Genomic DNA, 144,179 nt, shown 5'->3' on the forward strand with positions numbered 1-144,179 from the left:
CATATATCCATACTCGCATAAAGTGTGTATGTGTATCATCGATAAAAAAGATTTATCGGCTCGTTTAGTTCTTGGACCACACAAGAAATGTTTCCTTAACGCTTCGTTAATATCTTTCGACTTTCTCATTGCCACGTTGCATATCTGCTATAAATTTTTAGTGAATTTTAATGATTTATTTCTTTTGATTAATGCTTCGGCAAATTTCTATAGATGAATTAATATCTTAGTTCGTTATGTATATTTGACGTTATAGTGATTAACGCGAGCGGTTAAATTAGAGCAATTTACGAGTAATGGCTTTCCGTCTATTAAATTTATAATTTATGAACGGATATAAATTTTTTTTATTTGTCCATTTATGATTTATATGATTTACTCGAATTATATATAATGTTTCCTATATTTCCAATTAGGGCTTTGCAAGGTGCAACGCGTCTTTAATGCGTCTGTCTTAAAACGGACATACGTGATTATCGGCACATTAAAATACAGTAGTGTGACGACGGATAATTTAATGCTTATCGATTTTTTCTTCCACATGGAACGCTAGCGTTTTATTATGTATACATGATCGACAGCAACAAGGAGAGAATAAAATGTCCATTGAGTCCAAGTGCGATGTGGAGCCTCGTGTTGGCAAACAACATTGTAGATCACCAATCGATTAGTATCTCTCTTTCGTACCGAGAAAACAGTACGGTAGGCATCTCTTATCCATAACCGATCTTTACACACGGCGGTTAACGCGCATAACTATGTATCATCAAAGTGCAGCGATTCTAATTATATTCCAAAAACTCTTTATCTCCGCTTTTATTGTCGACTGATGCATTGGTAATGACATACTTTGCAGCACGTGCGCTAATAAATGCGATTGCTTACGGACAATGTATTCGTCGTTGTAGCTTGGATTCCTACGGTTTCTTGCGCGTATCTTCGATTATAGCTATAGAAAGATGTAAGAACTTTTGATATACAAAGAGAAGATAATTTCTTACGAATATAAAGATATTGCTGGCTTTACTAAAATAAATTATTTCTAAATATGTTTGAACAATATTATTTGAGAAACCGTGATATACCAATCTGTTTATTAATAATTAATCAAATGTGCAGAATAGAATATTTACGACAAAATTAAATATTTCATTTAATATTCGGTTCATTTAATATTCAGGACTACAACAAATTGGCTAACGGTATGTTGATTATGATTGTTCCATATGTTGTCCCTTGAAACGCGATCATTCTCTACAAAAAATTGGCAATCATCAACTTGATACGATTAATTAACTTCACGATTAAAAATTCGTGAACGGTATCGACTAATGAATAATCAATTTTTTATAGTAAAAAACACTACATACATATATAAGTAATTTTCTTTATTTTTTATTACTGTTTTTAAACTTTTTTATTTATTGCATACATATGTCTTCATATGTGTGTCGTTGCGTGTGTGTTTAGATATTTTTTCATATACTTGACGTACATTTTTACTTCGTTTAGAAGGCTTTTTTTATTAATAAATAACCGTCATCAATTTTTTTTTATTTTTCGAGTGGCCGTTCCTTTCGTTCAATTTATTCGCAATCCATCACGCAGTCGCACGACCGCATAATTACAAGACGGAAAAGGGCTCGAGTTAAAAACGTCCGAGTTCATAACTCACCGCTTATCGTTTTTTCTCGCTTTAGACGCGACGAAGCTAACAAGCGATTTCATTATATACGCATACGACCGACGATAAGGAAAGGAGAGAGAACACACATCGGCCTCGTCGCCGGTCGAATGAGTGTCGAGGAGATGTCTGTTAGCTGTCCGATAACGCAGATGGTCGCGCGACCATCGGACAGCTCCTCGGCACGTTTTCAAGGCTTTCTCGCCCGCATATCCTTCGGCAGAAATAAAGGATAACGAGCTAATCGCTCGCGCGAAACCGATACGCGCTTCAACTACCTGAATAAATACCCGCGTATCGTATATACGTACATGTACCAACCGAGCAGGCGCGCGGGGGGGTTCTTAAAGATATTAATCGCGCATGTCGGTGCTTTGCATAATTTTGTAATGCATCCCGTCAGTGGTCGATAACATCTTTCGCACGACGCGACGGCCATAGCGCGAACGCGCCGCGGGAGAGGAAGGAACGCACGTGGGTGTCTTTGTATATGTGGAATCATTTCCCTTATTATATACGTACGCGAGTCGAACCAGACTATAAAGTCTACTGAAACGACGAAGCTCTCTGTGCGACGTAATTTTATAGATAAAGCGCAAAGTTCCACCAACGTCTCGAGGAATTTATAAACATTTAAGGATACGTATTTAAGGATAAAAAATAAAACATGAGAAAAAACGAGATTTTTTTTCTATATACGATATGAAGATGTTCATTTGTTTTTGAGGCGACTACAAATAGATATAAACTTGAGTGGATTTGAATGAAACATATAAATTAATTGATGATATACGGGGTGTTCCAGACTTAACGAATCAATCATTAATGGTAGATTCTTGAGACCATTTGGAAACGAAAATCTTTATACCAAAATGTTGAGGAAGATGTAGTTTCGGCGCTACAAAAGATTAAAGATTACAATCGACGCGTTACTCCTCTCCTGTGCTCAGGAATATAGTGCATCAAGGTTCTCGCGTACAGCGCGATATCGATAAAAAGATCAATATAAAATAAAAAATAGGATTCTACAGTGAGAGCGATTGTGTCTTCGATGCGACAGTAGGCAGTAGTTTGAACATTTTTATGAAGTCTTCTCCTCAACATTTTGGTATTAGAATTTTCGTCTCCAAATGATCTCAGGAATCTGCCATTAATGGCTGATTCGTTAAGTCTGGAACACCCTGTATTCATTAATATTTATGATGATAGATAACCTCATCTCTGTCCGTCAATATATACCATTGAAAAATCAGTGCCGCTTTCGCAGTTGGCATCCTTTTTCAGTCAGCTCCTTAATTGCCCGCTTCCAAAGATCGATCCGCTTCCACGGGTCGCACGCGCGTTGCCGATAATAAAGTGCTCGCGGGAATAATAATAATCCGCCGCACAAAGGATCCATTATTCAGACGATAGGAGAGAAGGAAAGAAAGGAGACACGGGGTACCGTTGATAATCGATGCCGCCATATTCAGCGAACAAGTTGTCCCGATCGCGGCGCTTGGCAAAAATTACTCCGACGGTGAATTTATTACGCCGCTTTGCCGTCGTGTGGGGTTCGGGGCCCTCTCATCGGCGTGGGCCCACTGATGACGGCTCACGGCGAACTGGTCTTATTAGGCCCACGCGACTTCAACCTCGTTCAGAGCGAGAGCTCGCGCCGCTCATGCGTGTCGCCAGGATTCTCGTCCCCGAAGTCTCTTGTTGTAATTATCGAGAAGAGGATAATTACATTTATAATTTTTTATTTAATATATCTTATACAGAAAGAAAAAATTCTCATAGCAATTGTAATTTTGCACGAGACGCACGGGATTTGTTTTTAACTAAAATACCTCTCGAGGCGACGATAAATCATTAGCGGATCATTAACGAATCAAGATTGAAACGAATTTCCACGAATCAAACCGTAAATAACGCGTCATCGTAAAGGGATTTGTACGTTTCCCGGACACCTTTGTGCAGCCTCTGTTCTCGACAAACTATCATCTCGCATCGGTACCGTATACCATCTCTCGCGTAGTTGACTAAAACACTCTGTCCTCTACTCGGGCTGAACGCGAGCAAAGCATTCCCGGCGTCGCCTTCTATTTGCCCGATAATTTAACGCAACGTCGGCTCTCTCATCCGCGGCTCCAGCCGCAGTGGAACATTTCGCCGTCCCATTTTACATTTTCGATTAGCCGAAACGCGACGCGCTCCGTATGTCGCACGCTCTCTTATTAACGCGTCTCTATATCTCGACTAGTATTTGTGCGATGCTTCGCGCTCTTTCCGTCTATCGTTTCCGCTCCTATGTCTTCCCTCCTCTTCCATCCACATCGCGGCTTTCTCGGTTTCGCCGACTCGCCCTCACCGCTTCGCGTCGCCGACCAGAGCAATAAATTTTCGCGCGCCGACACCGAGCAATATTTCCTTGCCGTTTGTACGCGCCAGTTCCTCTTTTTGTCGAGGGTGCTCCGTACACGCGGATAAACGCTCCACGTAATACGGTTAAACGCCGAGAAAAAAAGGCGCACCCGGTACCATTTCAATTTACGAAATGGTGCTGCGTTGGATCGTCGTCACCACCGCGAGTTAGGACCTTCGCGCGCACAAATCTGCATAAGGACGTAAGCATGTTGCGATGAGTACGTCGACCAATGTGAAAGGGCTGGCATAAGCTCTCATATATTACAACTCGGGAGACTTGTATGTTGAAAGGCTCGTTACTCGAGAAATTAAACTCTGTTATTCCCATCGTTTGTTTCGCATCCACGCAAAATTATTTTGCAAAAGAAAAAAAAGATATCGAGAGAATACGAAACGAAAGATATCGTGCGACAACCAGCGTAGTATCGAGTTTCGAACAGCATTATTATTCGTATTAACCCGCACGAGTATAGAATAATGACGCTGCGCGTGCATATGCAGGTACTATCAATTATAATAATATTTAATCATGCCGTACTGAATTATAATTAATTTTCTCTCCCCGTTTCGTCCGCGCGAAACATTCCAGGTACGAAACTATCGAACTATGGGTGGAAATTTATACGAGAAGCGAAATTGAATGTATCTAATTTTTTAGGTAAATAATATTCATAAGATAGTTTTATACATGCGAAGTATAATTTCACGGGATAACGCGCGCGATAGCATTTTTATCATCCAATTTGCAAAACTACATCTTCGTTAACATACCCGCGACACCGCGATTATACAGCTTGTGACGCAAAAAGGACATCTCGCCGAGCGGATACCTGTTTCCCGTCTTCCGCTCGGAGAAAGCCTCAGCAAATTTTTTGGCGCCGATGGAGAAATAAGAAGCGAGGGGCAAGGGAGAGGAAGAGAGGAACGAAACGAGGAGAGAGGAATTAGCCACGACGCGGCGCGGCGCGGCGCGGCGCGGCGCGGCGCGGCGCGGCGCGGAGCGGCGCCTTGCGCAGAGCGCCGTAAATCCTGTTACATCGTGCCGACGAGGAGAGCGGCGCAGGTGTTGCCGAGGTATCCTCGTTATTTATTGATTTACTTAATTCGGCCAAAGAGGACCGTGGGGCCCCTCGGCGTTTGAAGAGAGCCGGCTCATTTCGTGATTAAAAGACGTTACGGACGCCTCGGCGCAGCATGTGTGTGGCAGCGGGATTCTACCTCCCCCTCCGTATATTTTTGTGCTTAACGGCTCTCGCCTTTCTCGGTTTATTGCTATTTAGACGATGAAAAGAAAGAAAAAGAGGAAGAGGCGCGAGAAGGGAATGGAAGAGAGAGGACTTTGGTGAGTAGACTCTTATACGGCCCGACAGAAGAAATCGACGCGAGAAATCGTCGAGATTGGCGGCAGGAAATCGAGGATAGAATATAAAGCTACAGACGAGATCGTAACTCTTCTAATTGCGATCGAAACGATCGATCGCGAGTGCGATGTCGAGTAATTCGCAAATTGCCGGAAGCTATTCTTTCAAATTACGTAATTATTATATGATTATTGCGTAATTACGTAATTATAAATATATTAATATTTCTTAAATATATATTTATAAATTTATTTATAAATTATATTTAAATATTATATTTAAAAATTATATTTAAATATTATTTTTATAAATTATATTTAAATATTATATTTAAAAATTTTTTAAATACACATTATTTAAATTATCATATTTCTCTCTTAACGCAAATAATAACGATGCAGAGACGTATAATAATTTGAGATATTTTGCACATAATTATATAGATATATGTATATGAAGAAATATCTCTATTGCAATGTGTCATCTCTCTCCAATGGTCGAACGTGCCCATATGCGCCATATGAATTAACGTATCCGGAGTAGCGCACACGCGACGTTAAAGAAGCACGGCGATGATACGAGAGGGTCAATCCGATGATACTAATTAAGTCCATTTTTCCGTCGACGTAATTACGATTTCCAGTTCCTAATTTCAATTACGTCCCAATTAAGTCGGCCGCGTTGCGACTCGACGACGCGACATGGTTCGCTCGCGGGTACCACGGACAGTCGTATTTATCTCTCGAACGTGGGTTTATACGCGCTTTTGCCTCGCGTTTGCTGGAAAAAATTCAACGAGGGAATTAACGCGCGCGGCCGACAATCCGTAGAATATTTTCCACTCCCGCCCCCGTAGGCATCTGTCCCTGCAGCCTCCTATGGATCATATCGGCGCTCGGTGATTACCGGCCTCGCCGCTGGTCTACATCGTAAAAGAGACCATCGGGCGAGATCGGTAAACGCTCGGATCGGCGTCGCCGTTTTAATGCCACGAGAGAAGAGATACTTTTCATATTCCGTGACTGCACTCGAGCCGAGCTGGTTGTAATTAGCGGGATCGGAGCTGACCGGTGCGCGCCGATTACGATCAGCTCGCTGGAATCCTCCTCCGATCCTTCGCCGCGAGAGATCCCATATTCTCACTTTTCTCCTTGCGAATGGGGAGAAACGGATCCCTCCTGAGAATGATCTAGGTCGTTCTTAGGATATAATTTGCTATGCGTTTTACGGTGAGCGCGCGGTTGTGGATTATTCATATCGGAATTATCCTTGCGAAAAACATATATTTCTCGAAATAGAAATAACAGATTGGCAATGTAAAGAAGCGGTTTATTATCATCCATATATTTTAATAAAAATACATTAGCGCTCGCAATTTTACTCCCAGACCATAGGATCGATACAGATCGTTTTTAAATATGTAGCTCTAAAAAATTTTGCAACTCTACTCCTGACGTTCGTAGAGAATTCTCATATATCTCCCTATATTTGTATTATCCTCCTTCTTCCGTAACACCGCAGTCGAGCCTTGAGATATGCGAGAGGAGATTGAATATGGAAAGTGACGAGAGAGAAGTATCCGGATACAATGGGAGGGAAAGCAAAACAAGCGTGACGGCGAAATACGACGAAATAAAAAATACCATCCGTCTCGTGGCCAGCGAGGAGAGAAGAGGGAGAGATGAGGGAGAGATGAGGGAGAGATGCTGAAGCGAGAGAGAGCAGGGCCCGTGAGGAGCCCGGCGGGTCCGTCGCCGCAGGGGGTCTCACACGTACGTGGCAACACACGCAGCCAAAAAACCAACATCGGCGCCGACAAATAACTACCCATATTATCCGATCTTGTAGGCTACCATCTCGCCACGAGTCCTTTGTGAGGGACCACAGCGTTATGTATGACGTTGCGTCGTAGGAGCGTCGGGCCGGCCCGATGCGTCACGGTAAAATATCATACCGGTCGACATGTTTGACGAGAGAGTCAGCCTCTTCCCTATTTATCTCCGTTTTCTTCTTTTATCTTCGTTCTTGGTTCTTCGTCCTCGCGTTCATCTCGCATGTTATGATCAGCCACGGATCTTATTAATTAATACGGCAGATATTTTCGATGAAACGCCGCACATTTAATGTCCGATTGATCCTGATCTCTGGAAATGGCTCGACGCGATTGAACGAGATGCTGCGCTTCTCTTTCAATCTCTCCCTTATGATTAACATCAATCTCTTATTTAGATTCGTGATATAAGAAATTGGAATATAAATTTTTTGCACTGTACGTCAAGTAGTTTTTCGTTTCTCTAAGTTTTGAAAAGTTTTTTATTATATCGTGTAATATACATAAATCGGTAGTTTTCAATGATATCTTCATCCATCTTTTATTCCAATAATAATTTGAATAATTTGGGATTCCCGTTATTAATAATTTATTTAATTTTGCCTCGAAACGTATAATTAAAAAGCATCTTTAAAAGTTCTTCGAAAGAGCTCAAGGTATAATCAGAATGCCTTTCAAAAGGCCGACAACAGGCCCAAAGTATTTTTATTCGCAGCACCGATTGTAAATCAGGGCAAATTAATCGCAAATCCAGGCGGAGAGTTCCTCCCACGCGATTCGACCGTGAATGAAAACAGCGTTGCTCTTCCCCGATTATACACATCACGTATAAACTACAACCTACACTATACAATATTCGACTTCTTGTACAAATAAAAAAATTATATATAAATTAATAAGACATCAATATAAATTCAAGTATAAAAATGTCATGATTTATCTGGAGAGTTCTTTTTCGTGTAAAAGTCGTCTCCAACTAGCGTTCGCGATACGAGAGACTAATTATGCGCGCGTCTCGCAGATGTTGAAGTATTAAAACGAGACACGGTTTCACGGCAATGCGTTCGTAAGCCGTTGGGCCTTAGCGTACTGTGGACGCCTTTAAAAGACTACACCTTAAGATGGCGATGGCGGCGGCATCGGCGGCCACAAACGCGCCGACAAACGTTGTCTCGCTAGAAACTTCTCCTTCTACCGCTCCACACCCTTGCCTCTCCCCTTTCCCCCTCCTTGACACACAGGTACACGCCGTCGCGTATGCGATCCGATCATTGAGCTCGTGTGAAAGTTTCCTGACGTGTGTATGCGTGGAGTTTGGTTATCGGATGGTCCCCACTCGCGACGACCAGGTGCTAATCAAGGTCGTCGCACGTGGAAGGAGATTATCCGGATGTCCTTTCGACTGGACGATGGTTCTAAATTTTCTTCAAACATAGAAATGGCACGATGAATTTATAATTACTCGCAATTGGAATTTTTTAGCTATTAAAAAGAACAGATCCACAATGTGCGCGGAGTTGTCGATTCCAATAGCCTAGTGGCATCGTTCGCGGCGGGATCGCGCTGCGTCGAGATGCAGAAAGAACGCGAAAAAATCTGTGGAATGACGGCGGAGATGGGCGAGGAGGAGTGCGTTGGTAGGAGAAAAAAAGTTACGAAAAATGCGAACTTCTCACCGCGGCCAACGACAAAGAGCTGCTGCACATTTGCCGCGGAAGATAAATCTTTCCGTCTTTGTTTCTCTGTGTGTATCCCTCCATCCCTTGATTTTCCTCTTCCTCCTACTTGCTCGCTCGCTCGCTCATCGTTCTCTCGGATCTCCTTTGGGTGTTGCTGCATGGCGATCGAGTCGAACTCCCCTTCTGGCTTTGGGGGAACACCGTTCTCTTCCTCTTGGCTCTCTCATTTACACTACGAGCGGCAGGATTTACTGGCCGCAGAATACAATGCGGACCTGTCCGTGTCCATCCACCGAGACCGGGAGCCGTCCTCTAGTCGTGTACCTCTTCGCCGTGGCTATACATATCCGCCCTCTGCGGCACGTCGCGGCACAGGAAAGACGGCGGAGGAGGTGGAGGAGAAGGAAGAAATAGCGAGAAAGGGAGTACGGGACTGGACTCTCCGAGTATTTTGCGCCTGGCTGAGTAAAAGTTGCGCGTGAATGCTACTCTCGTACGAAGAGAATCGCGAAACAGATGGTGACTGTCTTAAAAACGCGAATCTTTGAAACAGTTTCTATGATCTCTAATTAAAATAAATCTAAAACTTAAGATGAGAAATGTTTCTCAATAAAAGAATATTCAAAGAATTGCAGAGACCTTTGCATCAACGCTGCAGATATGTATGTGCATAATTCTTTTTTTTATAATTTTTCATGAAGGAATGCGCCATAGATAAAATCGCAACCTAATGTTCGCGAAAAGAATCGAAAGTGACTTGAATTTTTCGCGACAGCTAATGTACGCTATAAAGAAACTTCGGAGAACTTGCAAACTGGTTCGCATTAAATGAGAGAGGAATTCGAGGCCTCCCGCTAGCGCGGAGACGACGTATAGAGCGGTGACCGATGTAGAAGAAACGTGATACCGACAGCGTCAATAATTAATACGTTCCAATATATGAGTTTCCGCCGAACGGATCGTTCATTCGGTCCGGCGAAGCCTCAATTTCTCGGATCGATGATCATCCTCGATCGTCTTCGCGGACGTCAAGGCGTGCCGACGTGTATCTAGCGAAGGCGACTCGACTCGAGAGCCGTGCACACGTGGCCGACATCAGAGACCGAAGCCGACGACGAGCCTCGGTCACTTTGCATAGCTTAGAGTCGTGACACCTACCAGTGTCAATTAAGCGCGGCCATTCAAAGCCGCGCAGACAATGCCCTTCAGGGATAAGACGGTGAAAATCTTTAAGTATCTTAGAAACGCTGGTTTCAACCTGAGTATCGACTATAAGATTAACAGTATTAATGCAATTTTCCAAGCATATAGATGAGATTATCCGATTATCCAAATACTTGCTAATATCTGTTTCGTTATTTTATATTAAGTCTTTTATAATTATTATAAGTTTTTAATATAAATTTACAGTATACGTATATATGTATAATATTCAAGTACAAACAAATCGATATGTAGTTATCAATATGTTTGTACTTAAGTATTGTTAACATTTATATACAATGGTTATGTTTTTCTCAATTTAAATCTCATATTTTTTAAATCATATAACGCAATATCGTTGATTGAGAGGCACGATCAAAACTAAATAAAGTCGTATCTAATTATAATTAGATAATTATCGTTTTCTACTAATATACATGAAAAATTCTATAATTCGATTTAATAAAATATTAATAATAAATAGTAATAATGATAAATCAAGATGCATAAATTTTTTAATTAATTTTAATTTCATTTAACCTTTAAAAAAATTAAATTTGCATTTTTTCGTGGACGCGTCAAAAAAAGAATTTGATGTCTTTTATTGTTATATAAAACATCTGAAATTTTACCCAAGTAATATTTAAAATATGTTTTCATTAATATATTTTAATTTACTTTACGATAATTTCTCATGTTTTTTATATTTAAAATTATGTTACATTTTAATGAATCTGAAATTTTAATTAAGTATTTCATTTAGCATAACACGCACACACCGTTAAAAAATTACGTAAAACTCACGCAAGAGAATTGCAAAATATCACTCCGTAATAACGTTATGGTTGTTTTATAAATAATAAATAATAAATAACTAATACAATAGTTAATAATTCTCGTTTCTCTGGATTATTAAATATTAATACTAATAATGTATCAAGTAGAAAAAGATACATCGTTGGAAACTTAATAAAATTCTTTATGCGTGTTATTTGACAAATGTTACTACGTATTATCGATACTCGCGATAATCATTCGATAATTCGGCTATCTCGATGGAACTGAGAATAGTCTGTCGAAAACTTCAGAGAATGAAAGCCAACCACTCTACATAGTTTAGTGCGGTGACACCTCCCCGGTGTCAATTAAATTCTCGTCGCCATCAGACACGCCAAGTGGGCCGCGCGATGCGACTCTCTTGAAAACTTCGAAGATTCTAATTCCCTCGAGAACAGGAGGAGCTCGCGATTGAATCGGCAACGCCGGATCGTGTACATTCGCCGATCAAAGGCTGCCACCGATTGCTTCCTAATCTCCTTCGTCTCGAGGAAGTTGAGTCCATGTGGTCTTTTTCTGTACCTCCATCTTCATCTGTATCGTGGAACGATATGTCATGTCTGATCTCTATTAATGCTTTTTAGAGAGAAAAGTCTGCGTTATATAAAGAATGAAGACACGTAGATAATAGTATACTATTTTTTATTACTATAATACAGTGATTAATAGAAATAATCTGGAAATTAAATTGGTGTTCACCAATTTTAATTTTCCTCGTCAAAAATGATATTTCGATCGAGCTGCGAAAAAGCTTGTTACATTTTTTAAGCAATTTTATGTAAATGAATATATGATGAAATGCAAAATTTATTTCAATTGTGTGACTGAGAAATTTTTTTACGCTTACCTGTGACACTAGAGACGCGTTTGTAAAAATTTTCAAAATATTTCCCGCATAGTTTTCATAAAAGAAGAGTTGGGCCAAAAGTTAGACAATATACCGCAATCTCTTGATACGAAGTCCCGAAAACCTGGGCGAAACAATTTGTATGCTGATGACTATCTCCGTGGAGAATAATTTATAAACGATATTAAACCGTGTTCTCTTTTTAACGAAACACGCCACACGCTTGGTACCAACCAATCCAGGTAGACACACGGTAAAAATTGAAATTTATACTCTGGTAATGCTATCTGTCATCGCTACAATCATAGCACAGCTATGAAAATTGGTGCTATGCAAATTCAAATGCATCTCTATTGGAAAGCAATCAATTTTGCGATACAAGCAAAACGATTGAGTTTGATCGAATCTTATCTTCAGGAGATACATGTTATGAAGATATAAATTATTTAGTGCGTGCGTTCGGTAATATCGCGATAAACGATATCGTTAATAACCGCCTTATTATGTTACGTACAGATCTGATCGTCCTGATGCGGCATAAGATGCATCGCTCTCATGATCGCGTCGATTACTTAAAGCTCATCAACAGTATTTTGATGAAAGCAGAATCTTATAAAAATCAGGATGCTCGATAATACACCTTCCATCTTTTTTCTTTGTTCATTAAACTTCCCCTTTTTTTTATATATCTGCCACATATGTATAATATGATATACTGTACATTAATCATAAATAATACTTTTATGAATATAATTTCATGAATATTTTTATGAATATAATTTTATGAAATATATTTACGGTTTTAATGAATAAATGAGTAGAAGTTTAATAAAAATTATTCCGCGATATAACAAAATATTGTAGAATTATAGCAAGGACATTAAAAGATCCTTAATTGTCTGCGAAAATTAATTGACTGACTCTAATTCTTCTGACATAAATCCATCCATTCTATCGTGCGTGACTTTTACTATCGCGACATGCGTTATGACTCTATAAAACGCAATATTCAGCATCGTGAATCAACTTATTATTATAATACAGTCATTCGCATTCGCGGTCGATTCGCTGCCGAGCGACTCTCCTCGCTACGTATAGTTTAGCATACTGTAACACGAAAGCCTGTTCGATCCTCGTCGTGAAATAAAGTCACCGCCGCGCCATTTGTTGCGATTGTCCTTTTTCTCTCCATTCTAATCTTGTTCTTTTTATATTAATTTACTCATCCACGAAAGCGCTTACGTGACACGAAAGTCACCGCAAAACGCAAACATTCCAAATTACCGGGATAATCGTGATGCCACGATCTCAGTTTTTGACGACAACGAGCGCAAACACTTGACAGGAACTTTTTCTCTCGTCGAATTTATATATTATGTAAAACTATTTGAAGAAGAAGTAACCGCATTCAAAAGCCGTAACAGACTTCAAAGTTAAAGTTTCAAGTATTCTGTGTATTCTATAAAAATAATCAAATTAAGAACAATGAAACATTTTTGCCATGTTTTATTTTGCTACTGGCACTCTGTGTCATTTTATTTTATTTCCATTTGTCGCGGCATTAACGCTGTTGTAAAATATATTACAGATGTTCGTATATGTAAGTTATTGCGGAAAATTACGTTAAATGACGTATGATGACATGAAAACGACAACAGTTTGAGTTACGACGTGGTGAAACTTATGCACGACCGTCTAATTAGCTGTGTAATATCCCTAATTGTTGCACTGTACGAGAAATCGTTAGTCTGCTTGCTTCAAACGAGGTCATATTCATTAGCTTTTTATCTACGTAATCATTGGGGAATTCACTCGGTACCACGGTATAACGGAAATGCGAATTCATCGAAGGTACCCTTCATTTAAAAAAAGAAAAATGCACGCATGTCGTTATTAACTTTGTTATCTCGTCAATTTGTACCGTTCTTGGAAAACGATATTTTCGTACAACACGTTGTCACGAGTGTGATATAATTCTTCAGAAATATCACAGGAATGTCTAAATTAAAATATTATGCAAAATATTTTGCAAATTCTTATAAGCATACACGTGTGCATGTATATACATAATATTAATTTAAAACATGTGTATATATATTTAAATATATATATATATATATATATATATATGTAAATTTTACACATAAAATTTTATATATACATATAACTATTTTATGTATATACAAATATCAAATTTCATTTAAAAAAAAAATTTTATACGTGCTTCCTTAATGAATTCCAATACGTCCGTTGCTTCTCACACTTGCATTGCTTTATTTTGCGATCAAGAAAAAGCGCATCGTTGCATCTTCACACTGGCAAACCGTAATTATTACAATCGCTCGGCCGATCGGTCGAAAGATTAAAATTCCTACGCCACCGTTGCGCGTTCTTGTGCGCTTATCTTCTGGCAAAAACGAAACGGTTTCTTTCATTAAAGAGGCGGCTGAATCAAAAGTTTCTTCGTTATAAAATCGCGTCGATTAGTTGCATTCGTAAACGATCCGCGTTTAATATCTGTTCAATGTTAATCATTAACATTCGCTCTAGTGAGCATAATGATTGATTTCGTGCAGCAATAGAGAGGAGTTATTTTTCTCCGATTAAAGCTTGCCTATCATTATCAGTGTCATATAAGATTATTAACGAATGTACGAAAAATATTAAAAATTAATATTACGATAAAACTGCAGCTGACGTTTAATATGAAATACGAGAGAGAAAACCGTATGGAAATTAATAACCACATTCCTAATCTCCGACAATATATGTTTTTAACGTATCCATTCCATCGGCGTTCGACCATTTGTATTAAGAAATGATATTTCGACTATATTTCGCATAGATATTCATGCGTGCGATACAACTGTGTAACGGTAAATTCATCGTGCGTTAAGTTTATTTATTCATCGGTAATCACAGGCGCCGATATTGCCCATCGGATTTTTTATGCCAGGAAGATCATATATTTCGATCGCACGCTTCGTGAACGCGAGTTTTACATTCTGCAATTTTGCACGTTTTATTGATGAACTGTAAAAAATGAAAGTATGACATAATACATAGTTGTATTTTTAAATATATATATATATATATATATATATATATATATATATATATTATAATCATGTAAATTTTTTTTCAATTGAATAAGATCGAGACTGGAGTCAGGAAGGAGAATAGAAGGTCTAAGAAGTACAAGCAAGCTATGGAATATCACGATTCTCATGTTAGGAAGTTGGATCCATTTTTAACGTGCGCGACCATGTTTAAGTCCCTTCTTCTTATTTCTTTTTTCCATTTTTTTATTGCTTTTCCTGTTTTTTTTTGTCGACAATGAGGCTCGCATCGCACGACCCGAAGAAAGCCACGAAAAATATATGCGAGGGTTGAGCAAATTCCCGAAGTTTCGAGAGAACTGAGACGTGATTTTTATTTGGGCGAGAGTCTTTGATCGTAGCAGACAATTTAAAATTCCAATGGACAACAAACTTTTTGTCGAATACATAATCGAATTGTTAATTGAAGGAGCAGATGGACGAAGAAAATGTTTCGATATAATAATAATGCTTCGAGATTATAGGCTTTAGCGTTAAATCAATTATGATCGCGTTAATGTGTGACTTAATATTGTACAATGGATTCTTCATCCACAGGCTATCTTCACTAAGAACCATCACAGCACTAAATTGATAATACACTTTACGTATTGATTACGTATGATACAATAGGGAGTAACATTCATCCATACAAATAACTTAGCATGCGTAAGAATGTGACAAGCCTTCTTCATCCACTCGCCTGTTCAATTGCGTATCTGTACATATCGATCACTTTTTTGTTTCTGCACCGGAACATCGGAACTCGCTATCGCGCTGTATATTTAGCGCTAAATGTGGCAATTCTCATCTCGCTCAATTTATATTTCATTAACTGTGTTTTTCATTTTCTACAAGTAAAATTTTTGTATTTAAAAATCCGAAGAAATCATATTTAGCGCTGAATATAAGCAAGTTGAAATAGTATAAGTATGTACAACGTCGCCAGACATACCTGAACAAAGTTCATTAAAAATCAGTATACGCGAACTAAAAGAACAAAATCAAGAGAGAGGATTCTGTGCGTAAACTAGTAATAAATGATGGCGAAAGTTATAAAGATTTATGAAGAATATTTGCTTCGTCATTTTTTATCATCCGAATCAATCGCAGGCTCTATCGATTCGATCCTTCGAATTCCAATTTCCATTCATTTCAAATCATTCGAAAATCTTCTTTCGGATTTCCTCTGGGTCAAAGTGCTTACCGATTTTTGCTCATGAAAGTTTTAACGATCGCGGTATTCCATTAAAACAACCGAACCGAATATTAATTTCGTCTATGATAGTTGCATTCACGGCTCTGTTCGATTATTGCTTTCAGAACATTTCGCTTCCCCGTAATAGATTTGGATTTACAGGCATGTGTTATAGCGATGATGCTTGTTTACGGGTATCGTAAAATGAAACAAAGCTGATCAGAACTTCCAAAAGTCGATATATGATAGTTATGAAGTACATTTCTCCTTTTAATTAACGTACTCAGATGTCAAAAGTGTCTAATCAATACATTATTGTATTTGTGCAAGCATATTAATTGTCATTTAAAGTTAATGCATACTCTAGATATAAGAATTTGAAAATTACAGTTCGATAAATATCGATCGTTAAAAAATTGTAATTATTTTTATATTTCTTTATATATCAATATATTTCTCTCATTCAACTTAAGCGTTACATTGAAAATATCGAGCGACTGATTTACTTGATCCAATCGTTGTTGACTTACCTTTCGCTGTTACTGCATAATGGCAATAAATTATGCTGAAACGAGAACTCGACTTAGAAGATCCACTCGTCTTTCCCATTTTACGATACTCGACACTATTGCAGGATTGGAAACACGACGTGATAGCGATTAGTTGAATTACAACAGAGTGATTTTAGAATACGAATGAGGAAGCCAATCATCGATTGCACAACGGGATGATCGACGTTAACGCGAGGATGCATAACGAGTAGCATCGAGTCAATCTTTCAATTGTCGTTGCAGCCGTTTTGGACGTGCGCTGAATTCACGTTGCGGCAAACGATAACGGTCTCCTCATTCTCGGATCACATCGAGAATCCCAGACTCGCGAACGTTTTCTTCAAAAAAAAAAAATCACCGCGCTCCCGCAGACATCGCGCGATTTCGCTTTAAATCACCGTTATCTCCCATCCCGGATGTCACGTTTTTTCTCATTAGACCATTTCTATAGTGTTACGTGTAGCATTCGCGAATAATGTTCTCTCTGCTAAAACTGCGCGAATTGATTGAAAGTTACTCGATGTTCTATTAAATATTTAATATGTATCTACACCGATCGCTACTATTTATACAAATCGCAGACCGGATCGGACTTTTGGTCGGCGCGGATTAATTCCGGCCCTTTGTTAAATCCACGACCGAGTAAGTGAGCAGCTACTGTAAAACCTCATTTTTCCTTATGAAGAAAACTTTAAAATAAAAAAATAGCCCCACAGCGTCGTCATATTTTTGACGACAATATGAAAGAAATATCAATTTTGACAAATAATTTTTATAATTGGAATAGAGAGAAAGACATTTTTTATAGGCGACGATCACAAGCCCGACCTACTCCAATCTACCGGTAAAAGATCGAAAGATCGAGGTTATCCGTAAAATCCCGAGGAAGATCATCGAAAGCGCGCAAGATGACGAGAAGCTTTCTCCTTGTAAGTTGTCAAAAAAAGCACGATTAATTACAAATAATTATCATTCGAGTAAACCAACGAGAGAGCCGCTCGCCATCGTGTCGTCTCGATCGATCTCTTACTTTTAACGGACGCGAATTTTCGCGTGATGATGACGTGAAATTTCGAAAAATCGAGAGGATTCGGAAGTCGCGCTGAACCAATTCGCAGTTTTTACGCGCTTCTCTTTTCGCAGACTTGGCCCCGAGATTCTTCGAATTTGGGATTCTTTGCGTTTCTTTTTTTTTGTATTTTCGAGGCGTAAATCGGGCAGCATGCGTTTATGCATTTACGCGTCTCCTAATATCGTTATAATATAATATATTTATATAATAATTAGTACAGAGAGAGTGTAGATGTGTTATTTATATTTATATATAATATTTATATGTATAATATAATATATAATATATAATATATCACTAGGGTACATATGTACAAGGACTGCAAATAGTAGGAGGTGCTCTTATATTGCAATATCGTTCTCTGTTCTTTTCCCTTAAGACCTAACGTACACAGGTAGAACGTAGACTCACACGAGATACAGGTACGCGCTCGTAGACTCTCTCTTCCTCTCTCGCATTCATTTTCCTTCCATCTCATTCACCCTTGCGTCTCGTTTAAATTTACATTAACGCGTGATAGGCGCAACGTCGGTCGAGAGTCTACCGTATCCCGCCACGCGGTCTTTCAACAGAGATATAATCCTAACGCGCGCGCATCGCGCACACAGGTCTATTTACAGATGCAGGAAACACGCGAAGGACTCCTTGTCCTGTCCCGAAAGCACGAAGAACGCCATTTTCGCTCGCGAGCACGACTTCTCGAGCGCGGCGCTACTCCGGAAATAAAATTGCACTTTATAGTATGAGAGTCCGGCCATCCTCGCTCTCCTCCGGCGCGTCCAGCGAGAATCCTGGCAGACGATCGAGCGCGACAAAGATTCCCGAATAGAACAAGAAGGAAGAGGCAGTGAGAACCGAGTGCGGACCAGCCGACGTTCCGCTACGACGGCTCCGACGTGGAGTCCGGTTCCCTCTCGTCGGCGGAGAGGTCTTCCGGGTCGCCGCCGGACTCATCGGCGCAATCCTCGTCGGGATCGTCGTCCTTCGTACTGCTCACAGGTTCGTTCTCCTGTCACGGACTCCCTCCACCGGCGTCGTCGCCCCGATGTCCGGGCGTCAAACTCGGACTTCTCCGTCTCTTTTCCTGCAGCCCGTTCACCATGTTCTCGATGGACTTGAGCTCGCCGGCGGAACTGGGCGTTGTCGAAGTCAGAGCACCACCGGTAGGCGTCGGTGAGTCGGTCGGTGGCCTCGGCGGCGGCGATCTCGGGCTCAAGGTCCTGCTGCCGGGTGTCACGGTCTCAAAAGCGGAGCCGTGCGAAGGAGCTGGCAGAGTGTAGGGCGCGAATCTGTGACCTTTCAGCTGGTGCAAGGGACTCGCCAGGGGATGCGGATAGTGCGCGAAGAGCGCTGGATGTTGAGAGGCCGCCAAGGCCAGTTGGGCATTAAACAGCATGCCGGGTGTGACACCGCCGTGGAGACCCAAAGGTGTAGGTGGTATCAGATGACCGGGACCGGGATAGAGTCCTGGAACCGGCGGATACAGATACGGCAGCAGCGGTGGATGAAGCGGAGGTCCGACGGAAACATCCGGCCGTGGGCCCTCGGACCCGGTCGGGCCTGGCCCGCCGCCGCTCTCGGACCCGGACGACTCGCTGCCTTCGCCTCGCTCGCTCGTCCGATCGTCCCTTTCGCGGGAGTGCTCCCGTTCCCGATGATGGTGCGCCGGATGTGGCGTATCGGGGCCGACCACATCCAGCAGCTTGTCCTCGTCATCCATGAGATCGGTGGCGGAATTGGACGAACGTCTCTTGTCCGGCGACGCTGGTCCGCCAGCTGTCAAACGGGAACCGCCGCCCGATACTGTCAGTAGCGCCTGCCTTCTGCAACAACGACGCGGAGTTAGCAATCTTGCAAGGTTCAAGCGTATCGCGCTTAATTTACCCTTTAGATTAATTTTCTATCGCATAAAATTAAATTGAAAATCCATACATATTACTATAAAAATTAATGAGATTATATCGCGCTCATTTTATCTCGAAAACGAAAAGTAAATTGCGAGCTAAAACAGATGCGTTGTCGCTGTGATGTGCGAATATAAAAAAAACAATAACAGCTTCATATTTTTATATAGATTGATTATTGATTTATGGAAAGGCGTGGTTAGTAAAAGTTATCAATCGTAAAAAAAAAATGTTATAATGTAGCTGCCGGGTAAAATGGGTTCCGCCTTCGATATAATTTATCGATGTTCTAAGCTGACAATCTCCTTTGAGACGCGCTAATGCTCAATGATTACGGCATACTATAATTGGTTCCGAGAATATAACGAGAGGGCGGATGATAAAGTTTACCTCTTTCCTTGGCAGCGGCAATTTCAACGCTAAATTGTTTGCAACATCTCGTTGCGGTTTTGTTAACAAGCCGTATGCATATGTCTCAATCGAAAATATATGTATAATAAACAATGTGCGGTAGAAAGATACATGAAACATTGCAAAAACCGATCAATGATTTCAATCTAAACGAAGCGTAATAAATTCGACGATATTTTTACTTTATACGCACGCTAATTGCTATCTACTTAGAGTACACCACATATAAAAATTATAGCTTTCAATTTGCAACGTGAAGCAAAGTGATAGAGCGACTCTTTAAAATAATTTGGCAAATTTTGCTAAAAATAAACTTGTACCTAGAGTTCCGTGGAATTTCTATAAATGTAGTCCTGCGATTACGCGGGTCTTAAAATAAAAAAAAAGAAAATGTACAGCGGTATATCTTTCCGCTGAAATTAAAATACCGCGTTCGGGAGAAATAGACGCATGCGATCATGCGATCGCAAGGAGACACAGAGAGAATATTGTGTCGTAGAGAATCTCAAAAGGCCCCCGACGCACACGAGACAGCGGCAGCGCTCGCTCTCGGCTTACGCGGCGCTCGTCTCCGAGACGATAATTCACGCGAGGCTGGTCGACCAGAGCGATGCAGTAAACGAGGCCCCGGGATTTATGCGAGCGCCGGTAGCTGCATCGCCCCGAGGCGCGGCCGTGGTATTAGATTAATTATCTTAATTGCGCCTTCAACGCCTTTCCTATGCGCGCGCCAAGCGTCTAGCTCTCGTCGTTCGCTCGCGCGTGCGTTGCCTTCACGTGCGCGTATAACTTTATGCCACTCGCGGCTATTTGCACTTATAACTAGACGAGAGTGTGGCGCAATTCGCGCCTGTGTGTACGACGTGCGTGTAAGCTCGCATAAACGATGGAACACTCGAGATATACGCGAGGCACACTATTTTATATCGCTCTCCGCGTCGCGGTACGACGCAAAGAAGTTTTTTCCGCGAATCGCGAGGAGCCTATGTAAAGGGAATCGAGCGCTGATTTATCGCGCTGACATCTCTTGCCGCCTGTATCCCCGACAGTCATGATCATTTTTCATGGTGTCGCGCCGATGCCGAACGCGAGAGACCGTATCGATTCGCGATGCGCCGATCTATTCGCGATTTCCTCGGGGCAACGTGTTTCTATCACCCGATCTACGCGAAGAGTCGCGTATATCGCAACGTGATTTATCGAACTGCGCTCTATGGGCAGCCTCTACACAGGAGAAACCTAGCGGCTTTAATCATTCTTAATTAATCTACATTAGCATTTATGAATCCTTATACATTTCTACAGTTTGATTTTACAATCGATCCACACGCAGGTAAGAATAAAAATAACTAGCCGTGATTAGGGCTAAACGACATTCGATCATTTCCCGGCGAGTACAAATAAAAGTGGATCGTCATCGAGATCGCAGACGAAGGAGAAGGACGCGTATTTATTCGAGAATCCTATACACGGTGGCGAATTATTGATTTGGCGCGCTCTCGCACTTACAGAAACCAGAGAACCTGCACACCCCCTTTCAACGAGTGCATGTCACAGATGCATCCATGAGGAGCGTGCATCGCGTCAAGCGGATGTACCTCGAGCGAACGAAAGTGTTGTGTGTTAGTGAAATGATCGCATTACATGGCATTAAGGTAAGCCATACCGGTATACCTTTCGTTGTGCGAACTATAGCTGGGACTTACACGAGGCTTAGGTTTGTTCTGTCTGCACGAGACGCATTAGATGCATTAGATTTGCCCTATTCTCCCTTTCCCTTTCCTCCCTCCCTTCCGCGTCGCGCCCTTGTAACCCCGGCCCGTCATTCGACTCGATTGTCGACGGTAACGTACCATCGAGTTTCCTTCGCGTGATTAGAAACATTCCAGGAAATTTTGCACGAGCTCGCCCGAAAGGATCCGTGTGCGCCGATTAATTCTGGATCAGGTTGCGGAATCGAATATTTCGATTTGGCGCGATTATGAGAGACGTATTTGCGGCGCTTTTCGCAAGAAACTATTTTTATGGAAAATATAGAGACTGCTCTTCCACTCCGTCAAAATATTTGTGCAAGTACATAATGTTTTAAGCGAGCCGACAAGCGATGAATATTTTTGCATTGACGAAAAACTGCTAGAGATTACGCGGCAAGAAATACCAATGTTGACTCCTGCGAACAACGGGATATTTAAAATGTCGTTATCTGTTATTCTGAACACTAATTTTTCGACATTACCTAACGGGAAATTGCTCAACGAGCCTAGACTGATATTTTTCAACGAAAATCGAAGGTAAAGCCGGAGGCTAATCCGGCTAGTAATTATACCTTGAAGGAATGCTTTGTTGCATGCAGGAGAACTCGCAGGAATCCCAACGATTTTCGTTCTGCGGATAATATAATTAACTGCAAAAGTTAAGAGTAAAATACTCACTACTGGCTTCTCTCGTAGATTTCTCGACGCATCTCGATCCGTTCATTAATCAGAAATTAAGTAGCCGAATGTGTAAATATCGAATGTGTAAATTAATCCGGGAGACAATTGTCAGTGTCACGATTATTAATTTAATTCTCGCGCTAAATACAGGGATTACGTATCGTAGGAATTATGTATCGTTCACGTTATATGTATTAAAGGCGATAGTGGGAGTTTCACAAGCGAACGGAGTAATTCGCCGCGTATCGCAATGCGATCTTTCCACGGTGTATATGATGATAAATGACGTGACAACTCGCCGCACCGGCGTACTTTCTTTCATTTTTTTTGCCCCGTTCTTTTTTTTTTAAAGCACTGCAGCGAATCAACTCGTCACGCTCGAGTGGCGTTACATCTCGTGACGAAACGCGGCGTCGCGCGTTGTTAAAAAATTAACGAAACAATGCACCAGCTGTCAGTATCGTTTAACTGACGCTATCGCGAGTGGAAGCGATTTCCACAGAGTACAATCGTGCGCGGTTACGTATCTTGAATTATATAAGTGATCCAAATTATATTGCGCGAAGCTGATTTCCAACGAGATTGGTTTCGTTACACATTTGCGATCACTTTTATCGTCTCTTTCTTTATTCCACAACCCTTGTTACTTTTTCCGATATCGCTATTAGCGGTTTAGTATGAAAGTCTAGGATAGGATCGAAGGTATAGTGCGTAAAAAATGCATGGGGACATGCGCGATCGACGAAAGCGGCATCGTACGAGGATCGCCCACGCTCTCGAAGCGCAGTCTTTGTACAGCCACAAAACGATCTCTATAGAGCCAATATAAAATTCAAAGCCGCCAAGAGTGGCACCCTCCAACGTTAACGACAGCGCCGCCCCTGAGCATCAGTATGCTAATCCGATGATTGGCTATGTTCCAACCCCCGATCCCTCTTCTCACTGTACCACTCTCTTTCTCTCGCGATACGTCTCTTTGTCTCTTTCTGCCGGTATTTCCCCGTACCGTGCCGTCTCCTTCTCTCTTTCTAGTTTCCCTGTGGCTTCCTGATGGCATCCAACTACCCTTAACCGAAACCATAAGCCAAAACTAACCCTTATTCTAATTAGGCGGTACGGCGACGACGCGTCCCCCCCTGCTTTGCATATTTTCTCGATTAACCTCGCCCTTTCTTTATCCGCTCGACGTCGCCGACCACAATTTTCCGAAAATTTTCTGTTCCGCGCTTTGCACAATTTTTCTTCCTTCCTGCATAATGTAATATACTTCCTGCGATGATACGAGATTCGTCATAGATACTTAATAATTTTTTTCGCGCATGCATGTAGATATATTCGAAATGAAATTTTTCTGAAAATATATTCTCGCTAATGATGTAACAAGGATTAGGGACAGCTTAAATTGTTATGCATAGCGAAACTTAACTTCATGAAAATCCGCTTTTCACCCCGCGATCAATGAGATCGAAATGAGTTTCCATAGCGGTCTAGTGGTCCACGGCAACGGGCCGCAGCATCCCGAGGGGAACGCGCTCGCTGACATAAGCTCATAAACCCGCAATATTGAATACAAATGGACGGCACTGCCGGCGATGCGAAGTGCAAATGAGCCCTGTGAAACCAACCCTTAGCTCCGGGGGTGACCCTAAGGTCGGCATAATAGTCCCGATCGAGGGGAAGCTCGAAAGGTCTACGATCAATTAGGTCGACCCCGAAGACAGATTCGCGCTCTTTGCGCTCTTTACGAAGCGCGATTCGAAGAGAGGGCACATCCCTCGCTTTACATTTAGGGTAGTTTTTTAATCCGCTCTGCGGACGATTTTTTCTACAGGAGATTCGATGAAAGACGCTTAGTCTACTTTGATTCTCTTTAACTTTTTTTCCTAATTATTAATATTATATACTTTTTCGTGAAGAAATTGAAAATATGAAAAAGAATATTATATGTGTGTAGAGTAAAATAAATAATTTCTTTATACAGATATACTGTAAGTACGTACATCTATTTCGCTGTCAATTTTTAATTTCGGGAAAGCCGTAAAAAAAATATGCCGCACTTAAAATGCAGTTTTAAAAGCGATACTCACTTTTTCTCGCGCTTCCCCGCGCCAGTATCCCGAAATCCTTTCGCGAAAGGGTTATTATCGATCTTCAGCTGAGTGATCTAAACAAAAAATTAATATATATATATATATAAATTCCTTTAGAAAAAACATTTGTAAATTAAAAGACTTCTTTATTAATTTATATTCGCGCGTTAGGCAAAACGAGGTCTAAACGAGACTCTGGAGTTAATATTTTTTTTTCACTTTGTTTTGTGTTCAGCCGACATACCGAGAAGGCGCGATAATTAAGATAGTAGTATATAGCCGCATATATAAACGACCTAAAATCTCTGTACAAGGCCCGGTCTCTTCTTATACGAACACATGCGTGTATATGAACAACTCATTCACTACCAAAAATAATGTATACGGAGAAGATTCGTTATTCCACGAAACGGTCTTCACGTTCACAGCTTTATCGAGAGAGAGGCGAGAATGTAGAGAAATTATTAATTAACGAAGGAAGGCCCGAAGCCAAAACGGCCTGCTCTCTCAGATCGTAACGCGAGATTGCTTTTCCCTAACGAATTCTCGCTATGCGTGTAAGTTTTACTACTTCTACAATAAGGTGATGAAGTCTTAATGAATCAATGGGGTTTCAGAAAGATTCTATTTTTACATCGACGAAGTTTATAAAGTAAAGAAAAAAAAAAGTAAAAATTTTTCAACTTTTTTCAAAATCTTCGTACAACAAATATTATAAAATACAAAGTCGATGTTTTCCAAAAGATAGCTTTGATATTTTGAAATTAATCTGATAAAGATTTTTTTTCACGTAGGAGAAATTTCGATGGTCACTTACTTTTTCATTTTGATAGGCCGTTACAGCGATGAATTCCGTCTCCTTGAAAACGTAACTCCTAAACGTCGAATACGGAAGTTTCAGAATATCGTTGGCTCGCACGAGGTGAAACCTCGGCTGATACTTGTGCATCGAGTTCAGTATCGTCTGTAATAAAAAAGGGGGCATACATTGGGACAGATTGTTTTATATTAACTTTGACAAAGAACGTTTGCAATTAATTCGCTCCGTTCGTACTTTCAGACCAATTATTTGACGATGCAATTCTATATCACAAAAATCTCTCTTTATAAAGCTTCAAGTTAAGAAGGCGTACAATGTTGCAAAACAAGTTTTTTAAAGAGCCATATAAATATTTTCCAACATCTTTATAGAAAATGTATTTCATTTTAGTATTTCATTTTATTTATCATTATATTCGAAGCGTTCCAATTAACGCAAGTCACGGAGTTTAGAATTTTCGTGATTAGCCATTGCGAGAGCGTGGTCTGAGAGTGATCTATAGCACGATGCAAAATTAAGAAACAAAAGCGGCACGAGACACGAGAACGATTTTGCACGAAGAAAAATATAGAGAGATATGTCAGATTAAAAAAGTGTCAAGAAGGTGTCGCCGTTAATCATACAATCAGAGAGCGTGCACTCTTTCTCCCCCGTTAATTAATCTTCGTGCAAGTATTTCATAAAGTTCCGTGCGGGCCAAGAAAGAACCAGCTTGGCAAAGCTATTACAATGATGCATCATGCCGGGTTGATCGATACAAAGTCTGTAAACGCAATCGAGTTTTACGAGCAAGCTTTGCGCGATTTTATCGCTGCCGACGATGACGATTTGCAGCCACATATTTGCATTGAAAACGTAATTATTTGTCGAAGACATCCCCTTTATTAGCACTCGAATGATATACTAATGGACAGAAATGACTATGATAAAATGGCCGCGTATTTACCCTATCTACAATAATGCGTACACGTTTCGATTTATCGTCGCACTTGACGCCAAATTATCATTGTTAAGCGGCATAATACAAATTTGCCAAATTATCGAAATAAACGAACTCCCTGATTACGATAATTTATCGACCTCGGCCTCGCGATTAAAGCTCGCGTTATCCAGAGCGGTAGCCCATCGATCTTGTTAAACGGACGCGAGTTACTACTCGCTCACGAGGCTCACGTCGTGTCCGAGCAAATTTGCCGGTGCACGCGTGTTGCTTTTATTACGAAAGGACTGTTCAGAATATTCCAGCACGCGAAACGACAAGGGTGAACGTAGCCCGCGCACGTTCGTCGCATGCGTAAAGAGAGAGAAAAAGATTAATAGGTGAACGGTAACGAGTAAATTATCGGGAACGTCTGCAAAAATGCGAACGATCGATACTACCGGCAATCGTGTCTTCATCGCTCGAATCGAATCCACGGAAATGGATTCTCAGATCCGCGACGGGCCGTCACTTCCGATCGGTCGCTTTCGCGGAGTCAAGACTCGATCGTCGTCGGCATAATTTATATATAGCGTGGTTATTGACGCGCATACATAGTGATCGATAGGCACGCTCCAAAACATGGCCGACGTAGTTCTGGATATCGGTCGCTCTCTGGGGGGGCTTTTTCAATCGAATTCCCTTATTAATTCAATGGAACCCGCAGTCTCTCGCTGCCATTTCGCCAAATAAAACATATCGATACCGCGCTTATCACCCGTATATCGTGACTGAATCGCATAAGCGAAGGGGAGGCGAGATTAATTTCAATGAGAGGCATCGAGAAACCGGTTCATCCGCCACCGCGCGAGAGCTCGCAGGGTTTCTATTAAACCAAAAACAATTTTCACTTTTGTCAAAGGGAACGCTTATTATCAAAGATTCGCGGTTTGTCTTAAACCGAATCCTAAGAGCTTGGAAGAATCAATGAATTTCACGAAGATGACTATAAAAAAGCTAAACTTCGTAAGAAATTATTCTAGATTATTAGATCTTTCTAAAAGATGAACGTTGTACTACAATCCAAGTTTCGCCATACATCGAGAACAATGTCGTTAAAGTACATAATACCAGGTTAGTCTATGAACTAGAAACACCGAGTTAGACATGCCAAGAATTGTTCGCGGAAGACTTAAAATTTTTACAGTATTCTGTAATTAACTGCGAAGGACGGATTATTATATAATGAGAAATGTACAACTATCGCATTAGAAAATATGTCGACAATATGTGACATCATGCAACAATTTCTAGTTTTTCCTAAAACTAGAAGACAAGCCCCATGACAAAATTAGTGCTTGTACGAACCATAATGCAAAAGGGGAGATTAAAGAATCGAAAAAAACGAGTATATATCTGACGCATTAATTTATTATCATTCTCATAAATAAAAATTCGCGTCCAAGTGAGTGATCTCGGGCCATACGAAAAAAAATAAAAATCAGAAAACTAAAAATCATCGGAGGGGAGGGAGGGGGTAATTAAGGATCTGCCACTTTGGAGTACATGTAATTATACATGAAAGAACCGATTCAAGATGCGCACATCGTCCAATCCACGAGAAATTCACGAGCAATTCACGAGAAATTCACGTCGCGCGCGCGGTAACAAAAAAAAATTCACCGTCACGCTCGTGCGTATAAATCGCACAGGATACGTAAGACGGAAAGAGAGAACCCGCTCTCGCTCGTTCCCGCGCGGACGCCATTATGCGCGGCACGGCACAAAGGGGAAATAATTAGCGCTGGCCGGGTGATAAGCCGGCAATCTAGGCGTTTGTCATTAGCCTATCAAAGCCGAATGCTTCTTTTCTTTTTTTCTCTCTCTCTCTCTCTTTCCCTTCGCTACCGTCACCGACCGCCACTGGTGTCCCCCGTCTCTCTCTTCCGATCCCTTGCGCGGTCACCCCGGCGGTCCCCTCGTCCCTATCTCGTTTCTCGTGGACCTTCGGCCTCGACACGCCTCTGGCGCCGTGGAAAATATGTGCGAACGTCGATCGGAGCAATTAGTATTTCTCCGGACTCTAATCTGGGCTCGCTCGAGCGCGGCGAATGCGCGTCTTTCGCGGTGCATGTTACCTGTGCAACATATCGGCGAATGGGGGATAAAAAAGAGAGACGGGGGAAGAGAAGGGTATGGCTTGCGAGAGAAGAAAAGGGAAGGAGGGGGCTAGCATCGCGAGATGCGCCTAGTTTAAGAGAGAAAGAGAGAGTAAAAAAACAGAGAAAGAGAGAAAAGAGGGGAATGGAAAGAGACGGTTGTAGGATAGAAAGTAAGTGGTAGGATCTGAAGCGGTCCGGTGTGTATATCGCGCCGCGTGAATTGACCGGCCAGATAAAACCGCACGACGGAGGAGAGGACGGGGAGGGAGCGGGTAGAGGCAGAGAGGGACGGCGGGAGAGGAAAGTGAGAGAATATCTCGACCGACACAGAAGCCGACATTGCTAATGACTCTGTCCGCGGTAATCTCCGGGTGTTATCTGTCCTGGCTACCTGGGGGCCCACCTACTTCGAATCACGAACCTGCACACGCTGCTGCTGTTGCGTCTCTCTTCCTCGCGCGTCTTCTTTATGCTTCTCTTTCTCCCTTCTCCCCCCCTCCCCTTTCTTGTCTGCTCATCCCTGCGCCATCAGAATCACGGAATCCAAGGATCTCTTTAGATGCGCCGCTTTTGAGGCGACGTGATATACATATCTTTAGTACATGGTCCGATAAAAAAATTTATCCGCTTAACAACTTTGAAAAAAAATCTATTATTCTGATTTTAAATTACTTTCTCTTTTACACAAATAATGCTTAAGAGACGTGCAAAAAAAACGAGAGTAAAATAAATTGAAAACTTAAGAGAGATTAAAGAGATCGACGCGTGGAGAAGACAGGGATGAAATAATTCGTCGTCGGTCAGCCGAGAACGCGAAGGCGCGCAACAAAGCCTCGCCATTACTGTCTTTAGTGTTTGGTCAACTGATCGTACAGAAGAGCAAACAAATCTCTTGGGCTGAAAGGGCCTGCCTCGGTGAGACACTGAAAATAAGGACTTTAGCAGCACCGGCGGTGGTATCGCGAAATTCTTTCACCGTAGCGAGGAGCAAAAAGCCAAGTGCAGAACGCGCTTCGACGTATTGCGAAGATGAGAACTGTGAACTGAAAGATAGGACGCGCTAGAAAGAGAGAGAGAAAGAGAGAGAAAGAAGAGGAAAAAGGCGGCGCTTTTCACTTTGAGGGTCAAGGAGTTGGCCGATGGTCCAAGGATTACTTAGCCGTCGGTACATCAGGTAACAGTGCATGTGCGGTTTAGTTTGCAGTCATTGCGAATGCACGTATCTCCCGTATGTGCGCACTCTCATCCGCTTACGTACACACGTGTGTGTACATACGATCTTCGATACACACACGCACACATATATATACATTCGAGATCGAGCAGGATATCTGAACGAATAACGCGAGAATAACGAGAGAAAAGATATACTGGTATAAAGTCATCGGACGGAAAAAGGAGAAAGGGGTGGTTCGCGTATATGATACGATATGTGGGGGAGTGAGCGAGAAGGAGCGAAAGAGGGTGGTTCTTGACGACGAATGTGGCGCTACCTCGGCAGAAAGCGGCAGAGGAGTGAAACTTTTCGCCGAAGGCGAGGGTGCGAGCGAGACAACTGGCTTGCCATGTAAGGGTGTGACGAAGAAAAGACGAGGAGGCGGCGGGGGTGGAACGCACCGGAGCGGAAAGGGAAGGTGGTGGTAAGGTTGGTCGTCCTGGTATCGACCGCCTGAAAAAGGGGTGGATTTTTCTATCCCTGGGCGGAGGACCCGTCGTGTAGGAGGACGTGTTCCGGACGCGAACGCGACTGGCCCATCTCGGGACCTTCGTCACGCGGAATAAAAATAAAAGTGGACTGTCTCGGCAATATTTCGTTGCATTTAGTAATGCGGCACAAAAATAAATTCCTTTACTTCGCGTCATTAATCACAAAGAGAAAAAGAGAAAGAGAAAGAGGGAGGGAGAGAGAGATTGAATCTTTTAATATAATTTAACTTTCGGATAGAAAAATGAAATTTTGTTAAGAAAAAATTATTTTATGAATTTTAATAATTCCATAAATTCATGAAAAAAATCATGAAAATTGAATTACAAAACGGTTATCATCAATTAAAATCAAAGACAATCATAGAGAAGTTTTGCAAATACGTACGAGTTTTTCTGGTAAAAAAATATATCAAAGTTTACGTAAATTATAAAAATGAGAGTGTACAAAGTATATAAAGTATGCAAAGTAGGTGTAAAATCAATACAACCGAAACTTATTTGATTAATCTTTCGGGCTGTCATGCTACGTTTATAAAAGACCCTCGGAATCAAAACACTTCTTGGAGCGGCTGAAACTTAATCGCGTTTTCAGTTTTCGCGTCAATCTCCGCAGATGTTACCTCCAAGCTCGCGATTAAGCGCGTAATTTCGACCAAGTCAATTAGTTCGAATCAATCTGAATTCGGGGAAGCGACGCGTGGGAGCGTGACAGAGTGTCTTCCAGTTCTAAGAACGAATTAGGCGATGAACTTTGGGCTTACAGACGGCTCGGCGACGCGACGCGACAGTCTCGCTCGTTGGCAAAGCGAGGCCAGCCAAGTTAGGTCAATTCGTGGCGGCTCAACGGCGAAGACGATGAGAAGGTGGAGGAAGGGAATGGGGGAGGAGGGGGAGGGATATGGGAGAGAAATGGATCCTTGGGGGGTTTCTCTGCCACTTACTCGCCCGGAAGCTAATTGGCCCGAATCGAGGGTGGCTTTTCCATCATCCGGTTCGGGCATTATGGCCGACTTGCACGTAAGCCGACAAGCCAATAACAGGCCGGCTGGATAGCCGAGCAAACACGAGGAACTCCTTTAGATCGCGTTCCTTCTTCCCTTCCACGCGAATTCGTGCCGATTTTCGAGGCTACTTTGTAAACGCTGCTGCTCGGTGAAATATGACAAGTATCACAATATGTCGCGTTCACCTAGTTTAATCCGCTCGGGAGGAAGACGAGAAATATTTCTTTATCGATAATTTATTCAGACAATTTTCAGAATAGAATCTTTTACAGACAGACAGATTGACAGAACATGAAACTTTTTTTTGATATCTAAATATCTTCGTGTTTAATTATACCTAAATATAAAAATCGAATTTTTAATTTATTTCTAATTTGTTGCATTTATTATTACATTAAAATAGTGGCAAAAAGATAAGCAAATTTGTCGGGAATATTGAAAAGCACGATTAATGTCGAGCGAGCCGTCGCATTAATGCTAATTTCAATTCCGGTGTCCTCGAGTCAAATTATGCACAGTTTCATGGATCGAACGGGATCGCTCAATGGATCCACTGTGCACGCAAGGAGATAAAGATTATCGACTTAACGCCGTTCTTTGATCGCCGAATGAAAGCAAATAGGTACTGTCGCCGACCAATACTATCGCGCCGTCATCATAATTTCTGATAAGCTCCGCGCGATCCAAGTCTGGCAATCTCTCATTGAGAAACGGAAACAAAAATTAAATTACTATTCCAGGCTTGAAACCTTTCTTATTATACTTTCTCGTAAAAAAAACTCAGGGAAAAAATTTACATACAATTAACGCTCAAAGAGTATCATTTCCGAGCTTTATAAATTACTTAATGCATGTAAAAGATAAAATCTTTTTACACAATTGTCATCCAACAAATCTCCAGCAAAATGTCCCTTCGATTTATACTACAATTCGTGGAAGTATTCAACATAAATACGTTTGACGTGGCTCTACGTTTACATAAGAGCGTACACGAGAGGTTATTTAAGCGAGAATTGTCAAGGCTTAGAGGAGGGTACACGCGAGAATCGTCCTTTCCCTTGATTTCCGCGGCGGTTGATACGGAAAAAAAGCAACGGAGGGAAACGTTAAACGGAAATCAGGCTGCTTACAGACAGCCGCGTGTATAAAGAAGGCGTCACTCCCTCTCTTTCTTTTTTTTTCTTTTTCTCTCGCTCCCGCCCGAAGGATGATGAAGGGAAAAAGCTCTTTGAGAGACGACGAGAGCGCGCGGTATCTCTCGCGCTGAAATACGCGGCTTCGGAAGAGATGGGAAATCGCGACGCCCCAAGGGGTATTCGCTCGGTTCGCAAGTGTGAAATTGCCGGCGATGCTCGATACGCCATGAAATACACAAGAGCGAAAGCTTCGATTTTTCTTTTTTTTTTCAGCGCGAAAAGCGGGAAAAATGGTTCTTGAATATTCGAGAGTTTCGGGCGACGTTTCCTCCGATGTGTCGCCGCCGTCGTCGCTGTCCTTTTGCGGCTGTTTGCATATCGCGCTAATTGCACGGTGCTCGTGGGAGCTTTACGGACGCCGCAGCCCTTTGAAGCCCTCGAAACACGAGATAGATACACGGCTGATTCGAAACGCTCCGCGGATCCGACAGCGATGCGGAAGCTCGTCTCTCTTATTCGCTGTACGCGATAAACAAGATGAATTCCACAGACTGCTGTGCCTTTTGTCGCTTCGCTTTTCACGATGCAATGGCAAATTCAGTTCGAAATTAATTTTTTCCTCTTTCCTCTTGAACGTCATTTAGTCATTCGTGTCATTTTCAAATCGCATTTTTATTATTATAGATATTATTGTTTAGGGAGAATGAATGATCTCATTATTCTTGCCTTTTCGCTGAAATGATCAATTCCAGTAAAAGAATAGTATATATATTCGATATATTAGTAATAAAAGAAAAGAGCAAGAATACCACAACCTATATATACATATCTAGAATTCTTCTAACTTCCCGGTTAAGCAAATGCATTGGCAACGAGCATTGGTATCGCGTTATTTATCGATCCCGCCGTATCGAATGTAGACGATTCTTTAAATATAGAACATTAAATATTGGCTAAAGACAATACTATACACACAGCCTAGCAAGGCTATACACGTGTATTTATCGGGAACGAGCTTTCCTTGCTGAGCCAGCAAAACTCGCCTTCGGTCGTTCGCGCTACTATCCTTTTTTTTTTATACCTCTAGCGGATTACGCTGACCGACAATGGTGCTGATTGAAACCGATTATCGGACTCTCCTCCTCTCATTTTTTCTTTTTTTTTTTGACCCCGCAATGGCGACAGTCGTCGGATTCGTTTCCAGTTGAAGTGTTACGACCCTGTGATTTCATCGTAGGGTCAAACGTAAAAAAAAAGAAAGAAAGAAGGGAGAAATGCCACAGGGAACGAGAAGAAAAGCGGAAGAGAGAAGGAGAGAAATAGGAGAAAACGGAAGGCTGAAAGCTCGGCAAAACTTAACCCCCGAGATCTGGACTGGTAGTCACCCCCTTCGTTTTCAGAGAAAGAGAGAAAACGAGTCGGGGCTTTATTGTTCTGAAGAATACGGGAGTCGTCGCAATCCGCGCTGGCCACCCTCCTATCTGGTAATCGCGCGTCCCTTCGTTTTTTGAAATGCGGACGAGGGCTCGTGGCTCGAAGGGATACTGATCGCCGCCGATATTTTTCCCGTCGAAAACACTGCGGTTTAGAAGCACGGAATACGAAATATATCGGATCGATTATATCGAGCCACAACAGGGATATTGCGAATGCATTAAAAATGGAGAGATTGGATTAGATATTCCACCTCTTTAAACGCAATGTAATTCTAAAGAGCGAATTAACATATACCACTTCTGATATGAGACGTCATTATATATTTAAATTCGCAAAAAAGTGATAGTGAATTGTGCGCGAGATCTTATAAATCTTTGAAATTGGTCTATAAATCTTTGATCTGGTTAATTACAAACAGTGATTTATTTATTTAGATGCTCTTGATAATCTATTTCCTCGATTGGCATCAGCAAATGCACGCGAGAAAGAGTAGACGCCATTGATTTTCGCCACAAAAGCTGTACCGAGCATCTGACATCTCGCGTGAAACGAGTCTATGCAATACTCTAACCATTCGTCGCTCGTGACACGCTCGCTCTTCTGATTTCACTGAAAAAATGGAATTGAATGGTCGTGTCACGTAAGAAAAACGTATGTCGACAGCACGCATGAAATATTTTACCCCTGGGAAACATAAAGTCTCTTCGCTGTTCCATTACCCTTAAGTAACTCTAATTTATTAGCATTAAACTGACTCTCCCAAACTAACAAGCTACAATTATGTTTCAGTCACGAAAGAAAATATTTTTTTTGTTTTATAGCCCGAACAAAAAAAATCTCTTGACATCACGTTGTTGTCCAACTTCGTTTGACGTATTATATTTTATTGTTTGCCGTAACAATCTAGGAATAGTATTGTTATAACGCAAATGAATCATTATCGGTTAATAGTGATCGTTGTGAATAAAGCATTAGAGTTGTGTCAACTAAACGGACCACAAAATGAAATTTTCGAGGCTGAAGGATCGTTCAAAGATCTACAGTAAATATGGATAGTTTGTCGGTCATAAAGAAGATAAGTAGCTGGGAGAGCGTAATAATCGGAGAATTAACGCGTGCATTAAACCTCTCTCAGAACCCGTCATTCGACATTTTTTTTCTCGACTACTTTTCTCTCATTTTTTTTTTCCTATTTTTTTTCTTGCCATCCAACCTTTGGGATCGAGGTCGCCTCAAATTATCGGCCTCCGTTATCCGTGACCCATGGGGAGGTATTCAGATAACCTCAAAGTTCAAATCACAATCTGTCTTAATAATTCGAAGCATACATACGGCGTAAAATGCGTGGGATTCGTCGCGAATGCGTCAAATTTGCCGCGGATGCGAATCGATAATCGCGATTCTTTGGAGCTTCGATCAGCTAATCTGCTTGCGCGATTAACATTGATCTTTTATTTATAATAATCAGTTCATCAACATGCACTAAACATCGAAATTTTTCTGATTATTGTCGCTTGATATTACAATTGATATTAAATTACTCTTAGAATATAATGTATTCATAGAATGCGTGCCGTTGTATATTTAACTTTGCTTTACGTGTGCCTTGATACGCAATGCCGCGCGTAAAACACGTAGATGATGTTGTGTAAACAACTCGTCTCTATGACAATATTAAAAAAAAAATTCAGTGCGATTCCGCCCCCAGGTGAATTCCTGTTCTCGCGGTATATCGTTAATGTAACGCCGACTGAGCAAACCAGCGGCGCGGCGTACCCGGAAGCAAATTTGAACACGAAATCGGTAGAAAAATAGTAGGCGATAGTGGCGCGTCGATTTTTAACTGCCGCCCATTGCGTACACCAAAAATACGGTGGTGTCCGGACGCAGCCGCCAGAAAGCGCAAACAGATACGCGTGTTTGCAGAAGCATCCGTCATAGAGAGAAATGTCTGCTGTGTGTTCGTAGAGCGACACAGAAGGTGTCCGCGGTTTCAGGAAGAGTGAAAAAGGAGGCGGAGAAGGAGGAAGACGACGATGACAACGACGATGAACGGTCGATAGGGGAAAGGGGGGACGAAGGGGGAGGGGGAAGGAGAAAGAAAAGGAAGAAATGTTCCATGCAAACACGGCAGCGGCTGTCTTCCACAGAGGCAGTAAGTAAGTTGGTTAAGCAGAGGTCCTAAAACATTCAAACGACAAACAGTAAGGAGCCCCGTTTCTTCCGTCCCCGTCTCACGTCCTGCGCCCAGCGCTCGGCTTGTCGTCCTCGTCCTCGCCATCGTCGTTGTGTCGTTGTCGTCGTCGTCGTCGAATGTCCATTAGTAGAGTTTGCGCGGCGGCGCCTCTGATGTCGGGACTCTGATCGCGCGAGCAACGTATATGTATATGTATGTGTGTGTGTGTGTGTGTGTGTTCGGCTGTAACACAAATTTTTACCCCGGCTGCCCACTTCGATCAGCGTCGCGAAAGAATCTCGCATAAGACTCTTCGTGAGAGAATCGAGGCGACGAACGTAAATGATGAAACGACTGACAAATTTCGCGCAAATTCTAGAGATTGACCGAGTTATATCGATATATCGATTGTCCATTTTATTCCTAGCATTTTTTTTTTAAATCGCACGTAGATTATATTAATTTTGTTTTGCTAATGTTTCGTAATTTTATATTTTTTTATTGTTGTAAGCACAATATACGTGGAGAAATAAGACGATTGTGAGATTTGATATCGGAGAATAAGCGATAATTCTTTTGTGACTCGCTCTATTTGCCACTCTCGCGCTGCTTTCGGCGAAAAATAGTGCCTTTTTATAGGCCGCCCTAATTTGCAACAGATGCACCACCAACGACGTCGTCGCGACGCCGAGATTCGTCAGCGACGAGGTGGTCTCTTTAGAAAACGATTTTAGGAGCGTTTGCGATAGCCGCGGAACATCTGTCCCGTTTGTCAGCTCGTTAGTTATCACAATAAAATAATGAAGAAAGGAATGAGGATCCAAGTATGGTCGTTAAACTGATTTATTCCCACATCTGTATCGAAATTACATACCGCATGCGTACATTTTAATCACGCGACATATGCCCGGCGTTACATTATTATTCTGGAATAAAGAAACCATAAAATAGAAGCAAGACAAGATGAAGAAATAAGAAGAGCGTTCAGCCATATGTTAACTTGACACTATCCTTGACGTACTAGATCATAAATTATATTCCAACTAAAAAATTTTGGCATACGGAGCGAGACAGAGAGTAACGTCACGAGAAAAGAAAAGTCATGTTATAAAAGCCAAACGATGGATGGATCGTAATGCTTGGAAATCAAGCAACGCTTCTCCATTCGTCATAGACGAAAATCCGTGAATCTAGATGACGTCCCATGCATTCAACGATCTGGTGGCGCCAAGCTGGTATAAAAGGGTTGAAGGAATCGACCGTGGAGCCTGGGAAACGACTACACGTTGCGGGAAGAATGAGGGAAGACGAGCGGCGGAAGACGCGAGAAGGAGAGGGCGCTCATTATGTTTCGGTAATTAGCCGAATCCACGAGTGTTTTCAATTTGCTCAAAGGCGCCGCTTGTACGCGCCGGTCCGTTTTCGTTGCGTGGGCGCAAGCGCCTGCCAAAAAAGACGCTGCAAGAGAAAGGGAGGGAGAAAGAAAGAGAGAAAATCGCGAGAAATGGAAGAGACAGGGAAGAAGAGAAGAGGGAAGCGCAGGAGGGAAGAACGTGATTCGTGCGAAGAAGAAAAACTGGGCGCGAGTGCGCGTGCAATCTACGCACGCATCACAGTAAATCGAGTCGGTCCGAAGACGCCAAGAGAAAAAAAAAGGAAAGAGAGCGAGAGAGGGAGAGAGAGAGAGACGCGCACGTTTCTTCGTCAAGGGTTGAAGCGCCGGGACGTTTTTCTGCAGCTCGGATTTCGCAAAGACAGCTCGTGCGAAGTTTACCGAACACTGAGAAGTGCATGTCTCACCTAGAATTGCCGCAGGCGTTTTTTTTTTTCAATCGGACAAATTTTTCTTTTCCAAAGCGCAAACTGGCAAATTTTTTATCCTCTTTATTATTTCTTTTTTTCTACAGATAAATGATGAATTAATATGTAACGTTGAATATTTTAATTTTTCGATATCATAATTTTGATTACTTATGATGCAACATTTTTCAAAACGCAGGATTCAATAAAAAGTACTATATTATTCAGTAAAAAGAATTGTATTATCAACGCGGGAACAAAAGTGGAAAAGAAACCAATGATGGCGATGATGGTCGTGGTGCGCGTGGCAAAATTGCTCGAGTGCATTATGGTTGAAGCGGTGGGAGACAAAAGGCGTCCGGGCAATTTAGCGATTGTCGGGTATCGTCACCCGGAGGTGGCTCTGATAGAAATTATGATTGGCGAATTGATGTGACGCGCCGAGGATGAGGAGGGACAACGGAGAGACAGATAGGAACAGAAAGAAGGGACGACCTGGAATTGCGTGGAACGAACGGACGTGGGCGAGTGGTTTGGCGTTAAGCAGGAAGCCGTCCCGACGAAGCGGACCCATTAAGCGCGTCCTACGGGGCCCCCTACTTTGAATCTTCTCTTCTGTCTTTCCCTCTCGTCTTGCCGGCCAGTGGCCCTTCAAACTGCGCTCTATCATTTCAATTCATTTTTCAATATGACCTGAGACGCAGACGACGACCAATTAAACCGTGAGAATTTCCACTTAATCGAGATTAAAGTTATTGAAGTATCACTGGCACTTATTTTATAGAGAAGTTTAATAAATGTATATAAAGCTAAAGAGAAAGAAAATATATCTTTCTCCAACCAGCATCTATCAACAGAGATATTATATCAAATTTGAATAAATTTTTAATTAAAAATAATGTAATGTAATATAATTAAGTCACAAAAGGGAGTGTAAAATTAAAAAAAATATTTTTACGAAACACGACAATCGTCGAAAGACGGGTATCATCATTTCGAAAGTTTACAAAAGAAAGCAAAGGCACTCAGAGGCGGATTCGCGCGAGAAGCTTTCTTGAAACCTCGATAAAAAGGGCGGACACGTGTAAGCGCTCACCGTCACGTGCATCAAAGGCTGCACTTTTGCAATGCCGGCTACGAGATGCGAACGTACGTACGGTGTGTCGCGTAGGCTTGTGTGCGAGCGAGCGCGATTCCGCGCATGTGTGTGTGTGTGTGTGTGTTTGTGCGCGCGGTAGATGTACGTGCCGCAAAGTAATTAAACGGCCGCTGCTCGAGCCGCAGCCACTTCACGCGTCCCGAAGAACCTCGCAGTTTCGTCAAGAAAATGCAAGACATAATGACGAGATTTACGCTGCCAGTGGGGCTGCCAGCGTTTCTTAATGAGATGCGCGCGTAGGAATGACAGATTTTGCTGTAATTAACGTTAAATGCGATCGAGCACGATAAGCGTGATTTTATCGTGGGAATACGTGGAGATCCCTCATGATGCGAGGAAAATAAATGCCCCCCAAGATTATATATATAGATATAATATATAAAATACCTCTATACGTGTATGTGTTATATATAATTTATGTGTACTGTAATAATTTTATTTTTATTCGTTCTATCTCGCTGGCGATGTACTATTTAAATTACATCTTACGCGAAAGCTTTAGATAATGTAATTTACGATTATAGGCAGATGGAGAAAATGCGTGAGATTATCCGGAGCGTCGTATTGAATTAAAAATTAAATTTAAAATCATTAGTTATCTAAATATGTAGAAGCTTTGAGATTCGTCTGTAGATGTTGCATATGCGTTACGTCGGTGTTATATGTGACGGGGACGATGCATAAAAGAAGACGGTTTTTCTGGAAACAGGAAATTAATCGTCAGAAAAAGAGGGACAATGCGGTACAGGTTGAAAATAGTCTACTCGTCGGCCACAAGTCGAGATCGTTCCTTAGGTGGCTACTCAAAAAGACAGATACGTCTCCCTTCTTCTCCCGAGGCTCCGGTTCCTCCTCCTTCTCTTCCTTCTCCTTCATCTTCCACGGAAGATGATGGCGTGCTATATAGCCTCTGGCCACGGTTCGCTGCCTCCTCTATTTCCCCTCTCTTTCTCTTTTTCTCCGGACTTGGACTCGGGTATGAACGACGATGCTCGAGAAAGACGAAAGAAAGAAGGAGTAAGAAAGAGAGAAAGACTTGGCAGAAAACCCCGGATGATGGATTCGGAGAGACACGAGAGAGAAAAAGAGAGGAAGAGAGAGAGAGAAACAGAAGAAGAGAGAGGCGATAGATGGTTACCTTGGTAGGCAGATATAATGTAGCCAGCTGTAGGCAGTCGGTAATCACATGTTTGTTTAACCTCCAAAACCCCTCATCTACGGGGTCTCCCCCTCGACCACCCTAACGGGCCGACGGAGCCTGGGCCACCCCGAGCCTTCACCAAACAAAGATGTCGTGTTTTCTTTCTCTCTTTTGCTCCTTCGTGACGGCAGATCTCTCGCGCTGTCTTGCAGAGCCGGACCAATCTGCGGGATCGGGGACGAGGGGTACGAGTGACGGTTGACCTCGGTCCACGGTGCGTATTTAATAGAGTACGATGTTTACGCGCGTCCGGACCCCCGGAAAGCGAGGATGCTAAAATTTCTTTCTTCAGCTTCACGAAGTTCGAAAAGGGAGCAAAATCCCGGGGGAATCTACATAATTAACTCGCGCAAACGGACACTGGAATCGTCGTTTTTATTTCAGAATTCCTTCGTTACAGCCTCCAATTGAAATGCAACCAGGAAGAGGGCGAATCTATACCAGACAAGGTGCTCAATAATAGTCGCCGTAGGTGCACGATAAGACGCTTCTTGGGAATAGCAGGTTGAAGCTTGATCCGCGACGGGTATAACATAGTCATAAGTATTCACGACGAATTTGCAAGTGCATATGAGATGAGCCGCGAGTTGCCGATCCTGCGGCGTGCATATGTAGAGCAAGAGCAAGATCGGGGGCGGCGCGGGAGGAAGCTAACATTCGTGCGGAACCACCGAGCTCGTTATTATAGCCGGCTATAATATGGTACTCGCACCTACGAAGAGCCTTCAGGTGCGACCGCCGACTCGGGGGAAAGTCGCCCGAAGGCTAGGGAATCTTCCACTTTGAATAAGTATGACGGACGAAGTGTTTCAACCTGTAACCTTCGCGAGCGCGATAACGTACGCCTTGCCTTCCATGCGCCGGTATTTCGTATGCAAACGGTGAATAACCGGGTCGTTAAGATTGGCACGGTATCGCATGATATGGCGAAGAATTCCACCGGTTATTCGAAAAATCTATATATATCATGTTAGGCTCGTCGGAATAGAAATTTAAATTTAGAAAATATGCGCGAACAATCTGTTTGAATAATGTATTGCAATTACCTAATGATTTCGTTATTTAAAGAGAAAACAAGTTTATTTAATTATTTATTTATAACGCTTTTTTAAATTTAAAAACACGTACATCTTGACAAAAAAACTGTAACGTTATATTCTAATATTTATAACCGAGTGAGATTCCGAGTTGCAAGACGGGAATTTGGTAGGGGCACTAAAAATATCGCTATATTAGGTTGCTTTTTATCACCCAAAGCGAGCGCATAAAAAGATAACTAATTAGCGGGGAAGGGAGGGCGCGACCAGCGACAGAACTGATTAAATCTGCCAGAATTTTGTAAAAAAGCCCGTGTAAATTTCCATCGACACGGTGTAGCGATGTGCAAGCCGGGGCGGCTGAGCGTTTCAGGTGACCGAGGGACTTGCACGACGACTAGGACAAGGGGTTATGGGCGCGCGATCGTGAGCGCCTCGGAGGAAGGCGGAGCACCCTGGCGCCATGTCGCGGGGGGTCCGTGGTTACCAACACGAGGGACGAGGGCCGACGAGCGTGTCCGTGAGAGAGAAGCCACGATATTACCCGGCACTAACCGGCTTCTATCCGTGACTGTTCACCAACACGCGCGCGTACCTTCCTTCTCTCTTCTCTTACCCGACAGGAGTGCAAGAGGCGCAACGAAGCTGCGATGCGCACCAACACTAGGTCGCGCCGAAACTCGCGACGGACTCGCTGCACACCGACACACCGGGACGGTTATTAACCGTGGACTCTCTATCGCTGGAGGTGTGCTGATGGAGGCTGAGATTTGTGATTTAGATGAGCTCACCGGCTCGGCTCTGGGCGACCAGCCTCCGATTTCTAACTCCTCTCTCTCTCTCTCTCTCTCTCTTTCTCTGTCGGATGCTTCGAGCTATCTCGGTCGCGAGGCTTTGTTTTAACTGTTTCAAGTTTCGGCCGACCCTTAACTAGCCGCGACCAGGTATACAACGGAGGAAGGAAGAGCAGGAGGCAGACGAAGCAAAAGGACGAAGCAGAATCTCGCGATAGAACGAATATCGCGTTAGGGGTTCCGAGGCCCTGGAGAAAAGGCTTTGCTCCCTCGCCTGATTCGTGAAAATTTTATTCTTTGGTCATTTCGCGCCGGAATTCCAGCTTAACATTTCGTTATAATAATCTTCCGATTTTTAATTAATGATACAGAATGTACACTGAGAAAAATCAATTGATTGTGTTAACAAGACGTATCTGATAGAAGACATTTTAAATCAAGCAAAACTTTTAGTTATAATAAGACTCGATTTTTTTATAACTAGAACGTTTAATAGACTTTACTACAAGGCTTTGGTTAATATTTTCTAGTTGGATCTATAAAATTTCTTGTTATATAACTAAATATGGACATAGTGATACCATTTTTTAAATATTATAATATTATAATTATTTCAATTTAATATTATTACCAAAAAAAATCTGGTAAATTTAACAGAAAGGAATTATCATACTCATCCGGTAATTCCTGAAGGAATTCTGATTCGTCCATTTTCCAACAGACATACTGATTGAATCCATCAGATTTCTAATTAATTTAACCAAATTTTTTTCTCAGTGTACGATTTGAGGGAACATAATATATAATCTATCGTATAATTCATTCTCTTTTATTATCTTTTTCAGTGACCGTGCTATTAACGAAAGGAAAAGCGTGTAAAGTATTGAGTCATCAAAGTACGCACTTAGCACATCATTTTGCCTTAGTTTCCCTGACGCTTTATATTGTTTGCCCCTGTGTTTGTTTAAAATAAGTTCAAGTAGTAGGTGCAGATATAAGCCGTCAGTAAGTAATATAAATTGCATCTTTATATATTTATCAAAGAAGAAAGGGTAAAACAGCATGCACGCGATGGAAACTTTGGTAACTATAGAAGAAATAGAAGTGTAAATATCTGTAAGCAAATATTAAAGAAACTTTTATGCAGATAATAATGTTGAAAACTGTATAGGCGTTATGATATCGGTCATTTCCTGATTGTACGTATCGTTGTGAAATAATAATGTCTGACATGTATTGCATCAAAGACGCTTACATAAAATCTCGCAATATATTATTAAAGACGTATTGTCATGGCTTATAAAATGACAAAGTGATATCTTTTTGTAGTACATAAATGAAGATAAAGAGAATCGAGTCGCACTCTACACAAAAGATTGTGAAATATCTAGTTCTTCTATAAAAGATAATACAAAATAAGGTATAAAAAATCGATATGTTATCTTTTAAATAGTCAACTAATTTGTATTTATTTTTCTAATATCGCTTTTTTATCTCGTACACAAATATGTATATATTTAATCCATATCTATGAAATTAACTTTGTGAATCGCGTTGATAATGTATCTCATGAAGTTTCTACGGCCCGGTTGCACCACATAATATAATTATAATTCATCTTGCAGTTACATGTACCGAGGACACCAAAAAATCCGTTCTCCATCAATGCTCGCGTTTTCACAATACGGGCGGTACTTTTATTCGCGACCACATCGAGAGAGGAATTCGTAGACTCGATTCCAGAATTCTCCGGATTAAGCTATTCGCGCGGCGCGCTGTTTTTAAATAGACAATTAATTTGTATTTATTTTTCTAATATCGCTTTTTTATCTCGTACACAAATATGTATATATTTAATCCATATCTATGAAATTAACTTTGTGAATCGCGTTGATAATGTATCTCATGAAGTTTCTACGGCCCGGTTGCACCACATAATATAATTATAATTCATCTTGCAGTTACATGTACCGAGGACACCAAAAAATCCGTTCTCCATCAATGCTCGCGTTTTCACAATACGGGCGGTACTTTTATTCGCGGCCACATCGAGAAAGGAATTCGTAGACTCGATTCCAGGATTCTCCGGGCTAAGCTATTCGCGCGGCGCGCCGTCTTTCCTGGAAGACGGAAACGGGATCTGGATGCCTGGGGGGCAGTGGCAGCAACGGCAGCAGCAGAGACGCGTACGTCGATTTAATCGGTAGCCGAGAAAGGGCCTACATAAATAAGATCTATCTCGGAAGGAACACGGGAATCCTTTACCGCGCAGAGATAGAGGCCGGGACATCCCGTAGATAAGGCACGGCCTTTCATCGCGCCGCCCGGCACGGCGATAAAACGTCGTCTTCGTGACCTGACGTTCCTTTAAATCCCGCTCGGCTACCGCTCGTCGTCGCCTCTACTTCTCGCCTCGAACAAGCAGTACACGTTGTTGCAATAATGACGTGTCGGGAACTACCTCGCGACCTTCTCTAAAGTTCTCCGCTTTAGTTATCTTTTGTTTTCTTCAGCGGTGGTCTGTTATGTACATACAATTATCAGCGGAAGTCGAAGATCCAAGAAAAGATCGAGATTACGATATTTCCAGGAATCACTATTACATATCATTGTACGCATGATTTCCTACGCAAAGAATGATCTGATATAGAATCAGATAAAGATGTAATATTGCAAACAGATGGAACGCGTACATTATAGAATTTAAAATAATATCGCAAAGTGATGATAGCGAAAAACGTCTTTAATTTTATATAAGGTATGCATCATTAATGATGATACATTAAGATGGCGAGCGCTCGTGAAACTCGATTGTTGTATAATTTTTCAAATATTTCAGTCGATCTCTCTCTATTATGTTCTTTTAAAAATAATTTACATTACGCTGTCTCGGAGAGATCATGTATAAAATTCCGATAATCCACTATCCGCTGCGCTGGAATTTGCTATTATTATGACCTGAGCAACGTCGACTCTTTCCGATAGCTACGCGATTATTTTCAACGCCAACGTAAATGAGAATCTAAATTAACCGATATCGAGGGATTGCGCGTATGTGTGCATATATGTGAGATACGTGTGATGAAAATGCATCAATTTCTCACTGCGAAAGCCAGACGCGCGCTATATCGTGTTCGGTGTACACGTCGTCTGGCGAAATCTCGCCAATTCTTTCCTAATTAAAATCTTTTGAAGCAACAAACGCAGATTGTCGGTAACGATCGTCGAGAAACGTCGGGTATGGTGGCGGAATCGGAAAAAAGGGGGAAGATATGGGAGTGCACGAAGGAGAGATAACGAGACGGCAACCCCTTTCTGACGGCAATCGCTTTTCCCCAGGGGGCCCCTCACCCACAACGGGAGTATTCGTATACCTCGCCCAGGTAGATACGTGCCTGAAACACGATACTGTCGTATCTAACGAATCAATATGGAAATACGTCGAAGCATAATGATCGGGGGTAATAGGGATGAAGCTTATCGTCTCGCTCGCTCGCGGTGCGCGATTACGACTGAAAATTCCGCTGTCTGGAAACGAGAACGATTCAATGTGACTCGAATGACTTTGAAAAATGCCACGAGCGTTCTCCTTCTCTCTCTCTCCCTCTCTTTTTCTACGTAGAATCCGCACGCGCGGTAGTTAGCTCCTTTCCCAAGTACCGGTATTTAGCCTGCCGAACGCGAGCGGCACATTAAATGTTGAGCTATTAAAGCAGCGGCCGCGAATGCCAGTACTCTCTTAGGCGATACACGGAGAGCGGAATACTCATCCAGTGACTCATCTGGCGGTTACCGTATCGTGGGATATCTCGGCGTATGCGCGTTATTCCGGTGATAGGGATTCTTTTTCTTTCTCTCTCTCCTTCTCTCTCGTATCTCGATGTCGATGTACCGGTAATCGGCGCGAAGAAGCCGTTTAATGCAGCGCCGCTCGCGATGCTTGACGCGCACCTGAGAGCCGTCTTACGAGACGACGATTTTCTCTCGCTCTTGCTCGAGACACCCAAGACCCAAGAAGCGATGACTAAAGCGGCGGGATACCGAACCCCCTGGTATATCAGAGGAACACGGAATGGTACTCCGATGATCGGCGGAAAAGGCAGCCGAAATCAGTTCCTTGATAATATAGAGAGCAGCGTTTTTTCAATTTAATTTAATTCGACATCAGGAATTCGATTTTAAAAAAAAGATATTTTTGATCGTTTTGTCTTTAATGTATTGCATCATTAATTAGAATAATAATAGAGTTATTTAGTTAGAATAAACAATAGTTAGAATTTATTATAAATAATAAATAAATTAACATTAGTTAGAATAATCAATAGAGAGCAGTTATAATATTTTCACGAAGAGAAATGAAATACTGTTATCCCAATGATGCTTTCGCAATACGACTCGCCTCATGATTTTTTCACGCGAAATCGGGCATAGAAAAGGATCGAATGAAGGCCGATTTGTTTCGGGATATAGCGGTCAAATCGCGGAAGAATCGGGGATACGGCAGTTATATACCCTCTTGATATATCGTATCGCGGATCTATGATCCCCCTGGAGAGGATCCTGCGGTGGACCGTAATCCCGAAACCCTCTTTCCCCCCCGTAAAAGCTCCGTAAGAGATAGTTCCCCGTAATACGATAGAACCTCGATAGACCTTTATCGCGCTTTTCGATCAGTACACGAGCCATATGTCGCTCTCCTTCTCTTTTCCTACTTTGATATTATTTATTCGCGTGCTCCCCCGCATCTGAAACGCATCAGGCCGTTCCATGCCCCGTGAATTATTCGGAATTGCCGAAAATTGCCTCCAATTTTTGTCCCATCTAACATGTGTGCGCGCGCGAATTATTTCTCCGTGGAACTCGTTAAGATTTCGGGAGAAAAAGAAAGATGAGTAAAATTATAAATTATACGTGCAAGCATATATTTACGCCTGCCGATTATATTTATGCCTGCAATTGTGATTAAATATATATATATATATATATATATATATATATATATATATATGTGTGATTCTTAAATGTATTGTATTTTGATTAATTATTATCTCTTATCCTTGTTCTAAAAAATTAAATTGTGATAAGCATTTTTTCGAATAAAATTTCTAAAAAATTTTATAAAATCGTATGAATAGATCAGTAAGAAATTATCAGTGAAAAGTTGAATTTTAAAAATTTCAAAGAATCTCTTTTTCATATATACATTCATAAAATATATGTCAAGATTCAAGACACCAATTATGAAATTGCATTCTATCAATGACATAATCATAATAGTTGTCAAGCTTTTATGATTGTACATTTCGTCAGACGCTTCGAAAACAATGGGATGCGAAAGAAAGTTTTCGTGCGCGCACATGTAAAATATGCAGAAGTCGACCGAAGAATGTCATCAATGAACTTTGAGAGATGACACACCGTTGGGCTGAACCCACGTCAAAATACAAAATTGACGGGCGATTTCCCATGAAATTGATGACCGTCGTTGGCGCCATAAACCCACGATTAGCCACAGGCGTCTATAGATTATGAATGGATCACCGTTTTCTAGATTGCTTCGAGCAGGTACACCAAAAACATTCTGTAGAACGGATGGGAGACTTTGCCCCTTGCATCGTTTAAGATTCAGGCAAATCTTTTGTTTCCAACGCGTTTGCCAAAATTAAAAAGTCAAAGACTTCTTCCGGCTTGTTAACATATCGAAGAAATTATTCTTCGTTATTAATTAGTCAAGCAGTAAAATAACTTGTTAATTAAAATGCATAAATTTGCAAATTTGATATTAAAATACTATGTATATATATTAATAAATTCAAATTCTTAAGCTTCTTCGTTATCGCTGTCGAAGATTTGCTGCTATGATAGTTAATCATAAAAAATTGCTGTGACGCGTTTTACCCCCCCTTCAAATCCTACGTTGAGGAAAATACATCGGTATTTCGCCTTTTTTCGAATACTTTCCTTTGTCAGGAAAATTACATTCGCGGAATCAAGAATCAGGTACATAGCTTGGTGTGTACCTACCTACGCTTTAGCAGCGGCGAACTGTTTGCTACCGCGAACCGCATTTGCGCCACGTATAACCGTATACTTTGGGTAGCTCGATACTCTGCAATTTCCTCTTTTTGTGCATTATCCGAGCACGATGTAACGCGCACTTTCCTTTCGCATGCACGACGATAACCCGAGGTGTAAGCTCGCGAAACGCGAGCGCGAACGAGGGTGCATCTTATATTGTTATGATAATTTTTCTTTAATATAATATCTATCCTAAAAATATATTTTTGCGGTATCCTCATAAAGTTAGCGTTACTCCAAAAACAATTGATTATTTCCACAAGTTACGCGAGATATATTGATATTGAAAAAATAATAGATAACAGTCCGGAACTCTGTAAAACTGAAAACTAGTTCCGGGACGCCCAGTATACGAACCCACCGTATATTTAGATAAGACGATTGGTGTGCTATTTAATGATGAAGTCACGATCATGACTGCTTCTATCACTAACGAGCATTGCGCCAGTTTCTATTAGCGGATCGCGGACGAATATCTAAGCCAACCATAACTAGGTAGAGATTCGACGATCTCCCGAAGCACCTTTCACATGGTGGTCCACGATTACCTCTATCTCCCGCGAGCTCGGCCTCGTATCGGATAATTGCAACTTCCTGGCCGATCGAGTGGTCGCGCGGACGAGCACCGGCGCGACGCGAGGCAAAAAGTGCGAACAATCTCTTCGAAGCTCATAAAATTTCAGTCGAAGGGACAAGGGAGATTAATGGGAAGAATGAGAATGGGTTGCGAGAAACCGCGTTGCCCACGGCGACGATAGAAAAGTGGCGCGGCCAGTAATTTCAAGATAGTCGAGGATCGCCTAACGGTTATTACTCCTGGTTGCTTCGCGTAACGATCTCTCTTGCAGGAAGACGACAGGGACGACGGATGTCCTAGGACGAGTTTGCCGGAATGATCTTCGCGCCGCGAAATCAGCAAAAAATCGACAAGCGAACGGATGTGGGACAGAGAAAGAGAGAGAATCTCTAGCGAATCTCTTATGAAGAGACGCATCCGAAAATGTTTCGTAGCAAAAAGTACTGTAATCTCTCGCAAAACTAGCAATTTTTTTTTTACGAGAATCGTAGAGACTTAAGCATTCAGCTAATCGATTCCTTAGCGCAATGACCATAATTAAACCGTTTTAGCGTGGTAAGTTTTTTCCCAACGCCCGAAAATTGTCGTCGTTATCGGAAGCTTTTAGAAACATTCGACCACCCTTTTTCCCTTCCAATTTTTCGTATCCCTTCGTCCAATCTTTCGGTCAATCCTTCGATTTATCTTTAGTAATTGTCGGTATATCTTTTTGTCTTATTAATCGAAATTTAATCTCTCTCTAGCAATTTATTATAAACCAAACCATAACTTGAAATTTTTTGCATCGACATTCTTTATAATATTCTTTACACATTCTTTATACATTAAAAAGTTTTGCACTTTAGTGCTGATCTTTTTAGATTGTAATTAATGAGAAGCTGGTTTTATTATTAAGTCATAAGAGTTTGTACGAGGTGCTAATTGTTTGCGCGGGATATAGTGATCGTTAATCGAGGATGACGTTGCGCAACGCGAGGGCGGCAACCAAATATTGCCGCCGCGAAAAAAGCAAAAGACCGTGTCACGGTTTTCGCGATGTCGCGCCGGCTTAGTCGGCATCAAACAAAGACGAAAAGAGTCTTGTTCGATCTTACGCTTCGACGACGGCGGCGAGCAAGAGGGCTGTTTCTTCTCGTTACTTTTCTCTCTCGATTCTCCTTTTTTATCTTACAACTGTGTCATTGCACCGTAGAAGACGGAACTTGTTCATTACTTTTCTTTTCTTATCTAACACTGATGTCGCATGAACTTTAAACTACAGAAGCACGTATATTTCCATTTTTTGTTAATTAAAAGCATGTATTCATTAAAACGCGAATGTAAAGTTGAATAAAGCTTTAATTAAAAAAAATTAGCGTTCTTTCGTAAAAAAATTGCAATGTATACAGTTATTCATACATATATAATAGTATAAAGAAAAATATATATAAAATTTTCACAGATCTTTAAAAAAATAAAAAATAATTTTAAACAATTATCTCTCTTTCCGAGGTTAATCACACACATATAAATCTACCTTGCGTCACAGAGAAAAGAAAGACCAAATAGTTAAATATAACTATAACCTGGAGCGTCGTGAATTGCGCGAGTTTTCTATTCTGTCACTATTATTTTCTTTTTCCTTTTTTTTTAAACATATGCGGCATCTGCTCCTCTATTTTTTACCGACCACACGTTCTCTGTGAAAAAAGGTGCATTCGTGGGTTTTATCGCATCAATTTTTTTGGAGTTACTCTTTTCCTCTGCACAACGACCAATTTCGCCGATGTAATTTTAAATGTAAATACAGAATGGAGCCGCGCACATGGCCTACGGTTACCGAGATCAATTGCGAAACGGGAGCAATTCAAATATATCGCGTGATAATATTTCGTTCGACCTATCGGAAACTACAAATGTTTTTATCGAGCCGATAAAATCGTCGTCCATTCTCGCGCGCGCGCCACGATATTTTTATTCCACGCGTTCATTGAGCTTTCTAATCGTGAAATCGAACGCGATTTTTACATCATTCAGTACTGTCACTTTTAACTAATTCGCCACTCCAGCACTTGTGTTGTTCCTTGTTGAAACGGCACGGCCTGTAAGTAATTGTAGACTCGTTAAATTTTAATGACAGTCACTTAAAGAAGAAATGTACAGAGCCGATGCGTTGTAAAGTGATTAGACAAATTGTCCGATAAATATGACATTTATTGGTGTGACGTAAAAACAGCGCGAATATGTATAAACGCGTGTCGATAATAACGATAGTCGATAGGAAAACCAACCGGCGACGAGACAAAACACATTTGTCTTTTATTCATATTATTTTATTCTGTTTCGATATACATATGCGTACGTATGATTTCCATTTTCCGATAAACTACAGAGAAACCAAATTACATGAACATGATAATCGCTTCTGTGCGTATGTGTTGAGCGTTCCTTTTGTGCGCTTTCTCACCTCCGCGTTATATTTTTTTCAGAAAGAAATGTGACATTATAATTTGCGGCAACTATAAACAATTTCCAGACTCGACGCTACCGTTTAATTATTCGCGACAGCCGAAATCCCGGAAGGTGCGATTGCTGCCGGGCGAAAATGTGTTTATTCGGGTTAACGCTGCACCGCGCAGGGAACGAAATGAACACGGAGTAACGCTAATTAATATTTACCCTCTGACAACATCGCACTGCCGTGACGCACTAACACGGAGTATGCCAAACTTTCGAAACTATGCGCTAGATACGCAAGAGAGAAACGAAAACGTTCAATAAAGCAAAATTAAGAGAAAATTTCAATATTTTATCTCATTTTCCATTTCTTATATTGAACCAAACACTTGAATTTATATATCTTAAGAAAGATAAAACATGAATAAATTAATTGCTCCATTATTTTCCAAAATTTACCTCGAGAATTGCAAGTTTGTAAAATCAATCCAAAAAATTTTTGAATATCCCATGACGTTTATATTTTCAAGAGATATTTCAAAAGAGTCAAAGAATCGCTTTTTCAGAGGAAATTTTAATTTTTTTTTTCTTATCCATTTCTTATATTAAATAAAAACCTCACATTTTTTATATATCTGAAGAAAGATTAAAAAATATGAACATATTAATTCTCCGATAATTTTTTAAGGAAAAAAAATTTGCTTCGAGAAATTTGCAATTTGTAAAATCAACCCCAAAAAATGTAATATTCCACAACGGTCAGATTTTCAAAAGACGTTTAAAAAAAATCGTAGAATCGATTTCAGAGACATTAGACATAAGTCATCTCGTTCATCCATTAGTGGATTAATCGACCAGATCTATGCGGTATCCCTCTGCCTCCCTTTCTCGTTCGTGATGCATCAGCCCGCGCGCGCGCAAACCCTCACGCACACACACACACATACACATAAAAGCCTGTTCTGGGCATTTTCGTCGCCGGGGAGGGACGCGGCCCTTCCACCAGGATATACGATATGCTATATGCTCCCTCTCCGTGCCCCTTTACCGCGTAATATTCCCCGTTCTGGTGGGGACGACGACCGCCTCTAGAAACGCCCTTCGACTTGCTTCACCCGATATGCGCGTATGCTCCTTCACGACGACGAGACGACGACGACAGCTCTACGCGATATACTCGCAATATACGCATATACGTGCAGATACATACGTGTGTGTGTGTGGGTACGCGTCTGCTGATGCGTGCGTCATTCACACGCACTCACATCTGCCCGTGCATGCGCGTGCATACACGGAGTGCGTATGTAGGACTGCATGGCGGAGCCCTTCACGGGCTTCCGCAGTCGTCTGTCCTCGGCGTCGGGAAAAGGAAGGGACGAAGGGCTAAAAGGGATCGGTTCTCGGTTCTATCGAATAACGTACGCTTGCTTTTCGGAGATTTCCAAAAGTAACCTTCGATTATACTACTCGCGATTTAAAACAAGATAATGTTACGTTTCGGGTTGTAAAGTTTTAAAGCAGAGGAAACAAAGGGAAGCTTGAAGAAATTTAAAGTTGAACCGCAAGACGTGTATCGTGCCGTTGATCAGCTGTAATCAGAGCAGAACGAATGGATGAATTTTTTTTTACACGTATGTCGACGAGAAAGTGTTGAAGCAACGTGAAAAATATTACATATGGATATCTCTTGCCCAAGAAAAATCCAATCCCTCTCGAGTTTAGTTAAAACACGTGATGTAATTTCAAACAGCGATGTCTGTGCGTTATGTAATAATTCGTCTCGTTTATTACGAACATGCACATGCGACGCGTTTGCGTGAAAAATCGATCGGTAGTCGATGATGAGAATAACAGAGTACAAAAAGACGGTTCAATTTATACACAATGCATCTACGCGCGATTAATTTTCAACACTCTAAATTACTTCTTTTTCGTTTTAAATCGTAATAAATACTTCATTCGATTTTACATATCATTCTTATTGATAATCTCTCCTATTTTTCTAATCTACTCGTATTTACATGCGATAAAATAAGTACAATGTCGCGTATCTCGCCACACAATGAAATAATGCATAATAATCGATTCTGCTTTACATTATGTCACATTTTATCACATCAACACGCATCACGTTTTCCAGAACGTTTGTCACGAGCTGTCAAATACTTGACGAGTAAATATGGCGCGTAATATATCGTCTGTGCGGGGTCGGCTTTACGCGTACGAGAAAAAAATTACGCATATACGCTAGATGCATTCAACGTACGTTCGCGTGCGCGCGGAATGCGATGCAACGCAACGCATCGCAACGTCGACCGCCGCCGCCGGTATTTTTTAATGGAATGACAATAGAGAGAGACGGGGAGAAAGAGAGATCCCAACGGCCGGGCGGTATCCAATTTTTTTTTCAATTTGCCGCGAGACTCGGATTCGACACACCCCGTATAACGCGCGCTCACGCGCACGTGAGAACGGGGTGGACACTCGCCTGCGTTTGCAACAGAGCGAATGGAAAAATTCAAAATAAAAAAAAGCATATTCCCCCACTCCCGATTGCCCTCAGAGAAAATGCCGACGAAATTCGCTTCGCCTCCGGTAAGATCGTGGAAATGATATTCCGCGGCCGGCTGGCGTCGAAAATTTCACGGGATACCGCCCGGAAAATTCGCCTGCCGCGCGACCTTTATTTCGGCGTCCTGTGAAAATGGCGAATTTCAGCAGAAAGGTACGGCGAATAATCTGATTCCGCAATTATCCGGCTGGATATCGCCAACATATGCGCAAAATAATTCCAACTCTTTTTTTCTAACTTGATTTCTAGCGGTTTTCGAAAAGGGAAAAAAAACAAAGAGAGCCTCCTGTGGCCGCAAGCATGTTCAATATTTATGTTTCACAAAAAAATAAGTAAAAATTATAATAAATAAATAAAGTAATTATAATAATTAAGTGAAGATATAATAAATAAGCACAAGTGAATTAATATTAAAATGCAAGTGTCAATACATTACTTTGTTGCAATTAAAGAAAATTAATTTTTCGAATTGTAATTCGCTTTCAACTCGCTCTATTCCTTCAGGGTGAAATCAGCGAGCTTAAAGGACGCATGCAGCCACGATGGGGAAAATTCGAAAATTGCTATTCGTGCGAACAATAACCGCACGTTGTTCTCGTTTCTTCTATATCGCGAGTCTCGTCGACGAAAACGGAAGAACGTTCGCTCGTCGGGACAGAGAAAGTCTCTCTCGCCAAGGAAAACTGTGCTTTTTATTTAAACCACGCTTGCCAGCCAAACCTTCGCGCAGCGGTACAGCGTACCTTTTAATTTTACTTTCTTTGCTACATCTCCACCCCCGTCGACGTCTAACCGCGGAAAAAAACGGCGAACAAACGCGACGGTAATGCCGTGAAACTACCCACCAAGAATAAGAATACACCGTCTCTCTTCCCGCTTTATCCAGCGTCCTTCGTTAACGTTTCTTTACCTTTCGAATTTTTTCTTCTCGAACCGTCGAACGACTCGGCAAAAGAAATAAGTTTACAGAAAGTGTCATGGCATCTTGACGTTAATAATGACTTTAATTTTGATCTTGATAAACAATTTTATTAAAGTTGCATACAAAGATACGCATGTGTGTAAATTCTCCCATAGATAGGTTTCATATTTCTACATATTCTTGATGATTTGTTTGTTTTTTGATTATTTCTGATATTTCCTTTGTGATATTAGAAAAAGCGTTTCGTTTTCAAATTAGGGGAGCGTCTATTAATAGATGTAAATGTGAATGTTTCGAATACCTTCCATACTCTTATATATTTAAATATTCTTTTTTTCTTCTAAATGTTCAGATTGACCTTTTCTTTCTTATACTCGGGAAATAGAAATGTGTTTTGAATTAGAACTAGCATTTATATCGTCGCCATCTTTCGTCCTGCTACAAGAAGTATCACGACGAATCCATCACTTTCGGATCGCGAGGGCGCGTCTTACCCTACGAAACGGAGCACGGACGTCCGTTAGGAACGTTGTACGAGGGTTGTTTGCCGATGTTAAGAGGTAGGGATGAGAGGGGCGAGGAAATGTCGCGTCAGACGTCGCCAGGAGGGTTTCGATTGGGCCGTTCAGCGGCAAAAGACAGATCGTTCGGGATCGCCTTACCGCCTGTTCGATTCTATTAAACCGACCTACTCTATCTCCCTGTACGCCCTTCGGCGCCCTATCCCACGGAACAAGAGTGAAAGAGAGAGCTTAACGTGGAAATCCATCGGTGACCCCAACGAAATTCGTTCCTATCTCGTTTCAACCTCGCCCGGAACACTCGTCTCTTTTCGTCAAGATCAATTTATATATATATTCCTCTCACGAGCGCGTCTTCATCGGCGAAATCGGAGCAAAAATGCCGCGAGGCACCTTTTCCGCATCTCTCCATCCAACTCGTAATTTAATCGATGATTCTATTCCACGCCAAGTTAACCAATTATGTAATTATAGCACTGACGATCGGTAATGACTTTTCATAGATTATTCATTCCCGTTTTGAGAATGAAAAATAAAAATGTGACTAAATATATGAAAGTAACGTATGAATTAATGAGATCACGAATAAGTAATAATTTATGGTAAAACTCGGTCAATGATTGGCGTGACCGAAATTGCGCGTTGATCTACATATGCGAGGAATTCCGTCAAAACGTTTGATTATTCAATGCCGTTGGTAACGCGAACCGTAAAAAATTCATCGATTCGATTTGATTACTGTAAGTAGAATGGTTGGTGTATCTCGCTGTCGAGACGGATCGAGCGATAAGTACCGATACACATACGTGTGCGCAAAATAATCGACCTTGCGAAATAAATGCCGCTGGTCGGAATAATATGCCAACCTCGTGGATGATGTATGTCCGTTGAGTGACAGCTGTCACGCTTGCGGCGCGCTCGGACTTGGGCGTTCGACCTAAGACACGACTTCCTGGCGAAGAAATCGCCGACTCGGAGGAACAATGACAGCTGCGGAACTAGGCGAATCCGAAAGCACACAACTGCGTGCGCTAGCTCGTGAAATTTTCACTCGGAAACACGACAGGTGCGTGACGTATCCGTGTAATGACCTACAAATTGAATATTAAAGCGCGGAAAAATGACAAGATGTTCAACAAGAGCGGAGAAGAAGAAGAAGAATAAATAATCTCGTAGATATACGAGAGCAAAAATATTAGAAAAGTTTGAGAGATAGACATCTCTCTTTCAAGAAATTAATTTTCTTTATGCATATTAAAAGAATAAAATTGTTTATTATCGATATCTTTTAATGTTGTAAATCGAGCATATATTCTCGTAATTGGTATTTATTTGATTTGCTATTAAAACTCTTCTAGTTTTGATATTATATCTCGGAACATGCAGCAGAAGCAGTATGGAATTTAAAATTCTCTCTGTAGGAAATTTATCGAAAAGAAGATTGATTCTTAATTGTCAAGACGCATTAATCTCGCGACAGGAGAGAGATCTCGGATGAAGCAAAATATACAGTTTCTCTAAACCAATTCCAAAGTTTATTTATTCCGTTCCGCGTGCGACGAGAAACATTCATGGCGCTCGCTATTCCAATTTAGCGGTGATAAAATCCGCGTCGCGATTTCCCAGCGATCTCTCGCCACGAGTGGCTCGTTAAATTGCCCGCCAAGTGCCACCTGTACGAAATGCCGCGTCGGCATTAAGACGGGAAAAATGGAAGGCGGTCGGTTAATCGTTCGGCAGACAAGTGCGGCAGACGTTGATTAACGAGACGGTGGGAAGGAGGGCTGTTAGTTAGCGTGGGCATACAGTTGGTGCGAAAAACGACGAGATAACAGACGGATTACCACCCTCGTATCATTTCACCGTAAAATAATCGCACAACCTTATTCTTGGCTTAACGCGATATGCGTACTCTTCGTACACGTCGCGTTATTGGAATTTTTATAATTTTTCTTTTACATCTTAGAATCCATATGATAACAATTAGTATCTAATTTCTTTCTTTCTACATGTATAGACATATTTATCTGTAGCTTACTTGTACTCTCTTCATATTGAAGTACTTTATATTGATCTTTCTGCATTGTACTTAGAGTTCATCGAACTTATATTATTCAGAAACATTGTACACAAGAGAATAAGTTGACGAATAGAGCAGGAAGTAACCGACAGTTGGCAAACGCCTCTTCACTCATCAACTTACTCACTTACGTGTAAATATCGCAACTAATATCATAGTTGTCTCTACTTCCTTCTTCGAGTTTTCACCTGGCGTATCAATAAACGTAAGTCCAATGCACCGCGAGTGAAGAAGAAAGTTTAGCTTCATTAAATAAAGATTTCAAAGTGAAAAAACGACACGAGTGTACGATCCATCCGCATATTCACACTGAGAAAAAATCTGCATTAATTAGAAATCTGATAGATTCAACCAGTATGTCTGTTGGAAAATGGACGAATCAGAATTCCTTTAGGAATTACCAGATGAGTATGATTAATTTCTTTCTGTTAAATTTACCAGATTTTTTGGGTAATAATATTAAATTTAAATAATTATAATATTATAATATTCAAAAAAAATGGGAATCTTCTGTCCATGTTTAGTTAATATAACAAGAAGTTTTATAGCTCTAACTAACAGAAAATAACTAACCAAATCCTTCTAGTTAAATGTTCTAGCTATAAAAAATCGAGTCTAATCGTGATAACTAGAAATTTTGCTTGGTTTAATCAAAATGCCTTCCATCAGATTCGTCTTGTTGATACAATCAAACGATTCTTCTCAATGCGCACATTCAGGAATTATTCATCTAAAGACATAGCGCTTTGATCCTACAAAAAAACCTAGACTATCATTGCCCTCTCGCAGTCGTCCGCTTTCAAACAATGCGTGATTACGCGTGTTGTCGCGGAAAAAAATATTCGCGAGGAATCACCCAGGGGAAACGGCGGGCGGGAGAGCCGAAAGTAATAATTACGATGTTAGGATCCGGGCGCGCTCTCGATCCTGTGGCGTGCCCGTTATGTCATTATCCCATTTATTATAACGATCAGGAGCCACCGTAGCGGCTCGACCGGATTCCACGCCCGTTTCTCGCTCGACGGACGCAAATTGCCCGGGCGCCGCGCCGGCGAAGTCCTCGCGTACCCGGCCGCGGATGATACACGGTGATGTCTTGATACGAATGCACGATCGTTAATCGCCGTTTAATCCTTTGCGGCGTTCGCAAATACGGACGGACATGCGTAGTGCGCCTTCGCCGCCTTCGTCATTTCCTCCGGGGTTTCTCGGGAACCATAAAATTTTGAGAGATAGGTCAACGCGGGCCAATCAGGCCGCCATGAAGCTGCAAATGAACGCGCGCGCGCGCGCGTCGGGGCTCTCATTAATTCGGGGTGTCTTAAGTAAACGTTGAAGCCGGAGCAAACGAGCGGTATACGACGTCGAAAGTATAGGGTTGGGCTGCGAGAGTGAGATGGTACATTTTCGATATACATCTTTCGATCACGCCAAGAGATTTAACTTAGTTATTACGGGTGTCCGTGTTGCTTCTCATTAAGGATTCAGGAATTTACACCGACACGCCTTTAGCAGCGGGGCTGCAAAATTGATACGATGTACACGGGAAAGAGAGAGAGAGAGAGTTGCACGTCGAAAAACAAAACAATCGTAAGAAATGTTTTTTCGACCGCGGTTAAATATCAACCTCCGAGACGATAATGCGCGAAGTGGGGTCCCTTTTCTTGTCGTATCGACTAGAATTCGTAGTAGAATTCGCGCTCGATTGTTGCCGGAGGGCGAACCCCCAGGGAAATTTGCAGAGTGCGTGCGAAACGCAGCCGCGAGCAAATGATTTAGTAATGTCTGAGCGTACGTAGCGCGAGCTCTTTTTTTCTTTTTTCCTTTTTTTTTACATCGGGCGTGACGGTTCGCTCGACGCTACTCGTTCTCGAAATACAAAAATTGAAATTTACGCAAAGGTATTAGTTTAGAAAAATATTATTTCAAATATTCAATACATATCGAAATGAAGAAAAAGTACAAACGGACGAGTCTTCTCATAAATATAAAAATAACATAAATTCTCAATATTCTGCTATCGAAAATTAAGCGTAAAATAGATATACGGAAAAGAGCGGAAAATTGTATATCATCAACTTGATATCATCATTTCGTATTTATTATTTATCGGTTTACACGCAATATTTTCTAACGCGTTCGCCGAACAAACATTCGACGGAAGCTTATCGCTATGTAAATAAGAGAAACGATAAAATTAAAGGCAAAGGACGCGCATTGCTGGTAATGAACGCGGGCAGATCGTGAGTTATATTAATAAACTTGAAAACCCCGAGACGCAAAATGTACGCTTGTGCGTGGAGAGCGCGCATAAAGGATACAGTTCGCCCATAATTAGGCAAGTACGAGCGGCGCCGAGAACAAAGCGACACGGATCCCGATGTGATGCACGACCGAAGGATACATGTAGTTATCGAGACACACGCTCGCGGAGAATATTAAATGCCAGTTTATACGCCGTAAATAATGACAAAATACGTGCCTATAAAACCGGAACGATCTCTTCAGACTCGCGCAAATTGCAAGAGTCGCGACGATCGTATAATAATCGTCTCAACGGCGTGTGAACCCGAATATAAACGTGATCTCATTCATATAGCGATCTCGCGACTATGCGCAAAGAGAAGACTTTGACACACCGGATACATCGAGTCTCGAGACGCACACATTTCATCTCGATCAATTCGAGATATAATTATCGACGATATTGCCACGAATTGATAATTATATCTCTCGTTGCATCAAGATTTTGCGCGCAATAGATAAGATTACGTATCAGGTGTATGAAATATGACTATGATAGTCGCTATTAAATAATCATGCACTGCAGACTCGACGATGTACAAGCACGCGCATTTCCGCGGAGGAGAGACGCAAAGCGCTCGCGGGGCATAAACGCGCGCAATCTCGTTGCGATTCTCGTGACTAATCTCCATCTGATAGATCGCGGCGGACTTTAATGTCCGCGACACGTATCGAATCGGTGTTCCTCGCACGGCGGACAGTAAAATGGCCCCCGCGAGCCACCGTCGAAGCTTACACGCACGCAGACACGACGCCTCGGGACACGCGATGCCGCGGTAATGAACGGACATGCGTGTGTGCGTGCACGCGACGCACGCAACGAGCCGCGAAGCGACGATCTAATATCCTGGCCGCGATACTATTCCGTCGATGTATGCGTCATGTATTGCGGCCCGCGGACCATCACGTGTCCTATTTGCATGCCGCGTGAATACGCGTATGTACTATGCGCGTAAAACCGTGTACAAGAGACGCGCGCGCCTTCCTTTATTCGGGCGTGTGATTATTATTTTTTTAGCAAATAGTTGAAGTTTACGTGGATGATTGTCGCAGCTATATCGTAAACACTTAGAGAGAAAGAATGTAGATATGATTACGTTCTAGATATGATTTAAGAACGTCGTCCGCTCTTATGCAACGTAAATATCGCGAGGCAAAAATTGTGGAAAAGCAAGCAAGAATGGGAACAGCGCTATCACGGATAAGCTGCATCCCATATCGGTCTATCGTTGAATGTCAACTAACGAACACCACTATAGCTACACGTATCCATTACTAAACAAATCACGAGCGCCGCTCGACCGTGCTTCTGTAAGCTCCGCCGCTGGGCGCTGGATAATTAAAGCTGCGAGGCACATTTGATCGAGTTTCGGTCGCTCTCCGTCCGACAGACCGATTGTTCTCCATTTTAATTTTTTTCGGAAAATTGGAAAAGGAATCCTTCCTCGATGTTTTTTTCCCGCGCGCGCACGCGCAGATATGAATGCCCCTGTGCATGCGCTACTATCGGGCGAAAATTGGAAATTGATTTCGAACGGAATTCCGAGCGATATGTCGAGCACGTATCGAGCGATACCGAAATTTCGCGCCTACGAAATAGTTTCTCGGCTGTATCTTCGCCGAACAATTCGTCGGAATATCATTGCAGTGGATGTGGGTCGCGCCGGGTACTAGACAAAAAAGGAAAGTAAAATGTGAAAGATGCCGTAGATTATTATTTCGTTGGCGTCTCTCGATCGAGCCAAATTAATTTTGAATAGGAAAGTTTAATGGTCATCATTTGTGAACAAGAACGTCCATTTTTGAATATATAAGAAACATCAGATTTGATAAGTATATACGCGGATGCTTTATAAAGCTATCGCTTCGATAGGTAATTAATTCGCTTGTAAATAATTTTTTGACGAAATGTAAGTAACATACAAATTCAAAAATTTTAGAACAATAAATCGTTATATCATCTGACATAATCTCTTATTCGATACAGCTGGAATTTATTTTCTTATTTTATCGAAAGACTGCGTGAACGAAGCAAGAAGACGTTTTCGCGAAGTTTCGATGAGTAAAACGATGATCTTTAGCAATGTGAAAGAAGGTCGCTCGTGATTCTAGTATTTCCAGTATTTCGGATGCCCCGCGGCGAGGCGGTTCGATTACCAAATTGAACTATTTTATTAGTGGCGAGCCATAATGACGATAACATTGAGTCAACCACGAAAAAAAAGAAATGATCACACCAACAATTAATAAACAGTATAAAGTTGCTACCGGATTGCGCCCAAGGCTAGTTAAAAGGTTGAAAATATATGTAATATTTAATATGTAAACGATATATAATATGTAAACGACATACGATGATAAAGACGGGGATGATGCATATGTGACAATATATACATATAATGTGTCATATATTTACATAATATCCGTGTTGAAAGAGAGAGAGAGAGAGATTATTTTAACGCAAATAAATTCAATTTTTTTCCGCTGTATTTTTTATATTTTCGTTAATTAATAATGAAATATGTGTGACGTATCATACGTGAAGTATATCTCGCGTATATTTCGGCTTACACTTAAGATCGGATCCGCCCTGCGCTTTCATCCTGTCAAACATTCCCACGCCTAATGCTTACTAGCGTCTGAGGAAGCGCACGCGGTGTCACTTTAAAACGGGAGCAACGAGGTTCTTTCAGCCGCTGTTGTCGCCACGGCGGGATGTCTCTCGTGGCGTACCGTCGGTGTCCTGTTTGCGGTCCTTGACGGCCTTTCACCGATATTTACTCGCGGGCCTAGGCCCTCCGCCCTCGAAGACATCCCGAAGGGCCGTGACTCGGCAGTGTCTCGTTTTTGTTTGCCACGCCGGGATTTCCCGACAAAGGGCCCGGTGCGTCGTCATCTCTCCTCCCCGATCTCCTCTCCGCTACCCCCAAGACGCCGGGATTAGACTCGAGAGGATTCCGAGGTGTTTGCGCTAATTTTTTTTGCTTTTCCCTCTTAGACCTTTGCCTTCGCTAAGTAGGCTAACCAGAAGAGGGTTAAATCTTGGCGAAAATTAAGATTAAACTTGAAGTCAAATCTCGAGAGATGAATCTATAAACTCAATTCATAACAACGCAGCTAATGGCCTAATGGATTCGCCGTGAGTTGAAAAAAGTCGAAACCTTGTTTACTAAATTTGATTATTATTATTATATAATCTTTAATTGTTAACTCTTTAAAAACGATAATATAATGTGTCGATCTTAATATACATTCAAATTTATAAGTTACCTGTAATTTTTACGTTACTCTTATACATGTTTATTTTTTCAATTTCCACACACGATCAAAAGAAAAATGAACATATCTACGTTTCACATTCTACGTCAATAAATCATATACTCTCGTTTCTCAATAAGTGTGTAGTACTTCACCGTATCCATATGAGATCGCTTTTATAGACTCGCTTTTGAGGTAGCGTGAAAAAACGCATAATCTTTCAAAGAACCCTCTCCCGGACCAGATCTTTCGTAAATCTGGAAAGGGTTGGGCCAGGTGAAAAGGGTCGTCGTCTATTAGCCGCGACACGAGAAAGGGGTGATTTTTCGGGGGGATTTTTTCGAGAGGCATTTTCTGGGCTCGTGCACAAACTGGATCCGATCTCTCGACATTACTCCGAAAAAGAGAGAGAGAAAAAGGGTCCTTAAAGACGGAAGAGACGCACGCCCGCTGCCCTGTCACACGATGTAGGTGAACCATGCATAATGTCGTGGCCACATTACTTTTCGACGACAATCTGCCCGCTGTTCTTTCTCGTTCTACCTAGCCTTCTCTTTCCTCTTCTCTCTCTCTCTCTTTCTCTCTCGATTTACCTCATACGTTTATTTCGCTCGCTCTCTCACGAGTACTCGTCCACTTTTATTTCTTCACCTGGCGCGTAGACGTGTTTACGCGAATGTTTACGAGAAAGAGATGGATAGATGTCGAGAGAGAGAAAGGAGATGAGAAGGGAAGAAACGGGAGGAGGAGGTAGGAGAGTGGTCTTAACAAAGGTCGGTCTGCCACGCACTGCGCGACAGCCAGCCATTGACATCGGTGGGCTCTGGGTAAGGAGGACTAGATTTCACGAGCCAGCGATGCAAGATCCTTCAAAGGGCGCCGACGGGTTGGCCGCAAAAAGGATTCGCAAAAAAGAAAAAGAACGAGGTAGGGAAAAAGAGACAGAGCCACCATGGCCGTAGAAAGGGGGAGGGGACAGGCGGGCTTCTTCTTTAGTTAATGCTGGCTTCCGCGCACCCTTGCGTCAGAGAAAGAAAAGATGAGAAAGAGAGAGGAAGGAGAAGGAGAGCGAAAGGGGTCGAGGGAACAAGCGGTCGAGGCTAATAGAGAAGAAGACGAATAAGAGGAACGCAAAGCGGGGAAAGGGGCGCGGACGGAGGGCGAAACTACTTGACGGCGAAATCCATCGCGATAACTTAATCCGGGGATTACGCTGCGGTTAAGGTATCCGCGCGGAAATCCGATCGCGCGCGCCTGACAGGATCCTTCAGGACCGTTGTAAAGAAACGCGACTGCTCCGTTTCCGGTTTCTCGCAAGTCCCGGCCTCTTTGCTAATGTACGATTAACGCGAGAATTATTAATCGCATGCAAAAAATGTATCTGTATATCGCAAAAATCCTTAAATCGTATACCATTCAAACATTGTTACATAGAAAAACATTAACTCTGACTTATTTTCACGTTAATTCTATGTAAAAATGTCATGTTTGATTTTTGAAAAAAATTTTAGCTGAAAGCTCAAGATGGATCTTCTTGATCTTATTTTATTTAGTTGATCGATCGTCATCGTCGTAAAAATCATCAATCGCAAAGAATGTCGCATGCATGCACATTCAATTACGACCGTTTCACATTTTGAATCGACCTGTTGTGTGCGAGCGTTCCAGGCAGATCCAAAAGTTAGCGATTAATTGCAAACCAGAGGAGCAAGCTTAAAGAATAGCTAGTAAGTAAGTAATTGTTTGGTTGGCGTTACGTACAGTACTTACAAAGCCGTGCTTGTCGCTGATGTTGTTGGTGAGCTTGAGTTTGTGGAAGCTCACGACCTTTTGCATCCACTGCTCGCCGCTGCTGGGCGAGTCCGGATGTATGTACATCCTCTTCGGCATTTCCGGATCCGCCTTACCCGCTACCATCCACCTACTGCTCGCAACACGCGTAAGAATGTATTAGAAAGTTTCCGGGTTCGTCACGTAACATGCCTCGGCAACGACAAAGATACGGTGTAGAAACGATCTTCGTCGTTACCTAGGATAAATCTGAAATCGAAACGCAGACCGTAAGAAAATAAAATCCAGCGAAGTGGACTGTAATTTATTTCAACGTCAATTTTTTTATTTTTGTCTCAAAAAGGAAGAGATTTGTGAAGAATATTTAATTTATGCGAAACCTTTCAATGCGCGAGAAAATAAAGATTGAATTATAATTCAATCCAATATAATTTATTAATTAATTTTTATTCGATTAATTTTATCTATCTAGACTTGATTCTAACACAAATCGGAAACGAGATAACGTACTTTTATTAATCAAATAAATTTTAATTTTCTCATAGCGAATATCGATAATCTTACGATATATCTTTTCATATAGATGACGAAATCTAGAATGAGCCAAAAGGAGAAACAGGGTGCTCCTCGTTAGTTCGAGTAGTTTTGCCTGCCGCGAGTATCAACCGGACGATTGTTGTCTCTTAAGGGAGGCGTGTCCGCTGTTCGTAGTCGTCGCAGGTGGGTCAAACTCGAACGCGAAGAACCGAAGGAAGAACTCGTTCGACGAGTTCTCTCCAAAGTGGCTGCGGTCGTCCGCGTGATGTAATCGTTCATTGTGGTCTGCGTTTCGATCGTCCGAACGTCGCGTCGAGGTATCCGGGATGCCTCGCAAGAATTTTCTCGAGGTGGAGAAGCGCCAATCGAATCCCCTCTGTCGGAACGCGAGTCGAGATCCGATGTCTGTCGCGAAAAAGTTGCGCGCGATCGTAAAATATGCGAAAGAAATACACGATTGTTTAGTTTTGTAGCTACTCAAATATTTGCGCTGGTCCAAATTCAAGAGAGACCTTCGACGAAAGTATTGAAAATAAAATCATGTCTGAATTTCAAACTATCACGCCGAAGCAATAATAATTAATTTCACGCACGAAGTGTATTTATAATTTTTATAAAATTATATTAAAATATATATATATGCTGTGGTGAAATTTTGAAAAATTACGGGGGTTACGAAATTTGCAAGGCATCTCGGTTAACTAATGTGAAGGCTTGCGATTCCCATACAAGTCGAAATAATTTCCCATGAGCCTTTCCCCTATGTGCCATTTCTGCGGGAAAATCAAATCATTATTTCTAAAAATATTACTCCATTCACGGCAGTATATAGAATGATTATTAATTAAGCATTTGCCAATTTATTTGCTAAGTATTGTACATAATTGATTATTCGCACGAGAGAACTGCACAGGAATTAGACGTTCAACTTATCACGCATGACGGGGTAGATTAATCGGATTTAACACACGATCGCGATAAAGGGTGCACAGGATTAGAGATAAATTATTTTCGACGAGTATGAGGAATTGTTCGCAGCGCACGCTCCACACTTATTTTAAGAGAGCTCTTCCTGGTGAAAATAGTTACTCGATCAAGATCGATCTCGGATCATTATTAAAAAAAAAAACAATTTCAATAAAAAAATATTTAGTGCTTAATCTCAAGTAGTCATTTTCCAATCTTTCAAATATTGAGATCGTATGTTTCATAGATCGAGAAAAAAATGATCCAGGATCGCTTCGATCGCGCAGGGTCAAAAATATCACCTGTTATGAAATTTATAACGGCATTCGTCCGATGCCACGATGTCCATTAGAAGTATGTAGCTAGCCTGCTTGTCTAACCCGAACACCCTCACTTTATACGCGGGAAACATGCGTCTGCGAACAATTTTGCGATCGCAAAAAAGACAAACACAGCATACATTAGTTCTATCGTTCACTGCTGAGCTTCTTTTATGTTCCCACGGACAAGGGGAACTGTGCATAAAACTCGTATCTTTGGATACGGTGCTTTTGGGCGGACAACCGATTTTAAAGATCTCGACAAGCGTCAAAACTTTTTCACATAGCTTAATATTGAAAAAATCACTATATATAAAAAGAATACTTTAATTAATATTAAATATAAAAACAATAAAATGTAAACAATAAATGTATTGGTATTATATTAAAAGAGACCATAATTCAAGAATCATTTTTAGAGTTCGAGAAACACTCGTATCTTGAGACCGTTAACAAGAGTTGTCCGCGATAATTATATTTTCACGAGTGCCTCCGCTTTTTCCTACATCACGCAAAACCTCTACCTGTTGTGGAACTTGTATCTGTAGTCATCGGCGGCGACAATGTCCAGGAGAAGGATGTACTTGGCCTTAGCATCCAGGCCGGAAACTCGGAACTTCATCTGAGGAAACATCTGCCTAGACCCCCGATCAACATGTACAGTTCGATTAGATTATTTGCTCGACTAATCGAGTTATCTTAAACTATCATGCAATTCATACAATCATCGCGTCTTATTTTAGATCATTTTGTATGTGCTCGTTTCATTTTAATAATTAAAAAAATGCATTATATCTCGCTTCTAATGTATAGTGCTGAAAATAATTTGTCATTCGTCATCTTTCTAAAAAAATTTTTTTTAAATGACGCTCTTTGATATTCTCGCCAATATTACAAGAGCTTCGCCGCCTTCTTCCCATCATCGCTTTCCTTTCACGATTCGGAGAGTTCTCACTCCTGAAATGTCTTCGAGAGACGTGCGCATTCCATGGAACGCGCGGCCGCGAAGTCACGTCGGCGACACCTGGTAGAATCCTGAAAGGTCGGAATAGAAACGTGCACGAGTCAATCCCGGCCGCTGTCAGACGGTGGCTTTCGAGGCGCGTTCTCTGGAATAAAAACCGGACCCCGGGCCAGAAACCGACGATGATGACGGCCGTGCTGCGCATCCCGGTAGAGGTAGTCGAGGTAGCGAACGCTCGGCGCGTTTGTCCGAAGGAATTATATCCAAGACGAAGAGAAGAGGTATATTGGTGCCGCGAGAGACCTGGAAAATCGTCGCTCGGAATCACGTTTTTCGGGCCAAACATGAGATCCGTGGTCGTGGTTGTACAGCTCGCTGGTTCTATAATGGAAAGTTACACGCGACCGTGTTTTTCTCGAGAAGACCCGAGATTCCACATGATGAGGGATCACGCTAAAGTTGTACTGTTCTGCACGTGCTAAAATACGCGTAGAAAAAATTCCAAACTTTTGCACCATAAAATATTACTTTAGAAAATTAAGAAAATAAATTTAACAGGTTTTGTCAAATATATGCAGGCCGATTAATGATTATATCTCACATGCATTAACATTTAATAAACTTGTAAAATATTATTAATTCGAGAATTTTGTTACCGAAAATAATTACCAATAATAATAATGATAAAATAGACGTTCATCAATTTACAATTTACGTTTCATCACACAATGATAATTATATTATATATTAGATATATACATATATATAATATTCCAATAATTTTTGTAAACATGCTATCCAAGTTTCATTGCGCTCTGAATGTAAAGTCCAAGATCTAAAAATTATATTATTGTATTCTCAAATTGATAACGCATTTTAAAGCGCGTGTAAGTAGTTTCTCACATTATGATGAAAAATTCTATTATTATAATTAGATATTGTAAACTCGTCAAATTTAAATCACATTAAGATAGATCGAGACATTATTATTATAGAAGATTAAAAATTTGTAGAAGATTAAAAATATATTCAAAGACATATCTGGATATATCTAGATTCTGTCAGACAGTCTTTACATAACGACAGCAGAAAGAAACATCTTTAAAAGAAGAAACTCTATTCTTTGTCTTTTTCTAGATTTAAAAACAATTCGTCTGTTCAAACTATAATCTGCTTTCAACAAATCACATTTTAAATTATAAAACGACAAAATAAGTAAATATTTTATAATATTAAATATTAAATATATTAATTTTATAATATTAATATTAAATATTAAAAAATAAAAACACTAACTATGCGAATTTTTTTAATAATAAAATAAAAAATAAATATCAAATATAACATAGAAATAAAAACTATTTTATATTAATTTATGCTTGTTATACATACGAAAATTAAAAAGCTACTCAAAAACGACTCTAGAAAATCCTATTATAAACTCTAAGAGCTGGATATCGATCGAAGGCAGCTCTTAAAAAGGATCGTTCGAACCGTTCGTTTCGTAAAACGTCAAAGGTATCGCGAAGAAAGGTAGCAAACGCACCGCAATGATTTCTCTAGTAGCATCTGCCTACTGTCTGTCCGTTGAGAGACACATCCCGTACCTCGTGGAATTTCAACGCGAGCGAGGAAGAGACAGGACCTTTCGGTTCGGCTCGATGGCGCATTCGATCGCGATAAACGAGACGCCGTTCTCATTCACGTCGTAGAGGACACTAAGCTGGATTATCCGCGCTATGTGAGCCAAAATATCCTGCGGGAGGACGCGCGCGGGGGAATCCTCTGACGAGCGTGACGCTGTCGGCGCTTCATCGCAAATTCTACAGGACGCGAATGGCGCTTTTTTTTTACTTTTTTATTTTAACGGCCACGTGTGATCAGTGGATTGCATAACGTATAAAAAAATTTGCTTCTATGTTTTTTTCTCGCCTATAATATATATATATATATATATATATATATATATATATATATATACATACATATATATTCTATTATTTTACTGCATTATTGTGCACAAAGAACGTAATAATATAAAATTAATAAAAGAAATGAATTCGTAATAGCAAAAAAATCATTGAAATATACATAATATTACATAATACATGAAGTGGACATTTACACTGTTCGATAATATAATTTAAGAACAATTAAGAAACATGAATGCGGATAGAACGCGCTGAAAATTTTCCAAGCTACGCGAACGTCACTGGCATTTAATTGATTCGCGCGCATTAAATTAATCGAATGACAGGTGTGTCGCTATCTGTATTTTCGATCGCCTAAAAATCAGCTCGTGTAAACAGCCATCTCGTCTCTAATGTATATTTATGCCTTCGGAATTAATTATCGCGGAGACGCATAAAGCGAGTTGACACACGATACTCCTTCGAGGAATCTGGATACAAATCTCCGAAATTATATTCACAAAGTAACGCCTGTGTATCTCATTTTGGACATCATAGAGGGGAGACAAAAAAAGAGAAAAATGGATGTGTTATCACTTTGAAATCATATACGGAATCTTTCCGGTTGCCTCGTGTATCATAGAAACGAGATGTCGTCGACTCCTCGTATCACGACGAAAACCTTTTTTCTCTTCCGTCGTATATAACTTCTCGCTAATGAGCGACAATACGAATAAACAAATTATGACTAGCCGTTGTCGCCGTACGGAGGCTGTCGAAGTTGTAAATCGTTCGATAAATGTCCCTTTGAGAACTCCCGCCGTAATTTCCTTCCTTCTCGTCGCTCGAAACTATAACTTGAAATGGCCCGATAAGATGCTTGTCCAATCTAAAGCAGCTGCCGTATGACTACCGTTCTTTCCGGATTCAAATTCGAGAAATACAGTGTCGATTAAATTAACACCGTTGTTAGTTACATGTGTAAAGCTTCTGTTCTTTCATATTTTTTATAGCTTTTTTTATCTATAAAATGTATCTCCCTATATATAATCTATTTATATAATCTATTTATCTCTTTTATAAATTTTATATTTTAAAAAACCAGTCAAAAATCTTTACATAGTATATTTTAATCGGATATTATGAAGTAACTAAAAGATGAAAGACTCGAGAAGTTTTCAAGTTTACTGTTTATCGAAAGTTCGACCAGAGTTTTCTTTATAAGAAAAGACATTCCTCTATATATATATGTGTATAAAGAGAAAGAAAGAGAGAGGTTGAGGAATCGGCGTCATCGGCTTTAATGGCCATTCTCCTCTTATATACGCACAGATTACGGGAAAGGGCTTCCGAGGTCTCAAGATCCCGGGGCCTTACGACAGCGGCCGAGTCATCAGAAATATTTATCGGCATCGGATACGACCAGTATGCTCATTACGGCTTATGTTACTGCCAGAGAGAACAAGAAATTAGGTGCTAGATCGAGCCGCGTTGCTGTTGTCGACGCCGCGTCAATAATACTAAAAATTAAACCGTAAAAGGAATGATCGCACAAAAACGCGCGATAAATCGTATCCGAGAAAATTAGTAGAATCTAGAGATATACGACAATGGCATTCCTTTCTATCATTTTTATTCCGTGATCGAATGAATCCGCGATGATAATACTATCGTCCAATTTCTCGGTGCCAATGAAATTTATGAAGTAACATAAAATCCACTTATACATGTTAATTTCTCAAAGCGAGAGTTGGAATCCCTCCGCTATCCCTTTCGCGAAAACAAGGAAAACAAGGAAAAATGGAACGCAACGATATCGGGTTTACGTGAAAAAAAGATAAATAAATAAAAAGTTTAGATAACGATCATGCAAACGAGGAATCGGTGTATTCGCGAGAATGTATTCGCACGCCACACACGTTTCCTCATTTACATATGCAGGCGTCGTTACGCCTGCGCCGCGATTATTGCCATTAAATATGTAATATGCGTGAGCTACGATGACACAATTACACCTGGGAAATGATAACCGCGGTAACCGTGGCGATATCGATACGATTGATTCCGAAGGTATCGAAGGCGCGATGAAGCGGAATGGAATACAAGATAAAGCGCGGTGAAACGGGCAACTTTGCGAAGAAGCACCTGCTTCGTCCGACAGTCGATCATCCGGCTTTCTCGTTCGTAATTCCTCGTCCCGCTACAATGTTCAAAGGGCTTTACATATAGCGATTTCTCTCTCTTTTCTTCTCTCTCTTTCTCTCTGGAACATATCGCGTCGGCTTATTCCCGTATGGCATATGGTGTACTCCCATTTTCGAGACTTTCGATCGATGCGCACGAACCTATATCGCGGATGCCATCGTTAATAAGTTGCGAGATGCCAATCTTTTTAATCGATATAATTCATACTCTTTTTTTCTCCCTCTCTTAGCCGAGGATAATTGCAATGATCGAAATTATCATTGATCGGATAGGTCTACCTCTTTCGACAACGGCGTATAATCCTGTCAGATTAACTATAACTCTAACTTTCCGTGCGTCATAATTTAATTGTAATTAGCATATATAAATGCGTTTAATTAATTGGATTATGCATATTAATTTATACACGTGGATATTAATTATGAATGCAAAAGCAAGATAATCGGCGCATTTTTATCATTCTGGCACTCTTCATCCTCTTTCGATTATTTTGCGACCTCGCTCATACAAGTCCCCTCCTCTCCTCCTCTCTCTCTCTCTCTCTCTTTCATCTTCGCATTTCTCCCATACGGAAGTGGTCTGCCAGTTTCGGGTAACCGCAGCGATGCACTTCCGGGACACCCAGTACATCCCATCTCCGGTGCCGTGCTTTCCGTAGTGTATGGCAGGTGGAAGAGAGATCGCTTCCACGAAACCTCAGGAGCCCGCGGTGATGTGCGAGAGCACGACGAGACAACGACGACGAGGATGACGGCGACGACGACGAGCAAGCGCGATACAACTCGGCGCGCACGCATCCTCTCTTCACGAATATGCTATATACACATATGCAGGTCTCCCTTTCTCTCTCTCTCTCTCTCTCTCTCCTTCTGCCGGCAAGCATGCGTGAAAGCTGTCCTTGTTCATCCAATCGCTGTCTCTCTCTCTCTCTCTCTCTCTTTCCCCTCACATATTTGTTTCTCGGACGGCGCTAATTTTCGGCGTTACGGCTCTATCGGCGGAGCCCGATCTAGACGCGGCCTCGGGCGCTCTTTCGGTATTCCATGCCATGGCTTCTGCCTCGTTAACGAGAGACAGAGAAACGTCGAAGAAACAGCCTGCACGCGTATACTATGCTATTTTATTCGATCGCATCGAGTTTCTATAGTCGCGATGATTGCCCATCATTAATGCAACGAGAATAATTTTCTTGTTGAATAATTCATGACAAATGTGTATTCGATAAATGTGGAAAAGGAGAGAATTTTTGCAGATATTAATTAATTTCTCGTATAATGATTTATAAAGCATTAAGATTATTTTTAAAAATAAAACTTTCCGTGTCACATTAATACTAGGAAATAATCCATAACTAAATGGTGATGCTTTATCAATCATTCGTTTGAAATTTATGTAACAGGAGGAAGAGAGGAGAAAAAGGAAGAAATTTATGCGCGTAAAGTGTTTCATTCGTGGCTATCGCGATTATGCAAATTTAAAGCGGGAAAAGCCTCTAAACGGATATAAATAATCGCTCGCGAAATATCGATGAGTAATGATGACAAATAGGAGAGAAAAAGAGACGCTTTAAACCCACATATGTGCACGTTGCTCCTGCTTCTCTTCGCTGCGAGAGTCGAAGCCGCGCTGATATCTCGATGGAGATACACCCGCCGCCGATTCGGTGAAACCAACCGCGGATTTACGACGTGGACGCCCGATAGGTGTATATCCTATACGATCGTCGCGCCTTATTTACGATGGTTGATTATGCACGCCGGTTTCACGCTTCGAGGGACGATATTTCTCCAAGTAACACGAACGCGCTCAATGAAACAAATACGCAGGATTAACGTATTTTCTGTAAACATGCTTTCCATTGTACCGAATCATCCAGGTGCATCGAAGAAACCAAAAAAAATTATATTTAACCCGTCATGTCATTATACACATACTGTCAAAAATAATTCTATAGCTTACTTTTCTATAAATTCAACGCGAAGAGACGCATCCTTCACCTTTTCATTTAGCCGTAATTAAGAACAGCCTCGAGCCCTTCACGTGCGCGTTTCCTTCGCATCTCGACACCGAGAGACTCAAACGACGTGCCGAAGAACGTTACGAAGAACTTTACGCGACTAATCGTTACGATTTCTCGTGCCATGCAGCCGGAGGCCTCTAGAAGAAGCTTCGTTATTAGCCCGACGAGAGCGAGGTTTCCCCCTGGTAAGGCGTAAAAAAACGACGCCGCGAACGGATAATACTCGGTCAGCAACTGTAACGTTCGACTTTACGCAACGCCGAAGAATCGAACCGATCCTCTCACCCCCGTTGCCGATATTATCGAGGGGGGGACGGGTTATTTATGGCGCGTCATTACGCGCGACGGGGACGCGGCCACCGTAAGAATCCTGGCGCAAGCCGGTAGCTTTAAGTTAATTTATTTTATCGCTAAGCGCTGCGCCCACCATGATGATTTGCTCGCGTCCCTTTTGCATGCCCATTATTTCTCCGCCCGCCAATCCGTGCCTCTCCTTATCGCACCGTCGTCCTCTCCTTCTTTCCCACCTCTCGATTTCCGACATGTAACGGGTGACACGTCGATTGTTTTACACGCGAGGTGTCATACAAATGTGGACGACACTCTTTAATTTGGATTAAGAGTTTCATGAACGATTAAATGGCGAATTGCAAATTTAGTTTGAATTTTTTTAGTTATTCATTTGTTTTATCGATGTAAACGACGGTGATTTACCCGATTCTTTTCTCCGAAAACACCCGTTGCAGATAAAAGCGCAGGCTCCATCATTCGCGTTTCGTAAATTAAGAAGCATAAAGTACAGGTTTAAGAAACCGCACAACGCGTGATCCTCGCGTAAAAGTGCCGCCACGCAAAGGAAATGAAAAAGTTCCCCCGGAATTTTGCATCTATAACGCAAATTACGCCGTAAATCGACCGCGCCACAAACATCCCGCCATCGTATCCCTTTTCCCGATGAATCAATCGTGCCATACATCACATAATTATCGCGTGCACCTCTGACATCGTTATAATTTAATCTGTTTACGTTGCGCAAATTTATCGACGCATTTCATAACGACACGCGAGCCGTTCGCCTCGGCGCCTCGATTCGTCAGCAAGAGGCAAAACACGACGGTAAAGACACGGAAGAACGCGGAGAGAAACGAGAAGGAAGCGAGGAGACAAGATTTTATGGAACGGCGAAGAGCAGGACACAAATCTATTCGCAAGGGGAACTGACAGTGAAAAAGGGAAACGGAAAGCGAAGGAGAGAAGAGAGTCGCTTCTCCATCTTCCACCCCCATCTTTCCCCTCGTTCTCTCTCCCTGCCATCCTGTCCAATCTATCGACTGTGCGAGGTCGTCTTGTGTGAGTCTTGTCGAACAAATCGGTACAAACGATCGTCGTAAAGCAGTTAAGGCAGAGTTTATATACGCCTTTCCACCGTAGGGTCCCGCGTAGAGGGCCCCAAAAGGAGATGAGCGGACGCGATAGGGAAACCGATAGTCGCCGCTCGGGCACCGCCAGAGTTTCGAGAGCTTCTCCCCCCCTCCTCCCTCTGCACTCTTTGGCCGTGTCTCCTCCCGCGGAACCCCCGCAGCGAGGAACTTTTTAACCGGATCCGAGAGAGGAGGATCGATCCCGAAGTCGCGTCCACCGAGAGCTTCTTCTTCGAGTTTCGTCCCCTTCGTTCCCTTTTTATTACGAGCGCAATCTGTTAACGGACTCAAAATGAAATGGGAAAGCGACGCGAGTCCTTATTTTCTCTGACTTTGAGTCAGAATCGAAAGAAAATCACGTCGTCTCTCATACCTTTTAATCGACATATATAACCGAAATATATAATTCTTTGTATCTTGTAGCACAATTCTCTTGGCAATAATTGGCAATTTTAATGCTAGTGACACTAACACGCAGTTTCGAGAAAAAGACTGTGATTTGGGAGAAATTAAATATTTGACAGGAAATGAATCTCGAGTGCCATTGGACTCTCATCATCACTTCCTGCCGTTTCGAAGATGAACGGGCAAAAGTTTCGCGATCGTGGAGACTTCGTGGTAGTCCCGGTATAATTCCGGGCGTTTATGACTCGCCAAGAACAAATAATAATTTAGTGGGCGTCTCCGGCCTTCACCCCCTGTCCCGAGAGATCCCGAAGTCCCCCGACAAACCCCTTTTCTGGCCGACCACACTGTATAAATAACGAGTGGCGCCAGCCAAACTTCCACTGTTACATTATCTCTTATGGTTTACACGCTATAGGGCACGCCACGGCCATCATTATATCTGCCGTCCTCGCTACGTGCGTGCACGTCACACATCTGCACGAGGATGTGTGAGTGCGGAGGCTCTCCTTCGTCGTGATCTCGCCATGCGGCCGCCCCTATAGGATTTCTTATTAGTCCTACGGCTCTTCAACTCAGGTGTGAGAAACTCGGAGAACCCGGCTCGATCGTATAATGACGCACGATCGATACATACCGGGTGTCGTAAATTTATAACTATTACAAAACGATGGAAAAGATTATCATCGGCGATATACGAGAAAAGTTTCGTTATTAAAATCAACAATTAGAAATATATTCGTACTATCTATACCTTCTTTCCAAGTTTCCACATTTCCCCAGTTTTTATAACTGCATTTGATAAAATAATGATTGACAGCAAGTTGTAGCAAGTTAGTTATGCATGAAAGTTTGTTGATCAGATTGCGGAAAAAAAGATAATTAACATTGATATTAGAATGGAATGGTACGCTGATGTTTTTATGGTTTTCGAACTAATATAGACCGTTGAAAGTGGGGTAACCATATCCCGAGCAGCGGCAGCTGGTGAATGGTTAGGTACCTATTAAAGTCCTTCAGATAAAACGCGAGATTAATTTGCCTGCATGCGATCACTAATTAATCAGATCCAGCTTGTCGTTGGCTTAATACCGCGTCTGATACATGCGTAAGCCAACGATCGCACGAGGAACAACAATATCCTGCAATAATTCTCTCGGGGATGCAGTCAGAATATTTGAGCCTACTGAAATACATTGCGCGATTTCGTTTAGCAAAACTATCAATAGATTGCAATCGATTAATTCTTTCCACACTGGTGTTAACGAATTACGACTCGGCTTTTTTACACGCGATGTTAGATTAATTTAAATTCTATTGATAAAATTCTCAGTCTACGCTTATTTTCAAAAACTGCAATCGATTAATTCCTGTTACATTAATCCCTGGTGTTAAGTTACGACTCGACTTTTTTACACACGAAGAAACTAAATTAATTTAATTTCTATTGATAAAATTTTCAGGCTACGCTTATTTTCAAAAGGGTTTCCTTTCTGCAAGAACAACGACGCGGTCCAAAATGAGCCGCTGAAAAAATGAAAACGAACGCGCGGTATCCTCGATTTCAAGACTTTCTTTTGCAACCACCACACCCACACACATACACGCCAGCGTTTCACATTGAATTCACACTTTCCGCCGTGAGAAAGGGGTTGGGCTCGCGCGTCATATTCAAATGGCAAGTGGTAGGTTAGACCGAAGGCGAAGAAGACGCCCGTAACAGCTTTCTATTTGCATACTCTACTGCCTCCCCGCGTTTTCATCCGCGAGACCCCCTTTCGACACCACCGTTATTTGCATTCAGAAATTGGCCGTCGACCACCGTGCGGCGATCTCTCTCTTTCCTTCCTTCCTGCTGCGTCGCGTATACATCGTCTTCTCTCCTTCCTTCGCGTTCCATCCTTGTTCTTAAAAATTTTGGACGAGCCACCAATTCAATAGAGATTCATTTGCCTCTCCCGGTGAATAATGTTATCTCGAATTTTGTTTTTACTTTAAAGATTGAAATACAATAAGCGTAAATTAATTAATTAATAAGACATTTGATCATTCGAAAAAATATATCTTTGTGCAAATATAAATGGAAAATTTTTGCACGCACTGCGAGTAGAAATTTTTACGAACACACGTTACATGTTACTATCTTTAGTAACTTGTGACATCGAGAAGTAAAACCGGTGTCGAGCTGTATTTGCTTCTTGTGATATAATACTGATTAGATTGTTCGATCGCAGTTTTTTTCTTTGTGGATATATTATAACTCATACAAAATTAAATTCTCGCATATTCATGCGAAAACTGTCAAATAAGTCAGTCGTACACAATATTATATAATTTTTTTTACCTAATTTATTATAAACGGTAAAATCTTTTTTGCTAATCTTTTTTTCCTCTACAATAAAAATTTCATTTCGATATAGCAATTATAATGATGCACGACTGAAAAAGTGAGATGAAGAGAGAATTCCCTCAGAGGCAAGAAAGTATAATTATCCTTCTTCCGCGCGCACATATCAGCCTCGACAGTTTATATTGTATAATTATAAAAATGAGCGCGCGCGCGCGCGCGCGGCGCAGCCGCTGTCCGTCAAGATTTGAACCAACTGTAATGTACGTATAATACGATGCATGTAAAGCCCTGACCATTAACACGCCGCGTTGTTACACATTCGTGCCGAGCATGCGATACGAGTCGAGGCGAGTGCAATGCGCAAGGAAATGTGTCGCGACGCGCTTAATTAGACACTTCATGGACGCACCTATCGTGTTCAAGGACCGATAACGTTACACGTTTTATCACGAACTTGAGCTGATCTGATGCGTCATCCGCGATTCGTTATTTTGTTCGGTCAATCATCTAAATTATGCTTTATTTTCAGGTGTGCTCGTACAATTCTCTCGTATTTCGTATCCCGACAATAAGTTGTACCGATACTTCATCTTCGATATTAACGAGAAGACATGTCGCTTATTCGGTATCGATACCTTATTAAATTTGAACTGCGAGGTATGCTCTCGACGTGTCTCGCAGAACTGAAGCTCGTCGAAAAAGATGATCTTGACGTATCGCGAGAGAGAATATAATAGGATATCCTGCTCTCTCTATACAGACGGATAATAAAGCTCTCGCACCTGTTCGAGATGCACGTCAGATCGCAATCGCCGTTTATAATCCCGCCCGATGCAACGGCAGAGCAGCGGCAGCAATTTTAAATTAATATATTCGCGCGGAATTTGATCCGATCACCTTTTTTTTCATCGCGGTTCGATAACGAGCCATCGATGGCATCGGTAGGGAGGTAAGTCCGGCAGCGGTGGATCCGATCGATGGATCCGGTCGATCGATCAAGATCCAAACATCGCGAGCAGCGAGCAATCGTGAAAATCGACATACGCTTTTACGGATTATTATACATCTCGCACGTAACGTGTAACGTGAGCACGGGCTAAAATTACATCATATGGTGAATTTGTGAATCGTTACTATTGATAACGTATCGAATATACGTGTAAATGCTCGATATCATCTCATCGATATTTTCATTATTCAACACTGAAATTTAAATTGCTCTCCGAGGTTTTTCTCCTGGGTTAATAATTTTTCACCCGTGTTTACGACTTCTTTTATCACGAAAAATCGTGAAATTACACGCAAATTATCCTCATTAACGATTATATTCTCCTGATTTATACCGGTGCTGCCTCTCGATGCCGTAATCTCTCCCGATTTCGTATTATGTATATCATTCCGGTCTTTATCACGTGCGACCTTTGAAAAAATGACGCGTTAGGTAATATCACTGAACGTAATAAATAACTGTCCGATGATAATGTAACAATGGACAGAAATTTATGGCAATACGTGTAGAGCATGTGTATCGGAATTCTCAAACTTTAACCACATTTTCATGTCTTCAAAAACCGCCATGCATAACCAAATCGCGACTAACCGTGCGCGATTATCCCATGATAGATGGTACAGGACAAACGGCAAAGAAATGTGCCGCACTTTATGTGCAAATGTATCGCCGTGACAATGCAACGTATTTAACGCCTCATTACCTCACCGCATGCTAATATATTCGCAATAACCTTCCGGTACGCGGCATTGACAAACTGTAAGCAGTAATTTGCATGCACTTATCATTTGTTCACGAAATCTTCGTTTGATAATGTTTTAAAATATATGATTTAAATAATAACAGCTGGTGAATAATAGAAGCTTCAGCAATATATAACCGTGATATGGGAAAAAGAAAAAAGAGATAGAGAGAGAGAGAGACAGATAAAAATATCGAAAAATATAGGAATAAATATTAACAGTTAAGCACTAGGCTAAGTAAATAAAATTTTTCCGTCTATTTTTATTTTCCGAAAAACCGCATTCTTTTTTTTTCGCTCCGAAGTACTTTAATTCTGCAGGAAGTTTAACTATCGGATGGTGAAGCTCGACGAATGGACATTCAATCAATATGGATGCGTGACTTGCATACGACCGACACGCGTTGAGTTTCGCGCCGATCGTTAAACACCGCACGCGGTGTGAAAAGTGTGGGTTTTCACGGACAGGTGAAAGCTCACGAGCAAGAAAAATCATTTTAAAGCGCGGGGATTCGCACGGCGCTCTCCCGAGCATTAAGTACACGCGCGTGAAGCAGCTTCGCGTGCGGGGCCGATACAATGCGATGCGGTATCTTGTAATCGCGTGCGTATGGGTTTTCGTAGCCTTGAAACACGTCGTCAAAGTGCCGCCGAAGATAAGGACATTCGTGTTTGAATAAAATAAAAATAAAAAAACAAAGTTGGCGGAGAAGATATAAGGAAAAGCGGCGGAGGGGAAAAGAGAAACGCAAACAGTAAAAAGTAGAGTTGAAGTAGGCTAAGCGAATAAATGAAAAAAATTGTTACGTCTAGTTTGATGTTAAAATATAAATTCGCTAATAACTCGCTTAACATAATAACGAAAAAAAAAAAATGAACTACCCAAGAAAATTAATTGAACGAAAAAAATTGACGAAAAAAAATGAAGACTTGATTGATTGCAAGAGATCACGGCGAAAGCACAAAGATGAGATGAGATGACAGGTTGGTCGAGTAAGACGCGAAAAGTTTGCGAGTGCAAAATACGATAAAAGACCACTTGGCACACACAGAATGATTTTTTTAACGTAAAGTCGCGGAAAGATAGACGGCAGCCACGGAACAACCTGTCTACCTGTCGGATCGTGAATGAAACGAACTAAAATTACATGTACGCGTTTCTTCACGTCTTTCCCTTTTCCTTTTTTTTTCTTTTTTTTTATACGAGACAGTCTGCACGACGACGATTCGGCATGACAAGCAAGGACGCGGCAAGGGAAAGGTGTAACCGATATATATAGAGCCGTCGGAGACAAAGTGCTCGGGACACGTACAAGCGCGGTAATGAATTGACGCTTTGGCTAATATTTATGAACGGTGATGCAAGAGTGCGGCGATTATTCTCCCCCCTTTGATTTGTGTAATTATTGGCCGCGCGGAATGCACAGGACCCACAACTATCGTTTAACTGGCACAGAAAGATTGCAGGCTTCTCGAATATACAAGTAATGTTGCGGTAATGCATCCGTGAACGCGTGCGTCGCTTTTCTCTTCTTCTTCTTCTTCTTCTCTTTTTTATTACACGTTTTCGACACAAACACCGTCTCGAATCTCCAAAACATGCGACTACGATGGTCTTAAATCAACTCTCGTGAAACGGGCACATGGTTGCGACCCTCTTTCCCCTTTTTATATTATATTCCTATTTTTTTTGTTTTATGAAACATCTCGTTCTGAATTGCGATGCTCAGATTCACGGTTGAGTTTCGTCCGTAATTTCTAACCGTAAAGCGTAAAACGCGATACTTCGTAGGCGGAAAAACTAGCGGAACGTGAGAATGCTTAAAGTCGTCTCATGCAGATATCATCGCTTTTAAAGAGCGTGACCCAAAGAGAAAAAGACAGGAGAGAGCAACGAGTGTAAAAAGCAAAGCCAGTAGTTTGCGAGCTAAAAGAACCATCTCGATTATTCGCGCTCTATTCTTCATCTTTATCCTCATCTCGCTTTGAAATATGCACAATGAAACCGAAACATCGACTCATTATAGACTGTCAGTTTCAATATTCCGGCACGAGAAACTTCCTTATTAGAGTCACGCAAAGTTTGCGAGTCGATCGCGACGAAGCAAGCTATTTTCACACCGAAACATCGATGCGATATACATTTAATATTATTGGTTATTATCTGCACTTTAAATTCAATGATCGATTCTTTAAGAGTAAATTAAGGTTCACGCTATATTACTGTCATTAATTTCTATTATTATGTAATTATATATTATTATTAAGTACATCATTTCTAAGAGAGAGAGAGAGAGAGAGAGAAGAGAGAGAGCGTATAAAATATTAAAAGAACTTTATCACAATTTATTTTTTAGTATTATTTTTAATATATAGACAGATGCAAAAGCTTCTCGTGCTATATGTGACACGATTAAAAAAATGCTTTTAACATGCGCGCGATGGAAAAGAATCGAGTGTAAAAGGCCATAAAAGGCCACGCATACAAACGACGCAGAAGATGCTTCCGGTTATGGTTGGGCGAGGGAGAAATGGGCACTCTCGCTTCGAGACACCCTAGTCTCGTGACGACCCGAAAGAAACGTCGATACACGACGGAGGCTATATACACCGACACTTTTGCCACAATCGCGGCACGCACTTTCAAGGTTCGCACGCGCGTGCAAGCCCGCTATACGGCTAATTATACCGAGCTCGGTTAACCGGCGACAAGCGCGCGCAATCCTGAGAAAGAGTATATGAAAAAGGGAGGAAAAGAGAGAGAGAGAGAGAGAGAGAGAGAGAGAGAGAGAGAGAGAGAGAGAAAAGTTGGTAAGGGCACGCACTTGTGCTGAATGCAACGGAGAAGCTGCGTGCAAACCTATCACGCATGCGTGCGGGCGATAGAGATGAGGTGAACCCCAATTGTTGTGCGAAAAAAAGGAAGAAGGATGAAAGAAAGAAATGAAGAGAGGGGATGCTGCATTTATACATAATAAGTAATGAGTCTCGATATTATCGAGATATCGCCATTTTGTTGTATCGCGTACTTTAATATTGATATTTTAGATTAAACAGCGGGATATATTTCTCTCTTTGCGATTTATCCTAAGGCAATATTTCATAATTCATGCACACACAAACTTGAGTTTTAGAGACATCGCACGGTTGTTCTCGAGATTCAACGATTCGCGAAATAATAAAAATATTGAGCGAGAGTATATAAGTACTTGTGTTTCATAAGATGTTTACAGTGGCATGAAACGATGGCTCGTGCCGACGTTGGCCAAGAGACTGAAAGTGACGGAGATGAATTTCTGTTAAGCCGATTACATAAGATTTCACGGGTCTCTTTTTCTTTGTTTGCCCCGAGTCGCTCGCGCTTTTATTTGATTTAGAAATCAGACGAATTAAAGCTCTTACGCGTATATCTCGACACAACTCGAGTCACTCCTCTTTAAGTCGTGCCCGACAACCGCAGATTTCGACAGCGCGAATAAGCCAAAGAATTTCGCGCGCGTATCCCTGGCAATTCCACGCCATCGTACGAGCACGCGCGCGTATGTGTGTAAACCGTCGTGCGTGAAACCCGTGAATGGGAGGCTGGCAATTTGAAGGCAATCGGAAGAGGCGGAGGGGAGGCAATTTTGGGCCCGGGAGGCCCCACTCATTCCTCTCCCTTCGGCTGGCGCTGGCTCCTCGACAGTGAAACACGGGCACGGCGAAAATTTTCGCCCGAACCCCGCGTCTCCCCCCTCGTCCGCCTCGTTCTCTCTATCTCTCTCTCTCATACGCTCTCCCTCTTCCTCGTTCGAACGAGTCGAGCTCCTCGGGCGCGCACCACACGACTCATTCGGGCAAGGGTTTGTGTATCGCAACGGGTCCGGGTAATATCTCGTTTAGAAAGATTACAGGTTCGAGAAGAGGCTGCCAATGTATAAAACAAACATCGTTAAGGCAGCCCTATACTTAAGATTCCCTTCCCCACACTCGTTTCCGGCCCCACCCCGTGCACCCTCTCTGACATTACATGCTCGCTATTATGCACATCTAGGATACCGTGGCGTCTCATTATCGATATATGTATATATACGCCGTGTGTCGCAGAACTATCTTGGAAAAACAGTAGCGGATATTTTTTTGCGCGACATTAGAATCACGATGAATTAAGCTTTAATAAAATCATTTCCCAATTTACTTCCATCCTTAACTTTATCCCTCTCTTGACGTTATATATATTTAACAAATTAATAAATTGATAAATATATATTTAATATATATTAATTTAATATTTAACATTAAAAATAGATAAAGTCTGATAATAATTTAAAAGAATTAAAAAAATTCGCTAAATGTCAGTGTCGGATTCCTTGCTATATTTCATGCATCTTTCGAGACGCCCTGTACAAACGTACATGTACCACGGATGGTGATGCTGCGGGCGAGAGACGACGATGCTGAAAGCGAGGACGGGAGACGTCTGGAGTGGATCCACGCACGTGATCCAGAGTGCAGTAAATGCGCTTTGCGTGTGGTGGCGCAAACGTGTCAAACGCGTACTCCGCATATTGAGACGTAGACCACCGGACGGGGTTCGAGTGCGGGGTCCAACGGGCCCCGGCCCTACGGCATAATTTCCACGCGTATAATTATCGATGATCGGGCCGTTACAGGCCCGGCCCGGCCCGACGCGGCGTTTCGTTGAAACCCGATCGCGAACGGGCGGATATTACGGCCAAGACGGGAAAGGGGGAGACAGATCGCTCGGACATGACGGTTATTATTTATCGATGGAGATTGATTTAGAGCGCGGCCAGTTTTCGAGATTGCGATCGATCGGCCGCGGGTATCGGTACGCGTGAGCGTTGTGATTTCGAATCGATCGGACACCGATCCTCGTTCGATTCTAATAAAAACGCTAAGCGCTATCCATTTTGACAATTTCAACCAAGCTCTTTCGTTGTCGACTAATATTCGGTTTTAATTATTAATCTACTCGTTATCGCGTATTAATTCAACTTAAATTCTCTATCGAAAGCAGCTCCGCTTTTGCTTTTTCTACTTCTGTAATTCCGAAATTTATTAAAATATTCCCTAAATCTCTTAGATAACAATTTATTCTTGAAATGTGTAAAGATGATATTCGACTGAATTCTGAATGATGTCCAATGTCAATCTTCTAAAAGATAAACATGCTTTAGTAAATTAACACAATGTCACTATAAATGCTAGTGTTGTTCGTAAGAAGATTCGCGTTATAAGGTAGTTTATTTATTGCATTTAAAATCAGAAACGCGTTGAATAAATTTCAAATGTAGAATAGCTGTCACACGCAAGAAAGAAAGTTAATTATTACAGTTCGATAACGTTCGAACATTATGATTTGTGTCAGCACGCGTATGAATTAATCATGTCGGCACTTTTGAATCAGTCATTCCTTCATACATTCAACTTATTCTTCGGTGCTGCAAATTAAGCTGCTAAATATCATGATCGATTATTTGTCATTCGCTAAACGGCAGCGTGTATTTATCAAAGACGGCGCCGAGATCGCAAGATTATACGCGATAAGCGTACTTGTTCTATTGTAAGCTGTCTTGTTGCATTAATAAAACCGCCAATAACTTGACTAACAATAGCACGCATAGACAGAATAAATCGATACTACCTATCAATTCGTTTCAATTTTTTTTTCACAAGACTCTTCACTAGTTTGATTTTTTTTAGCTCGCGTATTAATTTTTATTCCACACATATATAAGAATATTATATATTATTAATTAGCACCTTGATAAATAATTTTGCTCCAATATCGATTCTCGGCGCAATCCCTTAAAGCAACCTTTGCGCTTCCCCTCGTCTAATGACACACAAGTTGGAAGAGCAAACGCGAAAAGCGTATTAACCGAAGATCGAAGGCAAAGAGCGAGAAAGATTTAATCCGGCCGATATTCACGCATACACTCGCCAAGAGACGGTGGTGCGACGTGGATCGACGTTCGCGTCGATGTAGCCGTGTAATCCACGTACACGCACACACGTGCATGCGAACGCGCGCTTTAGCACCTGTACACATCGCACATGAAATATGTAAGCGTATATGCTCACCCTTTCGTCGCGAACGCGCGTGCTCTATTCTCGGCTATTATAGTTTGCCGTAGTCTCCATTGAAAGCCGATATACTTTGCCCGCTCGGCCTATCATCGCCGAACGACGCTCGTCACTTCTTCGTTTCTATCTCTCTCGATTCGCACTCGCTCGCCGCCTTTCCACATCGGCAGCCTTATTCTCTTTGTCGCGTGCGACACGACGCGTATCCCACTATCCGAGCGATCATGACTCCGCGGAATAAGGTGCGGCGATAGATAAGTTGAGAACTTGCGAAGAAAGAAGAAAAGGAAGAAAGGATAGAAAGAGAGCGCGAAGGGGAGGGGAGCCGACAAGTTTCAATTGCCTGACGACGAAGGGATCCAACAACTCTGTAGTGATATCTTTTTTACGACGGCACCGTGCTACACGTCATCGGGGAAGTACCGCGTGATACTCTGCCCCTCTTCTCTCTCTCTCTCTCGCTTTCTCTCTTTGCCTCGCCGCACACCCTTGCTTTCCTCCCGTGCACGTGCACGGGGTCGCGGAGACGCACGAGGACACGTGTGCGTTGCGTGCCCGATACGCGAGCATGGGTGGCAATAACGAAAAGTAAAAGTTTCGTCGCGAGAGCGTACGCGGAAAAAAATGCTCGCAAGAGCGGCGACGCTTTCTTCTCGCGTAGGAATAATGAAATCGATGTGTTCGTTGTCCTTCCTCTTACGTATCCGGGAGGAATCGGAGCAAATTCAATTTTTCATCGAGATACGCCGATATTAAACTTCTCGATATGTCTGTGTGTTGTCACATATATAGATAGATTTAATTAAAATTTAAAATATCTGTTTAATTTGAAGCACTAAGACAATTGAAAACTCTTCGCATTGTGCGTCTTCGCATTGTGAATGTCGCCCGATAAATTCCTCGAGACTGCCCGCATACAATTTTTTTCTCATGTTCATTTGAGCTCTTGTATTCACTCAAGAGTATTCTCAGTCATAATTATAATTCTCGATGAGACAAAAGATCCTACGTATATATCTACAAACTAAACGTGCAAAAATGAATAAAATTTTACTTTAACGTTAAATCGTATGTATATCCGTATATATTTTTTTCAACTAATATTTATTCCGTTAGTATTTTCGAGTGTAAATAAGAAAAATCTTTCATTTATTTTCATTAAACTAGCGGAATAACTCACTTAATTTCCTTCTCCAAATATACAATCATTATTAAGGATTTTTCTTTAAGCGCAAAAAAATTTTGTATCTTTAATCGAAAGAAAAATAGCCGATGTAAATGTGAGAAACCACGATGCGCGCTTCTAGTTATATTCTAACATCTCTGGCAGTGGATAGTAAAATTAAGTCTCTTCGTATCGTAAAAGAAAAATGGCGCGAATTTTTACGAATTGACAATTAACCCCTACTATTTAACATACCACTACTATTAAACACGACTTGCGCGTTGCGCTTCATGTTATATTCATGCCGTTGTATTTTGAGCGAAATTGTGAATTTTCGATAACGGCCAAGCATCAATAGAGAACTTCAAAGTCCAAAGCTTCGACCACTAGAGCGTCTGTTAGATGCTGCACATTTACATTACAGGACACGCACGTACGAAACTTGGTAGAACTGACATCCTGATTGCTCTGCTCTCGGGATGCTATGCTCGTTCAATTAGCGACAAAGGATCGTAATCATGGTAATGACGTTGACGGCGATATTGACACTTACCGGCCGCTCTTCGTAATGACCATTTCCGTTCCGAGCTTGTGGAATTTCTCCCAGAGCTCCTTGCCCTCCAGCGTGACTTTGGGATCGTCAACGACGCCGTCCTCCTCCGGATGATGGGGTGGTACGAGGGGATGATGCGGCGCCGTGAGGGGGTGATGCGTGGCCAGGGGATGCGGCGACGTATGGAGCATCCCCGGTGGTAGCGGCGGCCTCAGGGGCCTCATCGCCGGACCACCGGGACCTTGGTGATGATGATGTAACGCCGCCGCGGCTGCCGCCAGGACAGCAGCCTCTTCCGGCGTGTGCGGGCCCAGGCCTAGACCTGGAATTTTCAAATGTCACATGTTCTGAGAATTAGTTTGAAAACATACATTCTTTCGCATATAAAAAAAAATATATAATATTAAGACAGTAAGTTATATAAAAAATTTAATGAAAAAACGTTCGACGAGTATATAATTTTCAGTAGGATTAATTTAATCCATCGCAATCGAAGAGCCATATAATCACGGTAATCGAAAATCGGTATCAGTTTGCGCCGGGTAACATCTGGTCGCACTATTCCACGTAAATGTAAGATGCGAGCCATAATGATCCGGCGATCTACAGTGCAGGCCGAAGATCAGCGACGGATAACAAGTAAAAGACAGCTGCCTAAAGTTTCGCGAGGGTAAATCACCTGGCAACCCGCGGTAGCAACCCCCGAAGGAAAGTTACGGATTCTTCTCCGTGCCACCCTTCTCCCTTTACCTGACCCTGCTCCGAGTTAGGAACTTTATCGTCTTTCTCTTCTCCTTAAGCTGCTCCTGTCGCGACGACTTAAGAGGGGCATCTTGAGCAAACCACGAACGATCGCAAGTGGTTATAAACATTATATCTCTTCAATCAAAGAGATGTATCATTAAAAATAAATGTGATGCACCCATAGATCAATAGATGGTTTACTTATATCGGCAGTTATTCCCTTCGACAATCGATCGTTGTTGATTTAACGAATACAGCAATAAGAATCTATTGACTGAATAAAATGAAAGATTTTTAGCTATTTTTTAGAATTTAATTATATATATATATATATATATATATATATATATACATATATATATATATATATATATATGTATATAAAAGTATCTAGTAAACGTCTTGCGATATTTTTATTTCTTAGCCTAAATCGAAATTAAATTGTGGAAAAAAGAAAAAGATGCGCAGTAAAATATTTTTAAATAATTCAGCAAGTGTATTATCGCGAATAAATTTGCAAATTTGGAACATTTTCCCGGAAATATGTCTTGACGCAATCGCAAATATCAATAGCTTTACGTTCGTTTTAGGTCAAAACAGCGTGACTCGTATACGTATATAATAAAATCATAAATAAAATCATACTGATCTTTAAATAATATCTTTAAATAATATCACTGTTCGTGTAATATCAAATAGTGAGAATAATTAATATAAATCACCGTCTATAAATGTTATGAGTAATGATGCAGTTAATAGTTAACGACATGCGGCTTCCAGTATTTCCTTTCCTTTTCGATCAATTACGATCTATAAACGGAAAAATGGAAAACCTGTTATACACGCGTAATGATGACTTTATGATTGTTACCGCAACAGATCTCTGTAAGTCAATCCTTATGTCGATAACCGTTATCTTCACGATTTATTATTTTTTTTTAATCTTATTTCTGTTCGCACGCATTAATTATTCCGTTATCGCAGACGTGTAAAAAAAATATACTTTTCTCTTGTACTATAATTTTTTTATCGCGTTAATTTTCTCTCGATGAAACTTCACGTCAGTTAAACCAATTCTTTATGTGCAACCAGCAATTTGATTTATCTTCAAAATTAATATGTGAAATGGATTTATCACGCGATGCTGTCTTACTTTCAAAACGACTGATAATAATAATTATTATAATTATGCGCGTGTCTATCCAAGTCCCGTCAAGTATAATACAATTAATATTTATTTCATTTGAAATTTCGAGGATATCTTTAGCTGAATCAAAAAATTGTCAGAAAAAAAATGTGATACGTTTGAAAAGCAAAATCTTGCGTTTTTAACATTTCAATTATATTGTTATATCATCACTTGTTCGTTTTTTTTATACGACAATGCACGCTCGTGTAATATACTCATAAAGAAATTCATTTTTCGCATTTGTTTATATAAAAAGAGCGGCAGTCGCTAACAAATTTTACCCGACGATCATATAATGGGCAAAAATAAAATGTATTATATAACATTTTTATGAATCGCGCTCCCGACGGCAACGTATATCTCAAATTATACTCGTAACAATGATGTATGTACGCGCGCGTTAAACGTGTATTATTTTTTGCGGCGCAATAAAACGGTAAAATGTAACAATACGCGGCTCTAGTTACGTGGAAATCCATTTTGACGTTTCTCATCTATGGATACCATAGGATGACTTTCAAAAGATGCGAATCTGTCACACGCATCCGTTTTGATTAAAATTAAATGATAATCATAAGAGCGCATGTGCAGGAGATGAATAATTATGCGAAGCATGCGGATGGAGAAATTTGTTTCCATGCATCCGTATTTGTTGTTTGCATTAAACATAATGTGTATTTGCGTTTGTGTAAAGACAGTGATGTGGATATAATACTAGAGTAAAGCTATGAGCACTAAGTCGATAATAATATACCGCATGCTCTTATAACAGATTTGCGAGACCGCTTATTTCAAAGACGCGGTTTCTTATCGCGCGCTTTCCTTTTTTTTTTGTCATTATTTAAAATATTTCAAACGCCGTTTTACCGTCGTTCCAAGATATATGTATTATGCAAGACGGTGACTTTTCGCATACGATTACGATTATGAACGCTACATTTCGCACCGCTATTTACGCCATAGACGAAAAATCGAACTGAAATATCGACAGATTTCACATATTTTTACGCGTTAATGCATTCACGGGATTGCTAGATTCGCCAAAATTTACTGTATTATCGCGCAAAAGCGCTATTGAACTGTCACGTTTGGTATTTTGTTCGTTCATCAAATGCACGAGTCCCGGAATCCGTCCGACGCGACCGCATCGAATTTTATCGGACACTTACGCGCGCATACTTGACGTATATGCATTTCAATTTTCATTCGCGAGCTGGAAATTTAACGGAAAATGTGCGGCCTCGGTATTATTCAACCGCGGCATTTTTTAACGCGTTGTATTTCTCGCATGAATCTAACATACAGTTAAAAATCGCTCGTCGAACTGCGCGCGGAATGAGACGGATTGTTTGCGATGAACGCGATATCGTCGAATCGAGAAAAAAAAATAAGTATCCGGTGATATTATTTTGGGTTAGTTACTTGGATTAGTTGGCCGTTACGCGCCGTTTACATAACGGTCGCGCCGTTGTTCCTTATCAAAGTGGACGAAACTTGGATATGACGCAAAGTGCGAGGTTCCTGTCGAGATGGCGGCGCGGATTAGGTCGCTCTTCGTTCAATTTCCATCTCGTTTTTTTCACTGATTTTTATGTCGCTCCTCGACCGCGTCGAATTGCATATTCATTATATTGCCACGGTGTTACCACAGCGTAACATTCTTCCCGCCGGATTTTCGTCAAAACTCCATTTTTATTTTAATGAGAACGGAAACATTAATTAGCGCAAAGTGTGCAACCTTGGGATACGCATCTAACTTGCGGCATACTTGACGAATTACTTTATTATAATTGATAAAACGGATGAAAAGCGGTTATTGGGAGAGCAGCTTTGGATTTCACTCGGCGAGCTCGAATTATCCGAATTATTCTTTAGAGCCCGATCTCGAAACAATCCCGTCGCTGTTGTAGCTGTGCGATTTTTAGCTTATTAATTATGCGCGACATGGAACTTCGATCGCAAAGCGCTTTGTTGCGCGTTACAAATACACGCGGCGAATTTAATAACTCGTTCACGATTGCAAGGACCGCTATCGTGCAGCAAAAATATATATATTGCTTCATTGCCACCAATTTATCAACGATTGTGCGCAGCCTGCGCACTCTCTTTCTTTGTGCACAAGTAATACATTATTGAAAATTATAAACAAACAACGATGTATAAAATAGCGCCAATAAAGTGCGGTGTGCGGATTTTCGATTTATCGAACGCGATTTCGCGCCGTAATAATACCTTAATACAATTGCTAACAGCAAGACGCAACAATACCGTGTATTTAATCGCGCTACAAATTCCCACTCCGAATTTCCATCGTTTTCTACGAGCAGCGATTTTGTCGTTACTCGTGCACACGTGACGTTTTTACACTTTTTACACTGAAATGTTTACAGACGGATCAAAGTGCTTTGCGGATGATGTCTGCGAATGACATATTTTTGACATTCCACAAAGAGTTGCGCTAAAATTAATACCGATGCGGACTAATACATTTTATTCCTCATTTTTAGGGTTCGCGTTAATTCGATCCAACGAGAGTCGATAAGAAAACATCCCCATTAAATTATCGCTGCGCGCGTCTATCCGACAGACACGAAACGCTCGCCTCCCAATCCGTTCTTTACGTTTCTCACTCCGTTTTTTCCTCCTTCTCTTTCTCTTTCTCTCCCCGTCACGCGCGTTCGTTTTTTCCTCGCTCGGGGTACACGGGTTACGCGCGCACGTACACGTGACTACACGTTCCGAATTTCGAATGCAAGGAACGTCGGGCATGCCCTTGGCAAGATTAATCACCACTACCTTATGGTCAGTTGGCCGCGAGCCCGACTAGAAAAGAGGAAGAGAACAACGAGTCGCGCCGCGTCGTGTCAAAAAATGACGGGGAAGAGGAACAATAACAATGACAGATATCTCTCGTCTTGGCTTGCCGTTGCAGCTTGGCCCGACGATCGCGATGAACCGCGAGACCATCACCGACGCAACGGTTTTGCATCATTCGCAGGCTCATCGCCTGCGTGTCGCGCTGCAAATAAAGTGGAAAACAAAACAGCCTCTCTTTTGATTTTAACCAAGCTTGTTGATCGAGATACGTTCACGTTTTCACACAATTTTAGAGAAAATATTTATAAAACGCGACACATTTATATGTTTCGATTTAATAAACGTTTTCTATATTGTTTAACTTTTCCTTAAAAAAGCTTCAATAATATATTCGATCGTAAAATCATAAAATATCGTCGTTGTAAGTAAAAGGGCTGTTTGCCCGCGGAGAAACTAAATCATCTAACGAGGTTCTCGGCGTGTCTACCGGCGTCGGGAATTAATTCATCATTTAGCCTAACGAAGGGAATAACTAGTTGTAGCGGATGAGGTGGACGCGCGTAATAATGCGATGTCAGATAAGACGAGCGATGAGCACGTTGTCGGCTCTGGAAATCGTTCCTTCGATTCTTTTTTTTTTTTAACACGCACCTGGCACGACATTTGCACAGACGGCGTCATATTCACGCTGCCACGAGATAAAATGCGAATGATACCTTTCGCGATGAATTTTTTAATCTCGTTGCGTTATTCTATACACGGTGAGATCGAAAACTTGACATTTTTTCCTCGTAAAGATAATTCCAGAAATTTATCCGGAATCGTATCTCGTTTCAACTTTTAACCCTCGTATCGCGTCGACTTTTTCCGAAATATTCTACACTTGTGCACTTGCGTATCATCACGATATTCGTCGATGAAAAAAAAAAACAAGACAATGCGCTGTGAAAATGATGTCGAGAAACCGAGAAGCCGCGCGTTCCACGTTCATCGTTCGCATCGCCCTATTCATTTAACGCCGGAGATATGCCAGATCGATTACATTATCGATGCCTAAGTCATAATGTATCGCTGACGTATACCGAGTGCATTTTTCTCTCGACCGCTTTAAAGTCGCATTCTCGATGTTATCGTCGTTCGCGCGCTATTGTTGATCATTGATCGGGTACGATCCGCATATTTTTTTCACGTCAGTTCGCGGATATCGACTCGAATCGCGTTCTTCTCGTAGCGAGAAAACCCTCTACCTAGAAGCTAAAGAAATCGCGCTATCTTTGAGCGACAGAGTTTAATACATTTCTCTTTCAGATTGCAAAGTCGAGGAAGAAATCTGTCCACGCGATTGAGCCAATCATAGCTCGAGACATCAATATTTAATGTATTTACGACTCGATTTCTTTCCGATTATTTTTTATGACTAAATAAGTAAAAAAAAAGAAATAATTTCGAGGAATTATTATCAGAAAATACTTTCGTTTCTAGAATCCATGTTGATAAACGTTCACGGAATATCTATTCGCTTCCTCAATTATTCTCGAAATATTTCCAGTTCTCGAAGATGATTCTCTCTCATCGGACACGGATTGCGATGGAGTCGGGCCATCGTAGGGCCGCGACTCCGATGACATTCACGCGGGACCGTACATCTGAAAACAACAGATAAGTCGGCGTCGCGCATTGGCGACACTTTCCGCAACGTTGGGCAACACGGGGCATAATTGAGAAAACAATTAGCGACCGATTAATCGCGCGCCATCAAATGTCGCGACATTAGCGCCAATCTTTATAATGGCACCGAATGACTCTGGCAAACAAGGTAATAAATTCTCTAATTAGCGGCATTTAATATCAATAGGGGCCACGTCGCTTTATCGGTCGCGCGAATTAACAATGGCCGCGAGCACGAGACGCGTAATTATTGCGCAGCATCGAAGAGAAGAGAAGAGAAGAGAAAAAGAGGCCTGTCCTTTTAAAACGCGCAGTATTTCATTCGCCGTTCATCTTCCTGGCGTGTCGCACGCTTTGACGTTACGCGCTGGCCAGGATGTTGCGTAAGGCGCGCGACGAAACGGCCGACATGACAAACGAGAGACTTCCAGCGTGTTGCGAACGCGTTTCCCGGCGAGAAACGAGCGCGCTTCCGGCGGCGACAATGGCATCGCGCCAGGGCAACAAAGTGCGCGCGCTGTGTTTACGAACTTCGCGAAATGCCCAGATTATTACGTCGGTTTCCGGCTGACGGAAACCGAGAGTCTTGTCGGAGTGACTCGCGGAGTCCTCTTTACACGAGGAATATACAGATATTCGACTTGAAAGTATACTTGTCGGATCCAACGATAATCTTTGTCTCTTTAACGCTAAGCTTTTAATTAGAAATTTGACATTTGATGTTGTTGCTTTCGTCACTTTTCTCACGATTTTTCCTAGGATATAATCAATTTCTCGGTACCTATACCTCTCTCTTTTTGTTTCGTTTCTTCTGAGAAAAATATGTAGCTTCCTTACAACGTTGTTTATACAATTTTAAGGACCTCATTTGACCAATTAGAGATAGAAATATATAAATTGTCGATAGCTTTAGCGTTAACGACGATGAAACAAAGACAGGCGGAGACAGACTCGATGCGTTATTCGGAGGCAAGATAAAAGAAAACGGTACGTTCGTATTTCTTAATGAAACGGACAAGGTATGTACGCTTCCACGTGAAAGAGCCAACAGACAGCCTGCCTAATTATCTCTCGTTACTAATTCGACCGTGTTTTGTGAAATTCGACGGCGCTACTTCGCGCAACAAGTTTGTTCGCAGTTTATTTATCTCGTGGGGCTCGTAAAATTTCTCCTCTCTCCCTCACGTGAGACGACGTACGAGCGAAACACTTTGGTCGACGGAGACACACAAGGCGCACGAAGTAGGGTAAAATCGAGGAAATTCGAAGCACGCTCGACGATCAACGACACGTTGGCACTACTTTGCCTAGTCTGCTCACCTGGCGGCGTGATAGCGTGCGGATTGAGATGCGGATGATGATGCGCGCCGGTGAGTATCCCCTTGCCCTGAAGATGATGCGCCGCAGCCGCGGCGGCCGCGGCCGCCGTTGGCCCCGGAGAGCTGGTGGGCGGTAGATGCGCCGCCGGATTGTAGAATCCCGCCGCCGCCAGGGCGGCAGCGCTGAAGTAGCTGGCGGCCGCCACCGCCGAGGACGGGTGCGACAAGTCGCGCTGGCTGCTCACCGGCAAGGGCGGCGGCGTTTCCGGAGCGGCGGCCGGACTGCCGGGTCCGCCGGGTGGCGGGGACGCGCTGCTTTGCGAGGACGAGCCGCCCAAGATGCCGGGCGGATGGGTGCTCGCCGCGGTCAGTAACGAGGAGACGCTGAAGTCCGTCGGCCGCGGTGCCGCCGGTGCCGGCAGGTGTCCGGTGCCGGCACCGATGTGGCCGTTCGGGTTGCTCGCGGGCGGCGTCCCGCCGGCGATCGCGCTTGCGAAGGGCGAGTGCTGATTCAGAGCCGTCGCTGACGCGGGATACGCCATCCCAGGCCCCCCCGCCAGTCCTTCGGCCCGCGGCCCCGTGTTCGCACCCTCGACCACGTTAGCCTCCAATTCTATGCCACCGAGTCTACGTCGTTGGCCGTCGACGTCCTTCTTGGAGGAATCGTCGTCGTCGTCCTCCTCCTCCTCCTCCTCCACCACCACCTCCTCCTCGGGCCGTGATCGCTGCTGCAGCGCGGAGGGTTGCGGAGTGCTGGCGCAGTGGGTACCCCTGCACGCCGTGTCTTGTTCGAATCTCATCGAGACGGGCGGATGTGCCGAGTCGCGCGAGATTCCTCTTCGAGTGACTCAAGCCTGCTCCGAATGCTGCTCGCGCGATTCAATAATCGAGAGAATTCTCTCTCTCTCTCTCTGTTTCCGCTTCGAATGCGTCTCTTGTCGTCCGCTCTCGCGCGAGCCGCTCACGGATCCGACGGATGGAGACCGCTCTGCCGAGAGCCGAGTGTCTGTCCGATGCGTTCAACGATCGCGCCTCCTCATGTTCGCGCGCGAGCGCACATACACACACACACGCGCGTTGGAAATTGGCACTTGGCAAACTCAAAATCGCGAATCGCGATCGGAACGCCCGCGTTCCTCTTCCGCGCGAATTTCCAGCCGCGGAAAGTCGCTGCCGACCGTCGCCGAGGACCGTCTAGTCGACATCTTACGACTCGATCCTGCCACGCTTCGACGAAGCTTCAGCGTGGGCAAAGTATTCGTCGCTCTCGAGGAGTCGTCGAACGAACGAGTTGTCTGAAGCGGGACAAGAGAGACGGTGCACTGTCACTCGCGGGCTCGGGCGGACGTCTACGGGGACGCCGCGTGGTAGATTTTCAGTATAAGAGTTACTCCCATGTCGAGACACTAGCCGCGCGTCACTGCAAGCGCAAATCCGATGTTCACTGATCACTGACAAGTTTCTCCTCGCTTCTTTCGGACACCCTTCTTGAACAAGTTTCGGGCACCCGGTTCGACCGTCCGACGGGTGTTCGCGACCCGGAGTCGACGGGAGACAGTTCCAAGGTGTGTCGCACGCCGGTCGAGACGCACGCACGCACGCGACGTCGGGCCTATCTCGTCTCTCGCGAACGGCGAGGATCGGTCGAGGTCGAAGAGCCGGACGAAAGGTGTTACTTGGGTGGCGCCGCGATGGTCACTGAGCAGCGCTAGGATTGACACCTACTCCGGGGGCTCACCCCCACACCTCCCGCAGAGGTGTTGGTGTGCTAAAGTCCCCGTCCGGATTCAGGGCGGTGGTGTACGCGGCGCGGCGCGGCCGCGCGTGTATACGGGTGGTCCGTGTGCGTGCGTTACGCGCGTGTATTACGGACCCGCGTTGTGCCTGCGCCGCGGAACGGACGCGGGAGGCGTGAATGCTGGAGGGCAGCGACGCGAAGACTGAGATCGTGCGGGGGCTCCTCCTCCCTTCCCCTACGACTGTCTCCGGCCCGGGAGTGGGGGAGCCGGCTTTTTCCCCGACTGTCGGCTGCGGCTGCGGCGGCGGCGACGGCGACGGCGGCGATGCTCGGCCGTCGCGAGAGCCACAGATGCGGACGGGCAAGCGCGAGCCGAGCGTGGAGAGGGAACCGCGCGCGCGGAACCTTCTCCCTACCTCCCGGTCGGGTGATAATGAGCGCTCGTAGTCCGGATTGGCGTTCCGGCGCCAATCCGAGCGGCGTTGGACCCGACGCCTTTCTCGACGCTACTCGAGCCAGGACCGGGTCGTCTCGCTCGCGCCTTCGCGCCTGGGTGCTTGTGCGCTCCTGTCTCCTCTCGGTTGGACTTATCCCCTCCGTTTCGCGCCGCGCACACACGCTCGCGCGGCTCTCCGAACCGAGCTCCCACCGCGCTCCCACCACGATGGTTCTAAGGGTGTTAACCGCGAGTACGCCCATTAACACCACCCCGCGTCGCTGCCTTCCAACGAGGGCGGGGGCATGGGGTATGGCGGGAGGGGGTGCGCGCGATCGACGTCGCGAGGTGTCGTTAGTGGGGCTCCCTCGGATCTTTGCCGGCTGAACGTTAACGCTCTCGCGTTTGACGCGAGACAATTTTCGTGTCCGACTTGCCACGTCGGTCGACACCTTCGTTCCGCGAACTAGACAAAAATCTTAACTCTCCTCGCTACCATCCTCTTGTATCTCGATTCATTGCAGGGATCGATAAGATATATTTACGTATAGTCAGTTATCAAATTTATCTTTTTCAACGACGATAATCAATGACGAGATAATTCAAGAGATGTAGAGAATAAAAAAATTCTTTATCACTTCCAACAAAGATAATTTTGTGTACAAAAGTATACAAATATGTGTTTAATTATATATTAATGTAGATGATTTATTTGGAATAATTATTTGCCGTTGAGAAATATTATATATAAGTTAAAACAAGGTCAGAAAGATTCTCAAAGGATCATAACGAGATTTGGATACGAGGAACTCTGAAATTTTGACGTGAATGGAAGAAAGAAGCATTTAACAACAAATTGTACAAAAGATACGAAGAATAAAAAAAGAATGAATCAAATGTCAAGAGAAAAGGGAGAGAGCATTTGTTGGATAAAGAAAATTTTAAGGTTAAGAAAAGAGAAAACCAAAGAGATTATCAAATCTAGAAATAATTGAAAGTAATTAGGCTAAGAAACATTGTATAAGTTTAACATATTTTTATGTAAAATATTATTATAAAGCAATAAACGTTTTACGCCGAAACCCTTTCAAGCCGAAAAAGGTAAGAAATAAAAATAAATTTATCTATCTATATAATAAGTTCTCACCTACTAAATATATCGTGTAATTTTATGTATACTCAATTTTTATTATTAAATAAAGTTCTCTGTACCAATTTCAATAATAAAATATACATCTTCAACGATTCACGTAAATATATTTTAATCAGTAACATTACCTCCTCTTACTTTCATTCTATTTATCGTATTTTCGAATTCTGAAGTCAGAAAGCTGCGAAAATTTGTGTCCGAACGAATCAGGATGTGCAAAGTCACACAACTCATTTTTACGAATCCGAGAGTCCGGGCGGAAGATTTACGCCCGAAAATACATATCTCCTTCCTCTTTTTTTCTCGCAACGAGTGTACTTTATCATCACTGTAATGCAACGCAATTGGCTACATCGAGAATTCAGCGAGTTTTCCGCGAAATGCCGCGAGAGTGAGAAGTTTTCGAGAGCCGTGCCAAAATTCGCACGGCACAGCGTCACGAATCTCACTCCCCGTCTCTCTCGCGTTCCATCCTTGTCGCTCGCGCTCACGTGCTGCAGTCTCGTGTCGAACACGACAGCGGCAACAGACGGAGGGGAAAGGCGATAGCCACACCCTCCCAGTGTCCCTACCGTTGCCGCGATCGCCACCGCGATGATCACGTGATCCAGTCGATTCCCCTCTCTTGCCGTCGTCCACGTAGCTGCGCTCCCTCTCATCTCGTCTCATCTCTCGCTGGTGCCGCCCTTCACCCTTTCCTCCCAGGCGAAATTTCTCTCCTGCTTTTTCTCCGCCGTGAAACGCTCGCGACGCTCGTCCTTCGCGCCGTGGAGTGTTGCTGAGACGCCCAGAGCATCACAGTGTTGCCAAATCCGCGGGAGAGCTTTTCTACCAGACCGGAATTATATACCCAGAATCACATTATTCGGGAGCGTCGTAAAGAGCGAGCGTCACGCTGAAATCGTCGATCGGTCTTGTTCTTTTGTTGGCCGGGAGCGAAATAGGCTCTCTCTCTCTCTCTCTCTCTCTCTCTCTCTCTCTCTCTATTTCTCAGCCGGGCTATGATCCGGTTTAATCGTAATTATATGGAAAGAGGAACGAGAGGATTAAACGTCTGGAATAAAGGGGCGGGACATGTTGCTTCATTATTTATTGCTTCTGCGGTGAATTATTGGCAATGTGCACCTTGTGCCGCTGTACTTTTTGTAAACTCAATTTCTCTGATTTACGTCACAAGAGGAAAGTAACGGCGCTTGAAAATTTTCTTCGATTATTATTTCGATCTTGTTTCAAACTTTAAATCATCATGATATCGAATTATGAATTAAAAAAAAAGAAACATATATATATATATATAATTTCCTGATAGTTTAGAGAGATAGAGAAAGAATGCAATACAAGTGAATTTTTCTCCTTAATGTATAATTGATTTAAACACGTTATGTATATAAAGAACTCTCCAATTAATTTTTAACTTTATAATACACATATATAATAGATTTCTCATTTAATTTATTTAAAAGTTTGAGATTTCAATATTACATTCATCTTATCTTCTAAAGTAGAAAATTAGACTTTAGTGATCGAGTTGATCATGCAATAATAATCGACACACAGTACATCTAATAAGCTATTTCTCATGCCCTCACCTTATCGCAGCTTCCATTTGTTTCCATTTCGCTAAATTGTCGGATACTCGCCGTAGATAACCCATCCTACTCTTTTTCTCTTTCTCTCTCCCTCTCTCGTTTCTTGACCATCCTGAGAAAAACGTATCGGCGGCGATCGATGCCACTATACGTTAGCTATCCGATAGAGGCAGTCGAATGTAAAGGAAACGAAATAAAGCAAGAGATATAAAGCAGAAGGTGAGAGAAGGAGAATCCGAAAATCCCACGGGGATACGCGTATACCGCGAGAAACCCATAGCGAAAAAGAGAACGAGCTTGGTCGCCTCTTGGCGTGTCCGAGACGACGTCGTAGCGAGCGGCTGAGGCAAGAGCAAAGTTTGTCCTCGTCGGCAGGGAGAAGATAGCGGTGCGAGACGGAAAAAGAGACAGAGAGAAGGAAAAAATCCACAGCCACCGAGCGGAAAACGCCGGGGTACGCGGCGCAGAGGATGGCGGGAGAAAAGGGGTTGGAAGGTGGGGATGGGGTGGGGGAGGGGGAATAATCGCAAGATAGATAGAAAGCGACGACGCGGGCGAGAGAAAGAGAGAGGTGGTCATAATCGCGCAGACCGCGTCATAATCCGCGACGAAAAACATTTGACGAGCGCACCGGGCTGGTAAAGGGGCAACTCGTTTGGGCGTAGCTCGACCTGACACCGCCTACGTATCCGAGCTCACCCCTCCGCCGACGCAGCTGCACGAGGGTGGTGGAACAATCCTCAACGTGAAATGCGCGGAATCGTGCCGTACAGCGTGGGGAACAGACGAGAAGAGGGGGTCCGCGAGACGAGGACGGAGACTCGGGTGGCATTCATCCCGCGACCACGATCAGAGCAAGACGAAAGACAGAACGCATACAAGGAGATGAGCATTGCGTGCGTGCGTGCGCGCACGTTGGCACTGATCCAGTTGCGCACATACGATACGGAGTTTTTTTTCGGCGCGTACGCGATAGGTATCGGTTGACGATCGCGATGTGGAGATCGGGGATCACGACTTTTACGCGAAATTCTGCGCATATCGTTGCTCCCTTATGCCGCGGCTACTCCTCATTTCCGGGAGCGCAGCCGGTGTGGATATCCCGCATGTGGACCACGGATTCTGGTCGAGTCTCAGCAACGCGATATAGATCCCGCAAAATGATCACGTTGATATCACGAAATGGCTAATCGTACCATATAGAGGTTTCCTTAAACGAAAAGAGAGAGAGAGAGAAATTAATACCAACACACAGTTGATTTTCTGAAGAATAATGTGCATCAGTTCGACAAGAGTGAAGCATGAAATCTTATATGTTTACAAAACGCATCTGATTAAATTTGATTAAAAATTTTATTCTTTAGTCTTGATTTTATATGATTAAATCGCTTCTAGTGTTGGAAATTTTTAAAACTTATTATATTGTTTCGATCGTTGCTAAAATAACAATCGAGAAACAAATCGAAACGCATAGAAAGAAAAAAAAATAAATCATTGTCTGCATTAAATAAATATCCTATACATGCATGCATGTTTCATTGTGAAATTTTTATATGTCGAAGGAATATAAAATATAAAAGTACAATATATGCAGTTTCATGGAATTGTTCTGCAATATAATAAAACACAGACTTTTTGTTTAGAGTTGCATAAATGCGAGATAGTTAATAGATATTTTTCTACTTAAAATAATTCTTGATAGTAAAATATAATTCAGATAAATATATATTTGTAGAATTTATATAATAATTATCTATATATAAAGACAAAATGTATATTCAGAAATATTAAAAGAGACGTGTATATATGATAAAATTAACGATAAAAACTATCGCACCTAAAAATTAACGCGTTTTAATAAAAATAAAAATATATACGCAACGAGTTCTGGAGGGCCACCATAAATGTGTCCATCGCACATATTATTATTTCCGTAAACACATTTCATTAAAAACGAAATAAACTCTTCGTTCTGAGTGATAATGTTACTATCAAATTATGTCTTCGATCACGTTCTATTCCGCCCACAGGAAGTGGACAGTGCGCGTATGTAGTGTATCCGGTCTTTGAAACGTTACCGTTGATAGTGCCAATAACTCGCATATAATTAATGATGCCTACCAACCACACACATACACACACCGTTCGCGAGCACGTCGCGCCGATATAGACCATTTGTTCCACCCCCTTTCCCATCTCCACCTGATGCGGTAAACCATCGCATACGCGTAGTCGCATTAGTTAACCACAGTGGCTGTGAAATTCTGGAAATCGGCAGCCTGCGAACAGGAGACGAGCTATTAAAATTTGCAAGCGAGAAAAAAATACACCGACTTTAAAATTCCGAGTGTAAAGTTTAATGGACGCGCGAATATAAGAATGTTGCGATGTAGCCAATACAAAACAAGTAGTATCTGAGTGTTATAATAACTCAAAATTATAAATATCCATTTTATCCTTAAGGCTACTACAAGACATTATTTATACGGTCACAAAAATGTAAATTTTACATTTAATTTATTCTTATATATATACATAAAAAAAGAAATAATATTTTATTCTTTCCGATGATTTAAAACTTGTCCCATGTAAATGCCGTGAAATCATTCATAACTCGAGCCTCTTATCTCTTCCTTAAATTATCCTCTACAACCGGATATCGTGTTCCGCGGCGCCTTTTATTTTGTTAAAGAGCGATTCGACAAACTGGATACGGCAAGATGAATTTCCCTCCTCGATGTTTCGCGCACAGAGATTCCAGACAGATAGAGCACACGATCCGCTATATGTATATCGGCGCGCAGCCTATAAATCTTCTCGGCCCATAAACAAAGCTTTTGAACGCGAAAGGATGTTGCAGCATGTGCGTGACGATTCGTCGGTTCGCTCTCTTCGCGAGTAACTCGCGAGAGAGACAAATGGGATGGGAGAATAACTCGCGCGAGGGTGACGAAGACAGAGATGGGGTGGAAAGCTCTGACGGCTGAATTTAACGCCAAACTCATCAAGCTCGCTTCTTCGCGAGAGGAAGACACCGCGGCCAAATTTGCGCTCTTAGCGCGACTTCGTCTTTTCGTTTGTTTCTCTACTTAGACTCGTCATATCTTACCACACGTGTTTCCTTCGCCATTTTCCAAGGACTCGACGATGCAGGGATTGCCATATAATCTATCTCCACTTTAGATTATCCATGAAGCATTATTTCTAGGCGTATAATAAATTATAAAGTCAATTTATTTGAAATATATATGTATATATCTCTTGGTAAAACATGTATGTAAATATAATAACATTTCTATATGTTGAGACAAGTATGTGCAAGGAGAAAGAAACAGATTTTCAAGTAGCAGTGGAAGGACTGCGATTTTCTTCCAGCACGAGAGGATCGAACGCGCGATTACCGATCTCATTTTGAGTGACTCGTTTGCGCTGAAGAATCGACGAAGACACTAATGAAGGTTGCGTGATACGGTTGATCGCCAGTAATCTTGTACATCGAAGTCGTGAACGGCGCGTATCGTCACCGTCTTTGAACGTGCTCGGTATAGGCTTTTCCTCCAAGAATCTGGTACGGCGAGACGGAGGCTTACCTACACAGCATCGCCCAGATAAAACAGGGGAATCGAGTAACGACAAACCAATTAAATATTTTAATAGGACAGGGTTATACCCGCGATCTTGTAACAATAAATCGGAGGGCAAGCATCTTGTTCCGTCTTCGCCGATGGCAAAAACCTTGCCCCGGGGCGATCGTCATCGATGAGAGCAGGAGAGACAACGAGATGATAGAGGTATCGACGACAGTGAAAATTCTCAACGTCACTGCGGCACTCGACAGGCGTGTAAATTTACACGGATCGATTCGGGAGAGGAGAAACGAAGAGGGGGAGATAAAAAGGGAGACAGGACGAATAATAGAATGAGAGAAAAATAAAGACGGAGAAGGAGATGATCGGTGGTTGAGAGAAAACGCGGGAGCGCGAGAAGAGAGTCAAGTACCTAACCGACGTGGCAACGAAACGCCCGGAACAAACAACAAACAAGCAAACAAAAAGCGGCATCCGCCGCCTCCACGGCGCCTGCCCGCGTGAGGCGCGCTCGGCGTCACGATTTTCGAATTCTCCGACCTGTCCGATATCGCCGCTACGTTGGAAGTGGCGGAAAGCAAAAAGAACGGACGCCAATTATACGTTACATTTCTTAATTCGATATCGGCCGATCGGCTTTACGTGCACCGAGCGAAAATATTTATACCTAGTCTTTGTCATGCAATCGGTGTAAAATCGGCACTCTTTTTCATTCAATAGCTTTTGTTATAATATTTTATAGGTTTAGCATGCTTTAAGCTTATTCACAATTAATTGAAATTTATCGCATTTTTCTTCCATGGAAATAAATGCGTAATTTCGATAAGAATGATTTCCATCTATTTTATTGTTGTAATTTTAATAACGCAATCGCAAATGCAAATTAAATCGGAATAATCGTTCGCAGATATGCAATCGTTTCGTTAACACGTGATGACAAATACGTCGATAGACCTGAATAACAAATCGAGGGTGACGAGTGTCGAGCTCTCGATAGGATATCGTCGATCCGTCGATGTGTTTAGCAGATTTTGGGGTGAAAGAAGCTAGAGATCAGGACTCGTTGGACGAACCCCGACGTTTACCAACGTAATCCGTAGCGACCGTAGCGATCTGTAGAAGAACGGGAAAGCCAAAAGCAGGAGGGTGGTTCTCGATCGAGTGGTTTGACAGGGGTAGTTTAGTCCGAGATATATATATATATTTCTAATACTATTAGCCGGTGTTCCGTTACACAACGACAGATGGACGGGCAAGAAGATATATACGCTCTGTTTGGATTTCGGTGTTAGAGGGTGCAGCTGCGCGAGTGTGCGTTATATCGCGCGCGTTACCCGTGTTTGTGCCCCGACATCAATTGATAGTTTTGGTAAACGAGAATCCTCACAATAGGCCTCGTTCCGCTTTGCAGGGAGACTCGCGTCTTCGTTCGAGAACATTCATTTTCTTCGTAATGCGATTTTCAGACCTCGCGATTCCTCGATTCTACAAACTGAAGTAAATCATATCCCCCGAATGATATTTATCTGAGCGATATTTTAAATCTTTGACATTTTTGAAAGATTTAAGTAAGCGCGCGTATCATTTTGAATTTGATTAAAGTTTACAAAAATCTTATATAAATGTATAAATTGGAAGACACACTTGAGTGTAAGAAAATAGACGTTTAGGCGTTTTCAGTAAAGTAATTTTCTAAAATAGGAAAACAGATAATGAAATCATTATCACATTTGAATAGAAATGCGAAAGCATTACGAATAGATAACCGCGACTATCTGCTAATCGCGCACATACCTCGGAGCTTCGCTGTAATTAGATAATTAATACTCGCCTCGTGCGGCTCAAGATATATCCAATAGATTGCAGCAAAATTAACACAACAGATGTTGCGTAACCGTCGCCGGATCTCGGCAACGAATTATCGATTCGCGGCCCACGTAGCTGCGAGCGACGATTGTTCTACTCGAAATTCACTTCCGATAACACGGAGACTCGATTGTGTTTCCGAGAGTCAACTTCGCGCGCCACTGATTGAATTATCGGGCATGCAGTTGATTGAATTCGCCGTAGGTAGTACTGCCGCGCAATGAAACCCATTTAACTCATCGTCCAAGTAACTATTTAAACCAACCAATTAGATATGCCCTCTATTCTGATAAGAACGTGCATATCTCATTGTCGATTTATATTAGCACATTCGCGAGTTAATTCTGAAGTAATTCACGTTTTCTTAAAATGAAAACTTAAAACTAATTTTCACTATATCTATAATATATCTATAATATGGGAGGTTAATGGTCTCTGATTTTGTTTTGGTTTACTCTAAACTTTAATTAATTATTACAATCGTATATCTCGCAATAAAAATCGCAAATTAATAAAGGATAATATAAGATATATATATAAGGCAATGTAAGAAAAGATAATCAAAGTTTGATACCTATTTACAAATAATTTATCTAATACATTTTTATATATTTATATCATTCTCACATCTCATTTAAAATTTATATTATTGGATATGCTACACATAATTTATTAAATTATCAAGAATTAGAACAGTTATGGAATTTTTAAATAATTTTTCAATTACATGTAATGTAAAAAAAGGAATGAAAAGGAGCCATGAACCATTTGACCTGCGTAAGAGCCACAATTGACATTCAAGGACTTTGAGGGTTAACAATAAAAGCATCTATGATGAATTGTATACATATCATTAAGCATTATTGGCTTGAGATCTTAAAATAGATGTGAGTTTTAGAATATCAGTATATATATCTGAAAATAACATATCGATTTGATTATGAATAGTATTCACAAAAAAACGTAACGAAAGAGAGCAGTAACATATTACTATTACTAAAATTTACAAAGATTACATTATATAATTAAATTAAATTATATAAATCAAAAATTTGTATAATTGAAATTATTATATTATAGACTTGCATTTTGCGTTGGTTATAAACTATTCTCTTAACTGAATTTAATTAGTGAAAATATCATCAATTAAAACAGTAAAAACATACTTTGGTTTCCGTCTTCTGTTTATGATTATATGGCAATAAGATTTCACTTACTTAGTATTCAAATTCAGAATTATGTTTCTTACTTCATTTTATACCTTTAAAATATGATAAACTCACGAAAATTGGGGAAGATTTTTGGTTGTATTCATGTATTCTTTGAACAAAGTATTGTTGAATTTATTTTATATATAATTATATATAAAATGTATTTTAAAATATTACTGTGAATTAAAATAAAATTATTGATTCTTTTAGAATGAGATTTCATTGTTCCTGCAGTGACTTACTAAAATCGCTTATCAATGATAATATACTGATTTCATCTAAAAAAAAGATTTTAAATCCATTTTAAATTACTTTTAAAAAATGCAATCGTATAATTTATTGATTAATTGACACTCTCTCTCTCTCTCTCTCTCTCTCTCTCTCTCTATATATATATATATATATATATATATATATATATATATATATTCGAGGAGATATTTTTATGTCAATTTTTTATCAAATTAATATCAACTTTTTTAAAGGACTTACATAAAAACGTCCAATTTCTCTTGGATATTTCGTTACTAATATCGTTCATCTACCATATATAGAAAAAAGTCCGACGTAATCATCCTCTATCATAGGATTACGTGTCGTAATTTAAATTCGAAGAGATGTCAACACCGCAAAATACACCGAAGAATACACACGCACGATTGTCATTTTATCGACTTGACTTTTATTTAGAAACTGATTACATATGCATGAAAGCTATAGTTTTCCGGCGACAACTTTGTTATTCACCCTTCGATACTATCTCGGTACTGTCGTCGCGCGTTTTGTCCGATGCACGCATCAGGGAAAAACGGCGGGATAATTTTGCTGCCAAGAGATCCGCCGTGGAAACACCGATTCATTATTGAAGAAAATAATAACCCAATATTTATGGAGGAAACATCGCGACGCGTGCGATCCTTCTACGCGCGATCGATCGCAAACACAAGTGACACATAGGGTTACTCTTTCCGCGTGTTGACAAATAAAACTCCGATATTTACCAACAATTTTTTGCGCGAAATTAGTTGTGGATGTTTCACGAAATAATGGAATAAAAAAACATATATTACAAGAATGTATTTCAATCTGAAATGACCACGATTTTTTTCTGTCTCCAAAAGATATCGGTCCTCTTTCGGTTTTGATTTGAATAATTCCAAAAAATGCCGATCGTTAATTAACAGATCGGCACGCGTGGAAGACTCACACAAGTGTGACGTGAAAACGCCGCTTGCATCGTTTCATCTCTTCTGCCTTCATCTACCCGCTGATCTCGTACGCAGAGTATCGTATGATCTTTTCTCTCTTCTGTCCATCCCTTCGTCTCTCTTTTCGTTAGTTGGTCTACGAAACTCGCGACGGATCGCCGAAGAACTCCCTCCCCCGCCGCTGCCCAGCCCGCTCGTTGTCTCGGAGCCCGAACTGTTTTGTCCCGTCAGTCCCGAGCGCGCAATGTGATATCTATGGGTTTCTTTTGGGGCCTTGTGTCGAAGCCGCCATTATATCGGGGAGGGAGGGACAGAGAGAGAGAAAGAGAGAAAGGGAGAAAGGGAGAGGTCCTCCCCTCGACTCTTCTTCTTACATCCTGGGGCACGGATACAAGCCCAAAGTATAGTTCACAGGGACGTCAAACTCATAGTCGACGACGACGACGATGACGATGACGATGACGACGATGCACGCGTACGAGTGCAACGCCTCTGGGATTGTTTTTTTCTTTCGTCTTTCTTTTTTTCGACGAGGGAAGGATGTGTGCGCCTCTCGTGCGTCAGAGACTAAAGAGTAAGAGGAAGAGAAGAAGGAGGACGCTCCAGAGATTCCCGCACTCTCCCGGATCTCTAGTTGGGCTATTCATGGCGGTACGCGTTTTCGAAAGGGATGAAAGGGTAAACGTGGTACCGACGACTGTCCTCTCGTCGTCCCCTCGGACCCTCTTTTCGGCAGCGCGCGAGAAAAGAAAGGAAAAGGCTCGAGAAGACAGAGGCGGCGGTGCTTTCTGTATACGAGAGCTCCCTCTTGCTTACCTCGTCCTCTGCGTCTTTAAGCAGCCTAATTATTTCCCTATCGACATAGATTTCTCAGATCGGATTACACCGCGGTCTCTTAGATCGCCACGTCGTGATTTGACGTTCAGGAGCTCTCATTAGACGAAATCCCGAGAGAGAATCTTCAATTGAATGTAAAAGAATTCATTAAAATGTGACTAGAGATATGATTGTATTCTTTATAATATAATAAAAGATTATATGTGATAATTGTATATTATATATGCTAATAATAAATAAGCAACGTGTTAAAAGTCGCACGAGGTAATATAAAAGATTTACGAGGTACAATTAAAATTTATTCGCTTATAATTAACATTTTATCACGCATATTTCTTAATTTTCAAGCAGACTATCGCGGTATCATCTGAGATGTCACAACACGAATGAATCTGCGCGAGGGATCTTGCAAAATATTTACCCAAGCCTGTCTGTGAAAAATGGCCATTGGGCGGCGCTGAACGTGACAGAGCAATATGAGGGAATTCGTTCGTTCGTTCATCGGACGTAATGTTGCCGTTTGCCGCTAACACATGAATATCCAAACACACGACACTCATCGATAATTCAATATCACACGTAGCAGTAGCCTAGCCCTCGGCCTCTTTTGTCGTGGTATGTCGCGCCGTAATGACGCGTCTCTCCTCTCCATCGTGAAAATTTAATTGATCTGCCAAGACCTTCCCACATCCACGAAAGATGTGGGTACGTAACATTAATATGAGTGTAGGGCGTACCGGAAGTCATCGGGGCTTCTATCATTTCCCTTCACGCAAAAATATTTATAGTTTTAATATTTTTATCATTTTAATTATCGTTGTTTGTTTAAGTATCGTTCCGTGAAAAGAAATCTGTAGAAAGAAAAATTAAATGTTACAACACTAAAGATTGAATTTTGCATGCCACACAAATTCTTTATATAAATTGTCATGACGCGATGACAAGCTAATATTTAAATATACCCATATGCGATATTTCTTTAGATGGGATCGTGAATAATCTTGTTATAGGTGTGCATATGTTCGAAAGAAAAAAAAAAGAAATGAACACTTTAAGAGTCCAGACACGATTGTGTGTACGACCCACACGATTTCTTTGTTAACGCAGTGATCGGCAAATATGTTATATGTTATGAAGCTTGAGGAGAAAAAGGCAGAATATAAAAAAATTGCTGAGTCGAATCGAAAATATGCGAAAAGAAACATCATGCAGACATGTCGAACTTGCTCGCTCGCTTGCTGACCGACAGTTTGCAGAACACATTGTTTAGTTATAGCCTTGCTCTAGTTTAAGTCACGGAATTCGCACGAACGAATGAGGACATTGCGACAATTTCAATGGTTTATCCGAGCGACTAAACTTCATAAGCGGTGAATCGACGGACGATTTGCTTGCTCGTCGAATTGCTCAAATCCCGAATGAAATTTTAACGTAAAGTTCCTCGAAATTTTACGGATCGCAAAATGCTCATAGGCGTGTATTCGAGCCACAATAATAATTATAATAACGAATTTTTCAAATATAAAATAATTCGAATAGCTGAAATGTCGATACTCGACAAAAATCCTCCATGGCTAAACATATTATAGCGTTTCATCAAAGTTCTATTTCTTATTAATTATTTCTTATAAATGCGCGCACTTAACCGCATATAAGATAACTAAAGATAGTAATTTAAATATTATTCTCGCAAAAGTTTTACTTATTGTTGGTCACAAAATCACTAGACTTGCACACAACTTTCATTGTATAGTAAAGTTCAAAGTATAAAATTATAAGTAGCTGTTAAAGCGACAAGGTTTTCTCGCCCGTTTTATGTCTAGCATTTTGTGAACGAAAAAAAAAAACTTTTCCACTTACTGTCGCCTATAATCATTTCATGCTAAATCCAACACGAAGCAAGATGTTCCATCGCTTGGAAGTGGAGCCAGATTTCAAATGACGAGTCTTTAAGCTTGTCGAAGTTTCGCCGATTCACATTGGTCGTTTCATAGCAAGGATCGCCGTCCATTTGCTCGCAATGCACCTACTTTAATCCCTTCCACCTACACGGCTAAAGACTCATCTATAGCCTACGCGATCGGAAAACGACGCGGACGTGCGCTCTCGGCATCTAAATAAATTAAAGAGTGTCTCCATTCGCGACGCTCTCCTCCAATCGAATCGGCGCGTATTGTCAGCGCGAGGGATTCCGTCGCTATACATACCGTGAGAGAAAATGCCAATGGTTGAAGACACTGCCATTGCGGCGAGCGTTGCGTCTCTCTCAAACTGTTTAATAGCTAAGAATATAAATATTTTCTATGTCCGTTACTTTTATTCTCGACAGAATAAATGCGTACTAGTATAGAGATTATACATATTTCTGAAAGATATTTTATGACAATAATAGTCAGATAAATTTAGAAAATTTCAAAAATTAGCATCATATAGAATACTAAAAGAGAGAAAAATGAAACATAAAAAAGACTTTATCGTATAAATAAAAACATACGAATTGTCAAAAATATGCCGAATTACAATGCGATGAATCTAGGTAATAATAACCACTCGTATCGTCACACACTCAAACTTTTTTAAAACACTCACCGCGAGGAAAATTTCACTTGTACGACCTTTTCCTTACTACACGAGGGATTTTTCACGATTTCCGTCTTACCTCGATACATTTGGGAGAAGCGGAGATTCGCGGAGCGAGCAAGACTCGCAGAGGAAAAAGCCCGAACATAGAACAGGGGCACGTTGCGTCGTTAAAGAGAGAGCTCGAAACACGATCTTTCCCTCGCGTCGATTGTGAAAACGTAGGAAAAGATGGAGGAAACTATGAAATTCCGGCCATTCTTCGTCTGACAATAGGACGCACGGGGATATATATTTCGGAAATTCCCAATGGCACACGCGTGCACCGCCGTCAGTATGAAAGGGGGGTCACGGGAAGGCGAAGGGAGGATAGAGAGGACAGGCGGGGTTTATTCGCTTCCATTATGAGCGACGCGCGTTTTTTCCGAGGGTGGGTTTTCTAGCATCCGTACGCAACCGTACGTGTATTAGCGCGAAGCGTTTTGTGCCGTCGTGTGCGAAGGGGTCCTTTCTTCGGGGCAGTTCGGCCAAAAACCACCCCTGAGGTGAGCACCAATGGAAATTCGGCCGTGCGTCTCCCCGAGCTCGGTACCCCCCCAAAATCGGTCGAACTCGGCCTCTCGATTGTCGCGCCATGAAACCGCGCCGATCGATATCTCGTAAATATTTAATTAATAGATATGAGCGATTATCACACGCGTCAGAATGCTTGAATTAACGCTAGTGTGCGATCCCCACATCGAGTCCGATTATAATTCCGCATAATTAAATTTACTTTAGTGTTTTATATTGACCGCTAAGTAATTTTTATAAATACCTATATATTTTTGAATACTAAATTGTTGTTTTATATTCTTCTGCCTTGTTTCTTCTCGCATACAAGTCTCATTAATCTTCATCGCGAGAACAACTTCAAACATGTGATACGAAAGGGACGATCATCAACAACGTCACACGGCAGTTTCAAACTTCAAAATTTATTATTATAATTTATAATTTATAATTTGATCATCGCACGTTATAACTCCTATTTATTTACTAATTTAAATGTTTGATATATTGCACTTATTTATAATTACTTTAGTATTCTGTAAATAATTTTAATTCAATTTCACTAAATTTATCTCATCTTTTTAATTTTAATTTTTAATTTAATATTAATATCATCACAAAAATCACGTATAACATTTGTATAACCATCACAAACAAAATTATTTCTTACCGTTGTAGATATTTGTAAACAATATTTCCGTGCAAAAAATATGCTTAATTAGAAAAATAAAATTCACGCAAATCCATCTGTCATTATATCACTGTCATCGAACGTATTCTAGCCGAAATGCATATTGTAAACAACGAGGTGAGAATTTTTTTTTGCACAATCACGTTTAATTAATTCCAAAAACTCTGACGCGAGAACGCGCTCGATTTTTGAACGCGCATTTAGAGTCGCAAGATTCGCAAAGTTCCACGAGTACCGCGGTTTTGCCGGCATTCGCGAGCGACGCGTGAATATTTCATGGAAATTATAAATTACACGGCACGCGCGGAACGCCGGTGCGGATCGCATCGAATTTCTGACGATGTCAGTCGACATTTCCTCGCGACCGCCACCGCGGAAAACGCGAAATTTCAATCGCATTCAAATAATTGTTCTGCTTTCAATCACGCTTTTGGAGCACCGAAAATTCACGCCATTAATCGCCGTCAATGATCGGATACAATAATGCGAATCGTCTGAATTCGTTCTCATTTTTATTTCGTTACTTTCGCATAATACCTATTACTAGTGAGATGAAATTTTGATAAAGCTTATCATATGTAATCTTTTTGTATTTCGAATATTTTATATATGTATGTACAATACACATTTACCTTTATTCAATGTCCGAAAATTTACTTTGTTATTCGTTTCAAGCAAAGTATCTCGCCGAATGTAAACAAAAGTGCCTTCAGGATTACTTTGCAGTACCACTTTCGTTGAAGTAATCTAGAATACATTTTAATTTTCGTGAGATGATTGCTTTTAAAATACTGAAAAGAATGTATTTAACGTGAATTTTTCACGTTCTGAATTAAACAACTCGGCTATAAACAAAATTTATTGAATTTTTCAAAAAATAATTTATGTTTAGTTTCTTCATAAAAAAAAATATAAAAAATATATATATATATATATATATATATATATATATATAAAATTATGTTGATAAAAATTCATCATCTTCTCTTCTATGGCTCTTACACAATGGAAATTTTATTTTGACGGATATTTAAAAGATTTATTATTTTTTTCTTTTGCAAGTTTTGCTCGTGCTTTGAGTTATTAAGGATTACATTTTTTTTTACCAGGACAATATAATTTTAAATTGGAAAAGTATGTTCACGCAACGCGAATACGTATCTGGGCCGTGCGTAGTGTCGCGTAGAATCTCTCCCCCTTTTCCGCACATGCAACACTGCTACTGGCAACAACCCCTTATTATCCCGGGCACTCCTACCGCGATACATAACTGCCATTCGCATTATAACCTGCACCTCGGCCATTGTGAAACCGTAGCCTGTGTTTCCACGGCTCTTCTTCGACGTCTGTCATTAATTCAGCTTTACTCCGTTGACGTACCTTCGTATCATTATACCGCGCGCATACTCTCAGAGCAGGAAGGAGCACGGAACTGGCAATTCAGAATGTCGGAAAGAGCACGGGAAATCGACACCGGGAATTTCATTAACCTTAGACTACATATTAATTGGCGTGCAGCCAGTGATTCGCTCGTATTTAACATCCGCCAAGCACTTCTTCACCGACATTGATTTTAAACAGTATATGTCGAAAAGAAGCGCTCAATCCGATAGACATCTTTACGATTTAATCTTCACATATACACATTTCAGAATTGCATTTATACTTCAAAATTTTAGAAATGATTATTTTTTGAAATCATACACGCAATTGGATTATTTTATGTAAACTGCTATACTGTTTTGGCTGATAAATCAGACCGCAAAGTTCCGTTAATTTGGTGACGGTCAGAACTGTTTGGAGCGTCGGCTAACGTTTTCTGGACACCGATGGGGGAAGATTTAAACGGTAGGTTGTGTGGACAACCCAGAAAATTAGTCACATCCGCATTCAGCGCTAAATCGTTCCCGTGTTCTGCTCTTCCTATTGTCGTTGGCTCCTCGACTGTGAAACTTTTGTTGAGGTTTCGCCCGAGGGTTTTCCGCGGAATTCGTAGATGGCAAAACGACGGCGAGCGTCCGCTCGTTCAAGTTTTTCGACCAATGAGATCTCGAACAATACTATGTTCAAAACATCAAATGAAGAGGATGAAGGTATAATCGCAATTTAATTTTACACATCGCACTTGATTTCTCGCTGCGCAAATACATAATAGAAATTAAAATAAATTTAATTAATTTAATTAAAACTAGCGATTATTTTTAATATTTCAAGAGTCAACTAAAAAATTGTACGTATACATATATGTATATTGCTGTTTATCTAAATTACGTTATTAACTGATTTCCTGTATTTTATAAAATTTTTTCTCGGCACATTTATTCAAGAGAGAAGAGAATTAGGTCACTATATCTCTACTTCCGCGTATCATAAAACTTGAAGAAATGCAACGTCAGAGGCATAAATTCACAAAGATCGTGGGAGATAAAAAATATTCACAAACTTTGTCGTCAAATGTTACAAACGGACTTCGAATTCTCACGCGGTGGAATCCGAGAAAAAAGCACCGCGAACGAGAAACGCGTAGCATGGCATGAGAAGCGAAGGGACAAGATCTTGCGGGGGTTGGTTTTTACGCACGAACTACACCCCGATACCGGGGATGAAGGAGGAAACATCGATCCTGGAGTAACCCATACGCGGCCGCGCACACCTACATGTATATACACATAGAGCGCGTTCGCGCTCGCGCTCCTTCGGGGGCGAGAACGTTCTGTATAAAGGGGGATGAAGTCTTATGGGGTTGCGTCTTTATGTGAAAGCATTCCGCGGGTTCTCATGCCGGTCTAGAATTCTAGAAGGCGCTCTTTCGTCCCTCAACGCCCGGAATTCTTTCGATGTTCCATCGTCCCTTCGGTTTTAAGTTGTCCTGGGCGACGCGCGAACAAAGCACAAAAGATATAAAACAAAAATATAAAGTGTATATGTGTATATATACACGCTTTATAAGTATATAAGTTTTACTTTAATAAGTAAGTAAATATATAACTTTTCATTTTATAAAGTATACATCTTATATGTATAATATATACATTTTAAGTATGTATGAGGTATTTTTAGATATAAAAAGTATTCTATCTATAAAAAGTATTAATGAAGAGAGAAATATTAATTTATCTCTTCTTTAAAGAATATCTACAAAAATATCTATTATTGTCGCCTTCTAAAGAAAATAAAATATAAACTGTTCAAAAATACTTAAAGAATCCTAAGAAACTTGGTATTCGGATTTGTTTCAATATTATTGCACATTGCGTCCTAATTATTTATGAGTTATTAAGAACATTAATAATTTTAATATCATCTTAGATAAAGAACGTAAGAACAGCATGTTTTATAATAATTTATAATATTGCACACATACACGTATACATATTATTATTAACATAATTCATGCAACTCGCAGAATTCGAACGCGGATGTCTCAATCATCCTTGAGGAAATGAGTTTGGTCGTGGTCACGTGACTTTGTCCACGAAACGAAAACCGCAGAGATTATTAATTCCCGTATAACAGTGATTACGGATCCAGAACCAATATCATTATGGCTTTCGTGGCCATCTCTCTCTCCCTAGGCCACCTACGGTCAATCCTCTAATACTCGTTGACCACAGCTGCGCACGCACACTCGCCCTCACAAACACGCGTACGTTGCTTTATTTATCCCTTTTACCAGAGCCCGCCTGGCCCTGGCGCCAGGATAGGAAGACTCTGCCCTGAAACTCCCTCGAGAGAAGAACTTCAGCCCTGTGGAAAAGAGACGGTCATTCCTGGCTGATATTTTTTCGCGTTTCTCTTGCGCATTCGCTCTTTCCCGCTTTTATCGCTTCTTTCGTATTTTTTCGAACTAGAAATTCTTGCAACAAAACGTGCAAACATATTAAACACAAGGGTTTTATTTTACGGTTTAATTTTTTTCGAGCAAAAAAATTTTTCTCTCTAATTTAAAAAGTTATTTAAAAAGTTAATTACGATCGCTCAATTTTTTCCTGATTTATATGATCAATTTTTAATTTTTTAACGCATGTCCTAAATTTCTCTCTTAGCCTTCTTTGTTTCCAAATCTTTATGAAAATCTCATAACTGCTATTACTACTAAACCATTCGTCTTTATGTATTTTTCTGTTTGTGGTGATATTTTCCTTTCTCTTTTATCTCAATTTCGATCCTTCGAAGATGGAGGAAGCCAATGCGGGGGTCAAAGGTCGGGACCTCACTAGATACATACTTCGAGAGAAGAAGCGATGAGAGAAATACCGCGGCGAATCCCTCAACGAAGGAGGTGTATAGGACGAGCGAAGTTTTGCTCCGAAGAATCTCCGTGTCATCTCTTACGAGACGCAGTCACGACAGTTTGTTCTTTTCTCAACTTATTATTCTTCCTCGGAATTATTAGAAATATTGCTTATGTACTGTATGCGAAAAAGAAAAACAAAATCAGTAGAAATAATTGCGTCCTTAAAACAAATAAAATCGCAGTAGTATTTTTAATATTAATCGAATAAATTTAATAATATTATAACAATAAAATGATAATCTATTTAAATGTTATAAACTTATAATGACAAACAAAATAATTAATAGCTGAAAAATAATTAACAGATTAAAATGCAGAATAATCTATGAAAAAGAGGGAATACTTAACGATTAAAAGTAAAGTATCATCTTTTTATTTCGCCTTTTATCTGTAATCATTCTACGATAATCAATGTCATTAGAGGCATCGTGTATGACTACTTTGAGGGTGTAGAAAAAAAAGGCAAATTGTCTCGATCTTAGTAAGGCTTTCTACCTCGAGAATGGACTATACTCCCTAAAATAATGGAGCTCTAGAATAATTCAGCGGGACGATTACGTTCGCGCTACTACGACTACGTGTTATTATAGCAATTGCTCATGTACCTCGATGCAAGAGATATATCGTTCCCATGCGTGAGTAATAGAAATACGCTTAATGTATAATAAAAAAAGAGTGAAATAATGATTTTAAATGGAAAAGCTGGAGATGATCGGATTATTCTTTGATTTCTGAATATTCGCTATTCTAAATAATTTCGTATAACCAGCCGACCAAACCGATCTCACGGTGATGATGATGCTATTGCGAGGGTGAATAGGATTTCCCGGGGCTTGTCCAGCGCGATATTCTCGTGGCTAACATAGCTGCGGGAGTCTTGGCTCCTCTTCTCTTCTCCTTTCTCTCTCTCTCTCTCTCTCTCTCTCTCTCTCTCTCGCTCTCTTTCTCTCTACTTCTCCGTTTATTTCTTCTTTCTCTTTCTCTCATGGTTAGGAACGTTAGCCATGGCGCCACCATACGCAGAAGAGAATCGAACCCCTCAGTTGCACCGAGAACGAAAGAACGAACGAACGAAAGTGCGCTTGGCGGTCGTTTTTTTAAAAATAAAATGGCAGCCGACATACACGGAGGGAACGAAGAAGCGAGGGACGCGAGGGGCCCGAGTGGGAGGATGGAGCAGACGCGAGGGGAAGAGATCGCTGCGGCGGTAGATGGAGGAATGAACCGAGGAGGACCACCGGAGAGCCCGTTCTGCGATTAGACTTACAAAACAAACGGCCCGGCGGTCTGGACCACGCAGACCAATGGCGTAGCACGCCAATCCCGACGCAAGGGACACGAGATAATTGGATCAAGACTCGGCGAGTATCAAACCGCGAGCAAAGCGCCTCGTAATTTTCGATTGGCCGCGGGTCGGCGACCTTGACTCTTCCGTTCGATACGTCAACGCAAATTCTTCGCATCAATGTCATTTACGTCGCCACCAAAGTTCAACGCACATATAATATCCGAAAACGTTAATAAGTAATTTTACCTCAATTTTCAAGAAACCATGGGCAACATTCAAGATTGTAGAAGACAATTCGCTCTCCTTTCCGTAAAAATATAGCGATATAGATAGAGTGTCCTCAAAAGACGCTACCAATTTTCGGACAATGTTCCATGATGCTCGAAATAGAAATGGTATCGGTGAGAAAATCGCGAGACGAGAGCGCGAGGAAAGGCGGCGATATCGGATGGACGGGCACGATCGTCGTCGACGGCATATGCGAGGGGCGGCAGAGAGAGCAGGGTGTCCACCTCCTAGAAACGTGTAGCCTCTACCCTCTATTGATCGAACGGTCTGCCCTGGGCTCCACTGGAGTGGACTGGACACACCAGCAACCCCTAACCGTCGCACCATCTCGCAGACCCTTACCTCCCACCCCACCTTATGTACGTAAGAATATATGTATGTGTTTGCGTGTATGTGTGCGCGCGTAGAGTTGTGAGCGCGTGTGTGAGAACGAGAGAGCTCGGCAGCCAAAAGACGCCCCAAAACGTTGTGCCCAGGGGAGGATGGTCATCCCGGGGGTGGCTCGTACGATTTCGATGTGTGCTTTGAGAAGGTCTTTCCCGGTGTGTGAGTGTCTTACGTGTCAGTGTGCGTTCCAGCACGTACGACGCCTTATTGGATACTAGATATTGAGCGAAGGTGATCGTCTGTAAGGTGAACGGCTGTAGTGGCTACGAATATCAAATTTTCATACATGATTTCGATCGTTAAACGAATCGAGCTTCCAATTCGGTCATACATTTTAGATACGTGAGCGATTATTCAAGACTATGTCACGCAAAATATAAAACCTTGAAAAGATGGTACATAGAAAAAATAACACATACATTTTTAATTTAAAATTATTTCGATAGTTTCCTAGTGCAATCGTAGACGTTTCTATTAATTTTGATTACCTTTTTGGATCGGTGAAATATATAAATATCCTATGATTTCTGTATCATCATTTTCCAATATTTCCTTTTACATTCGAGTTGCATTTATTAAAATGACATATTCGTCGTTTAGATATCGGGACGCGCGGTGGACATTCATTCGAAATCCTGAAGCCGAAGACTGCATTGTAAAACGAATTCCGTCTATGTCTGACGTGCTTGCGAAATTGCATCGCCACGACATAGTGATTTCTACGTGCCGTGCTGTCAGTCGTTTCGAATAATTCCCCCGATTCGCTCGGCAGGATTCACCCTCAAGATCGAGAGAATCTTCCGTGGAAGCGATTTCGAAGTACGACTTCCGGGAACCGTCTCTACCGATCGGGGATGAGAAACGAGAGAAGGATAGAAAACGGGGAGACGAAAGCAAAAACATCAACTGCCTCTATCATAGCGAAACGGAATTTTTATAGCGCACGTTTACGAGTTGCCGATTGATTTGACGATGCGTGTGTCTGATAAAATATGTTACATATCACAAAAATTATTTTAAGGTATATAAAACTTGCAATGTGTCTATTAAACATAGAATTAAGAATAAAAATTTCATTACAATAATATGATTCTAAAAACAAAAGAAGAATCGATAAAATTTCATATCGATATTTATGTAAATTATTACAATGTAAATGAATCGCGTCATAATTAAGTCTATTATTAGGCTCGTTAGACAAATATCTGATTTTTTTCAGTGAAACAATAGAACGACACGACAGTTGACGTTTCTCTTTTTGAAAAAAAAAGTCTCTATCGCGATGTAAAAAAAGCAAATAGCAGTCAAAGTATCTCGGTTCTCCGCGCTCGACTTTCATCGGGCAGGAATTTGCATCCGAGATAATCTCGGTCGGTAGGAGGGCGCGAATCGCGAGTCGACGTAAGTAACCGTGTGCATTGTGTAATGCAAAACGGCGGCGCATTATGGCATTAGCATTATAGCATAGGCGAGCCATTCCGCACTCATACACAAATAATACCCGCGTGTGCGATTCTCGTGCCGTTTCTCGCGAATGCTTTATGATACACTGCGCGCGCTCCCGTTCCTTCTATATATTAAACAATAACAGGCGCAACGACAGCGGGAGCACCCCGTTAATCCGCGCGGACACGTTTGCGATCGCGGCCGATTAGCCGCGTCGTAAGACGTGATAATAATGAATCGGCAACAGGCATGCGAGCGATAATATCTGGCTTTTCCTTCTTAAGAATCGACATTCCATCTACTTGACTGTTAGATACGTTTATCGTATCGAAAACAAGGCGTATTAATAGTGGATTATTTTATGTAATTTATATGCGACAATTTAACAATAAATTTACATTCGGATTTTTAATCTATAACTTTCAACAATAATTTTGTCAATGCGGTTCTCTAACAAAATCAATGATATTTCGATAGAAAGTATCGAGGTATAAGCATCCCTAAACAGTACTCGCGAGTAAATGGCTCGATTGTCTGCGGTGAACAATTCGTGAGCCGGGTGTCGTGACTACGTTTGATAGCGTTCGAGTGAAAAGCTATCCCTGAGTCGTATTTACATGTAGAGTTGAGGTTTCGTGTCCGGATTTAAGCAGCCGTTGAGTATCGATTACGACGTGCCCGTACGTTTGTTTTAACGTCGAACGTAATAGTCGTTTAAAGCGAAACCGCGAACGGAGACTGACCTCGTCGTCATCGCGATATATAAATATGTCGATACGACATGGCGAGTTAGAGAGATTTTATTTATAAAACGTTTGAAATAACCATCTATAATAAACCGCTTTTGAGGGAGACAAGAGTTTCCTCTCGTGGTAAAACGGACTTTTTATAGACTGTTCTTTGTGGAAACTCCTCGCTAGATTTGGAAAGTTTAAAATTCAAGATTCTTGATGTATTTTTTTTTTTTTGTAATCGCGAGTTATAGACCGCGCGTGAGTTCTTTGCATGCACCCTGCAGGTGCAAGACGCGCAAGTTAATATTCTCCCGAGTTTAACTTCTATAGATTTGAGTTTTGCAAAGTTTTTGCGTCGGCTATACACATGTCGGATAGTGCGTCCGACTTGCGGAATTGATAAATAGAATAATGTCATTATTCGGTATTTATTCGGAGATGCCATTCAATACTTGAAAGATTGGAGAAGGAAAGATACATACAATTCTTAAATATACAAAAAATTCAAAAAACGAAAAAGTGATTTGCGTGAATAAAATCAATAAAATATATAGCTAAAAAATCACAAGTGCTGAAATAGGTCGCAATAATTATGAATAAATGAAGCGTGATTAAAAAATCACAATTACATTTGTTTCAACGTTCTTTAAGAAATATTATCAGGACGATTTAGCGGTCGAACTGGAGGACAAATGTCGTTTGCGATCGATGCAACATAAATTAACGCGCGCCCGCGAGCGTCTCTGCCGCGGGCAAAACGCGTGTGGCAAAATAGCGAGATACAATACGTGCACACGTGTACTTTAATGTGTACGAAGTTACATAGGCGCTATATGTTTCAGGTCCAACCTAGCTTACTATTGGATGCAGACCAAGCGCACCTAACCGATGCCGGCGCATTGTCCTGTGGGCGACACGGCCGTTATTGAATCGGCCGTCGAGTTATGTGAGAGATATCGTCTCTCTCTCATTCCTAGGATCCCGCGGCAACCAACGTGAGTTCGCGCGCGCGCGTATGTATGACGAGTTACGCATAAAATACACGCGAACGCATAACCGCATTACTATCGGACGCGTGTAACTATGTATCCGTGTTGTTCGTTCTGCCTCTCGTACACGTTCGCGATGAAAAAAAGGGAAGGAACTGCCTGCCACCGCTCGTCGTCCATGAAATAATCGCGTCGTTTACTAACGCGATCAAGTTTTACTCAAGCCTTTGTACGCTGTTCGAGTTAATAAGAGCGATGAGTATTATGACATGTACATATAAAAATGTATAAAAGATTCATAGTGAGAAACATCCAGCGTTTTATTATTGTAGCTGGAGAAAATCATTATCGATTTACGATTACTCGTGATATTTGCCGAGCGATCATAGTTTTCTTTTCACTGCCCTTTCCCTTTTTTCCCTTTTACGAACAATTTTCTTGGCATGTGAAGATCGATGCGTGCCCATGTGCGTGTCTATGAAAATGTTCTTTTCGAGAGGGGCGCGTTCTCCCTATCGTGTTTATATGTGTCGGAGCAGACCCTAGCACTCCCCGATCCTCGTGAAGGAATGGAAGATGCTAGGCGTCCCTCCGAGGCGCCTTTCCCGTCATCTATCACCCCCTCAGTGGCCCACCCCCTTAATGTCGCGAACGAGGTTGCAGTTACAAGGAGCGGGCAAGCGAGGGAGGAATCGCGCCGGCGACCACGTCGGGGTCGTAAGTCGAGAAGGGGACTTATCAGAGCGTGGAGGACACTCGGCGCTAGAAGACGTCGCGGAAGGAGTAATAATTCGGCGCTACACTTTTTACGTCGGATATTTTTCCGCGCGAGGAAGGTCGCAAAGAAAGAGGGACAAGCGTCGCGAGAGGATTAATGGAAAGGCTGGTGCTGCGTAGACTTGGCGTAATCTTGACCTTTGACCTCGATGCGTTGTTTTTATCAAAGCGAACTGACATCTATGTGGCGGCAATGCAATAATGATCATCAATCGCAACACGTTTACGATTCAAGAAGAGCGCGCATCCATTATCCTTTCGTTTATAAACATCGTTTTTGATATATATATGATGGGATGGTTTTCCCCGGCACATCATTCCGTGAAACATAATATTGCATCCGACTTCGCTGTCGATCGATCGTTGCTTATCCCAAAGTCATTATGGCGTGGGTAAATATCGACGTTCGATACTCGCGGAACTGAAAGACAAATAGCAGCATACAAGACCGTCTGATTCGCTATCCGACTTCTATCTCATTTGTCGATACAATGTCTCTGCGCCGAAAAATAATGACAATAAAATTGCATATCTTTGAATTAAATACTTTTAAAATTTATGTCGTTTAAATGCATCGTAAAATGAGATTGTTTCGCGTCGTTTTATTCTTTACACGTCGTTTTCGTACACTTTCAAAAATATTTAATAGGAAGTTTTGTAATACAGTAAATTAAATTTTTTTTTCAATATATATAATACAATTTAATTGCGTGAGTTGTTGTTATCGATCATAAGACGACAGCGAAGTGTTTAACAACGCTGAGAGTTCGCGAGTCGCTACGTACGTGTCACCCGCAAAGCTCGCCGGAAGCATCCAACCGACTTTATTCCGACGCACGAAAACAACCCCCATCAACGTTTCTGTCACTTTCAGCCGTTTCATTACGAATTCGTACATACGAACGCGTTCTCCATAGCAAAATATAATCCGAACAATTTTCGATCCTGCCGTAACTTTTGAATGAACGCCAAAACGCGCGATTCGTTCGGAAAGCATTTGCATGTCGTTAAAAGTTTCGAAAAATTTCGCAAAGTTGCATTACATGTGCGGACGTAATGCCGTACCTTTCCGATATATGTAGAATTTTAAGAAGAATACGAGATACTGCGTACTGCGAAATATATATGTAGACGAAAAAATTATATTTATTATCTATTCATGCAAGTCAACGTGTCGGGATAAAGAGATTTGCATCTTTTGATCCCCTAATAAGCGTTATGAGCCTGAATTTGTCGGCGCGGCGGACAGCGTAAAGGTAGACGAGATCCGAGAGAAGGGTGCACGTGTGGGTGTACACTTTCGTACAAGTGACACGACGAAAAGGGAGCAAAAAGCTGCGGGCGTTCTCGGACGGTCGGTCAAATGTTTAAACAAACGAGCAATTATCTTAACTCGATCTGGGATCTCCGGGGTGTTCCAGCCCTTCGAAAGTATCGCCCTCCTGCCACCTCCTTCGTTGCTTCGTCTATCTGGGATCTTCCGTCCTCTCCCTTCCCCTCGAGTTCCGTCTGTCTCTTTTCTTCTCGTTTTTGGAGCCCGAAGATGTCGTCGGCCTGGAGTTCAAGTAAAAACAACAAGACAAGCATTTCATTCGCTGCCTATGTTGAGTCTTTGGTTCCCCTTTATGTCCCGCCGATATTCCGACTGACAACCCTTTCCGGCTCTCTCTCTCTTCCTCTTGTTCTCTCGTAGAGTCGCCATCGCGCGACTACATGGGGTTGCATTCGCGACGCGAGTTTGCTACGATTTTCAACTCATAGAAAGTAACTCGATAAAAATTCAAGACAAGTGGATTAGATTGCTATTTCTTCATTGTATTATATGCAAGTCTTGATTATTCTCTACTGAAAATTTTAGCAACTATTGAAATTTCACAATTCTTATATTAGTTATAAATATTGAATATATCACAATCACTTTATTAACATTAATTAATGTTTTCTTCGTAAATGTAACATGTATGTTAATTAAATAAAAAAGGATTTATAGAAATAAATAATTTAAAAAACAGTAATATAACACTAATTCTACATTATTTAAGTTTAACTGTTCATGTAATTTAATATTACTCAATATTACTATAATATGTATAATGCTATCGTATTTCATCGTACAAAAAAATGTGAATTTATCGAAGGAGTCTTGTGCAAAGTGCAAGATAGTAATAGAAATGGCACTTCGTTTTCCGACGCACTTGGAGCGAGGCAAATTAAGAGACAACTCGCGTAACTGAACCCGCAACCAACCGTCGAATCCTTTCGACGAGGTCCCGGATCAGGCGGCTGATCCTGCACGCCTCGCTACACCAGAGAAGTACATCGGAGGATACCTAATACGAAAACACAGGGAGCATGCGCCCAGTCCTAACAGTCCTAGAAACCATTTCGCGGACGGTTGATAATAAAAAAACACGGAAGAAAAGAAGACGTTCGAGAAGAGCGAACGAGCGAGCAGCGCACACAACCGAGAGAGGGATCTGTTTAACTCGGATGATCCGAGTGGAAAAGAAAGACATTTATACATACCCTCGATTATACGGAGCGTTTCTCTCTCCTCGGCGTTTCAGGCCTAATTTCTTTCGTACAAAGGGACCACTCCCGGTGCACCCTCGGCTTAAGGCCGGTTTACGCGTTTCTATTTTTACTTGTCAAAACGCCGCGCCGTTCTTCGACTAGATGAACCTACGACCCGCGTAATCGCATGGCCTCCGCTCCGAAATATCGCGCGCTCTCTAAAGTTGCAATATTTCCCTCCTCCTTTCCTCCGGCCACGTACACGCGCATGTTACAGCCCCGGAGAACTCCTCGAGTTCCCTGGACGTCGGCGAGCAGTAGTTCCTCTTTGATGTCCTCGTCCGCTTCTCCTTCCTTCGTCTGTCTTCCAACTTTCTCTTCTACAGCCTCTCTTTCTCTCTCGCTTTCCTTTGCTTCTCCGTTCGCTTGTTCTGATTCGTAATGATTATGCTGCACTACTGCGTTTCCATGCTCCTTTATGGCTGATTGTCTTGATGGCCGACACATATTGCGCGAAGGGCATCGGGAATTGCGATAAAGTACGCGCTCAACAAGCGGTAGAAACGATGTGTATCGGAAAGATGCGTTCTCTCCCTTCAATCGTATAAATCTAAGTTTGAAATTAAATCGAAATTTTCCTCCTATTTTCAATCTCAATTTTCTGACGTTTATGAATTCTAGAAGTCAAGTTTCATTTACATAGAAATTAAGTTCCTATTTTGTATCTCAAGGAAATAATGAATAAATAGTTTCCCACTGAGATAATTAAAGGAAAAACTTTTTGTAGATTAAATAATTTAGTTAAAAAAAGTCTAATTAGTAATTATTAAAAGCATCAAAATGGATAAGATTGAAAATTGAAAGTGGAAAAAGGAGAAAAATTTAAACTTCGAAAACATTTTGCAAGAACTTATACAGCTTTATAAAGAATTATGACGAGTGATTGAGTCAGAATTTGAACTTTATTAAAGAATTGTAGAAGAAAGTTAATTATAAAAATCCTTATTTGAAATTAATGACAAATATTTAGTCGTAGAATTATATAAAATAATGTGAACTCATTTTTTTTTTGTAAATCATTAAAGAGCAAAGCAACATTACTCTTCACAATTCTTTGCGAGTCCATGCATGAGTTTTCGCAAGACTTTCTCTCAATTCTTAACAAAGACCTTATTTCGCCGACGTCAACCATGCAGCGAAATTTTCGAATGGCAGGCCAAATAATTTCGGAGCGCCGAATCAGATAGAAGCCCGTCGTTTTGTTTCGACGTTCCGAAAACGTCCGGTGCAGCGCTCCAACGAGCCGGAAATCGGACGAGTTCGAAAACAGAGGCCGGAAAAGAAAGAAGATGGCCTCCTTCATGCGGCATTTCGCCTATATGTCCTCTCCTAGCGGCGAAAATCAAAAGAGCGATCTTCGATGTGGATCGTTTGAGATTGCCTAATTCCTCCTTGAAAAGTTATGCGGATAATCTAAACGAGGAGAGGCATTGTGTGTGACCGGCGATGAAAAATGAGTGACATTAGATGAAATCTGAATAACAAGCCTCGGCATCGAATATGAGTCGTAGGAGAACTATTCAGGGTGACAATAGTAATGGATACATTTAATCCAATTGGTACGGAGAGCGGGGCAATCATGGGACTGTACCTGAGTTGTATCGCGACAATATCAAGAAATATTGGATAGGCGTAACGGGTCCTAAGCCCAGGTAGACGAACGACACGCTTAACCAATTTCATGAAGAATGGTTACTAAATTTGCTTAAAATTAGGTCTTCTTAAGGCTTCGCTTAGGAAATTTCTTTGCTCCCATTTCGTGTCTCGTTTGCTCTATATCGCGATACAAATTTGTGGCACTTGTGTTAAGTTTACGAAACTACTCTCTACTGTTATGTAATAATAAGAGATAGACTATTCTAATTTATGATTATTATGAATAATTTGTGCTTTAATAAGTAACATCTGTTCTCTGTATCTCAATAATATACAGAAGATTAGAATAAATTCAAAATATAATTTATATGTTACGTAAAATATAAATGTAAAGATTTATTCTAAAATTGAATTTATAAAACTCGTAACTCTTGTTGTAAAGTTAATAATAACAATTTATGATTATCATTAATAATCTATTCTAATATAAATATTAAGATAATATTTGTTATCTCTTAAGAGTACACTGAATGGAAATAAATGCACGTGAAATATATGTATAATCTTTTAAAAAAGATTCATATAATTTAATAAAAATAACATGATGCCGGAAAATGCGGTTCTTTTTTCAGATATACCATCATTCCACCGTGTAAAAATCTACAATTATTAATCGCTCCGATTAATCGCACCTAAAAAAAATTGTATATATTGTCCTTTGTTCTCCATTATATCGATACCTCGACGTGCACAATATCCTTACTACGCGTAAAGGCGACAACGAGAGGAAGCCAGCGACTTCTCTCGCTAGCAGCAACGACGACGGAGCACCTAAGCTTGGTGTTTGAGAGTTTCATCGAGAAAGAAAGAGAGAGATAATAAATAGGGAGAGAGAAAGAGAGAAAATGGGCGCTCTACCATTCGAGAGAGGAGAGGCTTGCTCTCTCTCTTCGGGACTAACAAGAGGACTCGCCATTCACCTGTCACCGGCTCGCGGAGGGCGGTTAGTTATAGTTTATTTATCGTTTCCACGTAGGCTGGTGTTTGAAATACGTTTACACCGGCCGCCGCTCGTATGTTCACCCTTTCTTTCGGTGTGGTTACGGCGCCGGCGTGTGTGGTCCGGCGCATACCACGTGGCCGAGCAACTATTGTCTGGGCTGGACCGGCCCGTACGCGGCCGATCGGCGGACAATTGCTGATCCGTGGACGCGGGACGCCCGGTAGATGTCTTAACCAGATCGCCTAAGCGGCGCATGCGTCCGACCGATGGCTCTTACGCACGATACCACCATGGAAACTTGGTAATTTTCGTAGATTTCAGGGTAGGCGTAACCACACGTAGCCGCCACGCGTGTTTCATTCCCCTCATCACCCCGCTTCCTCTTGCCGCGCTAAAGCCGTCTCTGTCGCTTTTGTAGCACGGTCAGCGCTTTTATCTTTGTTCTCCCTGGCGCTAACGGTGCTCGTTGATCACCCTTATATGAGTGTATCAACCTCGTGGGGGACGGTTATCGAGGTCAATTTATTTCATTCTCATCTCAACTCATTGATGAATCTTATTTATCTCCGTAAATACTAGATCAAATGTTAGATAAAAATATGAGAGAAAAGCGTTAATAAAAACGTTAGCAACATATACGAGATTTTTTTTATAATAAAGCATTTTGCTTAAAAATAATAAATCTGGATGTAGGAAAAATTTTCTTAAACAAAATTCATTAAATTTATGAATTGCATGCGAATAATTAATAAAAGACAGTCCTGAAAAAGAATGGAAATTTAACGGGACGCGAGCATTAAAGCTTTGCTATCCGAGCTGTAATCTCGAGAGAAACAACAATCGAATGCCGAATAGAATTTTTGGTACGCCCAGATACAGTCTGAGGGAAATGGTAGCTGGATCTAAAATTGACCAAAGGTGGATCCCGGATCTACCTGGATATCATAGCCAAGCGTTTGACACGTGATGACAGCTCATGGCGCCGCCAACCCCCCAGAGTTTCTCGCACCACGGGGGGTTTAACTTTCGAAATCGAAGGATTCTTTTGTTTCAATCTCATTAACGTGTCGCCAAACCAGACCCGAGAACGTCGTCCGCCGTCAATAATTGTCTGGTCGGGTCAGACCATTTGCTATTGTTGCTTATTGTTCCCTTCCCCTGAATGTTTGTATTTCTAATAAACACGAGTCATTGGCACGCTCGACTCCGACAATAAAACTGTAAGTTCTGTTTTGTAACATCTTAGCACTTCTAACAGTGCTATTATGTGACTAACACCATGTTTTTTTTAAGGGACGTAAACCGCACATTAATATTTTATCGCCTAATGAGAATATATCTTTGTATTTTTCATATTATTCAATTAATTTTTTAAATTTATAATTAATTTGTTTTATATATGTATACGTTTTAATTTTTATAAATTTTTATTAAAAAAATTTAATATGCATCAACGTCAGTTGTAATTTAATTCAGATATACTATAATTAAGAGAACCATTTACGTGCGTTAATATCTGAAATTTTAATTATTAAATACGTCGTCTTGAATATTTTCATATGAACGATATTCGATTCTTTCTCCGCGTACTTAATATCTAAAAAATAATCGATTCACTGGCCGGTTCTCGAGGAATCACGAGAAATATCATCGTTGTCGGGCCGTTTCTTTCTTCGCCGGTTGCGCTCTCTCCTCTCGGAGTTCATCAGCGTAACTTCGACTGTCAGTCCGGACATCCCACAGGCACTGAAGTGTTTATCGGCACGACGAGCGGTCGGAGCTCCGGCTACAAGCCCGCGTTACAAGCGCCGGTGCGTGTCCGTCGTGTCGTCCCGGCAAATCACCGAATCTCCTCTCTCCAGCGGGACGTCGTGGAATCTGTACTATTCTCCGGTCGTCCGACTATAACATCGGCATCCGGGAATCTCCGCCGCGACTTCGATTCGATATACCGCCGGAGCAACATGCGGTTTATCTCCGAAAAGTGGCGGATTCTGGCTTCGGCATACCTCCAAATGACGAATTCGTCGATCGATCGCAAAACATCATGTCATCATGGAGCTCGACAGCCGTTTATCGCAGGAAGATCCCCCGAGGAAGATGTTTGACAATCCCGTTATTTTTTTTTTTCTACATTAATGAAATTACCAAAGTTGATCGAATCGAATAGACATAAAAGTATGAAAGTTACACTCCTATTTCTTTCCTGTCATTCTAGACTTATCGACGATGTAATTAATCGTGTACCATTCTACGCTCGGGGTACACGTCTTTTTCGCGAATCATGGTCGATTCGAGGCGGCGGGAAAAGTGGCCGATGCGGCGCGGCTCAGCGATCGGGCTGGCTTCGTTCTCTAGGTGGTCCAATAATAAGACAATAAGTTAGGCGCACTCGGATGAGACCGGCCGTATCAGTGTGGGATCGAAATGCGGGACGAGAACGCGCGCGAGTGAGAAAGAGAGAGAAGAGATCATCCCGAGCCCATGCCGAAGCGAACGAAGCGAGCGAGCGGTATGCCAAGAGTGGCGCCAGGATTTCTCCTTTCCCCCCGGATCTCGTCCTCTTCTCTTTTCCTATTTGGCCTCCTGGTCTCTCTCTCTCTTTCTCTCCCCCTTTTTCTCTCTCCGTCCCTCTGCGTCCATTATCCTACGGTAACCGCCTAACGCTATCTCTCTCGCCGTCGCACTCTCGGGGAGAAGAGCCGTCGATCCAATTCTATCCGCAGCCTCTTGGAAGAGCCGTTTCGACCACGGGAACAGAAATTAATAATCTCGACGAAGAGGTACACTCCTCTAACTGGCTGCATTCCTCTCGTTAAGAACGGGAATCCGCGTGAACGCCGCCGTGGATTCCGATTCTTATGTAGCCGGCGTCAGTTCCCTTCAAGACTGACTAATTAAAGAGGGATTCGTTGTAAAGGGGACTTTTAACGATTCGATCTTCGAGCGATGTTTCGTCGAACATCGATGGAATATCGATGGTACCGTTCTCGCTTTTTAGAGGCAACTTAAACTTCATCCCTTTGCCTCTCTTCGTTTATTTTGCCGCATTTACGACTCTTCTTTACTCTCTGTAGCTGGCGTGATGCGGTTCATCTGAATTCGTGCGGCGATTGGAGATGAATTTGCAAAATTGCGCGGGTGCGCATTGAGAGTCAAGGGGTATTTTTTTCAACGCCTCTTTTTCATAAATTAATTAACGTCCTGGTTCCGCAGACACTTCTCAAGTGGCCTTGGAGCAATTAATGGTCGACTAAGACGATCACGGACGATTTCTTCGACTCACCGCGAAAATCGACAGGCGGAACGAAGTCGAGAGGGAAAAGATGATGGGGGAAGAAAAGAAGAAAAAAGGATTCGTTGCACACAGCTAAGAAAGACGGAGACGGAGGACGATACGTCGCGCGGGGAGACAAGAAGCAAGAGAAACGGAATCCAGAGGAGACCGATCGAACGAGCATTATACGACTGAACATTTCGGGCATTTTTACGAAAGGGACGCGCAGGAACGCGTGTTCTATTAGCTAAGACAAAAGAGCGGCGCCTAGAGACGGGGGTCCCTGGAAACGGGCCCCGAAACTGTCCGACGGCGTTTATTTATGCGCCGAACCGCGGAAAAAGATGTAAGTCCCCGGGCCTGCTGCATTCCTGCCTTCGGTCCAGCACGCCCCGACAGGGATATTATCTCCCGGGGATATATAATCGACGTGTCCTCAAGGTCGTAAGAATGCATTTTTGTGCGCGCGGGAAAAGGAATAGCCTCTCGCGCGTGCATCGTTAACCTCACGATCGCTTATCTGTCGTATGGGTGAAGTGACGCGCACGCGAAACCGGCACGTAATATAACAGGACCGGTGTTAAGGCAGTTAATCACGATAAAGTTGTTAATTATAAAGTATTAACAGGGGTAAAACACGAGACGAGAATAGTGAGAAATGGCGCTCGGCTCGAGGAGAGATTTCAAGCAGATAGAAATAAAAACATGAAAAACAAAACGAAGACTGTCTAATTGTAAATTCATCAAAGATAAATGCCGCGACCGAAACAAATATTTGGTACACGCGTGAAGCGCGTTTCACGTATATCTTGTAAAATTTATATTTGTAAAATTTCAATCATATGGGGAAAATGAAAGAGATTTATTAATTATAAAGTGTGTGTGAGATAATTGGCTTTTGAGAAACGCGAGAAATCACTGGCTATAAAAAACTTCCGGCGATCGCTGATCCCTTGGAGATTCAATTTAATTTTCGCGATCCCTTTGCGCTCATACATTTTTTTCGCAATGCTTTCTTTCCGCTTTCATTAATACAAATCGTCGAGTTCGAAGTAAAAGCGAACGAGGGGGAGATTTCTTTTTGTCGTCGATCACGAGCGCACAGTAGCATGCGATTTCTGATTCACGACGACGCAATAACAACACGAACGTTACGTGCTTTTGCGCCGATTATAATTATTAGCATTTGCACGGAAAGACGCGCAAAAATCGGTTCGAAACGTCGTACTTTTAAGAGCCACGGCCGAATAATGCCTTGCTTATTGACGGCAGTAAATGTTCGGCAACATATATATCTTCGAACATTGAAAAAAATGTTTCTACTTTCTCAATCTTTTTTGAAAATGCGAAAATTCAATATTAATCAAAATATCAATACTAATCAAAAATATATGTAGCAAAAAAATAAATGAAATTACGAATTACAAAAAAAACTCATGCGATAATTAATGACTTGTTGTTATTCTTTGAAATTCTTATATGTTTACTGCATTTTTATTATCATAATATTACATTAATTAATTATCTAATTGATAGTAAAGAGAGAGATGTAATAATCATATTTATATGAGAGAGCCAAAGTAAATAATAGCATGTTAATCGATTCAAAAGTGCAGCATACAAATTGTTGAAATATACATGAAAAAGCGATAAGCGCGCTAAGTGTAAAAACGCGTCAATATATTACATGCAACACAAGAAACATATGTTTTTCTATTTCAGACATATACCCAATACCAGTCGTCTGCCTTTTAAATTTCGTCTCGCCCGAACTTATCAGTGATCACGGTGGTGCGAATGACAAATGTCCGGCGTGTCTTGTGCCACGATGCTCGTCGTTATTCGATCAAAATGCAAAGCACAGCGTTGGCGAACGTCTTCCTCGTGTCTGAACACGAAATCATTTCGCTCGGTTTCTCTCCATATCTTTTTCCCTTTTTTTCTCCTTAGTCGTGCAAACGCCGTCGTCTCGCGACCGTATCGCCCAAACAAAGGAAGCCAATTCGCTTATCTCGACTAGGCCTTGATAAATTAATCGGCATTAAGGTAGATAAAGGAGGGAGGCGCTGCGCCATCTGATACGTCGAAATTGTGTCAATGTATCAGGCTTAAAAACAATTTCGACCGTTGACTAGAGCGCGTCACACGGACGGATTTGGGCCTCGATAGATCGTTCCGAGACCCGTGAGATCATCAATACCGTATCTACCGGTTCATCTGCGCATACCGACACCACGTGCTGGAATATCGGTTATAGTCTTTCCTCCTTCGACAGGTGATACATTACACGAGAAACTGAAGCGCGCAGAAATCAGCGATAGATTTAATTAGCGCAAAATGATAACATTGTTCGCAACATATATATTCCAGTTCATGACGTAACACGTTACTCAGAGATCACCTCTATAAATCTGCAGAAACGCTAACTCCCTTTTTCTTATATATCGACACTAAAATTTTATTCCCTCCTAACAGTTTTCCGTAACGGCGAAAAGATATAAATCTCGACGGCAGTAGAGATCTCGACCAAAGTAGCGCAAGCGCAATTAATTCTATGCCTTCTATGGGGTTTACAGCTCACGCGATGATTTATCGCCTTGAAAGAATGAAGCATCGCGTCGCTTGTATTCTCGCGAGAGATGCGAGACTTTTCGCTGATCGAAACGAGAAAAATTTTAATGCTCCCATAAACATCGCTCTCGCAATCTAGTTACTCTTGCGGAAGATACGTAAAATTATTATGACAGAACTATACCAGGAGATTAAACTATGCACGACTGTCACTCGATGGTGCGTCAACAAACTTGTTAAAATCTTGCGATTTAAATTAATCGTAAAATAATATATTATATATATTTTGAAAATATAATTAACATTTTATACTATTTGTTCACGAAATAACAAATATGTAAGCCTTTTTATTGGCGACTGAACAGATCGTATGAGTTCCCGGACCAGCAATAAACGGATGTACCGGGGTAACTTTATGTTTCCATAATGCGAGCATGACGCGCGCGCGCGCGATAGTCGAGTTTATAACGCAAAATTAATAGAGCTTATCCCATGCCGCTCGTGCCGGCGCGGCCTTTTGGCAATTTATCATGGGATTACGGTGCAAATACGTCAACCAAGGGTCGAACCTTCCGAGGCGCTTCCCTCTACCCTCGTGTCGTATGGCACGACGCCGTTGCGCGAGATTTCCCCCTTTCCCCTCGACCCGCTCGCGCCATGGGCGCAGCAATCACTTCCTGTGTCAATAAACACGGCTCTTCCCGTTGGCTCACCCCTAATTCGAGCCAGCACCCAAGGGGATCGGCGAACCGACACCACCCTTTCTCCCTAATGTTCCTTCCTGAATTTTACAGTCCTTTCTTTCTTTGATCCCGTGGCATTGATTCCTCCTCCTTGCCAGCGCTGCGTCGTTTCCCTCGTTTCTTCAATGACGTAATCCAATCGTGTATTTTGCGCCAGGGAAATCAATTCCGTGTTCATAAAAAAATCTGTTACCGGTCGGTGTTATTCTAAGAGCACTAAGTCTTAAACAAATTTGACGATATAGTGTGACTGCGCAGTCTCATCATACTTTCGAAATCAATTTATCTCGATAAATTTAATCCCCCGCGTCAAAGTCTAATTAATCGTTTCCATTCGATAAGGAATAAGTAAAAACTATGAGAAATCTCGTCTTTTGTTGACGAGTAGAGAGGGTTTTCCGCTGACTCGGCGGATGCAGCAGTCGGGAATTTATTCCGACGTAATATCGAATGCTCGCCGGCGCCTATGACGAGTCGGCAAGTTACGTCGGGGATGCGTTATACCGGCACGCGCGCACCACTTTCGCATTATCCATTATTCCCGACGGCATTACAATGACAATGACCGCAATAACGATCGCGCGTCGAGATCGGAAGAGACCGGCTCTCGCCGCGTTGGGGTGACAGCATACGCACACGTCGGCGCGTCGCGCCGTCCGACAGCTCGGAAAATTGCTAACAAATAATACTGCCTCGGGGATAACGATACGGGGTGTCGTCGTCTCCGACCCCATCGTCAAATCGCTCGTCCTTTTTGCGCACAATCACCCGTGAGATTCCGGCCGATCTTGCTCGGAACGCATCGCTGCGGTCAGTTGGAAAAACCGGTGCGATTATCGCAGCCTACGATGTACACGTCCATGAGAAAAATCGGGCAAAACGAAAAAAAAAAAAAAACGTAAAAATATTATCCGATTAAATTACTCTTACAATCTTGTCGACAGACGTTTATTATGCGGTTCGGATTTGCAATTTGTCGCCAGTATAACTATAATTCGCGAAATATCGCGGTCAGGATTACATTATGTGCCGCGAGCGAAAGAAACTGGACGTGTATAAATATCGCGCGTAACCGATAAGTAATATGTATCTGGCTTGTGTCGAAAGTATACACATCGAAATTCGGTCGGAAGACGGTCGCGGGGAGGGTGCGCGGCAAATGTCTCACTTCGTAATTTCGATCGCAAAAACGACGCCGAGAAATTATTCGCGGCGATCGGTCGACACGTAAATACGAACGGCGTACGCGACAGGTACATAAAGATATAAGTGCGGCTCGACTCGCTTCCAGCCGCGCGAACGGCAATTCGATCGACTCTAGACGTATAATCACGTATGCAAATGCCCGATACGTGCGTGTATGCGCGCGTGTGCACGCCGCCGTGTCCAAATAACGCGTAACTGTCAATATCGCGATCAGCTTTCGGTGCGGCCAACGCACAATACGCAACATTGCGAATGGGCAAAGTTGTTGCATTTTGTAGCACTTCAAACTCGGGATATCTCGAATTGTCAAATTGCCTCAAGCTTCCGAGGGAGGGAGAGAAAGAGAGAAGAGAATCGCTTACACACATCCATACAAGTCTTGCACGAAGTGTTAAATAAATATATAATCTATCTTGTGTTCGCGTCGATTTTAAATTTAATAGATTCACTTTTATCCTAGCGAGAGATTACTGACTTTTGACAAAGCCTAATAGTATCCATCACGTTGTCAGATCGTATTATCGTGCTTCAAGCTTTCCAATTACAACGTTTAGCTCCATAACAACGCTCGTAATCACGCCTAATGCTCGACCTCTTGATGAAGCGCGCGCGTTTCTACGCGTCTCGCGTGGGGTAATTTGCAACGTCGTTACCACCAACATCTCTCAGAAAGTTTCATGTAATTCTGCAATGCGATGTCCGAGAGAGTCGTGGCTTGTTTCCAGAACTCGCGCTCGCGTCGAGCTGGCCGTGCTTTATTATCGCCTTAAGCAAAACCTACCGCGGATTTAAACACCGGTACACACTAGCGGTTAATCTTATATTCCGATAGTGGTTCGCTTTCGCAGCTTCGTGAAAATTGTGACAATGGAGGTTTTAAATTTTTTAAATCTTTTGTTTTATTCATTTTTATAAAATAATTATTTAGATATTCTATTCTCATTGTGATTATTTTTTCCAACGAATGGAGTTATTCTTTTATTATTTTACCTGTTCTTTAACATACATATATGTATTACATATGTAATGTAATATACATATATTTACTTCATGTTATCATTTAATATTTAATTAAATATGATAAACGTTTATTATCATATTTAATTTTCAACGTTTAATTCCCCTTTTGCCTCCACAGATCAATTGCGGCTGGTAGAGTCAATAACTTCTATCATCCGGAAGAAGCTGCTCTCGGTTAGTCCGATCTCTTTAACATGACGTTCTATCGAAATGGTCGAGAGAGGGTTGGTCCACGTTCTATGGAAGCCGCGTTTCGACACATACACACACATGTGATGTACGATGAGGGAGATTGAGAGAGAGAGAGAGAGAATGAGAGAGAAAGAGAAATGACAGAGATCTGTCAGGAGAGCATAAATCAATGAGTCGCTCCTGGATTGCCCTGGGAGAGAGCGTGTTGCATTTCCACGGACAGATAGAGCCGATGTGCTTTATTATGCCGGACACAATTGCGTGTTGCCTAAGCCACGTGACCGGCAACTTCCGGCCGACGTTTGGGTTCCGCTTCGTGATATCCTCGCGCGCGCTCTCCCCCGGTCGCTTCACCGCCGGTTCGCCTTCTCCCTTCTCTTCCTCCCGCGCCGGTTCTGGTTCTTTTGCTCTCGACGGAGATGTGGATGACGATGATCATCGCGTGTCGGGTCCATGGCGACGTGACGTGTCGTGACGCTTATAAGCCTCAACTGTGTGAAGCTTACGGTTTAATGAAACGTATAACGTAAACGGTTAAATATGAGAGAGATGAGCCAAGAGATATCTACACCGAGGGGATCGAACGCTAATTACTAATTGGAATATCGGATCCTCCAACATATTATCGTCTTCCATCGTAAAATTCCCACGCTTACTTCGCGACTATTGTCCGAAACTCGCACAATGGTTGCGCGAGCCTTTTCAACGCGCGCGAACGTACGCGAGCGTACGTAGGCGAGCAAAAAAGGAATTTCGCGTAATAAAGAGATCCGAGGGAGTATGGTGCGCCGAATCGATTGGTCACGGTGTTCTCATGTTAATACCGCGACGGTTCTGCTTCGGTTTTCCATCGGCGCGGCATGTCGGGGTCGCCAGCACCGGCGTGGCGAATTCCCCGAGTTTATCGTCGGGGTGTGTAGCCACTGTGACAACACTGAAACCCTCATCTAAACCCCGGGAGGACGGGAACGAATAAGATGCGCACGGCAGACGCGCGAGAGAGACAAGACTCCCCAAGATTCTCTCTCTCTCTCTCGCTCTCTTTGCGCACGTCATGGGAATCACATGTCGGATAAAAACGACTAACGCGAATATATCCTAATGCAATAGGCCGTTCTGTCCTTTTTAACTGTACTATATTTCGTGTAGGCGCGTTGCCTCCATCTTTCCCGACGAGTGGATATAGACGACGCAGAGAGTATCGGAAATATTATTTCCAATGACGTATAAATGATATACTATTAAATGATTACGCTCACGAGTACGATGAGCATTACTACGTCCGACCGCAAATATTTCAGTAAAATAGCGAAGGCAACATTCACGCAACAAGAGTGATAACTATCCGCGACAGTCAAGTATATTCGCGAATCTAACTTGGTACGATTATAATTAAATACGAATTACATTAATTACGGTTATTATTGGAATTATTGGGTGCCGATACATTATTGCGAGGATAAAATATTCGATGATTATTACTCAGCCGACGCGATTAAATTAAAAGTTACACGAGACATATTACTAATTACAGCAGAATGATTTTTCAAAGCACAGCTCGCTTATTAATAATTACCGTGCCTTATTTCTTATGCATATCCTTACGAAGATAACTACTGCAGGTGTAACGCTTACGCTCATTTCGCCTCGTACGCTTTAAATACCAAAGAAATTCACCGTATGAATATTCAGTTCATAAAAGTATGTTGCTCGAAATTCCAAGAGTTGGTAATACGCCATTAAAAGAAATCTACAAATTATAGATGACGACAAAAAATCATCTGGCAAGATACATATTGCATTCTGCGTGATACTCTTCGTGTGAGATTTTCTCTATAAAAATAGTACATTAAACATATGTTTATATCAATAACATCAAGGTTTTATCGAACAAATTGGATTAAAAATCACCATTTCGTTATATTATTTTCATTAACTGTACAATTAATCAATATCGCGAATGATGGCATCGCAAATTTGCCGTGACGTAACAGAATAAAATAAAAATAAAAATATCTCCTACACACGCGTGCACCATTCCTACAATTGCGAGAGAAGTACCATCTCCCCCTTTCCCTCATAACGTTGCCGGCCGCGAAGGTCAACGAAAGGAAGAATTCGCGGCTTCCATTCCTCGATCCCGGGATCCTGGCATCGTACCCAGCGGTGGCCCGCGATCCGACACGGTGGTCCAGGTCAACAAATCATAATCGTGCCCGCGACCGGATAACGAGAAAAGGCTTGAATGTCTACGCGAGGTTCGGCGCTGTTCGCGGCGAGCGAATGTGGTCAAAGCGAACGCAGAGGACGAGACGTCGCGGGTGTCGGGCCCCGCTGCGAGAGCACCGAAGTCCGCCGCGAGCGCGAATAAGCGAGTGGGAAAAGGGAGGAGGGGTACGGATGATGGTCATGAGCGAGAACAAGAGCAAGAACAAGAGAGGCAGGTAGGTCGTACCGGGATAACGTGGCACATGGAGCGTCTGGGACCTACGCTCTACCGCGCCGCGACAAGGTGGTCCGCGGGCCTTGACTTACGAACGTCGAGCCTCGCATGAATACCCTCGATTTATGAAGCACGAATTAAATACCGCGGTCCTAGAGCCTCGGCGATGCGCCGACGTCGGTATAAGCCCGGACGTGTTTCTCTTAAGGCATATAGCACGTCAATGACACGACGATGACGTCCTATCAAGAGAGCCTGCGAGTGGTAAAGCTAATAACAACTTTAATTTATACAAACTTAAATCATATGACTGAAAATTAATTTCTACAATCGCTATTAGTATCTAAACGTTTCGCCGTTTGTTCGTTTATTCTTATCGGGATATTCGACCATCTGCTGCGCTCCGGGGTACTCTGGATATCAGTCGGTGGGCTGCGCAGCATCTAACAAGCTATAACGATATGCATTTTGAAAATCCGGAAGATCGATGAAAAGAGTCGTGTGTGAGAGCGCGTAGAAGATGCCCCGAAGGTCGGCGGGCAGCTGGCCCCCACGGTGGAACGGGAGGATCTCCTCATTAGCCATGCATGCGCCTAAAACCAATTCTAGTTCCTCTGCTCTTCGTGTGCGAGGGCTAACGAGACGTCTATATTATTATGCCGCGGTTCCGGTGGAAAGAGAGAGAGAAAGCCAGGCGCGCAACGCGCCGGGGCCCTCGCTCGAAAACCAAATAGGGTGGGTTACGTCGGATATTAGCCGCGGGGGCCCCTCTTTCTCTCTCTCTCTCTCTCTTTTACTTTCTCTCTGTCCCTCTCGTGAAGGGCCCTCTCGGAAGATAAAGACGAAGAGAGCCACTCGGAGCTGCGGACCACCGTGAAAGAAGGGAGTACTCCCGGCCAGCAGCTCCTCCTCATCCTTCTTCTCTCATGCCTCCCTCTATTTCTTACTCTCTCTCCCTTTCTCTCTCGCCATCTGTCTCGCACTCTTGCTCCTATCCGTGGTGGCTTTTCTTGCCCTTCGAGGCCCCGGACTGCCAATAACCGCAAACACGTAATTCCCTACAGCGCCTACCATACGCATTACGTCGGTTATTTGCCCCCTAACCAGGTGGAATTTATTGCGGGGAAATGTCAGTTCTCTCGTGGCGCGTCCGCTCGCCACCCTGCGCGATCGGCCAAGCCCGCTGCACGTTGCACGTTACACGCTGCTTAGCTGTGTGCCTCGATCATTAGATCTTCGCTGCCACAGAAAATGGCTGCTGACCCGACAACATTGGAGAGATCGATCGGTCTCACGGAATCTCCTCTCGCTCTGTACTCGTCGACGGAGCGCGCTCCGCGAAAATCGTCGTATCGATTCGCGAACATAAAAGCTCGCGTTACGCCGGTCTATGCAAATCGACTGATTTAGAAGCGATGAAGAGATTCGTATGCGAGAGACTGGAGTCTAGCTTGTTTGCGAACGCGGTCGCGCTGGAATATCAAGCGAGATCCAGAGATCGAAAAGCAGCAGTCGACAAGATAACGTTCGATTGATTTGATTGAGAAAGTAGCACGAACGTTCGCGCTGATAATGTCTGAAAGATGCGCGTTCCGAGTTTTTTTTTTTTTTATTACAGCGTCCGGTAATCGACTACGGATGTGCAATCGCGAGATTAATGAACGAGAGGAATAATGAAGCGATAATTCCTCACGCGGCAAAAAACACGGCTATCTCGAAATCTGAATAAAGCGACGTCTCGCGAGAAAAAGCATGGAACGCTATCGTCGCATTAACATCTCGATTGCGCGCAATTTCGGAACGATGATGTTCCGGGAATCCGTGATAGGCGCAATTCGTGAGCTCTTCGTCGTGAGTTCTTGCCGTATAGGAAAACAGGTTTCAATCCGGACGAAAGGTAGCGCCATTCGTCGCGATTGCACCTGCACGGCAGGTGCTCGGCTGCTTCACGAGCTATTCACGATGATTATTAAGCGTCTAATCGCTAATCTCAGAGATTATCCTGAAATGCGAGTTGATGATCCCGACCTTCCAAACGATGACTATAGCAACGATCCGAATCGCGCGACGCTGTCGACACCCATCAATCGTAATTTTCTCTTTCTCTGCCTTCTAGTTTTTATTTTATATCTTATTATATTTTATGAAAATTTATATATTAATAATGTATGTTGCGTGCAAGCAGGTAAAAGATAATATTTATTATTTATTTCTGCTTTTCGTTTCTATTAATCTCTTTTAAATTAACTCCTGATTTATAATTAGGCACGAGTTTCCCACGATCAGATCACAAGAACAGAAGATTCGATCAATTATTATTCGAAAAGCTAATGAATACAGATCGTATTCGGTAGGAAAGAGCATCGGGCAAACAGCAAAATACTTTCTAAAGCTGATATATTCTATCATAAGATATATCAATAAAGAATGCAATGACTTTTGCTTCAATAATTAAAAGAGACATTTATCACGTAAAATTAATATTTATCGCACTTCCGTTTCAGTTCTTTGCCTTGTCGCAATTTTCTATAGCGATCGTCAATCGAACTTTTCGAGGGAAAGAAAGAAAGAGAGAAACAAAGATCGATAACATTGATAATCGAATTCTGATAAAATTAAAGCTACAGTCTGGGGACAACATCCGCCAGTGATCGTGACAGTAGCCAATTGTTCTCGTGGCGATTGTCTTACGCTTTAATTGTTCCCCGCAGTCGCGTAAATCCTAATTAAGTAAGACTGAATTATTTCGCCGTTGTCGGTGAGATGGTTCAGAGGCCGTACTCGCCGTAAGAAAGGCCGCAGTGTCTTCGATTGTGAGAAGGAGTAGAATTCCTTCTGATTCTTCGAGGATGATTCTTACCGCGGCCTATTACACTGTCCTCGTATTCCACGAGGACTCTCAAGGCCTCTCTTCTCCCTTTTTCTTTTCCATTTATTTTTCCCACCCTCCTACCTCCGTTCCCATTTTTTCCATCTACTTGAAAACTCTGTCGCTCTTTCCTTTCGAATCTTTCGAGCATCTGAATTTGCGATCAACACATGTTGGATACAAGTAGCTATAATTTTTATATGTATTTCATTCCTTGTAAAACTTTATCAGGAGGAAAAGAAATTCCGCGCGAATCGCGTATAAAATCAACTAATATTTTAATCAACACGATGGATGGTTAAATTGTTAGGAGATATACACAGGAAAAACACAAGCTATAAGACAACGGGCTTTCGGCGATTTCGGTTTACGTGATCGCTTAGCTGTGGCGCCTTTAACAGGAATACCGTTTAAACTCGCCCGGGATCAGGATGACTCTGCATTATCGCTGATTCCAAGCCAGCCACGGGATTTCCATGTCCGGGCTTGGAACCCACCACCGCCATCAGCATCGGGATGAGACCCCACAGCTCGACTTAGCATAGATTAAAGTCGCGCATACGTTCTGCGAAGCGAGATCGCGAGCGTCTACTAGTCGAGTAAGAAGAGAAGAGTGAGGAGGAGGAGACAGGAGAAGAAGGAAGATTGGTTTAGATAAAAATCGAGTCGATCCTCCACCTTTACGAGGTAAGACACTAGGAGGGATACCGCGAGGGAGAAGAGGAGATGAGATCTGCTGAGTACGAAACTATCGCGAATAAAAAAAATCTAACTATTATATCATCATAATCTTTTATGAATTGATTGATATTACGTGATTCATTCGAAAGTTTCGAAATAACAATTTCAAAGTCATAGTTAAAAGAATGAAATATTTATATCATTTTTATAAATTTCATAAAAATTAAAAAATAACACATCGCATCGCACATTCTCTCTCTCTCTCTCTTTCTCTTTTTCTTTTTCTCTCTCGTCATTATAGAAGCGCAAACAATGTTCGAAAATTCACAGCTAATTCCAATTCCGCCTTTACACTGTGTCCAAGTGGTACGGCGAAGTGGCGTTGTCGGCAACATTGGCAGCGAATTTTGGCGCCTGGCCAACTTCGTCGAGAGAATTTACGTCTATTTAATTTTATGGCGTTTGACGGTCGGTACTGGAGATAGAACCAGACTACGAGACGGTCGACGTTATTCACCTACAACCAATTTGTTCTCCTTGTTTTTGTTATTCTTTGTACAAATAGCTTCACCACGAATAAGAAATTATTTATGCATAAAATGATTTTTACCAACTGTCATTCGCGTATTTTTTTTAATTTAACATTTAATTAACACACAGTGATACGTTTTAGATATACTGCAGAAAAAAAATTTTTTTTTTAAATTTTATCAGGAATATTGTGTTGCTTTTCTTTTAAATTTGCAAATTGAAATTGGAGAAATAAAAATAGATAAAAATGGTATATCAATATTTTTCTTGCAAGTTATAGCGCTAGTAAATTTGCTTTGACGGTGATTAATTCAAAAGTGCTCCGTAAATTGTCGAGAGTTTAATCTCGGAGCACCTACGTGCTCTTTGTATATTAATCAAGCCGACTGTAATCCTAACGTGTCATCTACATCTCCTCTCGCGTGCATTTTCACTAGCTGCAGCCTTGTCATCATAATTAAGGACCGCTACGTGCACTTAAGGTGTTATGGACCCATGCACAATATTTATTACGAAAGCAGCCTAGACGGTAACTCAAATATTCGCTATTAAAGACACGCCCGATATTTTGGAAAATGATTGCATTTCTCTCCGATATCAGAAGCTATTTTTCATTTTGCCACAATGTAGCATGTTAACGGTATAATCTGTAACGCCCTTTTACATTATAGAATGTAGAACCAGTGCTTCTATTTAATCTCTAATCTTTAGAGCTTAGAAAGAATATAAGAATAAAATAAGAAAGTTAAACTTTTTTCCCAATATTGATGTGTGTATTAATTAAATGAAACGTTAACAGCAATCGAGTAATTACATCGTATTATATATTATCTCCCATACATGTACATCAATTCGCGATGACTCCAATAGCAATGATCGCGGCAAGATCGTGCAAAGAAGCGCTTCGCTCGCTCTACCAGGTGTTAT

At 41.9% G+C, this 144,179-nt stretch overlaps 1 protein-coding gene across 5 annotated transcripts; it reads right to left on the reverse strand.

Annotated features, from left to right (window-relative positions):
• Nucleotides 1-15,058: 15,058 nt before the first annotated feature.
• Nucleotides 15,059-96,863, reverse strand: LOC105253185 (optomotor-blind protein). 5 transcript variants are annotated; one of them, XM_020028111.2, is made up of 7 exons: nt 94,897-96,863; nt 87,159-87,480; nt 66,307-66,420; nt 64,481-64,634; nt 25,428-25,574; nt 24,608-24,684; nt 15,059-19,593 (listed from the first exon to the last, which is right to left on the reverse strand). In XM_020028111.2, exons 1-7 carry the CDS (start codon nt 95,693-95,695, stop codon nt 18,783-18,785), a joined length of 2,424 nt encoding a protein of 807 aa, XP_019883670.2. In that variant the 5' UTR covers nt 95,696-96,863; the 3' UTR covers nt 15,059-18,782. The 5 variants fall into 5 exon arrangements, with proteins under 5 accessions (XP_019883670.2, XP_025263194.1, XP_025263196.1 ...); XM_025407409.1 differs by having other exon boundaries at nt 64,472-64,634; nt 94,897-96,862; XM_025407411.1 differs by lacking the exon at nt 66,307-66,420 and adding an exon at nt 66,849-66,962 and having other exon boundaries at nt 94,897-96,862.
• Between the last annotated feature and the right edge of the window lie 47,316 nt (nt 96,864-144,179).

The sequence above is a fragment of the Camponotus floridanus genome, unplaced genomic scaffold (genome assembly GCF_003227725.1).
Source record: "Camponotus floridanus strain SB8 unplaced genomic scaffold, Cflo_v7.5 scaffold174, whole genome shotgun sequence".
In the NCBI taxonomy this organism is placed as follows: domain Eukaryota; kingdom Metazoa; phylum Arthropoda; class Insecta; order Hymenoptera; family Formicidae; genus Camponotus; species Camponotus floridanus.

What these genes read in the sequence shown, in the direction of transcription:
- LOC105253185 (XM_025407409.1), bottom strand. Translation starts at nt 95,695, where the DNA reads ATGAGATTCGAACAAGACACGGCGTGCAGGGGTACCCACTGCGCCAGC. An exon ending in GCACGCTATCACGCCGCCAG is followed by an intron (nt 87,481 to 94,896) that starts GTGAGCAGACTA and finishes TGAAAATTCCAG; the next exon opens with GTCTAGGCCTGGGCCCGCAC. An exon ending in GCGGGGAAGCGCGAGAAAAA is followed by an intron (nt 19,594 to 24,607) that starts GTGAGTATCGCT and finishes TCGTTGTTGCAG; the next exon opens with AAGGCAGGCGCTACTGACAG.